This window comes from Camelus ferus, chromosome 4, assembly GCF_009834535.1.
Source record: "Camelus ferus isolate YT-003-E chromosome 4, BCGSAC_Cfer_1.0, whole genome shotgun sequence".
Lineage (NCBI taxonomy): Eukaryota > Metazoa > Chordata > Mammalia > Artiodactyla > Camelidae > Camelus > Camelus ferus.
This window is the reverse complement of record NC_045699.1, coordinates 32,729,560-32,873,738: the sequence shown is the minus strand read 5'-3', so window position 1 is coordinate 32,873,738 and position 144,179 is coordinate 32,729,560. Positions and strand designations below refer to the sequence as shown.

Genomic DNA, 144,179 nt, shown 5'->3' with positions numbered 1-144,179 from the left:
GTAACCCATATTTCTAGCTTCATGGACTATAAAATTTCCAAACTTACAGCACGTGCCTGTCTCTTTCAGAACTGGCCTATTTCTCCCTCTTGTTTTTTTTGACTTCTTATTACACTTGATTTTTGTGTGTGTGGTAAAATATACATAGCATGAGTTTTGCCATTTTGACTATTTTTAAGAGTATGATTCCGTGGCATTAAGTACATTCATGATGTTGAAGAATCAACCCTGACATCCATTTCTAGAACTTTCATCACCCAAATCAGAAACTGTATCTAACCACTGAGCAAAAACTCCTCATTTCCTATTCCCCCTCGCCCCTGGTCACCTTAGTTCTACCTTCTGTCTCTCTGGATTTGCCTTTCTAGATATCTCACATAAGTGAAATAACCATGTAATGTTTGTCTTTTTGTGCCTGGTTCCTTTCACTTAACAGTGTCTCCGAGGTTCATCCACATTGTTGCGTGCGTCGGAAATTCATTCCTGTATAGGGCTGAGTAATAGTCCATTGTGTGTGTGTGTGACATTTTATGTATCCGTTTGTCTGTTGATGGACACTTGGGTTGTTATCTCACCTCATTTTCAGTGAAGGCGCTGAAGCTCTGAGTGGTCACCCCATTACTTGGGGAGAAGCCTGATCAGAGAGACCAGATCTCCTGCCTCCCAGGCCAAGACTGTTTATCACTACATCAGGCTTCTGAGCATGACACCTTTTTTACTTCACATTCTGCTGTGGTTTCAGATAGTGAAAAATGACAAACCCTCATATAGCACTTAACTATGTACCAGGCGCTGTTCTGAGTGCTTTCTGCATGCCAGCTCACTTCTCCTCATCATAGACCTACGAGGCAGATATACACTATTGCTGTCCCCTCTTTACGGATAAGGAAACAGGCATGGAGAGGTTAAGCAACTTGCCCAGTGTCACACAGCTATTAAGTGACAAAGCCAGGCCAGGGGCCCAGCTCCAGAGTCCCTGCACTCAATCACTCTACCACACCGCCCCTCTTGTGGAGAGAAAAGTATTCTTCACCAGAGCAACACATCCAAGTGGGAATATATTTCTAGTGTTAGCAATTTGATTTCAGAGAGGAAGTCAATCAAGATGCCCTTTATCTGAGGTTAACTCAGGAAGAGATTCTATCCCAAAGACTGCAGGTTGAGTTATACCTGCCTTTACACAAACGTCCATGGTCCCACACCGCATGGGTCTCATGGGACAGTCTCTTCCCCTGACTGGGATGATCTAGGACCTAAAGGGCAAATGAAAACCCTTCAGGTCCAGAATTGGTTCCCTAAGACTCAGAAGTCTGATTCTGGGAATGCCCGGGCTACTGAAAGTGCCGTTGGCTTTCTCTGTGCCTGAGTCACACGCCAGCCTCCCACAGCCTGTGGGGTCGGCCAGGAATCTGCAGACCCCAGCAGCGTCACAGAAGTGCCCAACAGCCCTGCCCCGGGTGTTGGCTAGGACGATGACTACTTCTAGAAAGAAAACCAAAGAAAATCCACAGCTACTTTCTGCAGGCTTCCTATGCTTGGAAAAGCAAGTGATGAAGAAATCACTCCCGTTCTGAGGAGGAGGGAAGCTGGAAGGAGTCCCACGGTCTCCAGTAAAACAAACACGGGTGCTTAATTTCCAGGCATTGCCGGGAAAATGTATTATTAGAAAGTCTGAGCCCCAAGGGACGCTGTGCCCTTGCAGTGTGGCTGTCTGAGTTCTCCAGGCTGTGGTCAGCCAGTTAAGTCTAAGGACTTCAGCTGATGGGTCACCAAGAACAGAACTTACTCACCTGCAACAGCACGTGGGGCTGTAGCTTTGGTAAGACTCCATCGAAGTGCCTTCCCAAGGCGACCGGTTGCTGGCTTCTGCCGTTTCCTTTGGGGAAGCAGCGGATTGCTAAAACAGCGAGAAAGGGCACCAATGCACTGCTATTTTATGTTGAGCTGTTTTGAAATTTTCCTCTTCAACTTTACTCACCCATCGGTATTAGCCAACTTCTCCTACCTCAGAAGCCTGTTTTCCACAGAAAACAGGGTGATACTAGTCAAGGAGGGGAAACTTTTTCCTGTCACAGACTGGAGACTACAGATCCAGAAGGAACGTTCTCTGGAGCTCAATAAAAGACCTTCCAACCCCGGCTCCGTAAGTAACTCCTGTGGCCACACCCTCCTCTTGCCCAGAAGTCTTCACAGATGGGCACCCCTGAGTTCTAATAAAGCCTGACACGCTGTCCAGAGCAAGGGCAAGAAAGAATCCATGGCAGTAGGAAACCAGCGAAACCTGCAGGCTGCAGCCCCCTGCCGGTGATGTGCAGACCCCCGGAGAGTCACACAAGCACCCACCACCCCTGACCTAGGTACAGCCAGGTCACATGACCCATTGCCTAGGAAGAGAGGAACTTCAAGAACAAAACCCACGGAGACTCCACGGCTGCTTTCTCCAAGCCTGTTATACTTGGAGCAGCAAGTGATGAGGAAACCACATGAGACCTCATGTGTGAAAGCACCTGTGAAGGTGCACGGTGCTCTAGAAGTGCTAGCTGTTTCGCTAAGGGTAAAGGAAGTTTTTCTGAGGCCAGGGGGTTTTTCATCATTCCAAGTTTCACTCCCTGAGCACACAGGCACTCACACAGAAACCGCATCTTCTGAGTTACCCCATGACCATGGACAGCAGCTGGGCCGGGGTAGACACCCACGTGCAGATCGGATTGTCTCCTGCAGCGCGGAACCCAAGCAGGCTGCCCTGACGGGGAAAAACAAGAAGGTTTTTTTCTGAGGACTCTGCAGCTTGTCTTTGCTGGGCGTGAGGAGGAAGGGGGTCCTCTCAGAATTAGGATCTGCTGTGGGGTAGCACCAGAGCTGCGTGCGCTCCGTGTTGCTCTCTTTGCAGGACTGACTGAGGCCATCACTCCTCCGGGCTGCCCTGTGGAATGTTCAGGTTCACTCCCCATGTATTTCTTGCTCTGTAGCAGCTCCCTCAGCTGTCCTCCCAACTGGTGCTTATCAGTTCCTCCCTGTGGGCCTGTTACGGAGCTAAGTCCTTCACATGCATCACCTCCTCAAATCCCACTAGCTAGGTGGTGGCCAAGCCCACCTGTTCCCACCTCCCTAACGGCTCTTGTGTCCCTCCCCTTCTCCCACCACTGTGCCTTCACCCAGGGCACCGCCACTCCTGGATTGCCGTGAGAGTGTCTGTGGTGGTCTCCCCACTGCCAGCCTTGCCCTCTTCAGTGTGGTCCTGTTCTCTGTTTAAAGCCACTCGATGGCTCCCTCACTTCCTCCTCGGTCTGGCTTGATGAAAGTTCCTCCATAATTTGGGTCCAGCCCCAATGCATTCCTCCCACACCCTCCAACTGAGCCAAACCAAACTGCCCCAAGGTCCCTACACGTCAGCCCTCATGCCACCCACTTGATTACTCATAACTTCTCCCCAGCGCGTTCAACAGAGCTGAGGTTCCTTGGGTTTTCTCGTTTCTGAACATTGAATGCTGATCTCTCTGCCAAGGAGATGTGTCTGCACGGTCTAGAGAAGCATGTCCCCAACAAGGGTTACAGCCGATGGCCTTGTCCACATCGGGACAATACGCTCCTAATGCAGCCATTCATCTGGTGGGGCTTAATCAGGGATTAAACACAGGTAGACACGGGCCTCCCTTACTGGTTCCAGTTACAGGGCAGGAAGGTATCTCACTGTCCCAGCCCCTCTTCCTTCCATTCTGTGGCTGACAACTTCGGTCTCTCTGTTGTCACTAGTCCGGAAGCTTGGCTCCTACTCTGCTGAGTGTTCCCTTTCACTAACGAAGCTTAAATGACCAGTAATGATGGGCCACAAAGGAGAACACTTCAGACATCACCGTGGTCTGAGTGGGAGATTCTCCATCTTTGAAAGCACGTCCTGTACTACTTTGGAAAAAGGCAAAAAAGTATTTCCTCACCTTGTAGGTTGCTGGACGTGCCATACTTCATATCAAGTGAGGTGATGGCCCAAAGAGGGCTCCCTGGACCAGCTAAGCTAGCTCTGGCTCTCACCTTACCTGTGCTCACTCCGTGGGCGGTATCAAGAGACGACCCTGTTTTTGCCTATGGTTGTAGGAACACAAGATTTTTGTCTTTTGATTTTTGTACTAACATCCTAAGATACTGTAAGACTAGAATAAAACATCATCAAAGTAAACTTCTTTCCTTTAAAATGAGATTATATACACTTCCTGTACCACAATTAGAAAGATGTTTATCCCGCCAATGAAAATAAGGAAAAGAGAATTCAAAGAGGTCTAGTTTCTTTCAAAAACCCAGGGGGAATTAAAATACCACTTAATAGTAAACTTTCGCAGTGTTTCATCTAAACTACAGTTTTTTTTTTAAGCAACTTTGAGTCTTGGCCTTCCAGTCTTGCAGGGTTGGCACATGTCTCTGCTTCCATTTTTTTTCTCTCCCCATTTGTTTTTTATTTTTCAATTCTCTATTTCCTGCAGTAAATTATGAAACTTTTAAAGTTTGAGTATATATTTAATTGTTGTACATGTTCCTTTCCTCGTATAAAAGAATTCAGGATTTATCATTGTACATATCCTTTCTTAATTTAAGAGAATGCAGGAAGCGAGAAGCAAGAAGGGTGCCCAGCCCAGGCAGGGGAGCTGGGTGTCCTGGGGCTCTCTGCCACCTAGTGTCTACACATGGGTACTGCACTGTCCTCAGTGTTGTCTGAGGAGGAAGGAGTCCTCCCTCCTTTCTTTCATAAGGCCACCGCCATCACCAAGCAGTCGTCCCCAGACCAGCCCTCATCCTTTGGGCTGGGGGAACACGTGCTCCCGTGCTCCAGGAGGAAAGTGCAGGCGCTCTGCCATCAGGCCGCACGTAGACTCCTGGGCTCCCCCTTTACGGCTGAGACAGGCAAGTTACTTCGCCTGTTTGAGCCATAATTTCTATATCTATAGAATGTAGGCGACCACGGACACCTGCCTCCTGACTTGTGGCCACTGAACTTCTAGTGAGCCAGATGGAGGTGATGCTGTAGAGACTGAATGAAAAATCGTAAAGTGCCAAAGTCATAGACCCATGAATACTTCCTGAACAAAAGAAGGAATGAGTAGACTAGCTGATGCAACAGACTCGGGAAGAAGCTTGAGCGAATCAGTCCAACTTCCTTCATCAATGCTAAGTCCTCTCCTCTGAGGAACCCAGTGAGATGAGGGATACGAGCGGTGGTCGCTATGGGAGAGGCTGACTCTCTGACAGTCGCTCTTGGAGTCCCACTTCCAAATGCCTAGAGACAAGGAACTGATGGGCTTCGCTGGGTTGGGGGCCTGCTGGTGGTCCCAGCAACTGGCCAGGAGTCTGCTATGTTAGTTAAGGGAGACCAAGAAGGGGTGGGTCCTTTGAGCTGAACACGAGAGCCTGAACCAAGTAGCAGTGGCAACAGGATATCAATGAGAAAAACCTATGTCTTCTGAGACCCAGAGTTAGGCCTTGTAAGTGAACCACTGGAAGGGTTAAGAAAACCCCATACAACCTCCAGAAAGTAGGTGGGTGTGGATTGATTGATCTCATTCATCTGCCTCTAAAGAGTCAACTGAAACAAGCATCAATTTTATTCCTACTTCATATATACAAAAACTGAAACCCAAGAAGTTTAGAGTTTTTGCTTGATGTTACAGAAACAATTTGGTCTAAGCCAGAACCCAAGTTCTGCACATTCTGGCTGAGGTTTTCTTCCACCTAGCATCAGAGCCCCAAGCAAAGGACAGGCTCCAGAGGAAGCTGTTGGTTTCTCTACGAAGGGCAACCCCCAGAAAGACTTGATGAGCTGGACAGGAGGCATCGTCCTCTAGATATGGCCCTCAGGAGGCAATGAGGATGTATCTCTACGCTCTTTAGTCCTTGATGACCCCTGACCTACTTGAGGTAAGGGTTCATGGGTCTTTTTATAGAAATATATATATTGGTCGTATTTTTCCTATTAGCTGTATTGAACACATTTCAACCTTAGGGAACAATTAGAACATCGCCTAAGTTAAGACTTTTTTTTTTAATTAATGGATTTTTATTTATTTATTTTTGTATATACTTTTTTTAATTGAAGTATAGTCAGTGTACAATGTTGTGTCAATTTCTGGTATACAGCATAATGCTTCAGTCATATAGGAACATACATATATTCATTTTCATATTCTTTTCACCATTAAGTTACTACAAGATACTGAATGTAGTTCCCTATGCTACACAGTATGAACTTATTGTTTATCTATTTTTAATATATTAGTTAGTAAATAGTAGTCTGCAAATCTCAAACTCCCAATTTACCCCTTCCCACTGTCTTCCCCTCCAGTAACCATAAGTTTGTTTTCTATGTCTATGAGTCTGTTTCTGTTTTGTAAATAAGTTCATTTGTCTCTTTTTTTTTTTTAGATTCCACATATGAGTGATATCATATGGCATTTTTCTTTCTCTTTCTGGTTTGCTTCACTTAGAATGACAATCTCCAGGTCCATCCATGTTGCTGCAAATGGCATTATTTTATTCTTTTTTATGGCTGAGTGGTATTCCATTGTATAAATACACCACATCTTCTTTATCCATTCATCTGTTGAAGGACATTTAGGTAGTTTCCATGTCTTGGCTGTTGTAAATAGTGCTAATATGAATATTGGGGTGCATGTATCTTTTTGAATTAAAGTTCCCTCTGGATATATGCCCAGGAGTGGGATTGCTGGATCATATGGTAAGTTTATTTTCAGTCTTTTGAGGAATCTCCATACTGTTTTCCATAACAGCTGCACCAAACTACGTTTCCACCAGCAGTGTAGGAGGGTTCCTTTTTCTCCACAGCCTCTCCAGCATTTATCGTTTGTGGACTTTTGAATGATGGCCATTCTGACTGGTGTGAGGTGATACCTCATTGTAGTTTTGATTTGCATTTCTCTGATAATTAACAATATTGAACATTTTTTCATGTGCCTATTGGCCATTTATATGTCTTCACTGGAGAAAATCTTTTCACAAAGAAATTAATGCCTTTTAGAGTCTATTAATCATCCTTTTCTCTTTTGTTTTTCAAAGTTTTAAAAATTCAATACAATATTTTTTAGGTAGTACATTTTTACAGAATCTCTGTGTGCACTGTAAATTGTGCAGAAAGCAAGCATGGCAGCAGACTCAGTGGCTGCCCTCATCATCTTGACTTCCTGATGCTCATACCTTTGTGACGTGCCTCCCCTTGTGTGTAAGTGGGGCCTGTGACCCATACAACTGGACAAAGGTGGTAGGATGTCACCTCGTGTGATCACGTTACATAAGATTGCAATGTCTGTCTTGCAGGGAGATTCACTTCCTTGTAGGCTTTGAGGAAGTAAGTGATCATGTTGGGAAGACCTACAGGGCAAGGAGCTGAGGGTGGCCTCTGGCTGACAGTCCCCAAGAAAGGGAGGCCCTCAGTCTGACAATCTATGAGAAACTGAATACTACCATGTGAGCAAGGAGGTGGTCCTTCCCGACTCCTTTCACAGTTGAGACCATAGCCCCAGTCATCATGTTGATCTCAGACTGCAGCAGACACAGCTAAGTGATGCCTGGACCCCTGGCATCGGTGAGATAATGAATGTGTGTTGTTGTAAGCCATGGAGTTTGTGGTGATATTGTTACATAGCAACAGATAACTAATACAGCTAGAAAATACAAATATGAAAAAAATTATATTCTCATTATCCAGAGATTACCATTGTTAACAGCTTTATGTGTATCCTCCTGGGTAAAATTAATACATTTTTATTGAAAAATCATAGTTAAATAGAACCAAATAAGTCAAAAAAGGAAAGTTCCTCACCTCCTTCTTTACCTTGTCTCCCTCCCGTTTCCTTGTTAATTTTGTGTGTTTCTCTCTCTCTTTATCTCGACCCCTCCCAACCCATGGAATTATACATTTGTATATAGTAAAACTGCACATACGTGTTATACATATATAGAATACACCTTGTAGAAGTATATTTTACTTATTTTTAAATAGCAATGCACATGCACGCTTTTAAAAAAGACTGGATTATTGTATGTTATTCTGTACCAGTTGCTCAAGTCAAAAAACTAGGACTCCCCTTTGTTTTTCTTTTTCCTTTACTCCCCACATCCAAGTCACCAGCAAATTCCATTGCCTCCTTCTCTGAATATAACCCATGTCTGCCTAATTACTTGCCACTGCCTCATCACTATTTCTGTAGGCCAAGCTACCATCTCCTCTGGCTCTTCTCTTGTCCTAAGTGGTCCCCTGCCATGGCCTTGTCCCCCACAGCCTCTCCACATCACAGCCACAGTGACTCGGTGAAAACCTGAGTCCGATCATGTCACTCCTCTGCTCAGAACACACCAATGGCCCCCATCCTACATGGAATACAAATTTCAGCCCTTCCCGCACCTTTACCCCTGCTGGATAACCTGTCAAAGAAGGACCAAAGTTCAGAATGAATGGTGAGTTTGGAGGATACAAAGGGGGAAAAAAGTGAAAATTTTATTTCGGATTTCAAAACAAATTTCGGACATGTCAAGCCCACTTTTTTCTAGTTCCTTGTACCCCAAATACCAGTACCTGCATCATGGCTGGGTTTGGGCAACATTTGAGATTCTTCATACAAGTAGATGCATTGCTGAAAGATCCCTCTTCAGTCGGAGTAGCTGAGTGCTCCTGCTTCGTCCACACAGGCCCTGATGTGTCATTACGACCACTGAGGATTTTTTTTAATCCCTTAAGAATAGTTTTTCAAGCCCACAAAGAATTTCTTTATCAGGAGATCTTTCCCACAGTGTGGACATTCCCACGTCTGAGGGTGGAATGTCCTTGGTAAGACTACAGGCAGGGTTGCCTGGCTTAGAACCCTTCCCTGGCATCCACAGCCTGGAACACGAAGTCCAGTCTCCTGGTCTTGCACACACAGCTGTCCACCGTCTGACCCCACCCTCCGCTCCAGCCTTATTCTCCTGTCCTGCCCATTCACCGCTCTGCTGCCCACTGTTCCCCCTCGGACCCTTTGCACATGTGGCCGGTCTCTCTCATTTTTGCATATCTAAATCCTACTTATTCCCCTCAAACCATTCACATATTAACCTAAATATTCACCAGTTTATCAACATCCAATCATGAGCCCCAATAATGGAGCATCTCCTGTGTCCCAGAGCATTTCCTCCTCCCTCTGTGATCACGTGGTCTTTATTTGAGTTATTCCTGCAACACACTTAACCTCTGTGGCTGTTAGCCACAATATTGTACCAATTGGATATGGTCCCAGAAATATTTTCCTTAATTAAGATCTTTACCTTAGGGAAAAAACCCATCCATTCCAGTACATGCCTCCACATTCAATGGGAGGCAGACTCTTCTCTGCCAGTGAGCAACTGAATTGTAAATGCTCTCAGCCAGGAGAGCTCGCTGCACGGGGGGGATGAACGTGCTTTGCAGTGTATGTTACTTACTCTGCTGACACCTCTCTTTATGCCAGTTACTTTGTGTTCCACCAGCTAGTTTGGGTCCACCTTGGCTGGGAAACAGTTTGCAAGCATAGCACTGGACCTGCCACAGAGAAAGAAAAAGAGAAGCTGAGGAAGAGGGTGTTCAAGTGCAAATTTGACAGTGACTCTGGGTAACTATAGTGGAATGGTTGAGAGAGCAGAGGAAAAAGATCAGCAGGCTGTTAGAGATTAGTGGAATGGCTTTGACATTGTTAGAACATCGTGAAGTTCACCGCAGCCCAGGAACACTCACCAACAACTAGAGGGACAGCAGGTGGCAACAGTCAGGACTGGAAGCTTATCTATTTTTGGTGGACAGAGCCCCACTTACGTGCATGGCCAAGTGCACCTCCTTAGGGATAAGGCTGTATGGACCACTTGTAGGCTGATTTAAATAGCACACCTTCACCCAGGAATACATCCTTCATGCAGAACAGTAGTGCATGTGTAATACTTCCATGTCTATTATTTTGTTTTATTTTCCTTTATCAAATTGTAAGTGTCTTAATATCTAAATGTGTTCTAGATGTACATACTGCTTTGAACATGGCAGTCATGGAGAAAGAGTTCTTTCAACAACTGAATTCTAGAATACCTAGACTGGGTACCTTGCTCTGGATACAGAAGGTGCTTGCAGACTAGTTTTCTTTAAACATTCTCTCTTACCCACCTAGAATAACTCCCATACTTTCTTATGTTATAGCTCTTGTCACGATATAGATAGATACACATATTCTTTCCTTGTCTGTCTTTTCCATTGGCCTGATAGGGCAGAGCTGTGTGTCAGTCAGGGTCTCAATAAGAAACAAGTGCCATATCCAAACTGGGAAACTCCAGAAAGAATTAATAAGGGACAATTTACCATGTTAAAGGCTGGGTATTGGGAAACACAGGGATGCTCTAGCACCCAGAGCTAGTAGAACCAGAAGGAGAGAGTCTTGTGTCAGGACCTCCTCCACTTGAGGGACATGGACAGCCTGAGACGGTCATGCAAACAGAGCAGGGGAATCAGTACTCCTACCTCACTCCCCTCCCATCCTCCAGTCTCTGCCAGGGCTCCCTGTTGGCTGAGCCACTGCCGGAAGGCAAGGAGCCCTTGGATGTGGTCCACAGACTCGCCCTTCGATGCAGAGATCTGGGTAGAGAGAGTGAAGAGTGGATCTGGCCGGGCAAATGGCAGATACCCAGACAGTGTGTGTCCTGTTTAATATTTATGTCCCTGAGGCCTAGAACAACCCTCATTTAAGATTTACATCCCTAGTGCCCAGGAAAATCCTTGATACTAGGGGGGAAATTGTAGTTATATTTCAACCATATTGTCAGGCACTAGAGATATAAACATAAATGTTAATAACCATTTGGCTGGAAGGAGAGCATGAAGGATAAATTAGAGAGGAAGAAAGCAAACTTCTGAGTCAGGCATGTCTGATTAAATGACGAGAACATGTTTTCAGGGCTTCAAACCTCTCTGGGGACTGGGTCAGCTGCCCCAAAGGTGAGGGTTAGTTTAGATAACTCAGGAAGACTATTTCACCCCCCTTTTTTAGAAGACAGCAGTACAAGTGCAGTTCATCTCCAACTACTGGTGGGTATCAAGGCAAACTGAGTTTTGCCGGGTCCTGTGCACGGAGCTAGTTAATAGCATCTGTCCAGGGTAGATGCAGTTACGCTATACAAGAACATAAACGTTCAGAGGCTTCTTCTGGGTGTCTACTCAAAAGAATTGAAAGCAGAGTCTCAGAGAGATGTTTGTATGCCCATGTCCACAGCAGCGTTACTCACAGTTACCAAAGGAAGGAAGCAACCTGAGTGTCCAGTGGGTAAATAAATAAACAAAATGTGGCATGTGGACACAATGGAGTATTATCCAGCTAGAAAAGTGAATAAAATCCTGCCACATGCTGTAACACTGGATGAATGTTGAGGATATTGTACTAAGTAAAATCAGCCAGGCTCAGAAAGACGAATTTTGTGGGATTCCACTTTTATGAGGTGCCTAGAGCAGTCAGATGTGTAGATGCATGAAGTTCAGTGGTGGTTGTCAGAGGCAGTGAGGAGCGGAGGTAGGGTGGGTTTTTTTAAAAATGTATATAGAGTTTCTGTTTTACAAGGTGAAAAGTTTTAGAGATTGGTTACACAGCCATGTGAATATATACTTATCACTACTGAATTGTACACTTAAAAATAGTTAAGATGGTAAATTTTATGTTATATATATTTTACCACAATTTAAAATTATTTCTTAATTAAAAAATGGCTTGAATTACAATGATTTCTTTCTCACTCCCACTACATTTTCATCAAGGGTTAGCTGGGGGCTCTCCTCCATGTTATTATTGTCCTTCCTCTGGACCCAGCTCATGGAGCAGCTGCTTTCTGGAATCCTGCTGGCTTCCTTGGCTAAGGAAAGAGACAAAGGGTGAGTCCTTCCTACCCAAACCTAATGAACTCAAGGTGCCCAGAGTTTCGTGAGGTCAGAGACGTGGGGGCAAGAAAGCCAAGAACTAATGCAAATCAAGAAGTATGTCTAGAAAAAAAAACATGGGAAAGGCTACTGGCACGAGAAGCTGAGTAGACTCAGGGAAGAAGCTGACCATGGTTTTTAAAGAACCACTAGCCTGGCCTAAAAATGCCTGAGACTTCTTGAGATTTTAAATGATCCTTGGCTTCCTCAGCCACCTTTGGGCAGCCAGCAGGCTGAGAACGCTGTTCATCCCCATGGAGTCCTTTACTAATGTCCTATTCGGATAACACTAGGGAGAGTGATGAGCCAAGGGCCATGGAGAACAGACACAGGGACTCCCCCAGGGAGCTCAGTCAGGGCCCATTCAAGAAGCATCCCCTCCCTGCAGGAGTGGAGGGGTGGAGGCCTCTCGGAGTGTCTGTTTCAGAGTTGCTGTGGACCAGGGACGGCTGTGTGTCTTCCAGTTCCCTCTTTCCCAATAGGAGTGTTTAGCCACTGCGTGTTGGGGAGGAGGGCACAAATATCTCGTCTTCCCTCTGGTGCGCTGGGTTCTAGATCAAGAGGAGCCATGCTCCAGCTCGACGAGACTGTACCACGTTCATTAAAGTAGGAACCGTCCTGAGATCATGAACACTGAGCTTGACACTGAACCTGGATGGGACTTCCGGGCTCTAAGGGGAATTGAGAGAGGAATGAGTGTATTTTGTAAACCGAACACGGGGCCCCCAGATGGGTGCACTGTCATAGTCTTTAGTGATGTTCACCAAGTGTTCCGCACTCTCTTACTCTGGGTACCCAGTAAGCTGGCGCCTCCTGTGCCCCTGGTGGTCAGGGAGAGACTGAGAGACTTGTTCAGTTCTTTACCTCTTGTGCTCATTGGCACACGTCTGTACCAAGAAAGTGGTCTGTGGGCCAGCATTTTAGAAACTACAAATATAATTTTCAATTAAATGCTCAAAAAAAAAAAAGAAGAAGAGGTAAACAGAAAGAGATTATTGATGTAATAAAGGCCTGGAGCAGACAGGACAGGATATTAAGAGAACAGGGGACAGATCTGGCACCAGACTGAAGGGTGGCCACTTTGCCTCCATGGTTGGTGACAGCCTGAAGGCTGGTGGACCGAGATGCTTTGGCTCATTCACCTGCTCAGATTTGCTGTGTCCAGCCCATCACTGACTCTCCAGCAACTCGTGTGGCGGTTACAGAGCAATCACAGCAGCAGTTAAGTGTGTTCCTTGGCATGACTTTAAGGCTAAGACTTTGTATTTTCCATAACACGCGTTTGATGCCACTAACTCGCTAACTCCAATCCAGCAAGGAATCCCAGACCTGGCAGCCTTCCCTGGAGGAAAAGTTCCATTAGAAAAAATCCCCTGGCCAGCATTGCGAGCTAATAGATTATGTTGATCCAGCCTGTGACAAAAGCAGGTCATAGGAATTCATCATGTTAAAGCCACTTTAGTGGGGTGTGGAACGTGGGAGGAAGAGAGGGTATTATGATACCTTAAGACACTGGCGAAAGTGCCACACTCACCAAGGATCCCGGAGGAACTAGGCAAGGTACACGCATCAGTGCGCCACCCCCTTGACCCAGAAAGGCGACAGCGCTCTCTTCAAGGCCACTCTGACTCCTCCCTTGGGCGAGCGCCCTGTTTCTACCATGGACTTCGAAGAGAAAAGGTCTTTGTAATCAGAAAGCCAGAGACCTTAACAGAGTCCAGGAGGAGGCAGCAGGGCTTCTGGATAGGCGCACGACCTCCTTCCCAGTAAAACGTATCAGCCCAGACCGAGGTAAGCTTGATTCTTGAAAAACAAGAGGTGCTTGGCTTTTCGTCCCTGAGTTTCTCCAATCACACTGTCGAGTCTGTCTCCTTCTCCACCTCTGGACTGCTCTGTACTTGCAACACCTGCGTCTCATTTGGCCACTCCAGCGTACTTTCAGAAGCAGATCTTATTCCAAATGTGACGTCACTGCTGAGCAGTACTCAGCAGCTATGTGGCAGCAAATCTGTGAGTTCACAGACACCACTAGGTGCTAGAGGCCACCCAGGCTGCTGTGGGAGAGGCTCCCGGGTGCATGCATATACCCTGCAGGCCAGGCACAGGGCTAAAGTGGGATGGCGGATGCGGCTGGTCCCTCGGGGCCCCACGGGGCGGGGGGTGCTTGCTTTTCACTGGGTTTCTGCTGATGAGTACTTTGTGCGGTGGAGGAGCCTCACTGCACGCTGCTCCTCTGACACCTGTGAGTCACAGGAAAAGCAGCTGCTGGTGCTGCCACGGCTGCTGGTAGAATTTTCTGAGTCCAAGTGTGGTTGATGCATTTTCTGTTGTCCTTAAGCTGCTCTCATGCCCAGTAACCTGATAAGGTATCAGCTACAGACAATTTTTCAAACCTCTGAAGTCTTGTTCCCCTTATCTCATTTATGCAAAAATTTCCAGCGAAGCAGGAGGATTTCGCTGAAGGCAGGGAATAAGGCCCTCCCAGTATGGTGTGGTCTCCACAGAGTCACTTTATTAGTTTGCAAGGGCTGACTTAACAAGTGACCACTAACTGGGTGGCTTAAAACAACAAAAATTTATTCTCTCACTGTTCTGGAGGTTGGAAGTCCAAAATCAAGCTGTTAATGGGGTCACGCTCTCTCTGAAGGCTCCAGGGGAGGATACTTCCCTGTCTCTCCTGCGTCTGGTGGTGGCCAGCAGTCCCTGGTATTCCTGGGCTTGTAGACACTTTACTCCAGCCTTCGCCTCTGTTTTCACATGGCTACCTTCCCTCTGTCTGTGTCAGCACAAGGTATTCTCTGTGTGCCTGTGTCCACCTTTCCCTCTTCTTATAAGGACACCAGTCATTGGATTAGGGCCCACCCTAAGCTGGTATGGCCTCACTGTAAGTTAATTAATTACATCCAAGAAGACCCTATTTCCAAATAAGATCACATTCTAAGGTTCTGGGTGAATGTGAATTTGAGGGGCCTTCTAGTCAACCCAGGACAGGCATGGAAGTCTTTCTGTCTGGGTGTTGGGGGCATGTCCCAGAGTGGCTGGTTAATTCCCTTTCTCGAGCGTACCTTTGCCTTAGCTTCTGGTCTGCAACTCGGTAGCAATAATAGTTGGGCTCCTACCCTGGGCTCGGCCTTATATACCCCACATGCAGTAGCTCAGTGACATTGCTGCAAAAATCCCACAAGGCTGCACTCTCATCATCCTCACTTGAAAAAGGAGGACACTGAAGGAGCTGAGAAGTTAGCGGATCCCCACAGATGCGCCAGACCACCTCTGCCCCTGCTCTCAGGGGTAGAACAGATGTGTCAGAGCATCTTGGTTTTGTCTATTTATTTTGCTTTTTGTATTTCTAGGAAATGTAAAACTACGATACATGGAGAAATATTATATCAATGTCCATATTTTTTAAACAATAAAAATATTTGAAAAGTGAATTAACCAGGATAATTCAAACAACCATCTAGCAATGAGAAAACAAAAGCCCACCTATGAAATACAGTACAGTTCTCTTCAAATTGGTCATACACAGTTAATTTAAACCAAGTCCCAGGGCTAGATACCGTAGGGCTATGAGCTGGGTTATTTTTCCCATAGTGATGGGCACCACATCGAGAAGGCAGCAGACGGACCTTGATTGTGAGAGCAGCCCGTCTCCACGTCCAGGAGCATCCTGGAGGAACCAGCCACGCTGCTGGCCCAAATGACATCCTCTCTGAGCATCAGAGATGTCTCTTCCATGGGGTGCCTCCCTGCCAGCTGTGCCTGGTGGGTGTGCTTGGGCTATCCCTGTAGAGCCTAAACATCTAGGCACCGGAGGCACCGCATCCCCAGCAAGACCTCTCCCGCTGCAGGGTGAGCCACAGCTCCCCACCGCGCTCTAGTGACATCAGCACTGCGGCCGGGGGGCCTCTCTGGCCCCTTAGTCATTCATTCCACAATATTTATTGAAGGTACTGGGTAAGGGAGGCATGGAGATGCCGTGGTGACAAGATAGAGAAGTCACTCTCCTCTTGGAGCTTGTGTTCCAGGGGGAGACAGGCATTAAACAAATAAACGAGCTCATTCCAGAGAGTGAAAAGTACTGAGAAGACAGTGAGGGAGGGTGATGAAGTGGGCAGTGACTGCTGGGTGAGCATCAGGAGTTTGGGGCACTCAAGGAGGGCCTCGTTAAGGAGGTGGTGTTTGAACTGAGAGCTGAATCAGGGGAGGGTAAGCCTTTGTCTGGCTGAAGCAGGCTGAAGAACCATGAAGCTGAATTCATCCATCCTCCAGGCTGGCCTAAACCCTGTGGTCTGGCAGGGCCCACCAAGAAAACGAACTTCTGCCCTTGGTGCTCAGTGCCCTGATATACCTTACAGTCAGCACTGATGTAGCAGTGTCTTTAATAGCACAGGTGGGAAGTAAATGTAAAGATTTATTTACAAAGATCTTGCTCTGATTGTAAACAAATGTGTGCAAAGAGTTGGACATAATATTGTTAACTATTTAGTATTGGGAGACAGTGCACTCCATCAAGGCAATGGAGTCGTTCCCTTTAGGAACAACTTCCACTTCAATTTACAATTAAATAATGGGAGCTAGGAAGGAAATTATTTTCTTTAAACCAAAGGTCACATCTGTCATTCTTCTGTAAGTTACAGTGAGCCCAGATGATACCTGAGTTAAGTATAGTTTTTCTGAACCTGGGAAAAGTCTGGGTTCTAGGCAGTGGCTGGGGTGGGGTTCCCAGAGCTGGGATTCCAGTGGGGTGTTGTCTGTCCCATGTCAGGGTGGGACTGAGTGATCAGCCTCATCAGCTTTCATTTTCTGCCCCCTGTGCTGTAAAAGGCTGGCCAGTGTGCAGAGTCACTGGGCATTGATAAGGGGTCATCGGGCTGATGGGAGATACAAAGGTTGGCTCTCCCAGCATCTACTCCGATCACCTCCAGCTTACTCTTGTGCTTTATATAGCCTGGAAAGCTAAATTACACTCTTGGTGTCCTTTTCAGCTGGGGTGCTAGAATGTCATGTGGTCCTGGCTTCTGCCTGGAGGACCACTTATAGGAGTCCCTGAGTTGTAAGTGAGCAATGTGAGGCAGCAGCCGTGTGCAAGGGGATGAGAGCTTCCAGCAAACACGCTGGTAGATGCATCTGGTCCTTCTGGGGCCACTGCGGCAGTTTCAGGCACCCAGTCCCTAATTTCACAGGTGCCCAAGAAGGGGAAGCAGCAGCCATGGTGCTTTCCGTTAGAACCACGCTAAGCCAGTGGTTTTCAAACTTCCCTGTACATCACAGTCACCTGGAAAATTTGTTAAAATACAGATCACTGGGCCTCATCCCTGGAGTTTCTTCAGTGGGTCCTGCAGGGGAGGTCTGAGAATTTGCATTTCTACCAGAGGCCCAGGTGATGTTGATGCTACTACTGGTCTGGAAACCACTCTTTCAAGGTCTGATTCCTCATTTCTCGTGGCTGCAGTATCTATGGCTGCACTGGTCCTATATGTATAACTTCCAACCCTGCGTGGCCTTCCTGGAGATTCTGTGAATCAGTTAATACCCTTTGGTAATTCCCTTTCTACTAATCTAGTTTGAGTGGGCTCTGTTGTCTGCAGCTAAGAACACTGATCCACGTAAGTTCTTACCTACCAATGCTCTAAACATTCTCATCATTCTCTACCAGTCCTCCCTTCTCCATGTCAATTCTCTATCCCTGACTCATAAAAATCACATGACTCCTGCTGACACAAACCTGTCCTACCAGATGTTCTTCTGTTTCACAGTCATATCTCAGTAACTCCCCCTTGTCCTACAGTGTTCCCCATCTCCCACCTTCTCCGAAAATAATCAGACCAGGAATGTTCCCTGAAGAACGGGGTTAGGGTCTATTGCCTCAAAGGCAAAAATGTCTTGAATTTAGCACTGAAGTAGCCCCAGAGAAGAAAAAGTAATATTATAAAAACAATAAGTCTTTTTATCTGCCAGACGGAGGAAAAAAGCCGGATGCCAGATGTCTGCTTCATACTCAAGTTTTTAAAATATTTGATCCTCTTTGTTTTGGTAAAGTATCTTAATGTGAAATTTAAAATAAAAACAGCCTACATGAGCCCTCTTTGATGGGTATGAGAGTGGATAAGATTGATAAAATGGCATCTTGCTAGACATGTCTATTTAAAAATTGGTTAAAAGATATTATTTACCCAATGAACCATAAGAGCTCAGGGGAAAAAAAAAAAAACCAAACACAATAACAGTCCCTCAGGTAAATGCCCCTTCAGACAGATTTTTAAATGTGTATCATTTATTTGATAAAGCATAGCAGCCTATCCAGAGAGGAGTTATGGTCTGCTGCATAAATAGGCATTTGGACAGCTTTAAAAATGCATAGTCTTTACACCCAAATGCCGAGTAAAAATCCCAAAGGAAAGTGGTTATTATGAACAAAGAGCAACCACTTTTCAAAACCAAGAGGTGATCCAGCCAAATGGTATATTTTAAACTTTCTTCTCTAAATGCTACATAAATATATACTTATTTACTTAAATGAACACTAGTCACAGAATTCTGGGCCTGGATAGAGAGACTTCCCAGTAAGAGTGAACGGATCCTCCCTGAGCTTGGGCTGGCTCAGTGTTCTCACCTTGCCTGCTCACCAGAATCACCCAGGAGCCTGTCCAGACCCCATCCTAGACAAACCTGGACAAAGTGTTCTAAACGCCCCCCCAAGTGATTCTGATGGGCAGTCAGGGATGAGAACTGGGATAAAGAATCTGAAGCCCAGAGAGGCAAATTGACTTGCCCAGGATCACACAGTAAGCCTGGTGGAGAACCCATGTGTCTGGATCCTAGGTTTCACTCTTATTACTATTCCAAATTTTTTCTCCTTTTCTTTCAAAGTTGCATTTTTAATTTACTTTTAATATGATTTCATGCTTTCATTACATCTACTTTTAAAATATATCAATAATATGCAGTGGTTATACAATTACATTAGCAGACATTTAGAAAACACAAGGGAAAACACATTTCTATTCCCGAAATACCAGTTCAATTAGTTCTTTTGTACTAAATCTACTAGATTCCTTTAGATCCTCTTTTCTTCTCTATATTTTCCCTATTTGTAAATATGAGCTTGTATATTTTAAAATTTTATATTCCAAGTAATCTACTATAAAGTCTGTTGGCTTTATGTTAATTTTAAAAGTAATAGATGTTCACTGAAAATTTTAAAGACTATAAACATGCAAAGGATACAAAATGGAAGGTCCTAAACTCTCCCCATCCTGGTTTCTAGAGAGAATCTTTTTTTCTGTCTATGCATGTTCTGAAATGGAATTTTACGATGGGTGCAGTCCTGCAATTTGGTTTTGTTTTCTTTTCTTTTTTAACTTAACAGAATGCTTCGGGCATTTTTCCACTTCAGTACATACCGATCAATCTCCATATCCATTGAATGGATATTCCATAATTCAGTTAACCAGTCTCCTACTGAAACATTTAAAAGCCTTCTCTGTCAAAAACAAATACACAAACAAACAACCACCCAAATGAATGTCTGGGCCTCCGAGCCAGGCTGCCCTTCCAGGGGCACCTCCCGATGCCAGCGTCCCAGTGCATACTCTGTTCTTGAAGATAGAGCGCTGGGGAGGAATCCTGTCATTGACTCCCTGACTCGGGGTGAAAGAGGCAACCCACAAGGAGTGACACTGATAATTCACCCCCTATCCAAGGCAACTCAGGAACAGGGAGGCCAGGCCCAGGATGCGCCTCATCTCAGTGTGCTTTCAGAAATCCTCAGAGCTGCTGTCACGCAAAGACTTCAGGTCTCCTGAGCTGAACCTCTTTCTCAGGTCCCTCTCCTGCTGGCAGCTCAGGGACGGGAGGCAAACATAAATAGAGCCGCAGCTACAGCAACACAGGTGTTCTGAGTTTTGTTTCTAAACCTCAAGGAAGGAAAGGAAATAGAAATTTGTTGCCCAGAGTTATTTTTACAGAAAGCAATTCAGCAAAGTTTCAAAAGCCTTAAAAAGTCTCTTGAAACTTTGACCCAGAGATTCTACTTAGCAACCTAGCCTAAGAAAACCATCAGATTTGTACAGAAATATTAAGCTCCCAGGCCCTGAAGGCAAAGCACCAGGGTTTGGATCCTGGATGTATTCTTCACTATCTCTCGGTGCCTGTTCTGTCATCTGTAGCATACAAGTAATATGCTCGGTGGGGTCTCGTGTAGAAGACATGAATTAACCAGCATAAGCATTTAGAAAAAGACCTAGAAAGCTTTGTAAACGTTGGCTATTGTCATTTGTAACAGCAAAGATTGATGGGGAACTGGTTAAATACATAAGGGAATATTATGTGGCCATGAAAAGCCACCATAGGAAGATGCACACAGCATAATGTTAATTGAGAAAGACTGAATAAAGAACAACTTTATATAAAGTATGATATCAATTACATAAAATTGCAGCAAAAGATTTGATATGTCAGGACTATAAGATTATGAGCATTTTTATATTTTCACATTAATGACTTTTGATCAGGAATAGGTTTTTTTTTTTTTAATAAAAAGCATCTTAGGGTATATATATATATATATTTTTTTTTTCAAACCATACTAATCAAATCAGAGGACTCATGGTTGTCTGCTCTCCGAGTCTCTGCAGTGTGTGTGGCCCTTCCCCCACTGCTGCCCTCAGTCTTCTCACTCGCCTCCCCTATCCCTTACATGGCTTTCTCTCAAGACAGAATTCTATGAATTTATTCAGGCTCATTCTAAAAGACTGTTAGTGCTGAAAGTGTTATGCTTCCCATGTGAACACATGTTTTACCAGGGAACAAAGATAAGGAATGACATCCCTAACAGTGGAATTTTAGGCAACAGCAAGACAATGAAGGAAGCTATTGAATAAGCAGGAAGGAAAATGGTTTCCTGATGCCTCTGGAGTCAAATCCTGTTGATTCATGAGGCTGCCTCAGCTCAAAACCACAGATAGTTCAAAGTGGAACATCCTTATCTCCTGAGAGGCACAGACCTGGATCAAATGAGCAGAAATGGATAAACCAAATTGGAGGCAGTGTAGGAGAGGGCTGTAGAAAGGGCTAATTCACCCAGGGGAGAGTTTTTACTATTCTAAATACAGTACAGGCCTTTAATGAGCCTTTAAGGTGTCAAGAGGGAGTCCCAGGGGATTGTGCCAACTCCTCAGTAATGACATGAAAAACACCAGTGACCTCCAAGAACTAGACATGCCTGACTGTTTGCCCATCACAGGTAGAAGGAAGGAAAAATGAATGCCCTTCCCAAGTTCAGAGGGCGCTGTGCTGGGAAAAAGAAATGATTAGAATTTACATTGTCTGAGCCCAGGTTTGTAACAAAGAAATTGCTTCATAATTTAAAAATTATTCATTCCCGCCTATGCTGTGGCCTCATCCCAGGAAGTAGCAAGTCAACTGTATCCAATGAGGGATTAAAGATAATAAATAAAAGGGTAGCAATTAATTGTGCATCCTGATTTAAGAGGCTGGGCTGCCTGGGTCATGCCTGAGTGGCTTATCAAATTTAGCTCTATTATGACTGTCTTGTATTTCAATTGATGTTTGTGCTCACATTTGAAGGCACTTGTACCAGGAGGCTTTTCAGATATAAAAGAATTTAAATGTATAGATTGTTATAGGATTCTATCATTCTTACAGCATGAGGCAAAAGTGTTGAAAATGGCAGTTTAATGAGTCATGCAAAGCGGCTCGGTATTCAGAGTCACTGATTCAATTATTTTTCCCCCTCCAAAGGCCATTCGAGGCAGAGTAATATAGTTGTTTTCTAAATGCCATGGTTCTGACTTGCCTTTTTGTAATTCTTGGTAATTTCCTTGCTTTTAGAAAAGCAAAGGCATTCCAGGGGCCAAAACCTGAGGCAGTCTGATAACCAGAATCATGTTCAGAGCCAAACAAGGAAAAAAAAAAAAAAAAAAAACCCAAGGTGAGGAAATGGGCAGGGGGACTTCAGATACAGTGCTCACGGTGAAACCACTCTTCCTGAACTATTGCCAGGGCAGAATGTGGAGGTGGGTGCAGGAAAGTGTCCTTGCTGAAATGCAAGAAAAAGTCCGTCTTTTACGGCCACATCTGCGTCCTTGGCCAGAGGCCTCTGAAGGTGCCCTCGACAGCCCCAACAGGCAATGGCTTCCCTGCTTGAATGGCAAATCTAATTTTAACAGTGCTCTAATTCTTTCATTTGCTGCCCTCTGTGTTTTCATTTCCAGGCCGTAATTTTACCTGCCAACTCAGGTAAATAGTCTTTAACAGGACAAAGGCTTTGAAAGGTTATACTGTACTGGATTTTGCGCTGAGACTGTACTTTCATGTCGAGTCCTCAGAAGAGCGGTTTTGTCATAGAAGGCAAGCACCAGGCTCCCCCAAGGGTCACCTCCTTGTCACGCTGTTGGGAAGGGAAGAGTGGTTAGGTCTGCTCCTCTAAGCCGTGCTTTCCTCTGTCCACACGTGAGTGGACCTGAGGGAGATGAATGTCCTCTTTGCTGTCCACGTCTCGTCTCCCTCTGTAATGTCACTGCACACAGATATGCGGGGACAGGCTGGGGACCACGAAAGGAAATAAGAGAGGAGGATTTAAAATTGAACAGAAATAGGACTTTTCTCATAATACAAAGGAATAGCCCTCATGAAAGAAAAAGAACAGAATTCAAAATATTATCATGCACTGTACTGCACAGAAGTCAAACAGAACATGAAAAACCTATCAAAATACAAAGAATCAGCTGGGATGCTGAAATTCAGTCCCTCACTTCTCTTCACAGCATTATATGAGGCAGAATGGTTTGTCCACAACCCATCACAGTTGGGTCAGGCCAGACCATCTGAGGTCTCCAGAAACCCCAGAGGCTTCAATAACTGGATTTTAGGAAACCTTTGTAATTTGTTGTTTGGCAACTTGTAGCACTCGGGTCCATAGCCACAAATTGGTCTCACATTGATATTACATATTTGTGGGCTTAATAAGGGTTCTTATACATTTTCCAAAGGTACAGTTACATGATTTTTAGACTCCCTAACCCATTAGATAACCAGCAAGCATGGATATTTGTATTCATTTCCTGGGCTACATACAAACTACACAAACTGGATGGCTTAACAACAGAAATATATTGTCTCACGGTTCTGGAGGCTGGAAGTCCAAGACCAAGAGAGGACACACAGAGGCCAGCTTGGTTCCTTCTGAGGGCTGTGAGGGAAGGGTATGTCCCATGCCTCTCATTTACCTTCTGGTGGTTTTCTGACCGTCTTTGCTGTTCCTTGGCTTATAGAAGCATTATCTGATCTCTGCCTTCATCTTCATACAGCGTTCTCCCTGTGTGCATATCTGTATCCAAATTTCCCCTTTTGATAATGACACCAGTCATTGGATTTAGGGGCCCACCCTACTCCAGTGTGACCTCATCTTAACTAATTACACCTGCAATGATCCCACTTAGAAGTACTGGGGGTTAGGATTCTTAAGGGACACAATTCAACTCATAACAGATATCTTTGCTTCATTTGGGGGAAGAGTGGTTGAGTAGTTCATTGAAATCTGCCATTATGAACCTGGCCTTTGTTCAACACAAAGCTGATTTATAAGTAATGAAAAATATTGTTGGATTTGTTTAAAAAAAAAAAAACCCTCTAAATACTAACTAGCTGAGTGACCCTGGGTGAGTCCTTTAATCTCTTTGGATTCTGCTTCCTTATCTATAAAAATGAGGAGTTTGGGATAAGCTCTAAAGTCTTTTCAGTATTAGAAATCCAAGCCCAAAGAGCAAAGGGGAGAATTTATAATTTATATTACCAATAAAATGCAAAATATAGTTTTACAGTGGGCTTATGATCAGATAATAAAGGCATATCCAAAAAATTTAGAAAGTTGCTATGCAGCTGCTAAGACAAGCAGACCTGCTTCTGCAGATGTGTGTGCACACAACTGTTCAGCGAGTGACCCTAAGTATGCAAAGAATTCTGCCCCCACCCCGTGATGGACACGCTTGCTCCCCTGGGCCCTTTGGCATAGCTACCATGTCAACTAAGCAGCCCCGGGGTGACCATGGTCAAGAATAACAACTAAATCAAGGCTGATAATAAATGCACAGGTCACTTCTGAGGATGGAGGCCGGCTCTCTCTCAGGGTACAGATACTTAGATGATTGTTAAAAATCGTGCTCTTCCTTACACATCACCAAGTAAGCTCTCCGATAAAGTTGTCTTCTAGAACAGTTATGGTGAGAGGACCATGAAAATAGCAGCATCTGGAGCAGCATTATTTTTAATCATCTAACAGAACGCGAGCAGACCAGGAAACCACTTTTTTACCCTTTCCTTCTGCTTCTAAGCAAAGCACTGCTAGATTTCCTTGGCTTCCAATGCTGAGTACAGATCAAAGCAAACTAGCTTCAGAATGTTATTCTTCCCGCTTCTGTGACAATAGTGTTCTCCATCTTAGCCTTTTTTGAATAAACATAATCGAGGAGAAGTTGAAAAATCAGTTGAATGTCTTGCTTTGCTCCCTTATCACTAATCTTAGTCTTAAAGTGACAAAATTGTCCAAATTTTCTTCTCCTTTACTTCATTGAAATGGAAACATACTGTCCGCAAATGAACTTCCTTAAGAGATGCAGGAAAGTCTTCCTCAACTAGTTTCGAATCAATAACAATTAGAACCAACAACAACCAAGTACTTTGTTTAAAAGCAGATAATTTTGCTTTAAGTACATATTGCCACCTGGGTATATTTGTTTAGAGAATATGCTTCTCCTAGGAAAAATAGTTAAACAAATTATTAAAGATCTCCTGGGTGGAATTTTATGTATTGATTTAAAATTATGGTTTTGAAGTCTATATGATGACATGAGCAAAAGTATATTAACGTCACAGAGAAAAATCAGAATGACCAATGTGTTCTTACAAACATATACACAGTAATTAACAGAATGAAGTCCCATGCTCGTGCCCAGGTCTGCATGATCTGGCCCCTGGCCTGGCTCTCTGACCATACCTCCTCTTTCTCTCCTGGTCCTATAGCCACCCAACCCCTCTTTTGGTTCCTCACACACCCAATTTGTTTGTACCACAGGGCCTTTGCACATGTTATTCCTGCCTGGAATGCTCCTTTCTGTCTCTTCACATGGTAGCTCCTTCCTGGCAATTCAGGTCATGGCTCAACATCACCTTCTTGTGAGGCTTTCCCTGAGCACCTGATCTAGTGACAAGACCTCATGTCTTCTTATCATCTTGTTTGATTTTTTTCTATAGTGCAGGTGACAGGCTGAAGTTATCCTTCTTTCACTTATTCATTAATTATTTTTCTTGTTTACTCTATGATATCAGGAGCTTTGCTTGCTGTTTACTGTTAGATTCCCAAGATCCCAGAATACTAGTTGGTCAGGTAATATTTGTTCTATGAATGAATGAAAGTATGCATAAGAAAAGGAAGGCAATATATCAAACTGCCAGCTTTCAAAATATGTACTGGGGTTAAGGGTGACTTTTTTTTTTTACTTCTTTTCTACATTTGTAATGATTTCTATAATATTATTCCATTTTATAATTTAAAAAAAAGAAAAGTTATTTACCTTCCAAAAAGCCCATATGACCATGAAAAGAACAGTCCTATTGTATACTCCAAACTATGAAAAATTCATAATTTAGTAAACAAACTCCATAGATCCCCAAGAAAGTAAGAACACTTACATCTGCTTTTGGAAACTTTAGATCTAACTCACAGAGAAACTGATCACATTAATTCATTCAAGAGCATTCTATTTCTTATCTTTTGTCTGGAAAACGGTATAATGAAAATTGGGTTTAGAAGGTTCACCTCAACATAAATCAACCTTTCTGTTATACTATGGGCTCATACTTACATTCAGATTACTGGAAAGTGCTTATTACACCAATTTTAAGTAGCTTGCCTTGATTTAAAAAAAAAAAAGAAGAAGAACCTAACCTCATTAAATAAATGTCATTTGAAACTTCTAAGCACTGCACTGGTGAAATGGGCAGCATATATCTGGTAAAATGGATGGTAGGGGCACATGGGAATGTCTAGAAACCATAAATTTTGACCAGAAAATTGGGGGAGAGAAGGGGTAAGAAAAAAACAATTCCGTACGTCTTCTGATAAGGCATTTTCTGGTTCTGCAGTTAAATAAGGCAGGGTCGGAGTGGGGAGCAGTGAAAGGAAAGAAAAAAATTCCCCAGATCTCAAAGACAGTGACAAATGGAGGTTCTTCCAAATGAATGGCCTGTTCATGCCACCTGCTGGATTCTAGTTGCACTGCTTAGTTATTTCAGGGCTGGTTGCTTCTTGTCCTCTGAGCAGCTACAAATCCTCTAATCTTCCTAATTCCCAACTGGACTTCCTTCCTTCTTTAAAGATCTGAGACTGTCTACTGACATTCACTGGACTTGAATTCTGGCTCTATTCATAAAAAGGACCTTCTGAAAATCAACTCTTCTACAAGGATTTGCCCCAGGCTCCTCCCCTGCAAAGCCCTGGTGTAGAGTTAGCTGGCTCAGCTGGCCTTGTGTTGTGAGTGTGTGGTCCTTGGGGGCACACTGCTTCCTCCCACCTGGAGTGAGAGAAGCATGGTGCTAATGGAGGCAGAGTTTGTTCAATGCGGTACTCATTTAATCCTCATGACAACCCTGTGAGTAGATAATATTAACCCTACTTCATAGATGAGGAAACTGAGGCACAGAGAGGTTAAGTGACTTGTCCAAGGCCACCAGCGGAGGAAGTGGCAGGCAATCAGCTCCATGTCCTGTGCCCATCTTTGCTATTCTGTCAGCCACTCTGTGGACACTGAGGTGTCTTGTTTGCTTCATTTGTGGAACTGGCCGTATGTTGACCTGTCACAGAGGGCCACTTGCTGGGGTAAGCCCCCCCTCTAGGCCCCATCCTCTCTTCCTCACTCTGCTCTGTGCCTGGGACTCTGGCCTCTGTGGACTTTCCTCTGTATCTTCAGAGATGGCACTGCCCCAGAGCAGCTTTCCCTAAGCACCCTACACAAAATGCCACTGCTCCATTTTCTAGATTCATACCCTCTTTTCGTCTTCTTCATAATACGTCTTCCTGAAATTATCTCACGTACATAGCTTTCATCTGTCTCCTGTTGGCCTTCTCAGTTGAATATACCTCCTCCATCACCTGCCTCCAATTTGGGTGTGTGTCAGTGGGAGGCCCTCGTACAACCTGGAAGGGCAGGAGAAGGGCAAGGAACATTTCTTTCCTTGGTTTTCTCCCTGTTGGGTGGCAGAGGCTGATTTGGGGTCCTCCAAAGGTGCAGCAAGACTCTTGGGTGCCCAGGACCATTCCTTCCTTTGCCCCTTCAAGCCAAGGTGGTAATGGCTTCCTGCTGATGCCAGCCCTGGGGCACTACACCACCCGTATTGGCTTCTCTTAACCCTCCTTACACACCAGTAAACTGTCCTTTATTCATTTCTCCTCCATTCCCCACCTGAGGGTGCCATCCACCTCCTGTCGGTACCCTGACTAATTCTGCCTGCAAACACCTCCTTCACCCTCTGAAGTTCTTCTCACCCGCTGAATCCACCATTCAGTCTTGTGAGTTAAGGGTTTATGTTTCCAAGTATCCTTGTTGACAGGCAAATGCTAGGAATCCCAAACCATTAACAACTCTATCAGATTGCTTGCCAGCCCTGACCCAGGGCAAATAAGTTTTGCTGTGAGGAACAGGAACCAGGGAGTTGGGAAGAGGAGGGGAAGAGAAGGGGAAAGGGAGATGGCACGGCCCCAAGGACAAGCTCGGCCCAGGTCCTAAGGACAACTTCAGAAAAGGCTCTCTGCTGGGGTGGTTACAGCCAGGCAGGGAGGAAACAAAAATGGGTGGGAGTCACAGCTCTGCTACTTAAGTTGGGAGCACTTAACTGCTCAAAGACTTTATTTTATTTCAATTGAAGTAGAGTCAGTTTACAATGTTGTGTCAATTTCTGGTATACAGCATAATGTTTCAGTCATACATGTACATACATATATTCATTTTCATATTCTTTTTCATTATAGTTTACTACAAGATACTGAATATAGTTCCCTATGCTATGTAGAAGAAACTTGTTGTTTATCTATTTTATGTATAGTAGTTAGTATCTGCAAATCTCAAACTCCCAATTCATTCCTTCTCACCCCCTTTCAGCCTGGTAACCATAAGTTTATTTTCTATGTTTGTGAGTCTGTTTCTGTTTTGTAAATAAATTCATTTGTGTCTTACCATATGATCCAGCAATCCCACTCCTGGGCATATACCAGAGGGAACACTAATCCGAAAATATATATGCTCCGCAATGTTCATAGCAGCACTATATACAATATCCAAGACATGGAAACAACCTAAATGTCCATCACAGACAACTGCATAAAGAAGTTGTGGTATATTTATACTATGGAATACTACTCAGCCATAAAAAAGAATAAAATAATGCCATTTGCAGCAACATGGGTGGACCTGGAGATCATCATTCTAAGTGAAGTAAGTCAGAAAAAGAAAGACAAATATCATATTATATCACTCATATGTGGAATCTGAAAAAAAAGACACAAACTTATTTACAAAACAGGAATAGACTCGCAGACTCTTAATTTAGAAAAGATGACTAATAGTACCTGCTTCATAAAGTTGTCATGAGATTAGATAAATAATGCAAAGAAAACACTGCAGCATCAGCCAAGTGTTCCATGAACATTAGCAGTTATGGACTCCATTATGGAAGCATTTGGTGTTCCCAGGGGTTTGCGAGGCTTGGCTGAAGTCATTTACTGAGTGATCAGTGAGCTGTGGGAGGTCCACTGAGGGAGGGTGAGTGCCGTCTGGAAAGCAGAGAGCTCTGAAGTCAGGAAGTCCTGGATTCAAATCTTGATCCTGTCAATTCATAGTTACTTGACCTTGGGCAAGTTTTACTCAAACTTTTTGTGTCTCAGTTTCCTCATCCACTGAAAGGGAGGTGACTATACCCACCTCATAGCATTACTATGTGGGTTAAATGATAGCAGAATGACTATCACATAAGAGATACTCAATTTTACTTTCTTCCTTTTAAACCAAGATGATTTGAGGGATATAATTATAGATATCACCGAGAGAGGGAGAGAGGGAGAAGTAGATTTATTTTAAGGACGTGGCTAATGCAGCTGTGTGAGTTGGTGAGTGAGATCTGCAGGGCCGCCCAGCAGGCTGGGCACTTGCTTTCACAGAATTTCCACATTACAGCCTTTAGGCTGCCTTCCTCCTTAGAGAAACCTGTGTTTGCTCTGACAGCCCTCAACTGACTGGATGAGACCCCACCTACATTAAGGAGAGTATTAACCACATCCATAAAATACTTGCACAGCAACATCTAGACTAGTGTTTGATCGAACAACTGGGCACCATAACCTAGCTAAGTTGATATACAAAATTAACCAGCATAATGCTCATTTGAGTTCAGTTTAGTTTAAGACTTTAAAGACCACAGGCTAACATATCTCTGTGATTTGTGTGCAGTGTGTGCATTTTCTTTGCTTCTCCTTTAGGTCATGAATTCTCAACAGAAGGAGAGGAGAAAACTGCTTCTTGGGGGACAAAAAAAATCCTAGATATTGCAATAGTCTGTGGCCCTCTAAAGTCAAACCCTAGCTGACAAAATCTTATTCCTTAGAATTTAACTTCTTTCACTAGGAAGACATTAAATTATGTATGATCTATTTCATATTATAGAATTTAAATTAATTTCAGCTTCATTAATTGGTTTAAATATATTACATTAAAACATTTTCCTTAGGAGTTGATAATGAACAAAAAAAGGTGAACACTGCTATAGGCCCTCCTGCAGAACATATTTTAACATCTCCAGCAAGGGAAGGGAAGGCACAACAACAGGGTTTTTCCCCGCTGTGCCATCTTTAATTTATGAGTGATGAGAGGGTTTTGTGTTCTTTGATTTAGCCAATCTTTAAAAAAAATGTGGCCATTAAGTTGTAGTAACTCAATATTAGAAGTAATTTCCATAGCGATTTGTCCAGCTGTCAGTAGCTGGGGCACTAATGCTGCATTTACTCAGTGTCTGACAGCAGACCCTGCAGCCTCCACAGCGGGGCCGTAGCTCCTGCCGCCCAGACGAACCTTATTACAGGCCTGACGAAGCAAGTTATATGTGTGACGATGACTTGCAGTTAAATCTACAGCCAGGACCTCTTCCTCCCGAGCCTCTGTCCTGTTCAAAACACCATTTATTTCGAGAAACCGCTAGTTATTTCTGTTGAGCGTCAAATGAGCTGCCAGGTTGCTGCATGAAATAAAACCGCTTGTTTCTGGGGAACTTTCAAAGTTTTCTTTAAGCGTGAGCTACTTAAACAACCAGAGCACAGCCTCCAGCTCTATCCCTCTTTAACGTGCGTGATCTGGGCAGGTAACTTGACAATTCAGAGCCTTGATTCCATCTCTTTTTTTTTCTTTGTAACATATATATAATTGACATATAACAGGTGTATAACATCATGATTTGATATTTCTATATATTGCAAAATGATCACTGAAATAATTCTAGTTAGCATCCATCACCACACATAGTTACAAAATTTTTGTGATGAAAACTTTTAAGATCTAGTCTCTTAGCAACTTTCAAATATACAATACAGTATTATTAGCTATAGTTCCCCATGCTGTACATTGCATTCCCATGACTTATGTATCTTATAGCTGGTAGTTTGTACTTTCTAACCCCCTTTCCCTGTGTTGTCTACCTGCCACGCTCTGCCTCTGGCATCCAGGAGCTTGGGTTTTTGTTTGTTTCCTTGGTTGGTTAGTTTGGGATTTTTGTTCTTGTTGTTATTTAGATTCCACATATAAGTGAAATCATATGGTATCTATTGTTCTCTGGCTGATGTATTTCACTTAGCATAATGTCCTCAAGGTCCACCCATATTGTGGCAAATGGCAAGGTTTCCTTCTTTTAATGGCCAAATAATATTCCACTGACTGTATATTCCATGTTTTCTTTACCCATATATCCCTCGATGGGCACTTAGGTTGCTTCCAGGGTTCCTTCATCTTAAAAGTGGGAATAATGGTGCCAGCCTGCCCCACTCCAGGAAACAATTAGTAAACCACAAAGTGCTACCAAATGTCTGGTCTGATGATGATGAAGCAAAAGCTCCAGGATTTTCTGTACATAGGTTTATTGCTAAAGAGAAACTGCACACGCTGTTCCCTCCAGCTGTCTGTCTGTCTGCACACTCTTAGCCTGACCATGGGGAGGGGGGGCACATCCTCCAGATCTCTGCAGAGAGTGAGTGACCTCCTCAGAGAACTCCTCCTTGATGCCCCAGCCCAGTCAGCCCCTGATTATTATCTGTCACAGTGCCCTTCAGTGGCCTTCCATTTATAACACTCCTCGCCATCCATACATACACGTTTCTTTCTGTGATTATGCGTAAAATGTCTGGCTCTGCTCCTGGAACAGAAGCTCTGTTCATTGGCTGTGTTCACAGCTGTCGCCCTAGTGTCCTGCACAGGGCCCAGCACTTAGTAGACACTCAGCAAATATTTATTAAAAGTGAATAAACCTGGCTGCCCCTTCTAAGATTCTCTTTCCTAACATTTGAAGGGAAAAACTGGGGCTTATTTTCTCTTCCTAACTTGCCCCCAAAGAACCCCTTTTTCTTAAAACAAAAATAGAGGAAAGAGAGCTTAACTTCTGTTCAGACATTGTAAAATCTTCTTATCAAACCTTAGAGACTTCATCAGTGGAAAAGTAATATTCAGGAATCTGCCCTCCATATAATAATTTGCAAAAGTTGGGACAGGCTTGACAGAAGTCCCTCTCTTGGACTACAGTGACCTTGAACTATGGTGACCCGTCTCCGGATAACCCCATCCCTTACCATGGGCCCACTAAGGAACCTGGCCCGGGGGAGTGGTTGTCCTGAGCATCTCCTCTTGTTCTTAAGTCTTGCTGCTTCTCCTTTTCTTCCCTATTCCCAATTACAACTCCTCCATCACAAGTCCCCCATCAGGCATCAATCCCTTAGGAGAATGATTTTGGCATCAGTTCAAAATTAAAATATGACACACGAATCCATCTTCATATAATGATATGTTTTCCCTTGGGAACAGCATGGCCATCCGTACCACCATTATCCATGAGTAAGCATCCAGCCTCTGTTCAGTACTGTGTTGGCTACTGAGAAAAAAGCAGAGGCTGATAAAAACATGGTTCCTGGCTGACTTCCATTTCCCAGAAAAATGGCAAGGTAGGTACTTCGAAAACTTCCCACAACAAAAGACCTACCGATTCTGGATAAAATAATAAAAGTATCTTATAAATTAATAGCTGACAAGAAAATAAGGGAAATCCCCAAAGGCTAGAAAGACGAAGCTAAAGAACTGAGGGGAAGAGAACAGACTGTGGGTGCCCCGGTGTGGGCTGCACCCATTTGAGTGATGGAGGGGCCTGACTTTTAAGACCCTCACAGGGCCAGGAGGCAAGGCCTGTAGCTCCCTTTAAAAACTGAGTTGGAATTGATGCCCCAGCCCAAAGTTGGGGCTTTCAAAGGGAGACAGCCTGAATAAAAGAGTAGACTAGAAAATCACACCCCTTGGCTAAGATGACAAGGAAGCTTCTCTGTCTGGCCCTTTTGGGTACAGGGGTAGCATGTGGGGAAGTTATGTTTCATGAGAATTTGTAACCACAAACCTGTCCTCACAATTTTAGAGTCAGAATTTATGCTACCTGTGAGGTCTGGGAACCCCTCTGCAGAGTTAATTAATATCAACAAGTGGCCCTGGGCTGTTAACACTCTTGGGGGTGTCTGACAGAAGCAAAGGCAAATACTTCTGGAAAAATATACTCTCAACCCAGTTTGCCTTTCCCACAGAGAGAGGCCCACAAACCTTGAGCCCAGAAGCCCAAATTTCAAAACGTATGCAAAAACAGAACAAGATTTCCGCCATCTTGGAGTTTACAATCATTTAGGAAGACAAGGCACCCAGTCAACGAAACGCTATGCTGAGATCAGTCTCACTAAGGACTTTGCAGAGCTGTTGCTTCAACCCAGAATTTCTCAAAGGCAAAAACCTCAGGTGCCATCGAGAGCTAGAGAAGAAAACTTTTGTACTGGCAACACTTTTTGTATGCCCCTAAAAATCACTTAAGACATGTAGATCCGACAGCTAACTCCCAGAAAATACCTGAGAACCAGGAGGCTTGTGCTTGTGCGATCATAAGGCTCACTGGGATTCTGGAATCAGAAGTGTAAGTATTGCCCACTATGGGGTGACTGAGAATGGGCTCTCCATCCAGACTACTGGAGTTACAACCCCTACCTTGCCACTTCATTTATCCTCTCAGTGCCTCAGTTTCCCCATTTTTAAAACAATGAGAGTAACAGGGCTGACTTTACAGAGGTGATGTGAGGACTAGGTGAGATTCACTCATTTAAAGAATTCAGCCATGTGCCTGGCACTGAGTGTTCAATTAACGTTAGCTTATTATAAACTGATTACCAGGGGGAGGGTATAGCTCAGTGGTAGAGTGGATGCTTAGCATGCAAGAGGTCCTGGGTTCGATTTTCAGTACTTCCATTAAAAATAATAATAATGAATGAATAAATAAATAAACCTAATTGCCTCCTTCCCCCTAAAAAAAAAGAAATCCAAATAAAATAAAATAAACTGATTACCAAGTCTAGGTGATTTCTCATCAGATATGCACTCAAATACTTACTTCCAAAAGCATTCAGAAAGTCAGTCCTAAAAATCACATCAATTCATAGAGATGTTGCCTCCTATAGGAGCAACTTATCTTCCCCTCTCCGATGAAATGAATTAGGTTTTCCTTGGACTAGGCAGAGTTCTTAGCTGTAACACCCAAAATCACAATCCGTAATGGAAGAAAATTAAGAAATTGTACTTGATCAAAATTCAAAACTTTTACATTTCCAAAGACACCATTAAGAAACTTAAAAAACAAGTCACAGCCTGTGAGAAAATATTTGCATATCATGTGTTTGATAAAGGACTTGTATCCACAGATAAGAACTCTAAAAACTCGAGAAGACAAACAACTCCATTAAAAAACCACCTCATTAAAAAAATGAGCCAATTATTTGAATAGATGTTTCACCAAAGATGGTGTAGCCATAATTAATAAGCACATAAAAAGATGCCCAATGTCATTTTTCATTAGGGAAATGGAAATGAAATTCACAATATGATATACTTCACACTCACTAGTGTTGATTTTTAAAAGAAAGGCTTTTCCTCATATTCCTTGGGCAATTCTGCCCCGTTCCTTCTAGGTGTTTATTCCTTGCTTTTTTTTTAAAAAAGGACATATAATTGACATACAACATTAGTTTCAGGTATCCATCACCACACATAGTTATACGTGTGTGTGTGTGTGTGTGTTTTCTTGCCTATTAAAATTAAAAAATTCCCCTCAGGATTATTTCCTTCTTTTCCCACATACTTCCACTCGGAAGCACCAGCACGTGTACGTGTCACTCTGAGTAGGTGATCATTTCCCTTGTGACCTTCCTCCTTGTCTCCTACCCTCCCTGCCTGGACCATGTCCTCCAGTGAGAAAGGGGCCTTTCTAACTGGTTCTCCTGGCCTTTGCCTCCTGGTTCTTGACTGTTTACCACATGCCATGCACTTGTGTTGAGCTTTGGAGAGACAGCGGTGAGTGAAACACACGGACTTTCACGAGGCTTTGGTTAGGGTAAAAATTGCACAGAGCCAAATCTGCAGATAAAAATGTTGGAGTTGGAGGTCAGCAGGGGTTTTGGTTTGTTTTTGCCTTCTTCCGGATTTCCTGAATAGAAATACGAAATCTCTTTCTCTCTCTGGGATTGATGTGATCCTTCTCCACTTCTTCCTTCTTCCAGTTTCCTTCAATATCTACTTTCCTTAGTTTCTTACTGGCTTCTTTCTTCATTCTTAGTCTGATGGATTATACTCTCATTCCCTCCTTCTTACTTCACCCACAACCAGCCCAGATTTAAATACTGAAAAAAAAAATGGGTGAAAGTGGTCAAAAGGTACAAACTTCCAGTTATAAAATAAATAAGTCCTGGGTATGTAATCAGGATGGTGACTGTAGTTAACAATACTGTATTGTATATTTGAAAGTTGCCAAGAGAGTAGATCTTAAAAGTTCTCATCAGAAGAAAAAAAATACAATTACGTGTGGAGATGGATATTAACTAAACTTGTGGTGGTGATCATTTTGCAATATATACATATAACGAATCATTATGTTGTGCACCTGAAACTAATATAATGTTCTATGTCACTGATATCTAAAAAAATTAAAATTAAAATTTTAAATCTGAACAAAAAAATCATAGGCTAATCTACAGAATGATAAAATGGACTAGGCTATGTCATTTTTCAGTCCAGCTACAGAACCAGTAGACATTTGAAGTCATTGATGAGACATAGGTTTGGTTGCCTTAACCAACAAATTACCCAGCAGCAATTAGAAAATGTCTCTGAATTCTGGTTAGCAGAAAGGTTGTCACCTTTGTCCCATCTGCAGTGAGAATTTAGATCATGTTCCAATGAGAAGTGTTCAATCCATGAACTGGCCCTGGGCTGGGCGACAAGGGGATTCTGACTACTGGAGGAGAGGGGACCTTCTGTGGAGCAATGTGTGCTGTCCTAGCACAGTGCCTTTCTGCTCAAGTACACTGGGACTTGAACCTCTAGGAATGAAACATTGACATACTGATTATGCAATTTGCAAACCATCTAAGTTGTGTGCAAAAGAATTTTTTTCTTTTCCAAGCAAAGAGCTAAATTTATCAAAAACAAACAAAATATAATTGATTGGAGAGGGCAAGAGGGAGCCTTCTGGAGTGCAATAAATGGTCTGGGTCTTGATCTAGATGGCAGTTACAGGGTCTACACAAATGTAAAACTGCATGGAGGGGGACAAGAGGGTAACCTCCTACACTGTTCCTCCTACACTGGAATGTAATCTGGTGCAGCCATTATGGAAAACAGTATGGAGGTTCCTAAAAACTAGAGTTAGCATATGATCCAGCAATTTCACTTCTGGGCATACATCCTAAGGGAACTCTAATTAGAGAAGATACACACACCCCAAGTGTTCACAGCAGCACTATTTACAATAGCCAAGACATGGAAACTGCCTAAATGTCCATCAGCAGATGACTGCATAAAGAAGTTCTGGTATATTTATACAATGGAATACTACTCAGCCATAAAAAAGAATAAAATAATAACATTTGCAGCAACATGGATGGACCTGGAGATTCTCATTCTAAGTGAAGTAAGCCAGAAAGAGAAAGAAAAACACCATATGGTATCACTTATATGTAGAATCTAAAAAATGACACCAAAATGAACTTATTTACAAAACAGAAACAGACTCACAAACATAGAAAACAAACTTATGGTTACCAGGGGGAAAAAGGGGTGGGAAAGGATAAATTGGGAGTTTGAGATTTGCAAATATTAACTACTAAATATAAAATAGATAAACTAGTTTCTACTGTATAGCACAGGGAACTATATTCACTATCTTGTAGTAACCTGTAATGAAAAAGAATATGAAAAGGAATATATATATGTGTATGTATGACTGAAACATGCTGTACACCAGAAACTGACACAACATTGTAAACTGACTATACTTCAATTAAAAAAAAAAGAAAAAAATTCATGAAGGGGAACACTTAGGATTCTTGCACTTTTTAAAATATTTCAATATAAAAATTTTAAAATAGAGATGAGTGCTGGTGATGGTTAAACAACATGGAAATGTACTTAATGCCACTGAACTGTACACTTAATAATGGTTAAAACGGTAGATTTTATGTGTATTTTACTGAAATTAAAATGTGCATATTTAATTTAGTACAGCTCACTATCATATATTAAAGGATGCTAATTAACCTCCATGATGGCAACTTTATCCTTGTAAGTTGCTGGAAAACCACCTCTCTGCTCGGAGAATTTGCCTTGGCTCTATGTTCATTTTCCCAAATTGCTTCCTTCTGGAGGACTATAATCTCTACTAGAAAATGGAGTAATATCTGCAAGTGTGGCTTCTGTCCGGGCCTTCTCTTGACCCTGACCCGACCCCACCCTCACACCCTCCCCTGCATGCATGAACTTCCAGGGTGGGGAAATCTGAACAAAGGCCTAGGGTTCAAGGGGAGGGCAGGGTGCAGAGCAGGGCGGAGAGAGGAGGGAGAGGCCCGGCAGTATCTCTGCTCTCTGCCTGTCTCTGGCTTCCCCTCACCTCTCCTCCCCCGGCGCGAGGCAGGAGGCCAATTGTAGACTTTTAGATGCGTAAGAGACCCAAGTTCCCCCTCCTACGTTTATTCATTTTATTTTATTTCTTAATGAGACACAGCACAGAGAGGTGAAGGGGCTTTTCCAAGGTCACACAGCCAGTTAGAGGCTGAGCCAAGAGTAAAATTTGGTGTCCATTGCTGTAGTAGATCTACACCTGGAATGCAGCCCTTTAGCTCTGCTGCTCCTGAGTCCCTCTATCCCTTCTTCCTCCTCTACCTCGCCTTCCTGCCTGGGCATTTTTAAATAACAACTTTATTGAGGCATAATTCACATATTTGCCCCTTTAAAGTCTACAATTCAAGGTTTTTTTGGTATGTGGAGAGTTGTGCACCCACATCAGTTTCAAACCGCTTTCATCACCCCAAAAAGAAACCCTGTACCCATTAGCAGTTGCTCCCCATTCCACCCACCCCACCCCTGGTCCCCCAGCCCTAGGAAACCATTAATCTCTAGATCTGCTGCCTTTTCTGCACATTTCATATAAACGGAATCATACAACATGCAGCCCTTTGTGACTAGCTTCTTCCACTTAGATTGTCTTCCAGGTTCATCTATGTTGTAGCCCTCCAGATCAGAGCGTCGTTCTGGTCCCAGTAGGCAGAATAAAGAGGCAGAAGGAAGAATGAGAAAGAGAATCCTGAGGGTCCGAGCACAGCGGCACAATGAAATGAAGGTGAGAGTCCTTTCTATGTACAACACACCCAGGCAGGCTGTATCTATTCCTCACCTCCTTTCGTTTAACCTCCATAGTCTCGGAGCATCGCTAACCCCAATTCAGACGTGAAAACCGAAGAGAATTTCAGTAGCTCTTCCAAGGGAAGGCAAGTCATTAGGAGCAGCCTAATGTCGTTCGCTCAACCAGGTCACATCCAGAGCTGTCAGATTCTGAGGGTGTGGATTTCACTACCGTGATGGTGGGTGACTTCTGGCCAGTCTTTAAAAAGTGGTGGTCACTATTTTAAAGTCAAAAAATTGTTCTAAAGTCATTTCATTTCCCAGCCCAGAGTTTCCTCATTCTAAACTCATATTCCTCATTGCAGTGCTACCTCTAATAGCAAAGGAAGAAAAAGACCTACATGTCCAGGGGAGGGGGCTGGATAAAGTGTGACATAGCGATGCGGTGGCTGCAGCTGTAAAACAGCCTGTCGGGAAATCAGGTGCATCCAGTGAAGAAAAGCCATGTGCAGGTTGGTGTGTATACTTATCATTTGTATAAGAAGTATGTGTGTGGGGAGGAAGTGGAGAACCAACACACACACACACACACACACACACACACACACACACACACACACACGTATTTGCCAGGAATCTCAAAAAACTTAAAACCTTGTTGCCTATGTGGAGTGGAACTGCGTGATGGGGGCCCATGGTACTTTTAACTTTTGACCCATGTGACCATATTACCTATTCAAACATACATATATATTTTAAAATCCATTTAAGCATTCAACAAATATTAATGAGCCACCAGATGCTGGAAATACAGCTGTGAACACGATCAAACAAACAAACAAAAAAATGGAAAAGAATCCCGTAGATTCATGCCCCCTTGTTTCTAAGTGTCCAAAGGACCAGTGCAAAGGCCAGCTCTTCTGACACCAGTATAACTTCCCTCCTCTCTTCTCTGATTGTCTTCACCATTTATTATCTCCATCACACTTACTGAATTACCTGCCCCTTGGTTTTGTTTCCTGTTGCTCAGTGTCGATCACCCTAATGAAGTTGCTATCACCATTCACACAGTCGTCCCAGATAGTCCTGGGACCCGAGAAATAGCCCACCTCTCCATTCCCATCACCTGACTCGTTCCAGCTGCCACTATCTGGGGAACAACAGAAGAGCAACCTGATCTTTGTTAATCTGATTAAGAAGGTGAGCCTGGGTCTACCTCCTGCTGCTCTCAATCTCTCTCTCTCTCTTTTATTTTTGAGATTGGGCAAGTCACTTGACCTCTGTGTGTACCTCAGATTCCTCATTTATAAAGTGGGGATAATGACAGGACTATGTCAAGGGCTGTTGTGATAATTAAATGAATTAATATGAAAAGCAATTATAACAGTATTAGGCACATAGAAAGCTCCACCTTGTTAACTGTTGCTTTTATCTTTAGTCATTCCTTCCCCACCTGCCATCCTCTGCCCCTCAGGTTCAGTCAAGCTTAACTCCTTCATTTCTGGAATATATTATACACTTGCAAGCATCTGAGCCTTTATCCTCCTGCTGATCTGAAATAGATGCTCTTGCTTTTCCTGCCTGCCTGATAAGCCTGGGTTGTGCACATAACTCTCCTCTCCTCCCCAGGCTTAATACGCTTCCAGCAGAACACTTTATTTACATGGCTGTCTCCCCTGATAGTCATGAGCTCTGTCAAGAGAGGGCCTATGTTGTATCCATCCTTTAAACAGGGGCCCAAGGGGTAGAGTGGGATGGGGGAATTGGGGGGTCTGAGGGGCAAAGGCAGGACCACCATTTTAGACCAAGCCTGACATTCACAAACGAAATGAGTTACCCCATTTTGACATATCTTCATTTAAAAAAAAAAGGCACTGGAGGCCTCAGAAAACCAAAGTCTACAGCAGGGATCCACATTCTTTTTTAAAATTGAAGTCTAGTTGATTTACAGATATACAGTAAAGTGTTTCAGATATACAGTAAAGTGACTCAGTTATACACACATACATTTTTTCAGATTCTTTTCCATTATAGGTTATTATAAGATATTGAATATAGCTCCCTGTGCTATATAGTAGGTCCTTGTTGTTTTATATATAGTAGTGTGTATCTGTTAATCCCATACTCCTAAATTATCCCTGCATCTTCTGTTTCCCCTTTGGTGACCATAAGTCTGTTTTCTACATACTTTTTTAGGTAAAGGACCATATAGTAACTTTCAGTCTTTGTGGGCCATATGGCCTCTGTTGCAACTCCTAAACTCTGCTCTTTTATCTCCAAAGCTGCTATAAATAGTATATAACGGACTGGCGTCTGGAGCCCAAGTGGGAGACCAGGTAAGAATCACAAGACTGAGAAGGTGCAAAACTTTATTTATGGATACCAAAATTTTCATTACACATAAATTTCATGTGTCACAAAAATTCTCCTTTTGACTTTTGATTTACTTTCAACCATTAAAAACATAAAACCCATTTTTAGCTCACAGGCCATACAAAAACAGATGGGCAGCTGAATTTGGCCTACAGGTCTGTAGCTGTAGGACCCCTGGTGCAATGGGTGTTTTTCTTACTTCAGAAAGGACTTGGGGAAACGATGTTTCGCAGGGCCCATAAAACTTGGGTCACACTTTCAGTGAGTAAAAACACAAAACACCCAGTTAAATTTGAATTTCAGAAACAAGGAATAATCTTTTTTAGTGTAAGTATGTTCTATGTGTATTTTATCTGGCATCCCTACTTCAAAGAGTGTAGTACAGTCCTGTCCCAGTATCCGTGGGGGTACTGGTTCCAGGAGCCCCTGCAGATACCAAAATCAGAGGATGTTCAAGTCCCTTATATAAAATGGTTCAGTACAGTGAATACAGGAGGCCCTTCTTATCCCCAGATGCGGAACTCCTGGATACAGAGAGCCGACTATACTTTTTCGGTGTAAGAATACCAATCCCACCATTTATCCCCACCCCCCACCCACCACCCCCACCCCCACCCCCACCGCCACCATCCGCATTCCACCATCTGTGCATACCGGCTGGAAGAGCACGCCTATTTCCACGAGGCGGCGATCTTTTGAGCTCACGATGTTGGAGGAAGAGCAGACACTATCTGTCAATCACTGTGGAAGGGGGTGGGTTTTCTGGACAGGAAATGGGGCCTGATGGGGGAGAGAAGACTCCTTGCCCCGCCTAGGACCATCCCAGTGCATAAGTGCAGGATGGCACCAGTCACGTGGGGCGAGCCTACTGACTTGTGGCGGGGGTGGGGGCGGGGGATGCTGGGTAAAGATGTTTGGTGTCTGCTGCCTTCGGGCAAGCCTGTCTGTGGGATGAGAGAGTCCCAACCAAGAACCCTTTCTCGTGGGATCCCAGGAAGAGGAACCGGAGATTACACTTTATAAGCGTGTCGATTCTTGGCACTCTGATTATTTCCTCGTTGTTCTCCCCAGCTTTTATTCGTGTGTGTAAATAATAATAAAATACACCATCTTTGTCTCAGTAAGGTTCTTGGAAGCAAAGAAAGACTTCCTATTCCTCCTGAGCCCATTAAAGCAGGAGAAATGCTTCCACTAAGGACAGTGTAGGGCAGCAAGAAATGAGGGAGATGGAAGAAATGGGCACCCCAGGGACATTTAAAGAGAGTCAAGGTTGCATGAATGTCCCCATCAGGAGACAGCCCCCGTAACCCCCTGGAAGATTTAATTCTAGTTTGTATCAGTTTATCACCCCTTCATGATTTGGTTCATTAATCCAAATACTGCTCTCCTGAAAGCCTGCTTCTTCCAGGAAGCCTCCCTCCCCACTGCAGTCCTCAGTGCTTTTCTCTTCATGTCACTCTTAATGTCACCTTTCAATTGACAATGAATCCTGCACTAACTGGAGACATCTCTTAAACTGGACTGTTACTGATGTTTTCTGTGGTGAAATATTTCACTCCTTTGTCTTGTTTTCCTTGAGCACCAGGAACATTTGCTTTATAGTGTTCCTTAAGTCATGTTTGGCTAAGGACGTTTTGGCCCTTCAAGTCACAGCAGTCAACTCTAGCAAAAACCATTTTATCAACTTGAAGCAATATATAAATGAATGTAATTGTTTTGTCATTTTATAGTTGTGGGTGGTATTTAAATAATTTGTGTCAATAATTTCTGTGATTGTAGTTAGTCTAATCCTTGGCATCCATTACCACAGTCATCCTCACTGTTTGGCCTGGGCTCATCATTCTGTCTTCTGGAATTAGATGCATTTTTGGTCTTATAATATGTCTCTAAAACTCAGTATAGTTTTCTTCCCTACCTTGTAGAAACCTGACAAGGCCTTCTTTAAAAAAAAAAAAAAAGTAAAGAAAGAAAAAGAAAGCTTGATAAAATACATAATAGCTGGTATATATGTGTCTACTAAAAGTTTCAATTTTTAAACTTTGAATCAGCCACAAAATGTTCATTTTACTATTCCCACCTCTCTACCTCATGTTAATGGCCTATGGTGAAATTTCAGGCCTACTTACATTGTTATTTATCCTAGGAGTATTAGCACTGCTAATCTGTTTGTCTTGTCTTTGTTTTGTTAGCAAACTGAGAAATCAGCAAGATAGTGGCTATTGAACCCAATGGGAGAAGTATCTGAGCTCCTTTGTTGATATACATTTTAACTTCCAATTCATTTGAAACTCTTAAGTGAAATTTTATTTCAGGATTTGTTTTCGCTGTTGCCTCTGTTCTTTTTAATCTATTACAGCAGAAGACACAAGAAAACTCTTTCAAGAGCCTCAATTTACAAGATCATCAGTTGTATAAGAAAGTACTTAGGTAGATGGTAAATTGAGTGAATTATTAAATTGAAAAATTAATCATCTTTGCTTTTAAATGGCCAGTTAAAAGAAGGCATTTATAAATTATAATCTGAAAGAGCATGCTAACGTTTATTGGCTCTTCACAAACATCAAATAGTTAATGTATGTTGTTACTTTTTCCCCATGAAATTCAACTTTGTAAAATGCATATTTTTCAACCAGATATCTTCTTGAAATTTTAAGCAATTGAGCCTACAAGAAAAAAACTCATGATAGTAAGCCATTTCTTTTTCTTAAACGGAAAAGGGTCACTATGCTGCAGATAGTTCCAAAATAGCAGTTAATACTGAAAAGTCATCTACAATTATCTTCAAAATACATTTTTAAATTTGTCTGGATTATAAGTACATTTTCTCTAGATCACTTCATTTAACTTATATCATGTTCAGTGATTTTCCTAAATAACTTAAGCTTTCCTCTTTAAATGTCAAAACTTACATTATAACAATTTTTATTGGGAAAAATTCTAGAGTATTTCTACTCTTCTTCAACAGAAAGGAACTTAACATGATTTAATCTTTTGTTGGTAACTCACAGGGCATGACTTGTGAAAATCAGTCATTGTGTGGTCATGAAGCAGTGATGCTCCTGGGGTCTCCTTAGGCAGAAGGCCTCTGCGCTGAATAACACAGAGCAGCCTTCCCTGCCTGTGGCTGTGCCGTCTCCTATCCTCCCGTCAGCTCTAACCTTTGCTGAAGTGCTGCTTGTGATGTGCGCCCTTACTGTATGTTTTCATCTTCCTGAGAGCCTGAGACTGGCTCCAGATGCTCAGGCAGTGCGAGGATGATGCACTTTGTGATGGATGTTTGCTGCTCAGATGTTCTGTCGCTTATTTCCAGGTTCCAGGCTAGGCTCCTAAGAACTGACCTTGTTGGGGACAGTTTGCTTGAGAGGAGCTAGCAAACTGCCCAGATCCAAAAACCTGCCTCCTTGTTCCTGTCATCTCTCTGTGCTTCAAAATTCCTCCCATAGAATTCCAAAACAACAACAGTTCACACTTCAATGGTGCTTCTTCTCTCACAGGCACTCATTTCAGCCCTTTACATACGTCAGTCATAGCATCTTTACGACACTTCTCAGGTTACTTACAACTTCCAGATGAAGAAAGGGTGGCACAAAGAGGGTAAGTGACTTGCCCATGGGCTCATGGCTGGTAAATGGCCAAGCTGGGACTCTACCCAGGCAGCCTGACTGCCAGGCCTGCAGTCCTATCTACCACACTTTCCAGGATCTGACTCTCCATCTCTGTGGTTATTGGTGGGAAGTGGGGTGCAGAGAGGGAGGTGGCTGGTAATGAGATTTCACAGCTGCACCCTCGGGTAGAGCCATCTTCCTGAACAACTAGGGCCCTGCCAGCATTATCTGCTTTCAGATTGCTCCTGCTCCACCAATCCAATCTGCAGTTAGCGTCAGCTGCCAACAGTGATCGAGTGTTTTCTGTGTGGCAGGCTTGGTTCTAGGCATCTGACAGATATCTCTGACCCCTGTGCTACTGTCTTCTCCTCATAAAGAGGGAAGGTTCAAGTGGCTTATTCAGATCACAATGATTGGCAGGCCCACCACTTTCATTCTTCAGACACCTCAAGGACAAAGCCTCCATCCTTCTCCATTTGCCTATAGGATAGAAGCCAAATTCCTCACTGGCAGGCAAGGTGCCATGCTATCTTTCCAACTTTATCTCCTGCTGGGCTCCAGCTTGACTCCTCTGTTCCAGACTGGCATGTCTGTGCCCGCTCCCCCAACCCACAGGCTCACTCCCAGTGCCCCACCATTCATCTGTTGTTCCCACGACCTAAAATGTCTTGTTTTCTCCTTTGTGCCTACTCAAGTCCTGTGTGACTACCAGGTGCTGTTCAGTCTTCCGTCTCACACAGGGTCCTCCCACACGAAATGCTTCAGGTCCTAGGAGTCTCACTTCCCCCTTGATTCTTCCCGCTCATACCAGCCCCTAGGGCACCGAGCACATGAAGTTGTACACCTAATCGTTAGGTCCAGCCAGCTCCACACTTGACACTTGAGCTGAATATTTTGACTCATATAGTATCTTGCTTCATATATATAGTTAGAAGCACCACAGGGAATTTTCCCTATGACCTGTTGCACCAAGAACTGGAGCAAAAACTGCTTTGCCTGGACAAAATGCAAAATAGATTAAATTTATCATTAGTCTTTTCTAATATAGCTTCCCCCTCCCATAAGTTATGCCAGTACATGGAAGGTTATATATATATGTACCTTACTCACTACTCTTCTCTTCTTTAAAATATGTAAATAACAACAATAACAACATTAACAACAGCATACATATTATTGTGTGCTAGATACTTTTCTAAGCACATTATGAGGATTAACTAATTTAGTCTTCCTAATAATCCTCTGAGGTAGATGTTACCTTCCTTTTATAGCTGAGCTGACTGAGTCACAGAGAGGTTAAGAAACTTGCCCAAGGTCACACAGCTGGCATTCAGTTAAGCTCAGCACTTAATTATGATGCTGTATTCCTCACCAAGAAAATAATGTTTGTTTCTAATAGTGAAAGTAATGCCTGCTAGGTGAATTTTTTTAAATCAAATAATAAATAAAATATATGCACCACAGAGCTGTAGTAACTGGAAAGCAAAACACATAATAATTTATTGTGAAACAAGATTGGGTTCTAAATTCTAATGCTAAGAATGCTGGGGAGCTGGGGTTGACCACAGGGCTGACATTGAGCCCGCAAGGCCCAAACTCAGATGTCAGTGCTTACCACCCAGCTGCAGGGAAGAGACAGAAGGGAAGGTGCCAGAAACAAAGAAGCAAACTCCCAAAGTATAAGAATATCACCCATAATTCTATAACCCATGGAGAATTAAATAACCTACTTAAGCAGATATTAATATACATTAGCTCCTATTTCAGAAATGGAACCCCACTGTATATCACAGTTTTTTTTTTCTTTTAGTTCAAAAATTTAAAGAGTTTCATTGAGGTATAATATGTCAACTATAAAATTCTGTTTTAATCATACATATAATTTTAGTAAATTTATGGAGTTTTTCAACCATTATCATGATCCAATTTTAGACCACTGTATCACCCCCAAAAGATCCCTTATACCGAATTGTACTCACTCTCCATTCGAAAACCCAGCCCCAGCAGCTACTGATCTGTTTTCTCTTTATATTGATTTGCCTATTCTGAACATTTCATATAAATGGGAACATATAATACGTGGTATTTTGAATCTGGCTTCTTTTACTTAGCATACTGTTTTCAAGGTTCATTCTTGCTGTAGTATGTGTCAGGATTTCCTACTTTTTGATGGCTGGATAATATTCCATTGTATGGATATACCACATTTGTTTATTAATCCAGCCATTAGGGGACATTTGGATTGTTTCAAATGAATAATGCTGCTGTGATACTCATGTACAATCTTTGTGTGGACATAATATTTTCATTTCTCTGTAGTAGACATCTAGGAATGAAATTGCTGGGTCATATGGTAAAGGTTTCCAAAATGGCTGTGCCAGTTTACATTCCTACCAGCATTATGAGTTTCTCCACATCCTAGCCAATACTTGCTACTGTCTGTGTTTTTGAGAATAGCCATCCTAGTGGGTGTGAAGTGGTATCTCATTGTAGTTTTGATTTGCACTTCCCTAGTGACTAGTGATATTAAGCTTCTTTCCATGTCCTTATTGGCCATTTGAGTATTTTCTTTGGTGAAATGTTCACTCAAAATATTGCCCATTTTTCAACTGAGCTATTTGTCTTTTCATTATAGCATCACAGAGTTCTTTATGTATTCTAGATCCAAGTCCTTTATCCAATATATATTTTGTATTTTCACTTTCTTGATGGTGTCTTTAGAAGCACAAAGGTTTTGAATTTTGATGAAGTCAATTTTTTTTCATTCATCGCTTGTGCTTTTGATGTCATATCTAAGAAGTCTTTGCCTAACCCTGCCAAGTTCCAGAACTGACCTCCGTTTTTCTCCCTCACTTATCTCTATGCCCTGGACATCTTTCTACTTCAGTACATATAGATCTGCATCTTCATCCTTCATAGTTTTGGTTTCTAGAAAGAAGGAAGGGAAAACAGGGCCAAACTTCTCAAAATATCCAGGGCCACTCTGTTCATCTTTGAGGTCTTCCCACTTTCCTTTTATATTGTCTTGTGTCTGGTACCTCCTCTGTGGTTTGTGAAGGAAAACTTTATTAGGCTATTAACTTCATCACGACATTGTATGTTTTAATACCTTGGCCACACAGATTCCCAGCCCCAATTTTTCCGTAGACTTAAATCCATCCCTCACAGATTCTAGTGAGGGGATGCTCATAAGAAACATGTGTGCCCTGTAATTTGGGATTTGACAGCCACTGCTTCTGGCATTCGACTTTGTTCTTTGAAACTGGACTTGGCCTTGGGAATGATGCAGCTCTAGTTAATGTATTAAAACATAAATATGGAAAAGAAAGAAAGGTAGTGGATAACAGCAATTAGTATGTGTGTTTTAATGAAAGTCTTAATGGCTATTCCTGAACAAAATAGTGGTTATCATTTACCAGATTCCAGAATGAGATGAATGGTTGCTTCCTGGCCTCTGTCATAAGTAAAGCTTCCTTGGCTTAATGGATAGAATATGAGGTAGTGTGTAAAGCTAGAAGCTTCTTTAGGAAATACTTTTCAGATAAAGAACACTAATGGAGAAAATCCAGGTTGAGGAAAAGAGCCTGTGACAGGGGCCTCAAAATAAGAGTGGGAAAGGCAGGTTAGCAGATTTCAGAGCTCAGGGCTGAAAATGCTAATCTGCCAAAAGAGAGGGTCGATGGACAACCATTCTGATGAGAAGTCAATGGTGTGGCTACGATCCTCTGGAGACCTAACCCTCAAGAGCTGAGACCAAGAATTTGGAACCTGAGTACTAACACTGGGAAAAGGAGAATTGGGGAGAGATGTAAGGGCAGCCTCCTGGCTGGACAACAGCCACTGCAAGGTTAGGGACCTGGTACTGATCAAAGAGGTAGGAAAAGGGCCAACGAAGAGCTCCTCCAAGCTGATAGGTAACTATATGAGGCTGAGAAATGTATTTGAAGTCCTTAAAGATGCAGTCTTAGGTCTTTAACTTTTGTTTTTCACAAGGAAAGCAATACCAAGCTGCTGCAGAGGCCAGCTGCTGTGTGCCTGGAATACAGAATACACTGTAAGACTAAGGAATAGCGAGACCAGCAGAAAGCTACTGCAGAGATTCAGACAGAAGGGCTGGCCTTGGAGGAACACTTGGGTATGTAGGAAGAAATGGGCAGCAGGCCATCAGGGTGGATATGCTATGCAAGGGCAGAGAAAGAAGACAAATGTGTTTGGGGTAAGGGTGAGGATAGAAGCATCCCCTCACTAGAACTTATGATAGAGGGCTTTAAACCTACAGAAAATTTGGGACTGGAAATCTGTGTGGAAAAAGAAGGCTGTAAGATTTGGGTTTTTTGGAGGTATAATTATGTACAGTAAAATGCACAAATCATATATGCGGAATGAATTTTGATAAATGTCTACAGTGGTTTAACCACTCCCCTAATAGAGGTTTTTTTTTGGGAGGGGGAGGGGGAGATCATTAGGTTTATTTATATATTTGTTTAATGGAGGTACTGGGGATTGAGCCCAGGGCCTCCTGCATGCTAAGCATGCACTCTACCACTGAGTTATACCCTCCCACCCCCAACAGTAGAGCTTTTTGAAGAATAAATTTCCAGTGCCTGCAGATTTTAAGTGAAGTTGCCTCAAAGTCAAGAAGCTATATGCCCCTGAAATGAGAAGCAACAAGGACTGAACTCTAGCCTGGAAAGTTATCTGGAGCCAGCAGGTAGAGATCTTGTGCGCAAAGGAACACAGGTGCAGGAAGGGGTGACCAGAGAACAGAAAGGCCCAACTTGGGGTGCGCTTGAGCCGAACACTAGGGTCTTATTTGCTGATATAAGCGTAGAGACTTCTCGTTTTTTCAGGCCTTCAATCTCATACTTAACTTTCTTAAATGAGATAGAAACCACTTTCTGAGTTGGCTTCTGCCGAATTTGGAGAATAGCGTCAGGTGGGGGAAGGGAGCTGGAGGCTCCCACAGGGTGGTCTGCACCTCCTCCAAGCACCCTGCAAGATGATGCACAGCTTTGTTCTCGACCTGCGGAGCCCAGCTCCCTCTGTGCAGCTTGCTCGAGCTGCCCAGCCTTGGCACCTCGAAGAGTACAAGGACCACACTATTCTCGAGCTCCTCTGCTCTGCTCAGGTGCGTGAGCTTGCACCTGCCCTGCAGCAACTCCCAGGGTGTTTGCAGCTGGTGCAAGCTTGCACGCGGCGGGAGCAGTGTGGCTAGATTTGGGGGGCGTGGGGCGTGGCCGCGCTCTTTCGCGCCCTCTCCCGCCCAGGCAATCCCGGGAACGTTCTGAAAAGTATCCAAAAGTTCTAAGCAGTGCGCGCGCAGAAAGAAAAAAAAAGGGCCCACCCCCCACCCCTCTGGGCGGTCCGAGTCCCGACCTCGCTACTCTGGCTGCACCTCCGGCTGGAAGGCACACGTCTCCTAAGCCTTTTCCTCCAGAGCGTCGCGGTCGGCTGGGTGCTCCCCTTGCAGCCACCGGAGAGTCCTTACGCTTCAGCTTGGGGCACCATGCCCAACGACGACGCATACAGCAAGCCCTCGGCACCGTCCGAGGCCCCGCACGCCCCGCAGGGCAAGGCCGGGGGCTTTGGCAAAGCGGCGGGGCCGCTGCTCGGGACCGCGGGTGGCGCGGGCGCCGGGGGTAGCGGCGGCTCCGGCTCGGGGGCGTCGGGCATGGGCGCCGCCGCGAGCAAGAAGTCCCCGCGGCTGCCCAAGTGCGCGCGGTGCAGGAACCACGGCTACGCGTCGCCGCTCAAGGGCCACAAGCGCTTCTGCATGTGGCGGGACTGCCAGTGCAAGAAGTGCAACCTGATCGCAGAGAGACAGCGCGTGATGGCCGCGCAGGTGAGTGCGGGCGTCCCGGAACCGGGTTTCACCCGCGAACTTTTTGGATAAAGCCCCTCGGGCCAGGCGGGCGCCCCGCGGGACCTGGGTTCGGGAGGGAGGCGGTGCTGGCCGATGGCCGCTGTGCGCTCGGGGCCCGGGCTCCCAGCCACGCGCCAACGCCGCGCTCAGAGGGCCGGGACTCGTCTCCGATGCCGCGGGCGGAGCTGGGCGTGCTGGGGTTTACTCTGCTCCCGGGGCTCCGGATCCTTGATCCGTCCCTCTAGAAGGAGTTGTGGGGTTTGCCCCTTGGGGGGTCCCCAGGATGTCTGATCTCTCAGAGCTGAGAGTTGCAGGGCTCGCACTGCTGGGGAAGGTTCCCCGGGATCTCCGACGCCGCCTCCAGCAGAGAGTTGCGGAGTTTGCCTCTTCGGGGCCTCCGGCATCCCTGACCTCGCTCTTAGAGTTTGGGGGTTTGCCTCCTCAAGGTGCCGTAGGATCCTTGACTCCGCCCCCGATCAGAGAGGTGCGCTTGAATTAGGGAGGGTGCTGGAGGGTGCTGGCGCGGACTACTCGTTAGGGCTAAGCGGAGAGCCGGCCGGCTGCTGCTTAGCTGGATAGCGTGTCGGGAGGCTTTGTTTTTCTGGAAAAGTCGCTGTAACGGACGCGAGCGTGGCGTGGTCCTCGTTGTGCTCTTGGCGCACTTTTCGTATTCGCCCTCGTGGATCCAGGCTAAGCGTCTCAGCCATTTTGTGTCCTACGGAAATTTCATTAGCTTTTTAAAATTTGCTGTCTCGACCCAAGTTACTCCAGTACAAATTACTCTGAGTATATATTAAAACGCACTTACGAGGTTAAAAAATAAGCGAATGGGAGAAAATGCAAGAGTTTGAGGTATTGTCTGTCGTTCATGGTGTTAGTTTTTTAAAGCGTCCTAAGCTGGGCAGTGATTTAGCATCTTACCGGAAATAAAGTCGTCGGTATCCTAAAAGGATTTTTAGAAGAGAATAATATACATTCTTTCCAGCTAAATGTTGTTTCATCCTTTAAAAACAGGTTATTTAAAATAAAAGATGCCAAAGAAATATTTACTAACGATGTGCTTTCGGTTAGGAATGGATAAATATTCTCCATTGAAAATGATTTAGATAAGCGCGATAAACAGGACTGCACAAATGATTAGAGATTATACTTTTTATGTACCTCCAGTTTTTAAAATGTGTTTTAAACTAGATGTATCTTGGCTTCACAGATTGTGAGTGCAGTCGTGGAAATAGAGGTTGCTTTACTCAGTTTCTTTATAGATTTTTAGCTTAATCTCTAGTGGATGAAAAGAAAACACTTAGTGTAGCATTAAAATGCATCACAGTGAGCTGACTCAAACTTAGGGACATTTGAATTGTATTTGTAGATAGAAAATTTTTCTGAACATTTAGCTGTTGGCTCTGATATTTAGTGTGGAGAATATGCTTGGGAGGGGAATGTTCCTCAAAATGTAATAAAAATATTTATCCAAGTAGGGCCATTAATTTTGAATAAGCTATGTAAATAGGGGTACTAACTTGGGAAAAGGCTGTTTGCTATGTTAAAAACAAAGGCAACTCAGGATTACTTTTATAATATGAAACTTACGTATTTTTCACATCAGAAGGCTTGTGCTGTGCTGAATGAAATCCTTTAACATCCATGAGACAGGCATTTTTAGTCATTCTAAAATAGTTTGAAATTGATCTTAGGTGTGACTTTAAAATAATTGCTTATTAAATCAATTGCCCCATCTTCCCCATTTAAGTAACATTTCCTCAGAACCCTTGAAAGATCTTTGTAAAAGTGCTTTTATTTTTTGCACTATATGATACCCTGTACATTTTGTGCATGCATAGAATTTGTGTAAGTCAGGGTAGAAGTTTGCACTGACATACTTCACAAGTTTGTGGGTATTTAAAACAAATTATGGGCAAATCCTTAATCTGTTTCTCAACTTCTGGGTTAGTAGACAATTCAAGATTTAAGCTTAATTATTTAATTTGATTATTCAAGGATAGATTTTGTAAGTTGAAAACTCCTCTTGTTATGAGTAAAATTACTTCCAAATTAATCAGCCTTCGGAATTTGGACTACAGATTCCTAAGACAATACATAAATTGTAGTTGTGTTTCTGGTTTACTATTTTGATTTCAGCTTTTGGCTTGTATGTGGCTTGTATTTGTACTTCTCTTTCTCATTTCATTATTCCTAGTGGTCAGTTTCAACAGAAAGTCTCCTTTTTGTTACATGTAGTAAGCAAAAATACAAGTTATTTTCTTGACACCTCTTTTTTCAACCTTTAACAATGTTATTTAAAAAGATAAATTAAAGAGGAACTGTGAGGAGTGTCTTAGGTGTGCTGGGTCCTTTCCAGCCCCCACTAGCAGTGCCTCCCCTCCTGCCTGAAACATCACACCTGTCCTCTCCTTTTCTCTCCTCTCCAGCCTCTCTCTCTCAACAGCATATTCCAGCCCCCTTTCCCCCCATTGTTTCTGTACATGGTCCCTCCACCCCAGAGGACAGGGGTCTGCGGGATTTCCTCAGCAGCCCCTGCCTTTCCTGCCCACCCTGCTCCCTTGTTCTGGAGTATTCTGCCCCTTCGTCCTTGTCTGTCCAAGCCCCATGCATCCTATCCTTCAAGGCCCTTTTCCAGTGTCACCTCCAGCTCTTTCTGTCTGAATTCCTTCTGGAGGATGAGTGTATGCCTGTCCTACGGTGTTTGCCACGTTGAGTGGCAGCCGCATGTTTGCCTGCCTCCTGTTTCTCCCTTTAAACAGTGGGTACCTTGGAATCTAATCTAATCTCACTGTGTCTGACTGGTCACTGTTCCCAGGACACATGCGTGGAAGGCAGGAGTGAGCGGTCCCCCTCTCCTTCCTTCCTAATCTATCGGTGCTGACTTCTAGTCTTTACATGGAATTCCTCTGCTGAATCCTGTTTTTCCTCATCCAACCTAACCAACTTTATTTCCTGCTCCGCTGCATTCATCTGTTCAATCAACCTATTTCGAGCACCTGCTGTGCGCCAGCGACCTTGGCTCTAAACCCTGTCTCCGCTTTGGCTGCTTATCGGTTACCTCTGGGGAGCTTTAAAAAGAAAGGAGGGAATCTCAGGCCTCACCCCTGGCGCTGATGAATCGTGATGTCTGGGTTGGGCGGGGCTTCAGTGGTTTTGGCAAAGCAGCCCGGTGATTATGTGGTGCTGGAGGATAACCCACTCACTGCTCGGTGCTTCCAGGTGGCCCTGAGAAGGCAGCAGGCCCAGGAGGAGGAACTGGGGATCAGCCACCCCATCCCGCTGCCCAGCGCTGCCGAGCTGCTCGTCAAGAGGGAGACCAATGGCAGCAACCCCTGCCTGATGACCGAGAGCGGCAGCGGCGCCTCGCAGCCCCCGCCGGCCAGCACCCCCACCACCGCAGCTTCAGGTACGCAGAGACGGGTGGGCTGGGCTCGGCTGCGGCGCGGTGGGAGGGACCGACGGCCTGGAGGCTGGATCTGGGCAGACTCAGAATCACAGACTGCCCATGCCAAGGGGGTCCAGACTGCATGTCAGTCAACCCCTTCCGTTTTGGGGTCCTCTTGGTGGGAGCTAAAGATCCTTGTTTCCTAGCACCGAAAGCTCATTTCTCTGGAAAAGACTGAACTAATTTAGGGAAGGCGTCTGAAAAAGCCAAATCCTAGGTGTTGGGTTTCAGTGGACATTGGGGAGTGGGGCAAGGCTTGTCCCATTGCCTTACGTTCTCTCCCCTGTGCTAAGATTATAACAGGGGCTTTATGCCTGCTACTTCATTTCATTTCATTCTTAGAATTAGGAAGTAGTAACCCTATTTTATACCATTTGAAAACTGAGGTAAAAAAAGTTGAAGTCACTAGCTACGTCTGCAGAACTAGAAAGTATCTGAGTTGGTCCATCTGCCTCCAAAGCTATGTGCTTACTGCACTGGGTCTCCAAATGACCTCAGGAATCTTGGTAGTCTGAAGCTGCACTGGCCAATACAGAAGCCCCTAACCACATTTGGTTATTTAAATTTAAATTAACTACAACGAAATAAAATTAAAACATTCTTCCAGAGAAGATATGCAAATGGTCAAAAGCTCATGGAAGGATGCCTGCTATCATTCATTAGTCACTGGGGAAATGCAAGTGAAAACTACAGTGAGACACTACTTCACACCAGTTAGGATGGCTACTACCAAATGAGGATGTGGAAAACTGGAACTTTTGTGCACAGTTGGTGGGAATGTAAAATGGTACAGCTGCTATGGAAAACATTACGGTAGTTTCTCAAAAATTAAAAATAGAATTACCACATGATCCAGTAATTCCACTTCTGAGTATATACCCGAAAGAATTGAAGGCAGGGTCTTAAAGAGATATTTTTACATCTGTGCTTATAGCAGCATTATTCATAATAGCTAAAATATGGAAGCAACTCAAGTGTCCATTGACAGATGAATGGATAAGCAAAATATGGTAAAAAAATTATTTAGTCTTAAAAAGGAAGGAAATTTTGAACATGCTACTATGTAAATGAACCTGGAGGATATAATGCCAAGTAAAATAAACCAGTCACAAAAGGACAAATACTGTATGACTCCACTTACATACTTAGAGTAGTCAGAATCCTAGGGACAGAAGGTAGAATGGTGTTTGTCAGGGGCTGCAGGGAAAGTTATTGTTTAAGGGGTACAGGGTTTCAGTTCTACAAGATGAGAAGAGCTGTGGAGATGGATGGTGGTGATAGTCGCACAGCATTATGAATGTAGTGAATACCACTGAACTGTGCAATTAAAAAATGGTTCAGATGGTAAATTTTATGTTCCGTGTATTTTACCACAATAAAAAAATAAAATAAAAAAATTTAAACATGTAATTCCTCAGTTGCACTAGCCATATTTCAGATGCTCTAAGGCCTGCCGTATCGACATTTCCATTTCTCACTAAGTTCCATTTAATGGCACCGGTCTAGGATGGAGGGGCTCTAGGAAATCATCTCCGACATCCTGTTGGCAAATAAAGACATATATTACATATTAAACACATATGTTGAGATTTACAGAATCTTTTGAGCTTCTGAGGCGATGGGGAATGTAGCCTTGCACTGTGGTTCCTCTTAACAAAGCTTTTCATGAGTTAACTCAGTTTGCTGCACTTAACCACTGGGCTAAAGTCAGCTGCGTGGCATTAACTAGCTGTGCACCTTTGGACAGTTTGCTTAAGCTCTCTGATCCTTTTGTTTCCTCTTCTTAAAAAGGAGGGATGAGGTCTTTGAGGCTTTTGAAGATTCTAGGAGCCTTGACCATTATAAGGAAGGAGGAGGTTAAAGGGCACCAAAGAAAGCAGGTGAGAGATAGAGTTGTAATCTCTGCTGCAGGAGGGCATGTCTGGGTATCTGTCACTGTGTGTGTTATTGGGGCTGCAGATTCTGTATTTAACAAAGGGAATAGTGTTTTCTTTTTTTAACTTGATTGCCTTTAATATATATTCACAGCTGTTTTAAAACTTCACTTTTCATAGGAAGGAAGGAGTACTTCTGTCAGAAAGATAATTCTTGCATTTTGGGATTTTAAGCTGTGTCTAAGGTTAATTACCAAATAATATGAGGTCAGGGCTGATCAGGTGGATTCAGCTGGAGGGCTGTTACAGGAACAGGGGGTGTGCCAGAGGGGTAAAGAGGGGAGTAACTCATTTGATGTTCACAAGCATCTTATGAAGTAGGAATTATTATTCCTGTTTACAGATAAGGAAACCAGTGGTAAGGAGACTGCCCCAGAATACAGCTGAGTTGAGCTGGGATTCAGTCCAAGTCTGTCTGGTTGCAAGCCCATGGATTTTTCATCTGTCTGTGAAGAGTGGCTGTGGGACTAGTAGCCATGTCTCCTTAGAAAATGGACAGTTATGATTAGAAGTTGTGATTTAATGCTCAGAAGGGAGTTAGGGCTAACAGGCAACTAGGAACACTGTAAGGACCAGTGCCATCCTCAGCTGGGATAGAAGGCTGTAGCCCCTGGTCTACATGGGGAGAAACACAGGGACAGGCGGTGATGGTTAAATGTTAATGCTGGGCACTTTGTAGGGAAGCACAGGTGGACGTGGTCTAGCCTGCTGCCTGCATTCCACCACGGTGGGAGAGGTGTCAGCGTTTGACTGCACACCCCAAGACAGCAGAGCCCTGGAGAAGGATTTCAGGCTAGGTGGAGTTCAGAAAGATACAGAAGTCCTCGCAGGGTATTTCAGAGTGGTGATAGGGAAAGTTACAAATAGAAGCTGCAGAGGAGCATGACAGAAGGGTCAGGGTCAAGGAGGATGTGACCAGTTTCCCTTCTTTGCTGATAGACCACAGAGCCATTTCAGGGTCTTGAACCAACACTCAAAGGGAAGGGAGTGCAGAAGCCAGCAGTTAAGTTGTGCTCCTGTGCTCCGATATGGGTGGGAGGCTTTACCTGCCATGGGAAGGTGGGCCCTCCCTGAGCCAGCTCATCTCCATGGGGCAGGAGCCTCATCCATCATCGTCTCTCACAGGACGTCCACTAAGGCTCTTGAGTCAGGACCGATGACTTCTGGCCTGGGCTGGGACATGAGCAAGGGGCAAACAAAAGCCAGTAGAATTAAACTACCTAAATATACAGAGGGAGAAAGGAGGAGGGAGGGGGAGAGAGTGAGGTAGAGAAACAGAAAACCAGGCACAAGATAGATGGACCAAAGAGTGTTCTTCAAGTTTTATGCAGCACATGGGGCCCAACTTCCTACATAGTGTGCTGCTAACAAATACATAGCTTATATTAAATTTCCAGAGGTTAGAGTTTCTTTAAAATAACATTTAACTTTCTGTCGGTAAATGATAAACATTTATAGACTACAAAAACAGAGTCAATGAAAGATAATTGTTCTTCTGATGCCAACCTGCAGGTCTGTATGTCATCCCAGGATTACTGGCTGCGTGTGCACACTTAGGTGTCTGTTTTTATATACGTATGTGTGTGTGTGTGTGTGTGTGTGTGTGTGTGTATTTTATGTATTTAGTTAATGGGAGGTGTATTGTTCCCACTTGTGTGTAGTTTTTTTTTTTTTTTTTAAATCTGTGAATTTCTTAATGGCCTAGTGTCCCATTACATAGACGTGGAAGGCTGGGGGTTGCAGTTATTTCGTGAGAGGTGAGGTTGTAGGAGCTGTCACAGGTGAGTAGGGCCTACCAGCCTGGCTCCCACGGGGGCAAGTTCTCACCCCTTTCTAGTACCTGGTGTTCAGTGTCTGCAAGGCGGTAGCTTAGTGACATCCAGGAGACGTTTATGTCCTTGAGAGTTCTTAGTTATCTCCTTTTGGCTCCTGAAAGTGCCAAAAATGAGAGTGAGAAATGCCTGAGAACTGTTGCTGAGATTATTGGCTGAATTCTGAGGCCGCGGTGAAGGAAGTTGGATTCACCAGTCTGTTATTTCGTCCGTCGGAGGACTGATCCCTCTGACTAGGTAACAGGCCTTAGGGGAAAGTCTCTGTGGTCCTTCGCCAAAGATTGGTTCAGATCAACCAAAACATTGAGTGAAAATTCCTCCAGCAATGGATATAAAAGGTGTTTGTTGTTATTTTCATCTGTGACTGTGGGTGTTACTGTGAGGAGACAGCCTTTTGAAGAAGTGCCCTGTTCATTGCTGTCCCTTAGACGAGCAGAATCAGATACGCCAACAGATACATGACTGATTAGCAAACACTGTCTTCCCAGCCATTTTGGAGGCCCCCAGAAATGAAAGGAGAGCATTTTTGGTTATAAGCGACAATGAATTAATAGCAACTTCAGCATTATTTCTGTGGTTTCATTTCACTTTTAAAGTTTTATTCTCAAATATGTATTCTTTTTAATTTCAAAAGTTATCAACTGACTTGAAAAAAAATCTCCTAGGCATTCTTCATCTCTGAAATTTGGGCTCCCCTCATTTTATTTTATATTCTGCTTTTTCTTCAACCTCCGGTGCAGCCAGTAGAATGCCGTTTCAGCCAGTGCCCCTAAGGGCTGCCTGGTTCTTTGCCTCTCCTTTTCTGTACAGAGCGGTCAGATGAAGGGCTGCATTGTAGAGAATTGGTTCTGCATGTGTGTCCTTTGTAAGTCAGGACCTGAATGTTATCTCCCTTGGGGCCCTCCCTTCGGGCGCACCCTGGGCTTCCACACACACTCACGTCCACACTCCCCCACACCCAACTACCTTCGGCCCTCAGGCCTTCCCCCTGTCTCCCAGCTGCCTGTGGGCTGCGTTCACACACCTTTCCCCTGTGCAAGGGTCAGCCAGGCCTGCCTCGGACGCTGTCTGGACCCTCTCCTTCACCCCTTTCTTAAACAGTCCACGGAGAGAGCGCGTGCCGGCAGGGAACACATGCTGTCCTGGTTGTCTGCCTTCCGAGTGCTTAAATGCTTTACAGACATGCAGTGTGGGGGGTTGAAAATGGAATGATGTCCCCATGCAGTTTTTACCAGTAAAAAATGTGGCTGATGAACTGTCAATGGGAGGTGTTGAGTTAAGTTTCTTTAAATATAAACTTTATTCATTAGAGCAATTATGGGTCTACAGCGAAATTTAGAGAAACATACAGAGATTTTCCATACCTCCCCTGCCCCCTGCACCTGGCTTCTTCCCCCAGTATTAACATCCCCCACCAAAAGTACATGTGTTACGATTGATGACCTACCTTGACATACCATGATCACCTGAAGTCCATAGTTTGCATTAGGGTCCACTCTTGGTGTTGTACCCTCTATGGGTTTTGCATAAATTACCAGTGACGTGTATTTATCACTGTGGTATCACACAGAGTAGTTTTGCTCCCCTAAAAGTGGAGTGATTTAAATTTAAAATTTCATTTCAGTTTCTGTCTTAGCAGTATTCCATATTGTACAGAAAGAAGTACTTCATTCAAATGGAAAACCAAAATATTTTATCCAGATTAGTTTGAAAGTTGATATTTGGAGGGTTCTGCCCACTTACAGGAGATGAGCTCCATTTGATTTTAGACAGAGCTCTCAATTTCGAGTAAAATGAAAGATGTGGAGATTGGGTTTAAAAAAGCCTTCAGATAAAAGCATTCCCCAATTTTGCTTTCAGAGTCAAAGAAATTTCCAGGATGTTTGACAAAAATCTCCTTAAAGTGAAGCAAGAGTGGAGGCTTGAATGAAAGAAAACACTTAAGATTAATGGTTCTGATCATTTTGATAGTCTAGTGTTTTATTTTTTTATTTTTAAATTTTATTTTATTGAGTTATACTCAGTTTATAATGTGTCAATTTCCAGTGTAGAGCACAATTTTTCAGTCATACATGAACATATACATATTCTTTGTCACATTCTTTTTCATCATGAGCTACCACCGATCTTGTATATATTTTCCTGTGCTATACAGTATAATCTTGTTTATCTATTCTATATACACCTGTCAGTATCTACAGACTTCGAACTCCCAGTCTGTCCCTTCCCACCCCCTTCCCCCCTGGCAACCACAAGTTTGTATTCTATGTCTATGAGTCTGTTTCTGTTCTGTATTTAAGTTCATTGGTCGTCATCATCTTCTCCTCCTCCCCCTCCCCCTCCCCCCCCCTCCCCCTTTAGATTCCTCATATGAGTGATCTCATATGTTATTTTTCTTTCTCTTTCTGGCTTACTTCACTTAGAATGACATTCTCCAGGGACATCCATGTTGCAGCAAATGGCATTATGTTGTTATTTTTATGGCTGAATAGTATTCCATTATATAAGTATACCACAACTTCTACATCCAGTCATCTGTCAAAGGACATTTGGCTGTTTCCATGTCTTGGATATTGTAAATAGTGCTGCTATGAACATTGGGGTGCAGGTATCTTTTTGAAGTAGAGTTCCTTCTGGATATATGCCCAGGAGAGGGATTCCTGGGTTGTATGTTAAGTCTATTCCTAGTCTTTTGAGAAATCTCCCTACTGTTTTCCACAATGGATAGCCTAATGTTTTAAATAGTGTCTCAATAAATTTTGTTTATTACAAGGGCAGTTTCTGCTTACAGGTCAAATATAGGAATTCGCTGGCTTGATAGAAATTCTCCACAGACAGGATTTCTGTAAAGTAGTTAAAACAATGATGTAAGTAGGAAGTAGCCTGATGATCAACCTTTAGCTAGAAAGGAAATTTGAAAAAGATATAGAGAGACCAAAAAAGTAAATATGGGGTTTAAAGTCAACGAATCAGGTTTTTTTGAATTGAAGTATAGTTGACTTACAGTATTAATTAGTTTCAGGTGTACAGCATAGTGATTCAGTATAGATTATACTCCATTTAAAGTTATTCCAAAATAAGGGCTGTATTTGCCTGTGCTGTACAATAACAAATTAGTTTTGTACCAGCATAGGTAAAAGATATAAAAATATTTGATTGGTTTCCACCTCTGTCTCCTTTGTGAAAGTGAAATCATAAGGCAGGGGTGCATTTTATTTATCGTGTCACTCATGTGCATAGTACAGTGCCTGGCTTTGTAGTATGTGGTCAGTAAACCTTTGCTGAATATGTGAATAATGAAGGCTAAATTTGAAGTTTTGTTCTAAAACACTGTGGTAGTGGTCATGAGCCCACCTGCAGAGATCAGAGAGTAAAATCACTGACGTTCAGTCTGCATTTTTGTTCCGTGATATTTTTAAAATGTATCTGAATTTTTTTAAATAGCTAAAAATTCAAATGTAGTTTAACAGCCTAAGGTGTAACTTATATGCTGTACACAGTTCATCTATTTAAAGTGTACAATTCATTGTGTTTTTAGTAAACTCACAGAGTTGTGCAGCTGTCCCTGGCATCTAATTGTAGAACTTTTTTTTTCCTTCTTAAAAGAAACCCTGTACCTGTGAATAGCCATTCCCCATGTAATTCCATACCAGTTATAGGCAACCTCCACTTAATCTGATGTTTGCAAGGTTTATCCATGTTGTAGCATGTATTTATTACTCCTTTTTTTTAAATGGTGCTTTAAAAAATATATTTATTTATTTATGTTAATTAATTAATTTATTTTTAATGGAGGTACTGGGGATTGAACCCAGGACCTCGTACATGCTAAGCACGCATTCTGCCACTGAGTCAGACCCACCCCTCTCCATTATTCCTTTTTTTAAAACTGAATAATATTCTATAATATGGGTGTGTCATATTTTTTTTTTCTTCATCAGATGATGGACTATGGGGTTGCTTACTCTTTTCGGTTGTTATGATTGATGCGTCCATAACATTTTTGTGCCAGTGTTTGTATGAATAAATGTTTCATTCTCTTGGGTATGTACCAAAGAGTAGAATTGCCGAGTCATATGGTAATGCTGGGCTTAACCCTTTGAGGAACTGTCAGAATGTTTAAGAGGCTGCACTGTTTTACTACATTCCCGTCGCTGTGTGAGGGTTTCAGAATATTCATACTGAAGTTTTTTTAAATTAAAAGATGAGATTCCTTTATTCTGGTAAACACTAAAAACATAAAACCCAGTCAGTGTCTCTGCTGACCAGAAGTTTAGACCATGGAGTATTCTCTAAGTTTGTAATTTATTGTCACTAGAAGTATGTTAATATTCAGTCTTTAAAACATTTCCTCTTTTGCCTCATTATCACAGATACTCTGTAGTGAAAGGAATACTGTTTGTGGGATTAAACCGCAGAGGGACTGGTGACGGGTTTTTTTTTTGTTGTTGTTGTATTATTGGCTGATTGTTTCTGAAGGGCTTAAGCAGCTTTTTAGACCTTGGGTAACAAGCATTTCCTCAGAACAAGGGAGAGGGAATTCTCTTGCCCTAGAAACTTGGCAAGAATCATTTTTATCTTTGGATTTCTAAAAATGCCATCACTGCTGTGGAGAGCAAAAGAGGAAACCTGAGAGTTGGTGAGGATGGACAGCAGTTCCTCACTTACCAGCGGGAAGAGGTAGTTTACAGATGGCCTTCGAATTGACTGCCGTGGCCGGTCATGGCGCTGGAGCGCTCTGACAGGTGCCGACTCCGGGTGCTCTCACGGTGCTGTCACGGTGCGGTACAGGCCTTGCGCTGGCCGCCTTACGAAACCTGGGAGTGTCGGAAAGCTCGCCTGTGTCATCAGTGTCTCCTGCCTGCTCCACAGTGTCCTCCTGGTTATCTGCTGGCTCCAGGAGCCTGTCCCTTGACCACCCCCTCAGCCACTTACTACTCTGGGTCTTGTGGATGCCTTTCTAGTGCCATCTGTTGTTTTATTAACTTAAACAAAATTTTAATCGTGGCAAAATATACATAACATAAAACTGACTATTTTAACCATTTTGAAGCATACAGTTTAGTGGCATTAAGTACATTCACATTGTTATGCAACCATCACCACCATCCATCTCCAGGACTTGGTTCATCTTCCCCAATTGAAACTCTACCCGCTGCGTGGTAACCCCCCATCCTCTTGTGAACTTGGCTCGGGACAGCCTCTTTTGCTAGCCCAGCTTCCTTGGCCTTTGGAATCACCTGCAGACTCACATGAGATGATTCCTTCTGTCTCATCAATCCTTTCTTTCCTCTCCTTCTCCCAGGCCCAAGATACTTGCTTTATTGCAGACTTCTCTTTTAGTTTTATATGCTTGTCTAATCTGTGCCTCTGGGGTCATGAGGGCTGAAGTTTCTCAAAGGACTGAGGGTAGGGGGCCCAGGGGAACGTCACCTTATGCCAGATACTGTGAATTCTGTTCCTCTGCCAGATGATCTGGACTCTGGGCCTACGAGTGTGCCATGCTGTGCCGTAAGGCCAAGGAGGCGGGGCGGGGGTGCCTGTGCGGCCCCCGGGGCTTGGCTGCGGTCTCACTGATTCTGGACTTGCCCAGGTTCCCTTTGCCATGGTCCCAGGCCAGTCTGTAAGTGCAGATCTGAATTTCTGTCTCAGCCTCAAGGTGTCTTACTTTTCAGCTTATACAAAAATTCAGTGTAACAAGCTTTTTGACTCCCCTAAGAAAAGCCACATAAATACTGATCCCTGTTGCTGATCCCAATTTCATTTCAAATGCAGTTTCCTCTGGTCTCTTACGTCTGCTGGTGGACTTCACAGTCACTAATCTGGTCTCACTGTACAAAACCGCTGGATGTGCTTTTCAGGAAAAGTGCACAAGAAACTCTTAAAGTCGACTATAAATGGCTGATTTGTTGTCCAAAGAAAATATCGATTCAGTCTTCTAGTAATAGCAGATTGTCTGATGTTTAATGGCAGTAAGAGCTCTCAGATACTGCTTCACCATCCAGTGTCACTTCAGTCTGATGTGTGCTCACAGACGACTCTTAGAATTGACCCCAGCACTTATAAAACTACTGCGTTTTTGCACCACCCTTTCACTCTGGTCCTGAGGTTTGGGAGTTTATCTAAAATAGAATGTATGTTAATTCAGGGAAGCAGGTTGGATTCATAAAACACTAGTAAATGTTCGCTGAACTGAGTTGAATTCATCTTTGCTGGTAGTCAGATTCGCTCCCTCCAGTCTTCCCCTTCTTCCTTCTGTTTTCGATCTTATTTTTCATTTACTCAGCACGTATTCATTGTGTGACTGCCTTGGGCCAGACCCTTTTCCAGATGTGGGTATACTGCAGTGCAGAGAACGTCCGTCTCTGGTGGAGCTCACACATCCAGCAGGGGAGATGGTGGATAAACAAGCACACCAGTCAGTGAGCGAGACATTTGCAGAAAGTGGTGATGTGGAGAAAGACTGAGGGATAGGACGCTTGTGTCTGCAGGGACAGGGCTGTTGATGGGGTGGTTAGGGAGAGGGGGCCTCTCTAGGGAGATTAATTCAGAGTTAGTCCGGAGTGAAAATAAGCCGTCGCGGTCAAGGTCCGGGGGAAGAGCCCTCCAGGCAAAAGGCCCAGCAAGGTGAGACGGCGCCCTGACAGCAGGACCGGGGCTAGTGTGCTGGCGTGCTGAGAGCACGGGGTGACGTCCCTGGGGGCTGCGACTCCAGGCCCTTGTAGGCCAGGGAAAGAGTTGGGATTTTATTATGCGTGCGATGGGAAGTCACCGGATGTTGAAGCAGTGAATGCTGTGATCTGATTTACTTCTTAAGAGATCTCTGCTGCTGTGTGGAGTGGAGTTTGAAGGGAGACTGGGGAGCAGAGATCAAAGTGGAGGCTGCAGTTGCCCCGGCAACGAGAAGCCACTTGCCCTGGGCAGGGTGGTGATAGCAGAGATGGAAAGACATGGCAGGACAGGAGGTCTATTTTGGAGGCGAACTGACATGGGATGTTGGTAGATGTTTTCAATGGCACTCCCTCCAGAGAGCAGCTGCCACAGCAGTGCCAGTGCTGGGTGGTCCCTGGGGCTTTTCCAGCCTGAAAGGTGAAGAGCTGTACATGGGTGTGGTCAGCCCCCCAGAGAGGTCCACACCCCGGTCCCTGGGCCTGTGAAGAAGTTACCATGGCAAAGGGACTTTGCAGATGTGATGAAGTCAAGGATCTGGAGATGGGGAAGTGATCCCAGATTCCAGATGGGCCCATTCTAATGGTAGGAATCCTGGGAAGTGGAGAGCCTTTCCAGGCTGCCCCAGAGATGCTACAACAGAAGATGCAGGAGAGTTTCAAGTCCGGAAAGAGACTTGACCACTGTTGCTGGCTCTGAAGATGGAAGAGAGGGGCACCAAGCTAAAGAATTCAGTTCTCTAGAAGCTTGGACCAGGCCTCTGCTGACAACCAGCAAGGCAGTAGGACCTCAGTCCTACAACTGCAAGGAACTGAGTTCTGCCAGTACCCAGTCTAAGTGAGGGAATGGATCCGTCCCAGGCCCTCCAGAAAGGAACGCAGCCCTGTTAACACCTTGATTTTTTTGCCTGGAGAGAGCTGGGCCAGACTACGGGCCCACAAAACTGTAAGATAATAAGTTCCAATTGTTTTAAGCCACCAGATTTGTGGCAGTTTGTCATAACAAATATAACTGATATAGTTTATAATCCCCTTTGCCTTTGTTAGTGAGGCTGAACATCTTCTCATATGTTAAAGGGCCATTTGATTTTTCTTCTGTGATCCATCTGTGTGTGTCCTTTGCCCATTTCTCTGTTGAAGCCCCTCCCCCATCTAGGAGTTCCTTATTTGTTATAGAGATTGGCGCTTTGTGACATGAGTTGCAGCGTCCCCCCACTATTTGGTGTTTCAGACTAAGACTAGATGAGACTGGGGACAGGCTGCAGAGGCAGAGGAGCCCGAGGGCCAGCCCGCTCGCTGCACCCCCCGCTGGCCCCCGTCAGCGGAGCACAGCCAGGGGACAGGGAGCCTGCTGTTGCCCTTCACACTCCTCCAGCTTCTGTCTTCATCCAGTTTAACCACGGGCGGAGCTCGAGTTAAGCTCATGGCCCCAGTGAGTGAACCAGGTGGCAGTCATGTCTGGTGTTGTGGTCTAGAGGTTTCAGAATGACTGTGCATAATAAACCAGCATGGCCTCGGCAGAGGAATGGGATGTACTGTCTAGTCAGCTGTTCTGGTTACTAGAGACCGATTTTCTTACCAACGTTACAGGAAATTAGAATGCACATCACCCATCAACTATTTCAAAATAATTTTACTACTTCTTTGTTTGATGTTGAACGCATTCTGGGTTGTGTGTCCCCCAGGCTGAGGGTTAGTTGTTATGACTGTGTGGCAGTGCTGGGTTCCCCCCTCCCTGCACCCCAAGAGAAGGGTATAGCATCACAGAAGCTTGATCAAGGATCTGGAAGATTGAAGACACCTGGAAGCGGAGATTTGCTTTTGTCTGGGTGACTTTATTCTTGGGGAGGAAGCCCAGTGTCACTGAAAGGACATGAGGTCTAGAGTCCAAAGACCTGACCGTTACTATCACCTTTTCTGACTTTGAGCAGTTCACTTAATTTCTGTGTCTGTTTCCTCATTTGTGGAAAAGATAAAAATAGTAGTGCCTGCCCAGTTTACCTCGAAGAATTGTCATGGTGCTCAACAAAGATTTTAACGTAAATGTTCTTTGTAATCCATGACAAAGTCTAGAAACATGCCAGCAGACTCAAGTTTCAGACATTCAAATGCGGAACAGAGGAAGGAGCCCAGACATGATCCACCCTGTAGCCATAAATTAGTTTTTTGTTTTTGTTTGTTTGTTTCCCCAGAATCAAGCTACATGAACTGACATAAGAATTACGCCTCTGGGAAAGGATTGTCACAGGTCCCTCCACCCCAGCCCACACTCAGCGGCCTGGAGTGTCAGAGATACACCTTAATGCACACACATTAGACTATGAGTAACTCTCCCCTTCTTTTCTTGGCCTTACTTTTCTTGTTTTACTGATTTTACTGATACATGTCTTTGCCGTTAGCTGTCTCTTACCCTTTCTAAAGGGGGTAGGGCGTGTTCTATAACCACACGGTACCCGGGGCTGGAAATGAGGAAGTTACCGTCAGCAAAATAGATAAAGCACCGTCCGTATCCTACTGCCCCGCACAGTTTGGACAGAAGGCACACGATTCAGGAACCCTGGGCCTTGGCTGTGGATGAACAAGCAGGGACCGTCAGCACAGGCCTGCTGGGGGAGGGGAGAGGGGTTGCAAGGACACAGCTGATTCTCACACCTTCACACCAGTCATCGATTGCGGTGGACGGGGAAGGGGCTGACAGGTGCCAGCGCCCTGCAGTGCAGAGCTCTCCTCATTAGCAAGTTTGAGCGTATCTGACCCTGGCATCCGGGGAGCTGCTGCCTCTCAGAGCCCGGCATCATGGGCGAGGGCGGTGTTCACCCCACCGATCACTCTCTCCCACGTTTCTATCTGAGAGATGGAATTATGAATTACGAGGTGAAAGGAGACAGAAGCACATCAAAGAATTTTCTGGTGGCTTTTGAATAAGGGGCCTTCTTGGTTGAGGGTTGTTAGCTTTGAGGTGTGCTGTTTTCATCATGAAGCACCTGGGGTTTGCTTTTCTCTAAAAGATGTAGATAAACTAGAGAGAATCCAGGGGAAGGGCAACAAAAATGATGGATGGTTTGGAGAGCAGGAGAATAACCGTCTATAAATATTTGAAAGGTAATATAAAAGAGGGAGAGAGATTATTTACGGCAACGGAGAGGAGTTTGACAGGGAACAAAAGCTTGCCTCTCGGAGCAGGGGAAGATTGGGTAGAACTGAAGAAACAGGGCAGAGTCGGAGTGATTAAGCAGAGAAATGTAATCCTCACCTTCGTTTGGGTTGCCAGGAGCTAGCGTGGCAGGAATAAGGGGTGTTTCTCAAACTGAGGCTCCACGCACGACTGTGAATAGCGTTTTCTAATCCCGTGTGTGAAGGGGACTGCGCACGGTGCTTCATCCTTCGCCTTCTGTGTGTGTGGTTTGTTTAACTCCCAACTCTTTGGCATTATGTTTTCAGAGGTGGTGGTAATGATTACGATACTGCTAGCTCTCATTTACGGGGTGTCTGCCTCATGCCAGGTATTGTCTTAGCTGCTTTGTTATTTACGTTCTCATTTACTCTCTACAGCAACTCTGTAAAATAGGAACTATTTTTTCCATTTATAAGGAAACAGGCTCAATACTGTGCCCAAGATCACACATATATTAAGTGGTGGGCTTGGGATCCAAGCCCCAGTCTGTGGCTCACAGCCTGGGCTCATGCCCTGTACTGGGCTCCGTTACTCTCTGGTCATGTTAGTAATTTGGGACCCACTAGGTAACCAGGTTACAAAGCCAGGTGAGCAGTTTGTATCCTTACAGGGGTGAGCAAAATAGTGATGTTCAGAGCTTCTTTCATTTTTCTTCCCTTGAGCTGTATTTTCACAGTGTCACTAAGGGCTGTGTTACTAATATGCTACATTTTCTCATTCTGTGTTTTCAGTTACACCACAGGTTTTTGTTTTGTTTTGTTTTGTTTTTAACATTTTTTATTGATTTATAATCATTTTACAATGTTGTGTCAAATTCCAGTGTAGAGCACAATTTTTCAGTTATACATGAACATACATATATTCATTGTCACATTTTTTTCTCTGTGAGCTACCATAGATCTTGTATATACTTCCCTGTGCTATACAGTATAGTCTTGTTTATCTATTCTACAATTTTGAAATCCCAATCTATCTCTTCCCACCCCCCCCCCCGCCCCCTTGGCAACCACAAGTTTGTATTCTATGTCTGTGGTCTATTTCTGTTTTGTATTTATGCTTTTTTTTTTTTTTTTTTTTTTAGATTCCACATATGAGCAATCTCATATGGTATTTTTCTTTCTCTTTCTGGCCTACTTCACTTAGAATGACATTCTCCAGGAGCATCCATGTTGCTGCAAATGGCGTTATGTTGTCAGTTTTTATGGCTGAGTAGTATTCCATTGTATAAATACACCACATCTTCTTTATCCAGTCATCTGTTGATGGACATTTAGGCTGTTTCCATGACTTGGCTATTGTAAATAATGCTGCTATGAACATTGGGGTGCAGGTGTCATTTGGAAGTAGGGTTCCTTCTGGATATATGCCCAGGAGCGGGATTCCTGGGTCATATGTACACCACAGGTTTTAAACAGCTTCCCAGTTACAGAGTGATCTGTACACATAAGAAAGAAAATTCGTGAAGTCAAGCATTACCCTGAATCTTAAACACTAGTTGTGATGGGGATCCCTTGGTGGTGTTCTGTACTTCCCTTGGCTTTCTGACTCTGTTTCATAATGTCCAGTGTATTGATGATTACTAAAAACAGAAACAAAACACACGGCCTTAACTACTCAAAATCAAGGCGAAGAGCTAGGTGTCTGGATTTTTCTTGTCATTGCAAAAAGACACCAGACCTGGACTCAGGAGACTCCAGCTTCTACTGTATTCCTCTGTGTGCAGGGCATCTTTCTAAGCCACAGCCAGTTCCTCTTTCTGGGTCTCAACCGCATAGCGTTATTGCTGGTAGCAACTGAAAATCTATGTAATTTGTAGATTATTCCATAGATGAAGGATGATATTACAGCTAAAAGTTAACATCATTTGCATTAGGAGCTCTCCTCTTAGCTCTACTCCTCTTGGTTAAAATCTAGGACAGTTAGTGATGGTTGACACTTGAGGAAGTTGACATTATGCAAAGGGGGCAGTGTCAGATTTTTACTGTGGGTGAAACAGAAAGTGTCAAGTGAGTTTCAGAGACCTTCTACTAATACCACGACTGTTGGCTCCCCCTTTGGCCCCGGTGCCACGGAATGGAGACCACGCTGAGTTTCCTGGCCAGAGATGGGTGGCCTGGGATCCGGAATGTGGCTCAAGGCCCTAGCACGTCTCCTTTGCGCTCTTCACCTCGCGGATCTTAGCCATTGTTCTGCATAGAAAGTACCTTCCCTCCAGAGTTGTGTGCTTTCTGAAAATAAAGAGCTGTTGGATTTCCGTCCCCGTGCTGTTCTCCCAGGGGCTGTCTCCAGTGATTTTCTCTCTAAAGGCGTCCCTAGATTACTTTCACTGTAACCTGTAATGGTTTTACCCTGGCCGTATTTCTCCCAAGGTCTCCTATCTCGGTTACTTGTAAGGCTACTCCTCCCCTCTCTTGTTCACTTTGATCTTTTATAATTGGCTTAAAACTCTCCATGTTTAATCTGCAGTGACTTTGTTTCTCCTCCCTAGTTTTACATTTCCAGTCCCTGAGAATTTAATAATCTATTGCCTATTATTTTCTCAGTTTTTCTCAAGATGTCATATTTCCAGTCGCACTCTTTGTCTCTTCCCCTTGTCTACCTGTTTGCTTTATTTTAGCTATTAATGCAAGTCTGCACTCAGCATTTCCACTTGCAATGAATACAGTCCTACCCATTCTGAGGAGTTGGTGGGCTTCCTGGTTTCAGACTCTGGTGCTCATGGTAATGTCACGATAAAATGACCCTTCCTACTTTGGAATTAAACAATGGAGTACCCAGTTGGTGTAGAATGAATGAATGGATGGATGGATGAATTTGTTGAGCTTTTGAGAGCTTCCCCTCACAAGTTGGCCAGAACAATGGCTGTGACTGCTCACCACGTATGAGGGAGCAGCTCTGTCACCTCCTCTGCAGTTGACTTTTGGGTGACTCCTTCCTGTGACAGCATCCGTAACTGTCTTTCCAGTGAGCTCAGCTGTTCGGCTCACGTCCTTCTAGTCACAGCACTGTCATCTCTTCCCAGAAGGCCTTTCAGCTGGTCTGGGTCTCGTCCAGGGATGGGAGAGAACCCCCGGTGAGTGCCCAGCTCTGCCTGTTTTGTTGTTTTCCTTCCTAGGGGGGAGGGGCCAGACAGCTTTATCTTAAAACTTGGATGTTAGTTGGAGCGTGTGCTTTTTTGTGGGTGGTGTTCAGGTAGTTCGTCTTGCTTCACCGTTGATGAAAAGAAAACCTGTTTTCTCCCACTTGTCAGCCCAGTACTGTTTCTGGGATGGAGTGAACCTTGAGAAGCAGGGCGGGGCCGCTGCTTGTCACAGCCACAGGTGATACCAGGCCGGCTCCCGTGCTGCGGAGAGGCTCCCCGGGTGCAGCCCTGCGTTTTAGAGTTGACATGCTCCTCCCCGTGCCACAGGCTGTCTCCTCGCAGAGATGGTCCTAGGTTCTGTGTTTACTTGGAGTGTTGCCAGACGGTTCTTGACACTGATGACCTTTCTTTGAAATGGAGTTTCTGAGAGCAAGTCAGATTTCCAGAGGTCCAGATGGACAAAATCTGCACACACAGGTCACTCGAGGAGGAAGAGAAAGGTGGACTTGATGCAGTGTGACTGTCGTTGTGAGAAGTTGGCCGGTGACATAGCTTCTGTCGCACTGTTTCTTAGTTGCCAGGATAACATTTTGGTTGCCAGGCCCACACTGGGTCTCTGTAATCATTTCTTTCAGTTAAGATCTGACTTTCTTTGCAGTTGGGCTGATGATTGACTTGTAGGTAGAGGTGTGTCTGCGTGTGTGTGTATATGTGCGTGTGGTGTGCACGTGTGTCTGCATATACACGTATGTGTCCCAAGTTGTCAGAGCCCTCAGGGCCTTGCCGCTGCTGCTTTGCTGTTATCAAAAGCCACAGGTTTCTGGCTCTAGCCCCCAAAAGAAAAGGGCATTGTCACAGATGAAGTCCCACTCTCGCTTTCTTCGTGCTCTGGGGCCTGGATTGCACAGAGGCTGAGTATTTGGGTTCTGGCTCCTGCATGGGGAGGCAGGAGTCGGCACAAGTGTGATATTTTTCACTGTGCCCCCTTGTCCCTGTCATTAGTGATATGTCTGGCTGAGCAGTTGATCTAGAAGAGAGAGCAGAGTTCAGAGGCCATCACCTCGCATGGTGTGTCGTGACTTGTGTACACGCTTTGAGAACCGCACCACACGGCTGACAGCGAGGCACAGCTGCAGAGCCAAACGAGGACCCAGGGTTGGAGCAAGCTGCTTCGGGGATGAGTCAGAAGGGCCACAAGTTAGGGCTGTTGGGCCAGTGGTACGCGCCCTTGGGCCAGATCACAACTCAGCCCCTGTCCTGCTGACATCTCCTAGCGGCAAGGATGAAGTCCTGACTGTGTCCCGGTCTCTGTCTTTGGAGTCTGAGAACTGTCTAGACCTCAGTGTTTGACCCACCTCCACGCCAGCCTGTGAATGGTCAGTCACTTACATTCCTCCCCAGGAAATTGTCGGGGTTGACTCCTTGTCAGTAGCAACAGATGTCTTCTGACTTAAGGTGTTCACGGACCGTATGTAAAGTGGCTTCCTTTCCCCTTAATGAAACGGCTTGGTGGCGAAGTGTGAGGTGTCAGACGGGAGCCTCAGCCTGCTCCTGCTGCCAGTTGTGAACACATCCGTAGATTCACCACTTGAACTTCTCCAGGTGTCGAAACAAGGGATGACATGACTTCCTCGGCCTTCCCAGTTGTCAGAATCGGTGAAAACTGTTAGGTTTAATTCTCTGTGGGTCACCCTACCTGGCTTTGGTAAAATTGATGGTTGAAGGAGTGGACAATTATTTATTTTTTAGAATCGACTTTTCATTTCAGAGAAGCTTTATTCAAAGGGAAGGAAAAATGGAAGGGAAATCAGGATGGCACACGTGGCAGGTGTTACCCGTGAAGGAGATGCTGTGGGCGGTCCCAGGTGCAGTGGGAGTTAGCGACCACACAGAAGCGGGGCAGTTTCATTCCCAACTTTGTGTGTGTGCATCTTACCATAGCGCAGAGTGCACATCCCCCACTCCCACCTGAGCGCAGCGGAAAAGACACAGATGCCAGAGCATGGCTAAGCATTTTGGTGCCCACGTGTCCAGCCAGCAATCCCCGTCCCCTCTCCTCTTTCCCTGCTAGTGTTGAAAAGTGAGGTAAATGTGACTTCAGGCTGTTTTACCAAATGTCACTTCTAGAATTAATATTTTATATGCACCTGGAGTCCCCAAATTTCATCTTAATCACTGACAGGAACATAGTTGCTCCTCCCACTCAAAAAAACACTAAATGTGGGAGCATATATATATTGAACTTTAAAATTGGAAGTTTCACCCTTTTTCTATTCCCTTCCGCATCTCCGCTTCCCCCGTAGTGGTCTTGAAGAAAAGTGATACACGTAAGCAGCCAGATCGAAGAAAAGGGAGTATGAAGGGGTCCAGGTAATTCCCAGCTTGGGTTATCTGCTTCCACATAATGGAGAGTTGATGGTGCTTTATTTTCTTGTCATTTGAGGGGGTGGGGAGCTCCACCGAGGTGGCAAAGGAACATCTGGAGGAGACCTGAAATATTCCCGACTTGGCATAAGTTTGCCTGTAAAAGGTTCTAATGTCGGCTTTGGAATAATATACCATTCAAAGCGGTAAAGGTCAGGAAAGCTTCCTTCACAAGTTTGCTAAGAGGGAGCAGTTAGCCGTGACGGCGTGCAACCCGGGAGGTCACAGACCAAGCTGGGAGCAATAATTATGCCTGGTAGTGGGTAATTACAGATAATGGCCTTCCGGGGGCGGCAGAAAGCGCACAGCCCCACGGTCCTGCCTGGAATGGACACTGAATAGCACATTAACTTTATAGCGAGCTAGAAGTTCAGCCCTGGAGCAGCAGCAGTCCCCCCAGGTACATAAAACCGTTGCCTGACTTAAGGCAGAGGCGCCGTGGTAGCCACACTTCTCAAAAGCAGAGTTGACCACACGAGGAGGTGGGGCAGGAGAGGCGGATTTGGGGAAGGGAAGCTGTCTGAGTAGAGACAGCTCCCTTCTCACGGCAGGTACACAAGTGAAGGGGTTGTTTGCTTCCCTGGAGCCAGGTTTTGTGTGATGTTCAAAACAGCCCTGTCATGATTGCCTCGTGGGAGAAACGGATTGTTCCCGCATTTCCTGATTATGACTCTGGGGAGTGATAGCACACCGACTGCGCTCAAGGCTACTGTCTGACCTCTGAGGAGGCCAGGAGCCGAGGGCTCTGCTCCTTTCCAAGTTCTGTTGCACTCGGGAAGCCCTGCCAGGTGCAGCTCAGCCCTCCTGTGGTCCCCCAACGATGAGCATTTGGAGCAGGGATTCCTTTTTCTGGTCAGAATTATTTGGTGGCAGAGAATGCTCTCACTGTGTTGTGATTGCGAGAATAGCACGAGCGAATGTTTACTGAGCACTTACCCTGTGGGCCTTTCTCCACCTGCCTGCCCTCTGTGATGTAGGTAGCAGTATTAACCCCACGTTATGTATAGACTCTGGGGCCCGGGAGACTTGAACTGATCCAAGGTCACGGGGCTGTAGATTCAAGATCTGACCCAGAGTTTGACCAGGAGCCCATGCTGTCAGAGAGCCCATGAGCTCTGCTGCCTGGATGCACTGGGTACTGGCTAATGTCTTGTTTCACCGAGAAAGAACCTTCCAGGCTTAGGGATAAGCTGGAGGTGCCCAGTTGGACCATTCTTGCTGACCGATAACTGAGCGGCACGGGGCGCCAGCCTCAGGATCAGACACTGACTCTGACTCCATTTGTTCTCAAATCAGTCCTCCTGGAACGAGAAAAGCCTGGGATACGGAGGTTCTCATACCTCTTATGCTCCTAAAAATTCTCAAGGACCTCAAAGAGCTTTGGTTCATGTGGATTATATCTCTCAATATTTATTGAATCAGAAACTAAAACTGAGAAGTTAAGGATATATTTGTTAATTAGTTTAAAATAATAAATCTTGTTGATGTAAGTAACGTATTTTAATGAATAAGAACTACATTTTCCTAAACAAGTTAGTGAGGAGGGTGGCGTTGTTCCACATTTTTACAGCTGTCTTGGGTGTCTGGCTTATTAATAGGACATAGCTGGGTTCCCATACCTACTTCATTCGATCTGGGGCTTTTTGATTGAAATACATGAAAAGAGTTCAGCTTCACATAGATAAAGAGTTGGAAAAGGGAGAGAAGTGTGTGACGAGCCTTTTGAGATCACTGTGACTCTCCTTTGATGCTAAACCAAAACTTGACAAGTGATCATTTCTTACAGATTAATTGCAGTGTGGATTGGAAGCCATGCTAGTGGGCTTTTTGTACTTGGTTAAATTAAAATCCATTGGTCCATCTTGCACTATAGACAGATCTGTCACCCATGCATTATTTTGTAATGTCATACATCAGTCATTTGGAAAATACTAGTTCGCTGAATTGTACGTATTTTCCAAATGTTGACATATTTCATTACAAAATATCAGAAAATCCCACTCATGAATGTCACTGCTGATTTTGTCAGAACAGTCTAGGTTTGGGAAGCTGTTAAGCACATGGTGGTGGACATGCTTTCCAAAATTCTGATTTATACCCTGAAGCCCACATTTTTGGTAATAACTACTTCAGTTGTTTTCCGTGAAGTGACAGGCTCACTTTGCTCATTTTCAAGAAAGTGTCTGCTGAATACCCAGGGCTCAGTAATTATCGTTTGTTATCAGTTATTCTTTCGAGGAAATGGCGTTCCATTTAAAAAAAAAAAAAAGGCAATGACTACAGCTCATAAACATTTGTACAAGTGCCTTTTCCAAGGAAACCATCCTCACCCTCCTGTGCGCAGCAAACATGCTTCATGACCCCTTCCCCCTCGGTCACACAATTAAGAATATGCACTCAAAGGTTGAGATTTAATCAAGTTTTTTTCTTTTCCCTGCTTCATCAAGGGTATCTTAAGCAAAATTTACATAAAATGTAAAAACTTACAAAAATATTTCACTTCCTAGCAGTGAAGAATACAGTGACTCTCAGTACAGTTTGATGGGATGGCTTTGATTCCTGCTAAGGCACCAGGGTTTTCCCACGAATGCTTCCACGTCATCAGCGCAAATGTCAACACAGCAAGGAAGGCCAATATCAGCTTTACGTTATTGTGGAAATACTTTTGACCTTGTGGGCCCTCGCACGGGAGGTGTGGACAGGGGGCCTCAGCTGCATTTTCGGAGCATTTATGGAGCTGCTGGGATGAGGTGTGAGGGCAGGACCTCTTGGCATTAAAATACTGACTCTGATGGCTTTAAGGCAGTTGTCAACCTGCTGGTGCCGGGGTCACCCTGGTGGCTGTGATGAGCTCTGAGGCCGGGGTCCCCAGCCAGAGGCTCTTATGTGCAGTGTCTGGGGTGTGGCTGGGTCCTGAGGAACTTTGCCCTCCACCCCAGCCCATGCAGCCAAAGGTGACAGCGGCTGGCTTAGAGGCAGATTCTATTCCTGGGGGGCCCAGTCCTTCTCAGCAGTTGGCGAAGTTACTGTTCTTGATGACATGAAACGTTTTACAAGACAAGTACGTGGAAACCAGGGCTGTTGAACTGAGCTGGATATAGCCTTGAGTTGAACGAAAGCCATGTGAAATGATGCTTGGTGTAATTTGGCTGTCTCCTCACAGTTACCTAAGGGTCCACTCCTTCACCTCAGATTGCCGGTGGTGACCTTCAGGAACAAACAAAGCCAAACATCGACAATCTTTTTTAAAAAGAAAGTTGAAAAAGCAGAATCTAAATCCCAAATTGAAATTAGGGGGCTGGCCTTGAGCAGACTTAAAAATGGATGTCCCTCTGTTGAGCACCATTCTTGCCAAGAAAAAGACCCCGATAAAGGAAACCCCTGCATTTTAAGTTGTTGGAATATGGTTCAGAGCAGACCTTTTCTGTGGAGACCTAAATATCTGGACATAGTCAAAAATGCTCCTAATTTAAAATTTACTCAGTGTAAGAAATATTTAAAAGGTTTGAAAAGGGATTCTCCCTGTAAGATGTCTTCTAATAGAGCCGGGGGTGGGGGGAGGTGCTGGGCCTGTCCCTGTGCTCCGGCTCCCCACTCCCAGCGCCGCCCCCTGCTGGCTTTGCTTGGTACTGCCGCGCCCTCCCCCCAACCCCGTGCCGACGGAGCCACACACTGTCTCTGCCATCTCGCCAATGACAGGAAGTTCTGAATTGGCCTGCAGAGAGGAACCTCTTCCCTGGCCGTTGAGATAGGCTTTCATGGCCATGAGACATTTTCTAGTGAAGTCAGAGACATGGCATTTTCTCCGTATCTGACTGCCCCATGGGGGCAGCTCCCCGTGCAGCTCCCTTTGGGTTCTCTCCTCCCCTGGTGTCGGGGACTCTGGGGCACACACAGAGGGCGGGGGCCAGGGACGGGAGAGCAGAAACCGTGACCAGGAAAACTGGCGGGTGCCCACGTGGATGGGGTGGGGCCTCCTCCAAGAGGCCAGCGGCTGCTCCTGGGGACCGCATGCTGAAGTGCCAGTCTTTCCAGGTCCAGGCAGGGTTTTCCCTGGGAGGAGAGCCTAAGCACCCTCGTTCTCATCCTGTTGGGACCTTGCATTCCGCCTGCTCTGCTCTGCGGGCTGTCGGACACCCGCAGAAACTTTTTTGGAGCCGTGTTTCCTTTCTTTGCTTCCTTCCTCTCGCCTTTGCTCTCCCATCTTTTTTTTTTTTTTTGAAGTGTCTTCCACTCTGAAAACCTCTGATCCCTTAAATTCTCCCGTGACTGCATCAGTACAAAGAAGCTCCTGCGGCCACAGATTAATTGGCCTTTGCTTATTCTGGGCATTCCCTGCCCGGCACTTTGGGAGCTGCTGCACACGATGGATATTCTTGGTACTCCCTGGGCTTTTCAGTGGCCCCAGGGCAGCCTGTTTCAAATCTTGGCAGCTCCCTTGGAAGGCCTGTATTTGCTTTTCCCCTCTTTACATTTTCTCCCTCGTCCCCCATGTCTCCGGCTTGATTTCTTTGATCTAGTCATGTTCAATAATCAGTATCTGTCTCTCCCCCGCCATCCCTTTGCAACCCACACTGATGTTTCACACACCCTTGAACCAAGCTTGCCCCTGGCTTTAAAGGCCAACTTCAGGTTCGTTGTGTAATGCAAAGCCTCCACTCTGTGAAGAAGAGTGACCTTGACAGATTGCTCCAGGACCAAATTACATTAAAAATTTTTTCTTCTTGGGAAACAGGAGAACCCGACTGTAACATGTTCCATGCCTTGTGGACGAGAGCGACGCTAGTGAGCCACCAGCAGCAGACCCTGTGCTTTGAAGGCTGGGCTTCATCTCGCCCTCCCGTCCACACAGTTTCGTGTTTTCCCGGAGCCCCGGTCAGCCTCTCCTTCTGTGTGTGTGTTTCAGGATCTCCCCTGACTGACGGCCCCTGCAGCATCCTGGACTATGTCCTTTGTCCCCCAAAGCTCCGGACAGGTGCCCTTGCACACAGTGGGTGCTCAGTAAGTGTATTGCTCTGAACGTGAGTAGTTTCTCCAGAAGCAGGGGAAGGTGACAGCTGTGGTGATGTCCCTCGTCCACCGTCACAGTCACCACCTAGTGGTGGGGACAGTAGGCACACCGCTGCCTCTGCCACAGCCTTCCCCACGCCAGCTCTGCGCTGCCTCAGGGGACCCACCGTTTTCTCAGTCGGGATGGTGAGCTCTCCTCTCGCAGTGGTAGGAGTGCTCAGAGGGCCCAGGCGTCAGAACGGCTTCTCTCCCCGTGTAGCTCCCTTTGGGCTTTCTCCCTTGTAGGGGAAGAGTCCTAAGGCCGAATTTCTCAGTTCTCCCTAAATCTAGGAAATGTCAGGAGCTGATTAGTCTGGATGTAGTGCTTCCCTGCAGAGAAGACCACTAAAAACATGGAGCTGAGGAAGCCTCCTTGTTCCATCCTGTTCCAGCGAGTAGCATCCGTTACCTCCTCTGGATTTCGTGACATGTCGTCAGACAATGTTATCTTTTCTCAAGATCTTAATTTTCCTTAAAAAAATGAGGAAAATGACTTGGACCTTTTCTGTACCTTCCTAGATCTCAGCACAACACGTTTAGTGGCTGGTGGGTAATTTTGAGATCTCAGACTTACTAGCAGTGAACAATTTTCCTGGTTGGTAATTCTTAAAGCTAGGAGATAAGTAGGGCAGGCAAGGGGTGGGGTTACAAAGAATAAAAACCTGGTATACTTAAATTTACCACTTACACGAGGTCGTTGTGAATCACAAATAGTCTTATCGTTTGTACCTTGTAAATATTGGTTTCGTGTGTGATGTTTCACGTAGAAAACGGTGGGGTTTGGCTTTGTCATTAAAAAAGGAGTGTGGCTCCGGCTTTGAACATAAAGGACTCAAAGTGCAACAACTCCAGGAATCTTGACACTAGACAAGGGCGGGAGAAAAAGCCTTCACATATCTTAAAATGAATTACTGGTTAACTACTATTAATATGCCGTGGGCCGGGAGACCAGCATATAACACTGCAGGATCAATAAGGGTGTTTATCATGTGTGGATATTGATCTCCCAGGAAGGAGTGAATCATATTTCACGCTGCATATGTTAGTGCAAAAAAAAAAAAAGTAGCAGAGGGATTGGGAAGCCTTATCAAAGAACTAGACGTGAGGACAGTGAACTTACTGAGCCACAGATCACAGCATCGCAGTAAGAAGACAGCGAGTCTGTGGGCCACGTCTCTGCAAATGTCTGTGTTAGACGGTGCCTGCTGCTCATTTTCCCGGATAAAATACCTCTCCAGGCCCTGCTTCCTCTCCTAGCTGTTGAATCCAGACCTGCTGATCTTTCTTCCTTACGTGGCAAATCGGGACCATCTCAGTGATAAGTAACAACACTAGAACGGCTGACTTCATGCCTCCATTTGCATCTTGGCAGAGGACCTAGGAGTTGATAATTACTCTGAGGGACCCCTGATTAAGAAAGCTGCCACATTTTCTTGGAACAATGCCACTGGGCTTTCTATTATTATTAATGTCCTTGCTAAGTCACTCTGGCCAGTTCTTATTCTGGAAAAGTAAAAAGTGAGATCCAGCTTAACAATTTTCGGCAAGCTCATTAAGATGTTTCCTTTTCAGTGTACCTCTCTGGTCTTCGGACTTAGTCACCCTGGCCTTGCAGCTTGGAGTCCCTGTCGCAGTGTGCGTGAGGCATGGGGACGGCCAGGAGGAAGTCACAGTCACAGTCAGGGGCCTGATACACACTGGTGCATTCAGCTCAGGTGTGTGGAGCCAGCTGTCAGTTTTTACTGCCTTTTTTCTTTCTTTCTGTGATTCAGAAAATGGTTAGGAGATGAGTTTGTATAAGGAAAACCACTCTTTGAATATATACACGTACTACTTGGCATTTTATGTGCTTAGTTTATGTATCTCGTGGCTTGTTAGTGGGACTCTTTAGGGTTTATCGTCGGGGTACAGTGACGCTGAGCCTGACCTGCCAGCTTTGACGACACCTCAGTGTTGAAGAGAACGTCTCCGGTTTCTCTTCCTGGAACTCCGCTGTAGCAGAGGTTGGAGAGGTGGGGTGTGCTGCCTGTGTTCTTACTCTGGGTGGGAGCTACACACTCCTTCTCAAGCTGGAGTGAGTGAAGCGTGATCACTCAGCAGTTGAGCATGGATCTGAAGGGGGAGCTGGGCAGGGTCCCAGGTCCCTGGATGGCAGGTATTAGCAGTGTAATGTGGTCGTTTGAAGGAAATTCCACAACACCAGACTGCCAGTGATTTTCATGCAGTTCCTTTTTTCCCGTTACTGCAGGCTCCCTGTACAAGCTTAGAGTTACCTCTTCTGGCCAGGAGTATTCAAGGAGCCTAGTCCATTCTAGTCTGCAGACCATGTTCACACACATACATAGAATGGACTGTTTTAGCCTAGTCTGTACTCCTGCATCCTTATTCTCCATCCGTCTTTTGTGCTTGGATCAGATTAATTTTCCTAAAACATCTTTACATTACTTCCTTGCTCTGAAAACTCATTGACTCCCTAGAGCTTAAGGGGAAACTGGAAGTCCTTGGCTGGTGTTCATACTCAAGACCTTCCACTATTTGTCCCAGGGTGACTTTCCATTCTCATCATCTATTGTCTCTCGATGTGAACTCTGTGCTCCAGTCAGGCTCATCTGGTCACTGTCCCTGGAACATGTCTTGTCCTTTTCTTTTTCCTCTTCTGAATGCCCCCTCGCCCCACCATCTCTGAACCACCTCCATCCTGGCTCACTTCTCTGCCGCCTTTGCGGATGGTGACACCTGCCTGTGCTCTCATTGTGGCCACTGGGTTATTGCTCTGTAGGATTCTCAGTCTATACCTAGTCTTCCCAAATAGCTGGCACATCTTTGAGAAGAAATGAGACATTCTGAATATTTCTTTGTGCCTTTTTACAACATCTAAAGCAAAGCTTTGGACATAGTTGTTATATGATAACTAATGAAATGAATCAAATGTAAGTACAAAAATAGAACTTGAGGTCAAAAATAATGACTTTTGCTTTACCTGCTCCTCTTGGTTGTCCAGAAACCTTATGAGGAATAGTACGGTTTGTCAAATGGAATGAGCTCTTGAGAGGGTGAGTTAAGCTTTTGTGCCTAGAATAAAGGAAGAAGGCCTGGGTTGGGCCATGAAAGTCAGAAAACCATCTGGCAGCAGTGGACACGCAGCACCTACGGCTTGTGATCTAAACTCCGCAGTGATTTCTCTAGAAGCCCAACTTCTTTATTCAGGGGAATTCACTTGTGTGCTCTTATTTGATAGCCAGTCAAGACTGTCAGAGTAATGCAGTGAGGAGTTGACGTATTTTTAGGGATAATTTATGGAGCAGTTGCTTTGAATCTTTAGATCAGTGGTTCTCGATCTTTTGAGTGTATCAGGACCTACCGAGGGCTTTGCTGAAACTCCGATTGCTGGACTGGCCCTTGGAGTTCGTGATTCAGTGGGTCTGGGGTGGGGTCCGAGGATGTCCATTTCTGCAAGTTCCCAGGTGGTGCTGCTGCTGCTGATTCAAGGACCACATGCTGAGAGCCGCTGCATTAGACACAGGTAGTTTGATGGATGTTTATTTCAGCCTGGGGAAATTTCCATGTACAGGTAACATGCACATAAAGCCTGGGAGGCATAAAGCTGTTTTTAACACTGACTAAGAGTTTTAATTTGGAACTTCTAAATGCAGTTGGGTGGTTTACAAAATACAGGATTTGGTAGTTCCCGTGTCCCTGGAACAGGTGACTTCTTGTAGTGCTTTTTAAAATGTCCCTTTTTAGGAGTGCTTAAAACATGTTAAGAGTCTAAAATGTTTTGTCATTGACTCTTACAAAGCTCAAATGACTTTTATTATTTAAATACTGGTATGAAATGAAACTTTTACGTGTATCTTAATTTATTCTTAAAGCACCATATAATTTGAAAGAGGAAATAAAATACAGGTAAATGGAAAAGTGATGGTATCTTAACTAATCACAGTCATCTGCAGCAAAACAAATCCTTGCTTTGACCTGATGTAGCATTTTATCTGAGGTTTACTGTAAAGTTTGTTGAAGCTGTTCTGTTGTTACCCTGAGAAGTAATACTGGCAACATTTTGTTGCTGGATAACATGGCCTGGTGAAGGGTCTTGCTGATGTTATGATGTAGAAATTCACAGACCTGTGTCTTAGAGTGCTGGTGTCTTTAGGTTTCTCTTTAATTCTTTACCTGCTGCTGTATTTTGTTTTCTTTATCAAGAAGCTTGCTTTTGAAGGTTAGGCCCTCGGGGTGGGTATCCAGTGTTTTTCAACTGAAGGGACAAGGATGAACATCTAATAAAATGCCTTCCTCGAGGCCTGTGAGATTGTATACAGATGCCCAACTAATAATGATGACTAGGTGGTAAGAATATGTCATTCGGTCCTTTTCTGATTTAAATATCTGTGTAACTTTTTTTTTTTTTTTGCTAAATTTGTATTGTTTTTGTAATCAGGTTAACAGTAAAGACATGACACTGAAAACAAAAGAATTAGATGCTGAAAACTGCCTATCTTGCCGCTAAATTGGTATTTAAAATAAGAGAAAGGACCCAGTGGGAGGCCTTAGGAGGGGAGAAGGACATGTGCTTTCTCCAGACTCGGGGAGAGTCATGGAATCAGAATTTCCCTTCTCATCAGTTGGGAAGAGGAGGAGAGAAGAAAGGAGAGAAACATAATAAGACAGTGGCCCTGACAGTGCATCTCCAGGAGCCTGAGGTGGATGGATTTGGTGTCCTTTTGGGGAGAAGAGGCTTCAGTGCTGACTTTAAAGTGAGGCTGTGAGAACATTTTGTTGTAGATCTGTCCCCAACCTCCCCCACATTCAGGCAGCGGACACTGAGCACCTGCTTCTCCCTGCCCACGTGTGCTCAACCCTTTTCTGTGGTTTAAAAACGAGGTAACAACATTCTGTTACTCCTTCGAACTTCTATTTTCCCCTCACGTTTATGTTGATGCCAGGCTACTTGAAAAAGAAAAAGAAAGTTATTCGTGGCTCCCTTCTGGAAATACTTAACCACCGTGTGTTGGGCAGTGCACTTGGCACAGGATGCTTGGTGAGCCAAGAGGAGGCGTCGTGCCTGCTCTGTGGAGCGTCCCTTCCGACCAGAGAAGGCTCTTTGCAGTGTCCACCGCTGTTTCTTCCTCGCTCACTTGCTCCTTTATCTCTCACCGGCGCCTGTGTGTCCTCCCACTGTGCTCAGCCACAGGGCCCTGGAGGCCTAGTCATCTGTCGGTCTTTTCCAGAACTAACTTTGCTGAATCTCTTAGCAGCATTTGACTGCGCAGCCTGCCCCTCCGCGATCCTGTCATCTTTGTCCTCTGTGACATTGCGTTCCCTCCTCCGTTCTCCAGGATGCTGGCCTTGGCACCCTTTTCTCCTTTCAGAACATACCCTTCCGTACCAACTCCCTTCTCCTCTCCCCAGATGGGCTTAGCATCTCCCAGAGGAGGTGACTCCTGCTGACCCCTGCGGCATCTCAGCTTCTCACCTCAGCCTCTCCCGTGTGAGTGCAAGTGTCAGGTTTCTCACCCTGACTCCTCCCTGGCTGCGTGGCCGGCGGCACCACCGTGATTAAGCAGAACTGACCCCCTCATCTCCTCCACCATTGTCACCCCAGGCTTCCTGCCCTTCCTCTTTGGCCTTTCCCGGATCTCAGATCAGACGCCCATCAATCCTGTGGTTCTGTGAGCTCGTCCCCCCGTGTCCCTGGCAGGTCCCTGCTGTCGTGTTTGCAGTCTTCTGGGTCTCTCCCAGCCTACTTCAGCGGCTCCCTGGTGGCTCTCCCTGCCTCTGGTCTCTCTTCCCTTCGCTATCTGATGAATTGCCCTCAGCTGAATCACCCCAAGGCACAACTCTGACCCTTTGTGCCCCTTGCTGGGAAATCCTCAGTGGTTCCCACCACCCTCTGAAGAGAGTTCAGAGAGCTGGGCTGAGGCTTTCCCTCCCCTCGCTCCCGCTTGCCTATCGGGCTGGACCTCTCTTGCCTTTTTCTGGTCCAACTCTTCAACTGGACGGCCCCATCCACCGCTCCCAAACTCCGCGCCCACCTTCCTGCTTCCATCCTTTGTTCTCAGTACTCTCTTTTTCTCATCTTTACCTACTCTCCTGCTCTTCTTTTAAAGTGCAGCTCAGGTGCAGTTTTTTTCTATGACAGTCCCTGTCGTTCCTTTCTAGGCTGCAAGTCATCTTTCCAGCTTTTGTGTTTCTGTAAAAGTTTATGGTATTCTTGTATGAGAGTCCTTGTATAATTCATAATTCCATCATTCATCCTAGGCTGGACCCTGTGAGTCGGTGCTGCCTGATACCTTGCAGCTCTTTCTGGTCCCTGGCCCACCTTAGAACATTGTTTAAAAAATGTCCATTGGAGGGACGAGTTAGGAGTCCATTCAATTATTTATTGAAATTAATGCAGTTTAATGTCTAGACCCCAGGCTGGCAGACTTCACCCTGTGGATCGCTCCGGCCCACTGCCTTGTTTGTGAATAAAGCTTTATTGCAACACGACCACACGGCAGCCAGTACGTCCTACAGCTGAATGCCGCTGAGCCCGCAGCGGTCACTAACTGACCTTTCACCGAGCTTTGTCCCCCCGGGGCTATACCACTGTCCAGACTTCTGAAGGACACAGTATCAGCTGTTGGAAGGAAGTGAAGGAAACAATGTTTGCTTAAACTCTTAGCCTCTTGCTTTGGCTTTCAGACGTATCTGTGTGGCTACCGCAGTTAGGGCACTGGGATTTTTTACTACTTTATTCAAAGTGAAGTTCAGTTAATTACGTTGGAAGAATGTTGCAGACAGCCAAGTTAACAAGATTTGGTCTCTAATTTCTTGACATTAAGACAGGAATCTCTGGGCAGAAGTTAGACCTGGCCAGGATTTATGTAATTAAAATGACCCCTATCAAAAATGTTTTTGGTATTCTCAGTAAAAATAATCATCAAGAATCGGTCAGCTGTGCGGCCAGAGTCATGCCAGCCTTAGAAACCCTCCTGTACTTCGGCTGCAGGATAAGCAGCACGCTCAGGTGCCTTGCTCTGCAGCCCTGTGGATCTGGAGGAGGAAGCCTGCGTGTTGCCAAGGTTTAGAGGTGAAGTCTTGTGGCCCCCACATTAACACCGTGCTGTTTTTTTCTTTTTCTTTTTTTTTTTCTTCCTTTCTAGAGGGACGTATGGTCATCCAGGACATTCCTGCTGTCACCAGCAGAGGGCACGTGGAGAACACACCTGACCTTGTGTCTGACTCCACCTACTACAGCAGCTTTTACCAGCCGTCGCTGTTCCCTTACTACAACAACTTGTACAACTACCCGCAGTACTCCATGGCCTTGGCTGCGGACTCCTCTCCCGGGGACGCGGGAAGCCCCCTCGGGGGGTCCCCCGTGAAGAACAGCCTTCGAAGCCTCCCAGCGCCTTATGTGCCTGGTCAGACAGGAAACCAATGGCAGGTAAGAGGTAACCCAGAGAGTGAACTGGACATGTGAAAGCCACACACACACATACGCTCAACTCAGCACACGTGTATACCATTATGCAAAAGGTACAAAAAGTTCTCTCTACCTATAACATCATTTACCCCCAGAGGTTGCCTGCAAGGAATTGGAAAGAATTGTGCATGTATTTGTTGGCATTTTCAAATTTTACTTTTCTCATTCTTCAGCGTCATTTTGCCCAAATACCCAGTTGGCCAGAGTCAGCGTCACCAGCGGCTTACAGTGTGAGGCTCCATCTCCTCCAGCCTTGCCTCCACTTTTTTGTGCAGCTTAGAAAATGTTGGGTGCAGCCTTCTGGATGGCAGTAATCCTAGTGATGCTTTTGCACCCTGGAAGGGAGGTGTGTTACGATCTGTGTGTTTGTGTGGAAGAAAAGTAAGAAAAGGAATTAGGTCACTATCGTGCTGGGCCAACTTGAGTGCATCTTTAGCTGGGAATGGAGGTCACTCATATGCTAAGTATGTGTTTTTAAAATAGTGTGCAATCAAGAGCTTTTAATATTTGGGGTAATACAAAGCATTTTGCATTATCAGGGAACATTTATTCAGCACTGTCTACTTCCTCAGTTTTCACCATTTCTATCATGCCAGTATATTAGCTGCAGAGTCAAGGCATGGAAAGCATTCACAGGCTGGATTAGCACGTTGGGGGACTGTGCACGCGTGAGCGCGCGGGCTCGGCACCTCCACGCCCGCTCCAGCTGTAAGATACGATTCTGCAAGAACTGCTCTCATCGTGGATGCGTTTTCCGTGCTCAGGCTTCCCAGTGGGGCTTTGATTCCAACACAATGCAATGTATGTATTTGGGAGTTTAGGCTACATCTTTGATCTTCTTATGCCCACTTTTAAAAAGATGTGAGTGGACGTTTTCCTCTGAGCAGTTCGATTCCGTTTTGCATTTTCAGATGTGGGGAAGCGGTTGATATTCACATCCGCCCATTTTTAGATTTTTGCACAAGCCTTAGGGAATCTGACTACCTCTGCATATTAATGTCAGCTTTAATCCCCTGGGCTACTCATTTTCATAACTTTTCCATAGACTTTATTTTTAGAATCATACTTTTTAAAAAGAGCTTAAAGCATATTGGTGTTAGAAGTGAGAGGTAATATGAATGTAAAGAAAGTGCGATGATTTATGGATCTTCAGGCTGAACCCCTGCAGGCCTTTCAAAGTGCCAGCTGGATTTCATGATTTTGCGTTAGGTTTTAGGTTGATTTCTGTTAGGGACTCTCCTCTGAGAAAGAAGAAAGAAGTACCTTATAGTTCATAAAAAACAGCTCATCCTGCAGGTTCCCAGGAGCCAGGGACTTCATGCTACTGGAGTGTCCTGGTTTTCTGGCTACTTTCAGGCTTTAAGGAGAAAATAGGGAAGGTCTGTGGACCTGCTGGCTTATAAGAAGAAGGATGAGAAGGGAAAGTCTTAAGCGTCTTCTGAAAGAAAGACAGCCATGATTGGCTTTACTATAGCAGCATCAGAAATCTCCTAAATTAATTAACCCTCCTTTGTCAGAATCTCTCAGACGGCATATGATGCCTGACACACAAATGCTTACTCACTCCACCTGGAAGACCTAGGGAGGACATGGCAGAGGTCGTGGATTTCCTTGGAGGTCTCTGGCCACGATCCACCCTCTAGGGGCCTGGAGACAGCCAGGAGGAGAGTCCTCGTGGGCAGCTGCATTGCCTGGTCTTGGAGGGCTGCCTCGCCTGCTGTGGGCAAGGAGAGATGCCCCTGGGGGTGAGGTCCAGCACCCCTGCTAGCAAAGTGGGAGGGAAGACTGTGCCCGAACGTTCTTGGCCGTGCGGGGGGGCCTGCAGCTTTGATGCTGCTCGTGCCCCCTCTAGAACCATCACTCAATTAGCCTGGAGAGCTGGGTCCCTGGTGAGAGGCCCAGCATCTCACCTGCCGAGGCATCAATTAACACTGGAGTTTGTTTTCAAGGAGGCCTGGGCTCAAGCCTTTCTATTTCCTAGCCAGTCACCACTGGCAATACATGCTCATCTAACTATTTTGCAGAAATAGAAATAGGTCCTTCGCTGCTACTGTGGTTGATGCCCGTTCCTCTTGGTAATAACACGGATTCTGATGGTTGTCATTTGTTGAGCAGTGAGTCCTCCCCACAGCCCTGGGAGGCAGGTGGAATTGTCCCTTTTTCATAGGTGAGGACATCGGGACTCAGAGGCCCGCACCACCACACAGCCACCAGACAGGGAGCTGGAGTTTGTATCTGTCTGGCTCCAAAGTGTGTTTCCCTGCTCGGTCTGGTTATCGCTGGATCTGCAACAGACTCGGGGCTGCAGAGACGGCTGTTAATTAAGTATGAATACGGAGACCCTCTTTAGCTCTCAGGGCTTGGAATTCCTACCTAAGTCCTTTGCTTTTCACTGGGGATCTTCTTGGACCCACCGCTCTTCTGATTTTCTGTCTTCATTTGTGGGGACTGGAAATAAGCAGAAACTTCCAGAACAGTGATGAGGTGGGGTACTTCAGGTGGCTGAACACAGAGCCCCAGACACTCCCCTGAAATACAGTCTTGGCCTTTGGTGTTTAAAATGTGCTGAATCCCTTGCAGTTTGGAAGTTGCTTTTGGAATCTGCATACATATTTTCTTTGAATGTGATTAATCCTAAGCACATCTGGGCCCAGCTGCAGTGGGTTTGTGACACGGAAGATGATCCTCACAGTGGAGATGAGAGGGTTTGACCATGTGGCCTCTCCATCCCTTCTAAGCCTGACGTTTTATGAGTCTGTGGATTAATCTTGTAAGCAAACATGAACACAAACTTGACTTACAGCCTTGTAGTCATGCCCACAGAAATCAGTTCTCTTGGAAATAAACTCTTATATTAAAAATACAAGAGCCAGCATCCACATAAGCCATCAGTTTGCAGAAGGATAGGTGAACGCCTGTCCAGTGCTGAGCAGAGCTGACGTGGGTCTCACATAGCTCCAGCGCAGCCCATCCTGCTGCAGGACGACTGAGAGCCGGAGCCGGAGGGGTTTGCTTGGCACCCACAGCTGGCTGGTGACAGAGCCTGGCCCAGAAACCAGGCCTATTTATTTGGGGAAAATAGTACGGTGTGCTTTGAGGAACATGGAGTCTGGTACTTGGAGATCTATATTTGGTCCTAATTTGTGATTTAACTGTTTGTGTCACCTTGAGCAAAGTACTTAACCCTTTGAATCTCAGTTGTTTTGTTTATAAAGTGGGCATAGTACCACACTCATAGAATCACTGCAGGGATACACAAGACGACAGTTTAATGACTGAAGTGAGATGATTACTGCATGAGGAAGTGTCTGTGTAGACCAAGAAGTGCTATGCTGACATGAACTTCAGTAAATTCATTTCATTAATCATTATTTTCTCTTGGCCCTGCTTTTATAAAAAAAATCTATTTAATTTTTTGTTGATGTGTGTTTTAGTTAGCTATGTCAGATCCCCTCTGGGATAAGATAGGGTATGCATAATGCACATTTTAGTTGTTACTGGAAGGTCGTGACATGTGAATATGGGCCAAGTATGAATGTACATGGAATCAGTTTTATCCGAGATGGGGAAGAATTCGATCCATTTAGGAAGTAGAAAACTGGAAGCATAGACAAGAATTATAATGGTGCAAAATGTGTTTATTAAGAGGTGTATAAGTAAATACTAACACCTACAGATAGTACTTAAAACCAGTGTTGAAGGGGTAGAAACTGGACAGCTCGTGTTGTCACTGGGCCGTTAGGGCAGAGGTGCAGGGGACCGCCATCTGGGGCAGGGCCTCCCCCGGCCTTGCTGATCTGGGAGGGCGCCCTGGCTCTGCTCTTTGGCCGGTGCCTTGCCCCTCCTGGTGGAAGCCTCCCGGGGAGGGCCGGGGAGGGGCTCCCTCTTGGTTGGAGCCACGCTTTCCTGTCTCCTTTGTGGAAAGTGGGCCACAGCTGCGCCTGGAGGGCACCGAGCTGGTCTCTCTGACTAGATCTTCCCCAGGTCTGACCCCGGCTCGACCTGAAGGGCCTGAATCTTAGCAGCATCTCCTCCATCTACTTTCTTGGCTCTGTTGCTAAGACCCGACTTCCCTCCTGACTCTTCACCAGAGTGAGAACTTTTATAAGTTATCCTCCTTCCTTTGCTGCTTTTGGGTATCAGTGTGTTTTGGGGGAACAGCGTGAAGTGTTTTCCAACAGAGAGCACCTTTCTGATTCCTAGAAAAAAATCGACACTAGTGGAGATCATCATACATTTTTTTTTAAAGCCAGACTTTTTTAGAGGTTAGTGGGCAGAGTATTGAATTATTTACAAAAGAAACTATTGACTTTTTGTTGTAGGGCGGAGACTTTCTGTAAGTCTCCCTATAAAGTCATGCAAGCCACAAGTAATTATTGAGCACCTACTAAGTGCAAAGCCTATTTTAAAAAAATAGCCGTCTACTGGGCCAGGATCCCAGAATCCCAAGGCGCTTTCGTGTCGATGCCCAGAACGCATGCCGAGAGCTGCTTTAATTGCTTTTGGTCTGTCTCCAGCCTCTGGAGATTTGTGGCCCAATCACAGATTCCTGTCCTGTTGTGAAACAGAAATAACATTTGTGACACTGGAACAAACTCACGATGAATGGCTGGTTCCACTGACCAGCAGCTCAATTTCACTTCTGCATTTAATTGCCTGCAAAAGCTGTTTATTGCCTGGTGCACTCCTCCACGGCAACATTACCTCTTAAATAAACATGTTGTACCAGGTTGACAAGGGAGAGGTGCATATCAAATGAGGAGAAATAAATATGGGAGGACTCCGAGCTGTACCGGGATCTCCATTTAGTCCCGGTGGCAGGTGCCCCCTTGATTAGCTTTTCAGAAGCTTGTGCCGCTGGAGGTGGAGACCCACGTGCCGGCCACAGCTAGGGTGTGGTCAGAAGGCAGCGTGGGTGATTTCCTTCCTCCTGGTGGTTCTTTTGGGCTCTGTCTGAAGGGTCTCAAGATACGGTTGCCCATTTATGATTATGCTCCTCACTGGAATGCATTCAGTTATTAAGTGAACAGGCATCGAGGTCCTACTGTGTGTTAGCGATCTACCACTGAGCCATACAGTCAAAAATATGAAGAGGAAGTCTTGGAGGAAGGCTGTTGTTATCATCTGGTAAATGAGAATGGAACTAGGGGATCATCCAAGTAGCGCTGGATTTGAAAGTGAGACACAGGTGGGAAAGAAATCAGATTCTGGCGTCTAGTCCTTGGAGCACAGAGAAAGGCGCCCCCGTGTGGACATTACTGGGATGGCCCTCCAGCACTTGCCTGCCAAAGGCCAGAGGGCCCAGCAGGGCTCCTGTAAAAGCCGCCCATTTGGATTGTGCGGCCTGCAGGCAGATGTTCTCCATCCTTTGCCGAGCAGCCAGACTAGGCCCTTGTTTACACATGGCCTCCTCTTTTTATTAGCATGGTTCAGTATCAGAACAACCCGTTAGCTGGAAGAATGCTGAGAAGTGGCTTCGGCAGCATGTGCCCCGGGGGTCCCACAGGAGGGTCCAGCGGCCAGGGTGCAGGATAGGCAGCCATGGCTTAAACCCGGCTCCCGTTCCCAGGGAGACAATGATAGTTAGCCATTCATTCATTAAGCCATTAATTTTTAATATTTCTAAGTGAAATAAAAAACAGGGACAAGGTAAAATACACAATCTCCTTCAATTTTTAAGGTGAAGTAGGAGACTTGAGATAAACGTTTGTGCTGGCCTCAGGTCAATGAGCTGCACCGTAGGGCCCCCAGGATAACGTGCATCTGGTCACTCAGACCCCTGAGTGATTCTGGCTGAGAGCGATGAAGTGTCTTGTCTGAGGAGCCTGGGCCTTCTTACTCTGGGTTAGGCGCCCTCTCCCAGGCACCGGTGATCCACTAGGCGGCCCCTCCAACCCCATCACCCACTTCCTCGGCTGCTTAAACTGGCCCCTGCTTCCGTTTTTAGAGCAAATTCGCAATTGGCCACTGTTCGTTGGTGGATAGACACTGACAGGCTTTTTCCTCTGGAAAGAAAAACTCACAAAGGTTTTAAGCACAAAGAAGAGGAATTCGTAAGACCATGTTCAAGTCAAGACATTTAAAGCAATTTCTTTCCTCAGGAAAAAAGAATTAAATTAGATATGGCCTTGGACTATTAGAGCTCACCACCCTGATTTGTTTTTTAAAGGGGAATTTCAGAGACGTGCATTCCTGTTGATGTTGCTGTGCTGAGGTGTACTTGCATTGTATCTGGCCACTTCCGTGAACTCTGTAATTCTGATAATTTTATAGTTGCTTATTTTGGGGTTTCTAGGTTAGACAGATATTTTATAGGAAAATACTGATGCTGACATCTTTCTTCCCCCTGAATACCTCCAGTTCTAACTTCTGTTCTCAATGCATTGTTCGGTTGAGGTATCAGAGGTGGACGCCGGTGTCATCTTGTTCCTTACTTCACTGGGAATGTGTCTTGAAGTTCACTGTCCTGAGTGCAGGATGTTACCTGTGCTGGTTTACAGAGAAATGGGGAAAATAAGGGCAAGGGGGTTTTCTTACAGCCAAAGTATTCAATTCAAAGAATGTTTTTTATTGAGAGTGTACCCTTCCAACATTTTTTTAATGAAATGAGGATTTTTTTTTTTTTTTTTTTTTGGTAAATGCCCTTACTCAGCAATATAAAAAGTTGGCAACTCTATCCCTGTCTCCCTCGCCCCCTTTTAGAAAAGTTGTACTAACCTGAAGTCCAGAGGGAGCCTGGAATCCACGGCCCCGGCACCGGGTCTCTGTGACAACAGTGCAGCTTTCGTGGTCCTCACAGTGCTGCTTTTAGCAGTTGTTTCTCCCTGCCTCTTTGCAGGCAGAGTGCTTCGGTCTTTTCCTGTCTTTTGATCTCAGCCCTGTGAACGTCCCTGTGCTGGGCCAGCATTCTGTGGGACTCCTCACATGCATCCCACGTCGGTCCTGCCTTCTGGTACAGTGAGGACACAGGGGTTGGGCTTCCCTGCTCAGGGACCCAGTCTTGAAGAGTCTTCTGTTTTAACATTAAAGTCATCACAGACCACCAGAAGTCTAAAGCCCGTGAAGTGAAGGTGCCAGGCCTCCCTGGGTTTGGGTCACGTTGCCTCTACTCTGAACTTTCCTTTAAATGACCTGTCAAGTCTCAGCCATGTCTGCGATTTTCTCTTCTGAAACGTAATTCCTTGTTAGCTTCTTCTCGTTTACGGAGAAATAATAAACCCAGTTCTCTTGGGCCTTCCCATCGTACTCCTTTTCCTGCAGGAGAAAAGCTCTGTGGGCCGGGGTACCGGAGGGGCGGCAGCAAGCCCGGGCTTCCTGGGAGCTTGGCAGCCCGTGAATGCAGTCCTGGCTTTCTATTTCTAAGCGACCTCCTCGTGGACATGGACTTTCCCAGCGGAATTGCTATTTTGTCTCGTTCTAGATGAACACAAGCCATGATCAGAAAGCTATCGTCTGTTATTTATTATGCTTTTCCTAGAAGGAATGGTTGTTTTCTTGGAGGGATTACCAAAGTTTAATGATTTGTGAGCTTTTGGTCCCACAAGAGGACCATTGTTGGCGAGAATTGGTGCCCGTGATGACGATATTCCTGGTGTCTCTTGGTCTGGAACCAGAGCTGAGGGAGGTGGTGGGTATTGTAGGAGCTGAACTCGGGTGGTGAGAGGTAGGGCTGAGGACTGTTCCTTCACTACAGCAATGCACAGGAGAGTTGCTTTGGCTGAGTATTTTGGTTAAAAACCTGTGGATTACAGGAGAAAGTGGAGCTGGCCTCTGGAAACCGGGGCACGGGGGAAGGCAGCTGGGTCTGAGAGAAGATTTTGGGGGAGGGCTGGGCCCTGGCCCTCCCAAGGGACTGTTTCTAAGTCTGGCTGATACAGTCCAGTAGCAGCCCAGGAAATCCAGAGGGAGGGTAGCCTTGGATTCTTAGGAGGAACCTTTGAGGGACTCCAGTAAATCCAGGGCCGCCCTGCAGGGTCACTTCCAATCTTCCATGAGTTCAGTTTAATCTGGACTGAGTTGGGAAATCCTGGAAAGGGCTGGTCCACTCCAGGGACGACTCCACAATTCAATTGCAGGCAAAAAGAAAGACACCATCAGTCTGTTGCGAGATTGTTACACAACATGATCTCTGACACGGTAGCATCGGGTTAGTAAATAATACAGTCATTTGGGGAGTCTGTAATCTACTTGAAAATTAGATAATTAGATCACAGTTTTTGAAAGCTTTCAGACTTGATTTGGTTGGGCTGGTGGCCAAAATCTTACCTATTTGTGTTTGCCTTTTTTAGGTTACCCTTATTCTTAAGTAGATGTAAATATGGTATACAATTAGTTGCTTTTCAGAATGTTTAAGTGTGTGGATGAGCGATGCTAAAATTTCTTGGGAGTCCATATTTCTGTGGCCTGTTAAGTGGCCCTCATTAGTTGAATAAAGACCGAAATCAAGGAAATGCTTAACAGAGGCAAATTTGCCCTCTTTTTGAGCTATGTTAGGAATATGGTAGTAGAAAAACAAAAAGAGTAGGGTTATGGGAAATCCCCGTATGAAACAGCATGCATAAGAAACTCCTCGGTGTGTTTATCATTCATTTGTTGAGCACCAGCTCCGACCTTGGCCCAGTGCTGGACTGTGCCCTCCGGCGCCAGCTCACAGTGGTTGGATGAGAGATCAGAGAATGACACGTATCATTCTCTGATGGCCACTGTGGTCAGAGTCTGGAGGTCTCCCCAGAGGGCTGTGGTGCCTCGTGGACAGGCGGGCCCTGTGCAGTGCTGGGCCCAGGGGTGGGGTGGGGCGAGGTGAAAATAACTATTTTACCACTACTGTCACTTAAAATTGCCCCTGCAGGGCGCTAATTAGAAGCAGATTGACTTTGTGTGTTTTATTATTTTTGAAAAGTGCTCTGGAGAGAGTGCATCCCCTTAGTGCAGCCAGGACAGGCTGCTTTCAGTGCCCTCTTCTTGGGAGACCCCTGACCCTGAGGGCATATCCTTGAGATGCATGAGTTTCTGAGGTGAGGGGCGGGGGGTTCATAAGAAGATTGAAGAACAGGGAAAAAGGAATTTTCTCCTCATTTTATTTTTCACACCTTTTTTTGTCACATTCTTTCTCACTAATACTGTTTTTGGCAATTCCTAGCCAGTACTAAGGGAAGGAAGGCAGACGGAATAATTTTATGTCTTGGGTCCTGGTATGAGACCAAATAATGTGAAGGAGCCTTTTCACTGTCTCTCTGTGTGTGTGTGTGATAGTGTCAATGTAGTTTCTTGAGTTGGTTTTTCAAGTTTTTAAATGTGAAAAGTAGAAACATTTTGGACAATGGATTTTTCTTTCAAATATCAGACAAATATTTACAGACTTTAAATAATTTTTGAAGTATGTAATGGGCAGGTTTTCTCTGCCGCCCTCTCTGCCCCTGGATCCCTGACTCCTGTGAAAGGGCTCAGAGTCATATGGTAACTCTGAGGGGTCCGTGGGTGTGACCACTCCTCCACTGATGCCCCCACAGCGGGAGGCCAGAGAGGGGAGGGGACGGCGTGACAGGACAAGTTCTGAACAGCCTGGCGCCCCTCCTCCCTGCTGCTCCCCTCAGCCCTGGAACTCGGCCTGTCCTGGATTGACATCTCCTTTTGTGGGCGAGGAGGCTGAGGCTCAGGAGGTGGAGTAACTTGTCACATCACAGGTGGCAAATGGGGGCTCGTCCACACTCCCATCTCTGCCTTCCTCATGGTCAGCACATGTTTCTTCTTTTCCTGGTGTGAAGCCCTGAGAAGTGTCATAGTGTCTTCTTGCGTCTTATGATACAAGCTACTTTAAGAGGTAATTAATATTTGCAGACACTTAACGTGGGGAGAGTCCTAGTTCTGATCATAGTAACCAGACTTCAGTCACACATGCACACATACACAAACACTTCTGTGCACTTTAGGGGAACAGATTTTTGGTCATTCTTGGGTTGTTTCGGTTGCTGAGAGGTGGATTTTGGAGTGGGAAGCACCTTTCCAGGCTGCTGACCGCCTGTGAGGCGGGTGTGCCCATCGGCGGTCACCAGCCTGCGTTCCGAGTTTTCGTGCCGGTTCGGATCCAGCACATGCGCGTGTCCTGACACTTAGAAGGTGGCCCGAGACAGTCTCACCGTGCCCTGCAAGCAGTCTGTCATGTTCAGGACTCATAAGATACCCTTCACACTGCTGATTTATGCTGAAAGTATCCTCATGTTTCTGACAGCTCATGTGTGACGTGAATATAATCCATATTTCTTAGAGCAGCTAATCCAAGTGGCTTATTTCCCGATACTGCTGATGGAGCTATATCTCTTGGTGTTGCCGCCGTTGAGATTCTGATGGTAACATATTGTTTGTGGGTCACTAGTTTTGTCTAAAACAGTAGGTTGGAACAGAGTAGCAGAGGTTAATTAACTTTGTCCATCAAGATGGGAGCAGAAATGGTTGCCTCTGATACGTCTGGTCCTAAAATCAGCGTTCCTGAATGTGTGGTTACAGGCATCTTTTCTTCTCATTTTCAGACTGACAACCCTCAAAAAAGTTTCTTACTTAATCTCAGAGTAATGAAAATGTAGAGTTGTTAAAATTCAAAGGCAATGAGTAGGTCCTTATAATAAGCAAATGTCTTACTTTAAGATGGGAAAGGTGGCTTGGTTTAGCAGAGAGAGACTTTTGAGGCCAACTCACCTTCTCTGCTTAATCCCTTTGTGAGCAGAACCAAGTTTTCTGATGTCTCTGTGCAGTTTCTGCCTGTGTTCATGCTGATTGCATTGTGGAGGACTCAAGTCTCTATAGTTCCCATTCCAACCCAGCCCCATCCCCCACTTACCTGCCATGAGATTTGGCAAGGTACATTTTCTCGGGAAACTTACATGAAGAATGTCACCATGCCAGAGCCCCCCGCCACCTCTTCAGAGATGTGACGTAATGCTCTCAGAGACTTGCATGTTAGGGAGAGTGCAGTACTTTGACTTGACAGTTATTAACCCAATTTAAAGTTCAAACCAGCTCTTTTACTGAAGCTGTTTCCTCCTGGCTTTTATGTAATTGATGCATATTTTCTGCCTGGCTCTGTGTGACTTCAGCTGGGAAGTCAGGGTTTGTGTTTTAGATTTGTGAATCACAAATAGAAGTTTCTGACCCAGGAGCTTGAAAATCCCTCTAAGGTTAGTGGTTTGGGAAAAAGAGAAGGGCCCTGGGCTAGTCCCAGAGGCTGTTTCCAGGTGGCCCTGCCCCTTTCTTTTGTGACCCCCCAAAATGCATCAAAACCCTCCCAGGCTCCAGGAAAGGGAGCCATTTTCATAGTTTGGCTTTTTCTCACTCTGTGCCACTGTTTAAATGTCAGAGTTTGCAGTTAGGAATATTATCCTCCACAGTCCCTCTTCTTAGGATGACCATTCCCTTTCTTCGCTGACTCTCAATTCTGTGCAGCTGAGCCAAGCTTAATCAAAACTAGAGGACAGCTTGGTCCTCAGGAATCTTCCAGCCATTTCCTGGATGGATTGTTGGGTTCTAGGTAAGACCAGACCCTCTTCCTATCTGAAGCATTAATAGACCACCACTGAGTAGTATTTAGGATTTTTTTTTAAAGGAAGTGAGGCCTAACACTTTTACATGTTGGAACTTTATTGTTACAATAAAGAAGGGTGTCTGCGGTGTATAAGAAGGAAACCTGTGGTTCAGGTTTACTGTGCTGTATGTTCTCAACAGTTTAATAAAATAAAACCCGAAGCTCTGAGGTTGTCGTCCGGGGTTAATACTACCAGCACGCACGTTCCCTGCCAGCCCAGCTCCCATCGCAGGTCACACATACTCAGACTTGGGGTGGGTAATGAGATTATAAAACATGCCTCTTGCTTGCCAGCTACCACATGCTAATAATAATAGTACCCATAATTCACTGGAATCCTGGGCTTTTATGTTTTACTTGGTTTGTTTGTTTAATTTAAAGGAATAAAAAATAAAATCTTGAATGAAAAATAAATCTCTTTTTAGCAGAACTGCGCAGTTTCTTTCCTTTGTGAGCACCTTCTGTCCCTCAGTAGAACTTTGCTGTTTCAGCTGGAGGTGAAGGGCGAGCACAAGGGGGTGGCATTAGGTTAGTTTAAAGCAAGTTTTCTCCCGCGTGGCACTATCAGAATGGTGAATCGGTCGCGTCTGCGTTACGAGGACTGCGCTGGAGGATGGTTAGCGGCATCCTGGTCTCTGCTCCCAGGTGCCAGTAGCACCGCCCCCACCTAGTTGTGACAATTGAAAGTGTCTCCAGACTTTGCCAGTTGTCCCCTGGGGGACAAACTGCCCTCAGTTGAGTATTGCTGGTTTAAAGTAAAACAGCACGTTTCAAGGTTTTCCTTATTTATTCCATTTTTGTCTAAGCCTTAAGTAGCATACTGTGATTTGTTGGTTTGTTTGTTTTACTTAGAAGGGAGCAAGAAGCGATCTAGAGTTATAAGTCTCATTTTTCCATGCCATTTTCTATACTTTCTGGGTGAATCACAATTCACTTTTTAACTCCATGTCTCAGAGGTTTACACATGCACTTAGAAATGCTTCTAGCTGGCTTTCTTACATCTGAATTGTCACATGGTGGTTATTTGTAGATTAATCTTCCATTTAGGAGCAGGTGAAGGCCTCAGTAAGTTCACATTTTGATCACCTCAGGTGGAGTCTGACCCTTTGTATCTTTTTCTTCTTTTGCTGGAGGTCTTTTATAGCTCAGTCTTCAGGATTCATGGGAGAAATTGAAAAATCTAAGTTCAGTTAACTCAATACCTATTTCTAAATAATCCTTGTTATCTGATGCTTTCTGAAAACATAGAAAAGGAATTAAGGGGAGAAATAAATATGAACATGGGTTTGAAATTGCGTCTATTTTCCAGTAAGCTTGAGCTGAAAGGAAAAAAGAACCCAACAGTTTATCTGAATCTCTTTTCAAATATTATACATATTGGGATTGGCAGCAGTTGACCAGTCTGTGAGACTTAACCTTTTGCCTTTTTTAGTTAATACTGGGGATGTTGTGATTTTGTGCTTCTCCGGGTATGGGAAATACGTAGGTAATTCTAGAATACTAGTTCTTAATCTGGGTGTCAGATTAGAATTATCTGCGGAGATTTGAAAAAATCCAGTGCCCCAGCAGCATCCCAGACCAGTGAAATCTGATGCTCTGGGTGGAGCCCAGGCATCGGTGCTGGTCCCCCTCCTTCCCCAGTATTGCACTGGGAGTGAAGGTTGAGAAACAGGTGCATTTTTATAAATAAAGCTTTATTGGAACAGAGCCACTCTCATTCATTTACTGATTGTCTAGAGACCCTGTGGCTCGCAAAGCCTGAGATAGTTACTCTTTGGCCATTTACCAAAGAAGTTAGCTGACCCCTTATCTAGACTCTCAGTGAACATTTTTCAAATATTTTGAAAAGAGGCTTTATACAAAATTCACAGTAAAAGGGAAAAAAAATCCAGCATTTTGCAGAGCCTGCAGGCTCTCATCCTCTCAGTTTTCTTGTACGTGGAGAAAACTGAAAAGCATTTTCCCTGAAGAACTGATTGGAAGGTATTGTCAGAGCAGAAGAAGTAACCAGCTCACCACCACCTCAGAGCTGGGAAGCTCCATGAGTTACATTAGGGCACTTCATACTTAAAAGTTGGCACTTGGCTTCCAGCTCAGTGTTCGTTACTCAGCCTGTGTCTGTGTAGTAGACCCGAGGGAAGCCTGCAGAAGCAGAAATGGCTCTTGAATGCAAAGCATGTTTGAGTTCATTATTATGGCTGCAGGAGTTCTGGATGGTGGCAGACCCCTGAAAGAAGTTCTTTAGCTCTGGGGAATCTTAGATATAAAAAGAAAAATAATGAAAAAATTTGAAATGCCTTTTACATCATTTCCTCCTCCCCTCAGTTCAGGTGGAAAGTTGATGCTTGTAAATAGCTGGTCAAAAAAATGTTTTAGAAGGTCCTCCTTTGGTCACAGCCCCTAAAGGCCCCAAGAATGGGAGAAAGGATCATTTATTCTAGTCCCTTGAGCAGAAAATCAGCATCCCCTGATTGAGATGCTGATTGAGAGCGCGTCACACTGTGAGGCCTCCACCCTGGACTTACTGAATCAGAATGTGCTTTTTAACAGGATCCCCAGGCTATCTGAATACCCATGAAGAGAGCCCTGGGAAGCCCTGGTCTAATTGATAACAGGGTCTGTGCAGTAAACTGACCATTGATTCTTACTTTAAGTGATTTCACAGCTCCTTAATGGCTTCTGACTTGGGCTCACTCATTAAAGGCAGACAGTTTTTCCCCTTTGGCTATTTCCAAGTACAGCTTGTCCTGCCCTCTTATTTAGTAAAGATTTATAGAATGGTGGAAAATGATTGTGTGTGTGATTGAGCTAGAAGAGACACTGTTTTATATGCATCAAAAAAAAAAAAAAAAACCAAAGTAGGAAGGATAAAGGGAACTTGCCAGATAAACTTCACTTGTAAGGACATAATCGAGTGGAATAGAGTTTTTTTTTTTTTTTTGCTTCTGCAAAAAGTAATCCACCCATTAGAGCGGACATCTGGGCTGAGGAGCAGTTGGGAGGGTCAAAAATGAATCCCTTGAGCTTCTCCGATTAGCATAGAGAGATCAGAGAGTTAGGCGGGTTTCATTTCCTCCAAGCAAAGCCGTAATTCCTAGGCCTGTATCACTTGGGAAATTGTCCAAAATTTAAAAGCTCATAGAAAATCTTGAAGCCCAGTATCTACTTTTATCCTGCCAGGCTCTGTCAAGTTAATACTACTTACTTTTATCAAGTAGCATTCTAAAGATTTGATTGAAAAACATGATTTTGAAATTATTTCTTAATTCTTAAACAGAATTGGTTTATCCTTGAACGTTCTCTTATGTTGACTTTTTAAATAAAGTTAATACCATCTAAATTTAGTCTTTTAAAGGCAGTATAAATAATTGCAGTCTAGCTGTTAGTCTAGCTTTCTTGCGTGAAAATCTGATTATGCCTTCAATGCTCACTGTCTAGTCCGTGTAGGATTCAGAACTTTTCTGGGTGTTTGTGGAAGTGGCCAGGAAGAGCCAGAAAAGCAGAAGTGTGGACTGGGACCCCTTTTAAGCCTGGAGGTTTCAACTCCTTAGCCTGAACGAGAGGTCAAGGAGCTGTGGGGGACTCCTTACGTAAAAGCTGCCCGATGTTCCCAAATGCAGGGTCTGACAGTCAAGGATCAGCTGCCACTGACCCTTCTGTCTTCCAAATCTCATTTCATGTCCTATGAGCAGAATCCAAATCATCTCCAGAACTCTGGTGACAAGAGAGTCCAGGAGACAGATCCCAGACTTCGCTCCCTGCTACAGGGAAAAGCACAGGAGTGGGTGGGAATGGACTCTGAGTAACAGTATTCAGCGCAGCATCATGCTGATGACAACAGCTGACCCTCACACGGGGTTGCATGTTGTTTTTAAAAAACATTCTCTTGATGTGAAGACTGAGGTAACCAAAGTAAGATGCCAATTTTACACATGACGAAACACATGAGGAAGTTAAATAACTTGCTCCTGGTCAAACGCACTGGTCAGTGTCACAGGGATTGGGTTGGATTCTGTTGGCGCCTCAGCGCCATCTTTTCCGCCCTATTCTCTCTTATGCTTACTAATCAAGCATCATATGAGCAGTTGGAATTAGAGGGGTACTTTTAGAGGGGACCCCAAGAGGGAAAACGCCCCTTGGCCTGCTCAGTTCTAGTATTTCTAGAGTCTGTGCACTAGTATTTCTAGAGCTCATTCATGGGCGAGGATGCTTCCAACTTTAATAGGCTATTCCCTTAATTTAAAGAAGTAGTTAATTCTTGTAATGATTGTAAAATGCAACTGTGGTCTCAGTATATTCCTTCTTTTTTCTTAAGCAGATGAAAAACTCGGAGAACCGCCACGCAGTGAGTTCCCAGTACAGGATGCATTCTTACTACCCGCCTCCTTCCTACCTGGGCCAGAGCATGTCCCAGATCTTCACTTTTGAGGATGGCCCCTCCTACTCGGAAGCCAAAGCGAGCGGTAGGTTTCTGTTACTAAGTCTGGATTTGAGGTGGAGAGGAGACGAAGGCCGGCTCTGGGTCTCCGGTCTCCTCTGTCAGCCTCCCGGGTAGCAGCTGGTGGAGAGGTTATGTAAGTATCTCTTAACGTGTTTAGTTATGGAATGATTTTGCTTTGCTAGGTTCTTAATAATCATGTTTCTCTCTTTTCTGGATGCTTGGAATGACAAGAATAAGACGGAGGCTCCCGTCAGAAGCTAAAAATATATTTTCTAGAGGATCACTAACATCAGGGACACTTGAAATGTGGTTCAAGTCCTGGTATTTTTGGTGAAACGAATTTCTGTATATTGAAAACTCAATTTCCAAAACTTCTTCGTTTTAAAGCTGAAGGTGTTTTCATCTTTTGGGGAGGAAAATAAAATAACATAATAAAACATTTTTTAATACAGTAGATCTCAGAGTTGTTGCAGTAGCAACATGCTCTGATATGATGGCTTTAAAATAAAAAACGACTGCTTGATGAACCAGAGCACTCTGAAAGACGCAGTTCCTCAACTTCAATTTTAACTTTCTCCCCAGTGTTTACCCTGTGAGGATGACAGGCAGGTCTTTTATGGCTGCTGTGTTTCCAGGCCCTGTTTTTAAGTTCTTTACATTTAAGCACCGTCTTTTGATCTAGGAAAGTGAGACATGTGCACAGCTGAGGCAGTACGTGGAAGTCAGGGCAATAGTGAGGGACTTGGTAGAGAAAACGGCAGCTAGAGCTTGCTCCGTACGGGACCAGAGAAGCTGGTTTTCTGAAGAACTTGACTCCGCGGAGATCTGGCTTCTTTGTAAAGCAAGTGTTTTTAGAGAATGAGAATCAGAACCATGCTTTGATTTCCAAATTGAGAACAATGAAATCTAAAACAGCTGGGAAAGTTATGCTTTCTTTCCCATACTAAAATAAAAGATTTCGTTAACATGAAGTCTGTTGGTCGAGGGAACCGACCAGTTTGAACTGTGGAGAGAGAGGAAAGCACGCATTGTTGATTGCACTTTTTAACTTTTATTAATGATCACTTTTTGTCGGGAGTGGGCAAGCACAGCTCTGTTTTATAGGAACTCACGCCGTGTACTGTATGTCCACCTGGCCCTTGTCCACACTGCCTTTGATTCTATGTATGTATGTGAATTAGCAGCTCCTTAAGGACAGAGGACACATCTTCTGGACTTTTCTAGTTGCTATGATGCCTTTTGTTATTCACCGGTTGAGTGAATGAATGAAGGGAGGAAGGAATGAACAAATGAATACTTGAGTCAGATACGATTTTTAAGTAACCTTGCTCTGTAAGAAAAAGCACAATCCTGAAAGATCAGAATCCCAACTCGTTGTGTGACTGATGGAGCCGGGGCACAATTTAGGGATAAAGCAGTTAAAAGATATGTTGGTTCGTACAGAAAATTAGGACTGAAACCTACTTTCAGGAAGAAATGGCCTGAGCTCCTTGCTCTCGGAATAATAGAATATTTCTAGAAGCACCGGCACTCTTGAGACAAAGGTGTAAATTCAGAGCGAGGCAGAAAGACAAAAAGATAAGAGGAAATTTATTAGAGCAGAGAGGAAGGAATTTGGAGAGGAGCAATAGGCATTTGAATTTATGGCAGGAAAGGAAGAGACTCTCTCAGAAGGAGGGAGGTTACAGTCCAGGAAGGGAAAGAGCAGCTGTACCGGTGTTCCTGGGGAGAGCCTGGGAGGGGCACCTAGAACGTCCCACAGCTTCTCTGGCGATGTGTGTATTTGAAAGTGTGGTGTGAGGAGACCTCAGGCTTGACCTTCTGGTCCCCCTCTCACTCACTGGTAATTAATCCACGAGGGCCAAGCTTCAGACATGAGGGAGTTGGCTCTGAACAAGTGCAATGAAATCTCAGGGATATCTGTATTGGAATTGCCATGGAGAAGGAGAATGGGAATTAATAGAAAATAAAATCTCAGCCTATGTTTTACAGAAACATGGCTCTATGGCTTCCAAGTAATGGTATCTTGGGCTTCCACATTGCATGGCATTTTTACAAAGCAGGTTGGAAGGGAGGGGAAAGGGGAAGTTGGGGATCAACAGGAGCACCCCAGGTTCACCTCCTGGGGCCTTAGGTCCTCGTTTTACCATTAGCATCGACGCAGGTGGGGGCAGGTTAGGCCCTCTGCTAAGTGGCTGCGGCTGCTGGCAGGATGTGGGGATGGGGGTGGAGCATGAGCATGTTCATTTGTGAGGAGGTGGCAAAGGCTGGCTGATAACCAGTTACGTTGATCACTTCTATCAAGTTTGAGCTGAGGTCCTTTGGTTGGTTGCATTAACAAACAAATTATGATTTGTAAATAGTATGTAAATTATTCTGAGTGCGGACTTATAAGTTATTTGAAAAATGTTTTCTGTAGGTTTCATGTCTTCTTTAAAGTCTTTTTTAACTATAAATATGTCCAGTAAATACATTTTTCTTCAGTTTCTTAAAAGATAAGTTTAAACCTCTCTATACCATCTAAAGAAATGAGTCCAAGTTCAAGGTTTTCCTCTGGTTTTGCTGAAGATGGCGTCATGCAGATAGAATGGAGGGGAAAAGAATTACACGGAAAGTTTTCCTTTCGCTGTGTTGCTACTGCTTTATGTTTTTCTCTGTAAAGAGGCTAAGAGCCATTCTCTCTCCTTTTTATGTCCTGGAAAGTGTTAGGAGGTAGATGAGAGATGGCGGGGCCTGGCCATGTAGGACTTTGTGAGCCATTGCCAGCTCTTTGGCTCTTATCTCAAGGAGATGGGAAGCCACTGGAGGATTTCCAGCAAAGGGGTGACATGTTGGCTTTCTGGTTTTAAAGGTCATCCTGGCTCCTGTTTAAGAATGGACTGCAAGGGTGCGAGGTGGAAGCGGGGAGGCTGGTTAGAAGGCTACTGCAGGAATTCTTGCAAAGGATGACAGTGGCTTAGTCAGGGTGCGAGTGTGGGAGTGATGGCAAGTGGTTGAATTCTAGGTACATTTTGAAGATAGAACCAATAAGATTTGGTGATGGATTTGGGATGTGACAGAAAGGAAGGAGTGAAGGGTGACAACCTAATTTTTGACCTAATCAAGTAGAAACTGGGCATTTCTATTTTTTCAGGTAAAGAAGACCATGAGAGAAACAGGTTTGCAGGAATTAGGAGTTTAATTTTGCACACGTTGTGAGATGTGTATGAGTCATCCAAGTGGATCATCAGGTAGGAACTGGATGTATGAGATCTGAAGTTGAGGGGAGATATCCCTGCTGGAAATAAGAACTTAGTGTAGATGGAGAAGAATAAAGGGCCAAGGACTGAGCTCTGGAGCCTTCCAGTGTTTGGAGGACCCGCAAGGGAGAGAGTAATAAGGAGCACCCATGAGGTGGGAGGAAAACAAAGGTGAATGGTATATGGGAGGCAAGTAAAGAAAGCATGTCAATGAACAGAGCCCAGTGATGCTAATAATGCTGGCAGGGCGAATGGGATGAGGTCTGGAATTGACCACTGGCTATGGCAAGGGGAAATGATCGGTGGCTGGATGAGTGGCTGGTATGGTGGGGAGATGGGCAGCACAGCTGGATGTGCATTCAGGGGAGACACATTGGGCAGTGAGTGTAGACAGTTCTTCAAGGAGTTTTGCTGTAAGAGGAGTAGTGAGATGGGGCAGGTAACTGGAGTGCAGAGGTGAGTTCAAGGAAGCTCCTTCCCTTTTTTTTAAAGGAGGAGGATATTATAATAGGTTTGTGTGCTGTGGAGGGATCCAGAAGACAAGCTGATGCGAGGTGTGTGGGGGGCACGATTGTCAGGGACAATAGCAGTGCCTCTGAGTTGAGGGAGACAGGGTGGGACCCCCTCGGGCGCTCCCTCCTGGGGCAGTGGTCCCCCGGGGTGGGCGCCATGCACACTTTGTCACCTGTCTAAGAGGATGTAAGTAAAGGAATTAAGAGTACATAGAAACTTCATAGCAACTTGACAGAGCAGTTTTATGCCTGTTGAACCAATAAAAAATTGGATCTTATCTTCTGTCTTTTACTTTTCTAGTGATTCATTTTTTTCACTGAAGTAAAATCCACCTAACATAAAATTAACCATTTAACCATTTTAAAGCATTCAGTTCAGTGGCATTTAGTAGGTCACAATGTGGGCAGCTGTCACTTCCATCAAGTTCTGAGTCATTTGCACAAGGAGCCCCTACCTGTTAAGCAGCCACCCCCATTCTCCCTTCCACCAGCCCAGGGGAACCTCTTACTGCCTTGTTGTTTGGATGAATTTGTCTCTTCTAGATGTTTAATTTAATGTAAGTGGAATCATATAATCATATACTATGTGGCCTTTTGGACTGTCTTCTGTCACTTAGCATAATATTTTCAAGGTTCATATAAGTTGTGATGTGTATCAGTACTTCCTCATTACAGCCTAACAGAACTGGATATACCAAGGTTTGTTTACCTGTTCATCAGTTGATGGACATTTGGGTTGTTTCCACCCTTTTTTGGCTACTGTTAATAAGTATTGCTGTGACTATTCATGAACAAGTCTTTGTTTGAATGCCTGTTTTTAGTTCCTCTGGGTACACAGCTAGGTGTGGACTTGCTGGATCATACGGGAATTCTGTGAGGAGCCACCGCACCATCATCCACAGCCGCTGTACCTTTCTACATTCCCACCATAGTGGACGAGGGTTCCAATTTCTCTAGCCAGCACTTGTTCTTTTCCATTTTTGGATTATCATTCTGGTGATTCATTTTTATTATATTTTATAAAAGCCTCAGACTGTGGTGGATTGGAAACTAAAAAAAAAAAAAAAAGAACAAAACGGGTCCGTCCTTGCAGAGAGTTTGAGAAACGCTGACCTAGACCTAGTGCCCGAGTGGAGGGCTGGCTTATGTGTGAGTGGCCAGCTCCTAGTAACAGGTGCAGGTTGTTCAGGAAGTAGTGACAGGAGCATCCGGGAAATGCTGCTGCCTCAGCTCGGGACAAGGAGGCAGACTGCGCAGGAGTACCTCTGTGTGGACAGATGCACACGTGCCTGCAGGTAGGTGGCATTCCACAGCTGTAAACAGGCATCTTTCTCTACATGTTCAATTCCTGAGTTCTTGGAGTATAAGTAGCTGGCCAGCACTTGCAAAGAGATTTAGATTTAAAATGGTAAAGATGAACACGCTTAGATCTTTTTGCCTATTTATATCGTGATCTCAGTTTGAAAGTTAGAAATGGTGCCTCCTGTTTCTTCTGAATCTTTGGCTCAGGTACAGTAGTAGCAGGCACCCGTGCAAACCCACCCTTCCTTTACATGCAAACTCTGCTCCTTCTGGGAGACAGAAACACACATTTGAGGTGCTTATTTTCTGTCCCGAGCCATTTGGGTGTTTGTCATCTAAGCACACAGGACGTCAGCAGCTCTTTGGGGCCAGGTGCACAGCATTTACATTTTACCCAAAGGTCAGACGGCCAAGGTCAGCAGAGGGGCCCCTCTGAGTTGAAGGCCTCCTGTTCCTCCTGTGATGTCTGGGCAGCTTGCTAAGGCCTATGTATTTTCAAGTGTGCTCATTTGAATTCATTCAGCATTGGCAGGTTCATAGGCCAGTGAATCTAGAAGTGTCTGATCTTACTGATAGCACAGGCTACCTTCCCCAGTTGGCATGACTGAATGTGAAACGGAGTGGACTTGCTTAATGCTGCTCATTCAAGGCAGCCAGTTGGAAGCACCCTCAGAGCTCCTGGCTCACAACCCAGGATGCCAGAGCTGCCTTTGATGTAAGGGCAGGGCGGTGGAAACATTATGTGCTCAGCCTCTGAATGGATCCGTGCTGCGACCAGCTGTAGCCTGGGGAGGATCAGACTCTTCCTCACTTGGTAAAGGAGGGGGAAGGGAGAGCCCTGTCAGACCCTCACAGGTGTTGTGAGGATGAGACCTACGGTGTGTGTAAACAAGTTCTGTAAATCACAAATGCAACAAGAGGGGCGGGACACTCTTCTTACTTTCACATTCCTTTCTACAAGGGTCGAGTTGATGTTTCAGACAGTTCTTGTCCAGGAGAAAGCTTTCCTGGAAATGCTTTAGTCTTGCTCAGACAGGAGACAGAGCAGTCCAGGGAGTCTGAGGGCTGCTCTGTTGTGTGTGTTCTGCTCTGAGTTGTAGGACAGGTCCACAGGAGGGAAGAACGTTGACCCTTTTCTTTCCCTGCTTTTTAAAGAAGGCTGAATGTGTTTTGTGCAACATTTAGAAAATACTGAGTTGAAGCTTTGGCACTTTAGGAATGACTTACCATTTGCTAAATTTCAAAGAAAAGAGCACTTGGCTGGTAAACCTATTTTTCTCCTCTGACTTTTTGATTCTCAGTTTTAGCTTTGGCTAGAGAGGTAAGTGGGGTGTTCAGTGGCAGTGACCGTGCAGGCTGGTGCGTGCAAGGGCATGGATGTCCCCCTGCCGGGAGGGGAGATCTGACTCAGATCCCCAGCTCTGGGCTGGATTGTAAGATGCTTGGTTAATATCTTAGAGCTTCAGACCCCTCATCTGGAACGTTGAAAAAGATAATAGCAACTTCATCTGTGTTTACATATGGATCACATAAGTTGAATAAAAGCATGGCAGGAGCTATCAACTCCCTTAATCGCACGTGAAGACCCACCATCATGTCTTACAAATCTTTCGCTTTCAGCGAGTGCCCAGCACTGGGCTGGTCAAATGAAAGTGATCACAGTTGTGAGGAGGGCTTGTTTTTAGCCCTATAGGGACCCTGCTTAACTTAACCCCGTGTGTATTGTGGTTCTCAAAACTGGCTAGACATCGTGGTCTGCTGAGTGAGGAAAATGAAGCACAGTAACTTTAAGCATATAATAAACATTTAGAAATGGCAGCTTTGAAGACTTGTTTTTAATATGTCACATACATGATGTGTTTCAAAAGAAGCAGTCAGGGAAGAGGAATATATAAGGACACCAGCAGGTCTCTATCTGTAAAGAATGATATAGAAGGCAAGCTGAAACTCTGCTGGATGAGCGCACACAGGTTTCTGTCTTTTCTTCAAACTTCCTTTTCTCCCTCCATGAGAAGAGAGGGAGCTGATGGGTCTCTACCACGTCCTCTTTGTAGAAAGCTGCCTTTTGACAAGGCCACCACCAGTTTAGAAATCGCAGGCACTTCCCAGGGCCCTCCCTGAGGGAAGTCAGACTCATTCGTGGAAGGGAGAAATTCACCCACTGCTGCACCTTAGCAAGAATTAGCAGGGTGTTTTCCACACACAGAGGGCAGCCATCTCATTCGCTCGTCTTTGTCTTCCTTCAGGTGCCCAGCATGGCCCTGGGCTCTCAGAGGACTCCTGGGATGGTTCACAGTTTCTTGTATGAATAAGAAACTGACCTCTGGATTCTTTCTGCTGGTACTTCCTTGGCCCAGAGTTAGGCATTCTGATGAAGCACTTGGTGAAATAAATCAGACGTGGGAAAACAAGGGGTGCAGCCCCCCCCAAGCTGCACCATATCCTGGATTTGTATCAGGTAGAATCTTTCCTTTGGAAAACTTGAATTTTAAAGACTTAAATCTTTACGGATGACTTTTCTGATTAATAACACAGCCCTGCAAGAAGGTCAAGAGGTGCTGGGTGGAGTTGCAGGCAGGGTGCCCTGGTATCTCTGAGCCTGTTCCTAGTGTTGAAGGAGACGAGCCAGCAGACGAGCTCAAGTCTCCGAATCTTCCCTGGTGTGCTTTCTGCTCCTAAACTCTGTGCTTTCTTCTTCCCTCCCTTTCCTTTTCTCACCAACACTTACGTAGCTCTCACACTGTCTGCAAGACAGAGCCCTGTGTGTTGTGGCGATAGCTCATTTTATTCTCATGATAGCAATGTTATCCCCATTTTGCAGATGAGAGCACTGAGGCATAGAGCCAGTGCTTGTGAGATTGGGATGAGAAGGGGGTCCTCATTTCCACGTGGCAGGTGGAGAAACACAGTGATGCCTTAGCTGGTCAAAAAACCCCATAAGCAGCCTTAAAAAAATCCACAGGGTGTCACAGATAGTTTTTACATTATTATTCCCAAAGCCAAATGTAAACTTCAGAACACCTTTTTATGACTTGATTAACATGGTAAAGTCACTTTAGTTTTTTGGTGATATTTGAATTTTCTTTTTATTTGACAGGAGAGAGTGAAATGCTAATGTACTATTTTTAAAAAGCAGACATTAAATAGCTAGTTATTAGCGTTGAAATTATAAGTACAAATAGAAACAAAACTACTTTTTAAAATAGTTTTTTCTCCTCTCTGTGGACATAAGTTATTTTAAAATCAGTATGAATAAGAGGCCTATTGATTTTCCCCAGGTAATTTTTGTGAAAGGCAGTAATGTTACATTCTACCTAGTCTGTCAGTGGCTTTTACTCTTTAACTTCTTCTTTAAAAACAAGGCACCTTTGCTGGGGTTTTCCTCTGGGCTAAAGATGACAGGCGGGAGCTGGGCAGAGAGAGCAGGGCTCTGGAAAGTGCACTTTGAGGAACTCTCATGTGGCCTGACGGGACCAGGTTGAACATAATGACTGGAATCTGCTGGCCCACGTTCTCAGGGCTCATTTTATCATGACGGGATTTAGGCTGCTCCCTGCCCACTCAGTGCGGGGAGCCCACCTGTTGTGGGCCCGTCACACGTCGTCAGGTTTGCCGATTCTGTTACTCATTCAGCGACCACCCGTCCTTAAGAGTCCTGGAGAGACAGTGCTCCCGCGGGCCGTAACGCAGGGGGACAGTAGCCGCCGAGGGCCTAGCGTCCAGCATCCTCACCCGCGAGATTTCCTCGCCTGAATCTGACTCACATCCCTCCGGCCTCAGCGCTTTTTCTTGGGCACAGGGTGGAGTAACTATGGAGTTTATGTTCCCTCCTCGGCTCTTCAGAGGCCCAGCCCAGGCCAAGTACAACTTGAATAACCTTCAGGAGAGCTGTGCTGTCCTTCTGTCGGCCGCTGTCTTTGAAAATTGCCTGCAGAGTTAGTGAGCAGGAACAGTTAAGATTTACAAACAACGATGAAGCTTGTCATGCGTCTTTCACATCCATCATCTAGGTGCCGTGCCTGGGCGGCGAAGTGTTCTTCATAAAAACCAGCTCGGTGTGAAATACACCTCACGCAGTGTTTACTGCTCTGAAGCTCGTCAGCGGCCCTTTATAGTAAATCCAGATTGCGGTGTGACATTACAGTATATCATTGCCCGGCGCGGCGGGGTTTACACTGCGAATGAGTGCAGTGCGCACCAGATGAGGTGTCCAGATTGAGTTATGTCAGAATTTGGCTGTTATATGGGGATAGCTTTTGTTTGCGGAACACTGAAAGTTAGCTTTATATGTATTTATATTTATATATGGGCATATACTTCCCATCTTGCACGTATACGTGGGTATACAATATATGCTGAGGTCAGGTTCCAACTGGGCTTCTGCTGTAAAGAATGGGGACCAGCTTTTATGTCCCTTCCAACGTTTGTTCATTGAAATTGGCATAAACGGTATCTTTAGGGGGAACTAGGTGGTTATTTCATCACGGAAGTGGGTTTGATTTTGCTGTTTGTAAAGTGCTCATATTTACCATTCCTTCTTACAAAACAAAAAGGGCCCCTCCCTCTCTCCTGAGCTGATTGTGATACGCTGGAATGATCCCTTGGAGGGAGGGCAGAGAGGAGAAACCCCTAGAACTGCCCCCACCTGCTCTCGAGCACCTGGCCCGTCGTGCTGAGCACATGCATTTGGGGAGGGCTCTGAAGTCAGTTGCTTATTTATTATCTTTTTAGTGGGTATCAAAATCCTAGTGCTGCCTCTGTTATCTTGAAAGATGCTGCTTCCAAAAGAAGATTTATGGTGTTTTAGCTTAAATCTGCAAAATAAAAGAGCACACTGAATTTATTGCATGATCAGCTTTATTTACATTCACCCTAAAAGCGCCGATATTAAAAATGAGCTCCATAAAAAAATAATATTCAGAGATAACGGCCGGCCCAGCGGTTCCATGACCATCTTCTTAACACACATATTTTAGAATTCTCTTTTCAGTGTAGCAGGGTTGTCAGGAGAACCATTTTGCGGGCTTCACACATCTGGCACTGCACTGAATCCAGGGTCTCTCCCCGACTTACACCATGTCTAGGGAGGAGTCCCCCCACTTTAAATGCAGGGGTAAACATAGCCCTCTCGGCATTGCCCTTTGTTCTTTTTCCCCTCTGTTTCCTCTTAGTTGCAATGTCTTCTTACTGAAGATTGGTTAATGGTGCCACGTCTGAGCTTCCGATGCTGCACAGGACAAGGACGCCGGTGCAGGTGTGCAGTGCTGGCCTCTAGGGGTGGGACAGGGGCCAGATGCCTTCCATTGGCTGCAGCCCCGGGAGGCAGAGAGCAGCCACAAGTCAGCCCAGTGTGATCACTTTATCAGTGTTGTGAGATCAGACACGGGATGGCCAGTTACAGTGAAATGTCAGATAAACCACAAACATTATTTTAATGCTTAATAAGCATTTGTATGCTTACTGTGTAAAAATTATTTATTGTTTCTGTATTTGAAGTTAGTTCGGCATCTTGTATTTTTATTTGCTCAATCAGGCCACCTTGGGCTTCAGTCAGGTCCTCTGAACCACAGGTCTCGGACACCGGGGTAGAAGGCAGAGATGAACAGTGGGCGGAGGAGAACAGTGCTTTCTCTAGACATATTCAGCAGTGCTAAGAGTTGTTTCATTTATATTTCTGCAGGAGTAGTACAAGGGGCGGTGCTGGTCGTGCTCAGACTAGTTTCCAGTTTTGGTTGAAGCTATTGATGGGTTTCTTGGTGAAAAATTTCTGGATCACAATTTGTCCTTGCACATGTGAACTGTATTGTTTCTTCCTCTATTTAGGTAATTTGTAGGTCCAGACGTTTCTTTTTTCATTTTTTTCATAGGTTAGCTCCATTAATATAACAGCAAATGAAAATTAATGCACTGCTACTCAGAATCAAAATGGAAATGTATAGTTTTTGTGCATTTGGTTCAGTTGTCCCGTTGTAGCTTAACCAGGCATTACAGACACTCTTGAAGCTCTTGGTTCCTCTGTGTCTTTCCTGAAGTCTCCCCACGCCCCTCACCAGGATATGAACTGATGGCTCAGTCAATAAACAAGTAGTAAATTCATTGAGTGCCAATTATGTGTCTGTGGCCCTAGCATTATGCCCAGGAGATGAACCGTGGCAGAGAACAGGCTGCCGTGATCCCTTAATGTCAGCAGATCTTAAGGGACACTGGCCCTCCCCTTCCTGTCCACAGAAGGGCCGTGCCTCAAAACCTCTGCAGGGTGTGCAAGGGAGTAGCCACCTGCCCCGCTGTCTGGCTCTTACTCAAGACTTGGTTGAGGTCTTTGCCACAAACCTAAGGGAGAATTTCCTTCTCCGGTTAGAGAAGCCATTGTCACAACCAAACACTGTGGATAGACGTTCCCAACACGCGGCCCTTTCCAGGCGTGCCTCCCGTGTTCCTGTTAGGGCTGTGGAGGTGGGATGGGCTTGACTCACTTGTTTGTTTATAACAGCTTTATTGATACATAAGTCACAGATCATCAAATTCACCACTTTAAAGTATGCAGTTCAGTGGTCTTCAGTACGTTGGCAAAGTTGTGTAACCACCATTACTATCTAATTCCAGAATATTTCCATCATCCCCGAAGTCTCCATATGCAGTCAGTCATTTCCACTTCCCTCCTAGTGCCTGGAAACTACTCTTCTACTTTTTGTCTCTGTGGATCTGCCTATTCTGGACATTCTGTGTGAATGGAGTCATGTAGCTTGTGGTCTTTTGCGTCTGGCTTCCTTCACTTAGCATAATGTTTTCAAGGCTCATTCAAATGGAGGCAGGTAGCAGTGCTTCATTCTTTTTTATGTCAATAATATTCCATTATATAAAAGGGCTAGGTTTATTTTGAGTTCAAAAACTATTGCAGGACCCAGCACAACTATTAAACCCTAAGGTTCTCAAGATGAAATATGTGTTTTCTCTTATTTTAGTAAGTCTCCACCTGTTTCAACTCAACACATGAATGTTTATAATGAGTAAGACCTATGATATGAAATGAAGTGACCCCACAAATGGGGGGCCCAGGCTCCCCACATTCAGCAAGCCCAGTTGTGTGACTTTCCTGTTTCATGTAAATGCTATTTATATTAGTCTGATAGGGCGGCCGTAACAAAACAGCACAGGTGGAGTGGCTTAAAAACCAGAAATGCAAAGTTCTGGAGTTTAGAAGTCTGAGATCAGTGTGTAATCAGGGTTGGTTTCTGGGGAGACCTCTCTTCTCTGACCTTCTCTGGTGTATGCGGAGAGGGAAAGAGGGAGCGAGCTCTGATTTTTCTTCCTCTTCTTGTAAGACCACCGGTCCTATCAGGCCAGGGCCCCTACCCTTAAGACCTCATTTAAGTTCATTTACTCCATAAAGGCGCTCTCTCTAAATACAGTCACGGTGGAGGCTAGGGCTTCAGCTTATGAATTTGAGGGTGGAGGGTGGGGCACAACACAGTTCAGTCCATAACACTGCTGAAGGATTAACCATCTCTAAAGATCTTTCCATGGTGAGGTCCTTGAGAGGTGGAGAGGTGCTGAGGCTGGGTGCACCAGTGTGTACACCTTGCCTAGTCCCACTGCCCAAAGTCTGGCATTGGCTGCGCATTCAGTCACCTCCTAAGCTCTCCGATGTGCTGAGCCCAGCCCATGGCAGGCCCTCATCTGCAGGTCAGAGTCCCCAAAGCATGGAGGTTTTTAGAGAGAAAACTCCATGGTCAGGTGTGCCCCACTCACCGAGAGCACTTCTTGTCCAGATTGTTGCTTTTCTTTTTCTCATCCCCCACCTCCTCCTAGAACTTGGTTTCTCTTTTTGTTTCTCTTTCTCTGAATTTGGAGGAAGAATTTCCGATTCCTCACCATCTTTGCCCTTGAAGTGCTCTATGTAACCTTAAGCAGTTAAACCCTGATGTAGTGCTACAAATTAGAATCTTTGCCAGTTTTCCTAGCAAATATGGCAGGGAAGAATTAGGGCCTTCCGCCAGAGGGAAATGAATGAGAAAGCTATGTATTGTTTCCAGATGTTACTATGAACTGATGCAGAGACCACTTCATGGTAAACTTACGATTAGCATCCGTAAACTAGCTAATGTCTGTTACGGATCAGCCAAATAGGAGAGCTAATCTCTTACTCTCTGAAGCACTTCGACCTACATCATCTTGTTTAATTGCAACAACAGTCTTACTAGGTAATAAGAGGTTTTTTCCTCCTGACACCAACCAATTCTGACAGCACCTGGGTGCCCTGTGATTCAGTTCAAGTCTAATGCTGACTATCTGAATTTAGCCCAGACCCCGTGGGTTAAGGGCTCAGTCTCACAATACCACACCTACCTCAGTCACTAGCCACAAATGGGGTGCTCAGGCTACCCTCGTTTCTGCCTGGCCCATTACAAATTTGGGGGTTCCTACAACCTCTCCTCAGGTTTGATAATACACTAGAATGAGTCACAGAACTCAGGAAATCATTTTCCTTACTTTACTATTGCGGGTTTACTGTAAAGGATATGACTCAGGAATAGCTAAATGGAAGGGATGTGTAAGGCAAGGTAAGGTGCGGGGAGAGGATGGAGGGCTTTCGCGCCCTCTTCGGCGGCACTGCCCTCCCATCACCCGATGTGTTCACCAGCCCGGAAGCTCTGAGAACCCCAGTCGTGATGGAGGCTTCATTACTAGGTATGATTGATTAAATCACTGGCCATTGGTGATTGGCTGCATCTCCAGCCCCTTTTCCCTCCCTGGAGGTTGAGGGGTGGGGGTGGAAGTTCAAAGCTTCTAATCAGGGCTGGGTCTTTCTGGCGATCAGCCCTACCCTGCATCTGTGACCAGCCCCCATCCCAAAATCATCCAGCTAACCCGGAGTCACCTCATTAGAACAGAGAGGCTCCCATCAGCCTTCTCACTCAGGAATTCCAAGGATTTTAGGAGCTCTGTGCTGGGAACTGAGACAGAGTCCAAATACCTTTCTGTGACACCATGGGTAGGTAGAGCAGAAATCCCGGACCCTACTTTAGAGAAGAGAGAATGGCTGAGTAGAGACAACAGGAGCAGCTGAGGGTGGAACGGGACTAGAAGCCCTCCGTTCTCCGAACTCCGTGTCTCTCCAGGACGCTCTCCAGCCTGGCTGTCACTCCGGTATTGACACCCTTGTCTTCAGGCTGCTGTCTTAGACCTGCGCCATCTAGGACAGGAGCTACTGGGCACGGACGACTACTTAAATTTAGATTTAAATTAATTAAAATGAAAACCCTAGTTTCTCTTGTCACACTAGCCCCGTTTCAAGTGCTCAGGAGGTAGCTATGGGTAGATAGAGCAGAGAACGTTTCCATCCTAGGACAATTCTGGGGGACAGCGCCACCTCGGACAGTTAGGGGAAGGCTATTTCGTTAGGGAATTTCAGAGTGACAGGATGGGGCAGCAGTGTTTAAACCTGAGACAAAGGGGTGACATAGGTATCGCAGCCTCAGCCGACACCACTTTAAAGTCTTGTGGGAACATCAGCCCGTATTCAGATCGCTGTCAGGTCGACGAGGACTGACTGAAGGTAAACTAATTGAACACTGATAAACGTTAGTTGATCTTTGGGCCTAACAGTGGTGCATACTTCTTTCTGTAATAGCAGGTGAGAGGGAGTAAGCTAGAACCTCGTTGATCTCCATCCAAGAATGATAGTACTTGCCTGGGGTAGAAAACCTGTCTCGTGGCCATGGGCAGCGTGTGAGTCTTGGGCACTTGCCAGCGATTGCTGACATTAGAACCAAGAGGGTAAAGCGGCATTGATTCCCTGATCTGATACAGGGTTTGTGAATACTTTTTCCTATTCCACAGGTGGCCTTTCCACTCTGTGCATTGTGTGCTTTGATGCACAAACGTTTTTAATAGTGATGAAGTCAGATTTGTCTATTTTTTCTTCTGTTTCCAGTGTTTTTGGTATCATAGCCAAGAAGTCATTGCCTAATCCGATGTCATGAAGGTTTTCCCCTATATTTTTTTCTAAGAGTTTTATAGTTTTAGCTCTAACATTTAGGGCTTTGATCCACTTTGAGTTAATTTTTATATGTGGGGTAAGGTAAGGGTCCAACTTTATTCTTTTGCATATGGATATCCAGTTTTTCCAACACCATTTATTGAAAAGGCTTTCCTTTCCTCATTGAATGGTCTTGGCACCGTTGGCACCAACGTGGAACATGGCAGGAGAGTCAAAATTTGACCATTGCCTGTGGCTTTTTCCTGTGATCACCAGAGAACATTAGACACTGCATACTGAATCTGTAGCACAAACCTAAAGTAGGCAGTTGGTGATCCACTTGGATCTCTGTGGTGAATAGGTTTTCTAGAGTTATTTTTTTTCTTTTGTTTACTTGTCTCTTCCTTCTGATTCATCTGTATCTTTTAGCCATTCCTGACAGTTCTTAAATAGAGGAGAACAGGATAACAAGGGAAGGGAAGCCTTCCACAATCAGGATTGTAGTACATAGCGCTATGAGAGTAGTTGCGAGAAGAAGAGACTGTGGCTGATTTTCCATTGTTCTTTTTTTTTGAGGAGGGAGGTAATTGGGTTTATTTATTTATCTTTAGAGGAGGCACTGGGGATTGAACCCCAGACCTCATGCCTGCTAAGCACACACTCTGACACTTGAGCTATACCCTCCCCCACAACATTGTTCTGATTGGAAGTGACTTAGAATTTTTCTAATAGAAAGAGACAAATGTTAATTTTTTAAATACTCAGTTTTTAAGGGTCTTCTAAAGCTGCTTATCCGTGAGAGATGGCAGAACCTTCTTGGGTGAGCCCCAGTGGCAAAGCCATGAAGCCTTTCCTTCCTGTAAGAATATTCCTGAGGCAACACTAGCAGAGCTGCGAGCAGATAAGCAAAGACTCTGAGAATGCCTGGCTGGCCGGCTGCAGCCCAGAGTTGTCAATCACCCCTTAATGTTTACAGAAGCGAAAAGTCAATGTGTAGTTGTTTTAATTTGACACACTCTTGGGTTGAGAGAGTACAATCGCTGGAGGGGACAGTTAAGTGGCTGTGCTCCTTGTCAGCTCATCTGACTCACACACTGAGCACTTTTCTGATGAGCAATGGATTGAGTTAAATACCTGCGTAATTGCCCGCTTCCGCATACCGCTCTAGCGCGCCCACACCGTCTACTACATTTCTATCAGCACTTGCCTGAGGCTGTTGGGGTTTATGCTGCAAAGAGAATCCGTATGCTCATTTTCATGAATCAGTGTCGGTTTTTGAAAAGCAGTTGTTACAGCGCTAAGTGGGCTGTAATAAATTACACCCTCTCTAGACCTATTAGAGTAAATCAGAACTGCTTATATCCGTCCAAGTGGTCTTTTAAGTATAAACGACTTTTTGTTTACTTATCAAACCAAACTTTTGTCTCCAGGAAATGGAGGCAAATAATTTGCTCATTTTTAAAAATGCTGTGAATTGCACTTTGCTGCTGTTAAACCAGAGAGGAAATTCTGTGTGTAGTTAGGTGGGGAAGTCTCCCCACACAGTAAGAGATACTACCCCGAAGTCATTTTCAAGGCTAGAGACACTTGACTGTAGTAATTAGACCAACTCTGCACATCAGCTTTGTCTCCCGCCACTACTTAAAATGTGCTGGTGGTGCACTGGGTCTGAAGGGAGCGTGGTTTCTCGCCCAAGAAGTTTCTAAGTGAGAACTTCATTTTGGAATGTGCGTTTCTCTCTTTGGATTGCTGGGCTCTGCTTCTTTGTGAAGGAGGTGTGCTCCCTGATACTTACACACTTTGGCTGTGAGAGGAACACTGTGGACACGGCTCTGTTCATCGCTTTTGCAAGCTGAAGTGGCCGGAGGTCTGACCGTTCATGGTTGGGACACAGATGTTTGTTAGAGTTTGATCGTGGTGGCTCTGTTATTATGGAATCTCTGTTTCACATTTAGTATAGTTGGAAGAACTATCTCGTGATTTTCTTTTCTTTGTTTTTTTTTGGGGGGTGCTGGGCCGTTGTCTTCTTCCACTTAGACCTTGTCTGTGGGGCTTGCTGGGACAGATTAATACTGTCTCTCTCAGTGAAGCACTGTGAATCTTTTATTTTTATTATACTTTTTCTTTCATGCTAGACATATATAACATAAAATTTGCCATTTTAACCATTTTAAAGTGTAGGGTTCAGTGCCACCAGCTAAAGTTAGTCACTGACCAGTGAGATGCGGGGGTGGCTTCTAACCCTCACTCCTCTTCACTGGTTGAGTCGCCTCACCCCACAGCCTGCTAGGGGTACCTCCAGGGTACCAGGGACACCCCCTTCATCCCTTAGGCATCTTTCCCCCAAGGGTCCTCTTTGTTTACACCACGGCTGGATCCTGATCTCGCCCCTGCTCGTCTTCTGTGTGACCTGAGTAGTTCAGTGTCTTCTTCTTCAAGGTGATCCTGGTGCCCACCCTCTGCTCCAGGGACCACTCAGGTCCCCCTTTAACTGTATGCCCTTTCCTACTGAACTTACTCCCAAGTGGAGCCATATTCCAGAAATAATCTAAACTCCCTACGAGGTCCCCACAACGCCCCTCATTCGCCAAGTCCTCTTCAGTCAGCCAACTCTAGAACTCCTCTATCCTGATGCATTCCAAGAGCAGGGTGATTTTCCCTGGTCCTGCTGTTTGGAAATATGAAACTTCTCCACATACTGAGAATAGTTATTCCTATTTTCTGTTGCATATTCTTTCTCCTCATTTGTCCTTCAACCGTTAACGTTTCTTTGTTGGCACTGGCGTAGGACCTCAATGCCTGAAGGGGGCTTCGCATTGTTCTCTGTGAAACTCCTAGTTCAATGCTTCATGCAAGGTTATTGTTATTATTTTTGTAAAAACCAATACAAACTCATTGGGAAAAAATCAAATAATACAGAAATATAGTAAAACCAGAAGTTTCGTAGTAAATTTTTGTAATTTATTTTGTGTAGATATACATTTTAGGAAGGTTCCTTCCCTCCCTAAGGTATATTATGGAAATATACACTAATGCCCATAAGAATGGTCGTCATATTTATGTCAAATGCCTTTTTGGCATCCATCAAAATAACCTGTGATGTTCCTCTCCTTAATGTAGTAAGTCACATTAATGGATTTCCTAATATGGAGCCACCCTTGTATTCCTGGAATAAATCTTACCTGGTCATGAGGCATTATCTTTTTAATACATTACTGGATTCAATTTACCTGTATTTATTTAGAACATTTATATTTATACCTATAAGCGAGCTTGGCTGTTTTTCCTATTGTGTGGTATCCTTATCATGTTTTTGTCTCATGGTTATAAACTTACAGGATGAAACAGAAATTGTTCATGATTCTTCATTCTCTGGAGAAGTCCAAATGACATGGAATAATCATGCCTTTGTGTTTGAATGAAATACTCATAAAACCATCAAGGTCTGGGACCTTTGGGAAATGGGGAATGTCTTGATTAACCTTTCTGTGTATTTTATGGTAATCTATTGAATGAACTCTCTTTCTCAGTTAATTTTGACAGTTTTTCTTTCTTTGAAGAGAACTATACATTTCACTGTTATTTTCAAACAATAATATAAAATTGCAATCATCTCTTAAATTTTTGAAAACACTACATCTGTGGCTATATCCACCTTCTCACATTTAATGCTTTTCTCTTTATATGCTTATTTTCTTGTGTTCATGGTTAGATTTTCCAAAGGTTGGTTTGTTTTATTGGTCATTTTATAGCACCATCATATGAGTTTAATTTACTAGTTCAGTGTAGATTTTGGTTGACATAAAATGTTCTTTTTCTTTTTTCTTTTTCTTTTTTCTCTTTTTTTAAGATGTTTTTTTAATTGAACTACAGTCAATTACAATGTGTCATTTTCAAGTGTACAGCACAATGTCCCAGTCATGCATATACATACATAGTTTGTTTCCATCAAAGGTTATTATAAAATATTGAACATAGATCTCTGTGCTACACAGAAAAAACTTTTAAAAATCTATTTTTATATATAGTGGCTAACATTTGTAAATCTCAAACTCCCAAATTTATCCCTTCCCACCCCGTTTCCCTGGTAACCACAAGATTGTCTACTGTGACATAACATGTTCTTAAAGAGATTTTTGAGATTCTTTATTTCTACATTTCTTTCATTACCCACCCCAAAAGTAGATATTTGTGGTAAGAAAGCCAGCTGGCTTAAAGAAGTTACTCCCCTAAAAAATGTAGTAAATAAATGGCAGAACTGGGGTCAAACTCAAGATCTGTCACTTCCTCCCACCCCCCTGTATTATGCTGCTTGGTGAGGTATGAAAGAGGTCTGTGTCTTAGCTTGGGTTCTACTTAAAAGCAGAACTCAAGACAGCAAGGGCTGTGTGCCATAGTGTATGGGATGGTAACTCCAAAGACGAAGAGTGAGGGCAGGAGGAAAAGCCAACATAAAGTTGTGTCATGGGAGTCATGGCGGATAGCAGCAGGTGTTAGATCTGGAAGCTTCTAAGAAGCCCCTAGAGAACTGTTCAAGATTGTCCACCTGAAGATAAAGCAGGAGAAGCATTTTATCCACGGGCTCCCACCACCACTGGCTGAGGTGTTAAGCCCCCTCGCTTCTGATTTGCACTGTGTGCTTGAAGAAGGATAGTGTTTGTGGCATCAGAGAAGCCCTGGGACAGGAAGAGTGGCCCACGGTCCATTCGATGCAAGATGCTATCACAGGGAGGAGAGGTGAAGCTTACTTACACAGAGGATGCCGACGGGACGTGCTGGGCACCAGAGGCGTCTGTTACAGTCTGCCTATAGGAATATCATTTGAAGTCACACATGACAGTGCATGTACCCAGCTCTTTTCCATGACCATAACTCACATAGCCTCCTAACACTTATATCGTGGTTTTGGAGTACTGTGAGTTGTTTTTATTTCCTTAAAGCCTGAAAGTCATTGGGAGGGTGGGACACATGGTCCATTGCCAAATGGACTTCCTTTTCACCTGGGAACATCTGCCAGGGGAAAGGGGGCGCCAGGAGGATTGGTTGAAAATAATGTGTTGAAGATTTGCCAGCAGATTCTAATTTACTGATGAAGAACCTCATTCTCAGGAAGATTAATTCTGGTTAAGAAAGGCAGAAAAAGCACTGCGGGAAAGAAGCTATTTTTACCTTTCTTAACCAAGATATATCTACTTAAAGAAAAGAATGCAAAGGTGTGAGAGATTGTGGTTGGCTTTGGGGCTTACACCCTGATTTGTGTTCAGATGACTTCATTTTCCTTCGTGTATTTGCATAATGGCACAGAGCATTGAGTTTGGAGTCTCCTAGACCTGATTTGTCACTTTGTAGCACATGACCTGGAACAAGGGTCTTCCTCTCTCTGAACCTTAGTTGTAAGTTGGAGGTGATAGTATGCATCTTGTTAAGGTTGTTTTTTGTTTTGGGGGGGTTTTTTTCAGTGTGAATTAAGGGAAGTCATGTATGTAGAGGGCTTATTAACACCGTATACAGCACATGGTTAGGGTTTAGTAAGTTGTAGTTACTTTTATTGATTTTTTTAGGAATTCATGATCTTCTTAAGTGAGTATTTCTGGTTGAGTTTGAACCTGCCAAAATTCTTAGAGAGGTTACAGTTGAAAGTGCTCCAGCCAGGACCAATTTCAGGAGAGAAACAGAGTGATTAGTAGTTGTGGACTTTTGTCACGTCTCCCCTCGTCCTCACGGTACGAGCACACTGAGGACCTTCTCTTACTTTTGGCAGCCTGCTCCCCTCTTGCCCACCCCTCTTTTGAGAAAACTGTTTGATAAATAACATGGTAAAATAATACTGATTTTATGTCTTAGTCCTCCTGAGTATTTGAATTTTAAAAGGATGTTGGTGTTTATTCTGAAGAAATGGATCTTTAATGGTGGAATTTCAGGTATTTTGGTCTTTGGGTAGCAGGCATATATTAAGGACAGACCTGCTTGTCCCCTGATTCTCAAATCACTCTTTTATAAGTAACTACCTCTTTTCTGTACATGGAGCCAAGCCCGATCCAAGCATCTTGGTTACTGAAGTGTTTTAAATTTGGCTTTATTCCAAATGCTATATTTGTGCTCCTAGTATAATATCACACACTTATAATAACAGACTGTGTGTCATAAAATATCACTGTGTTGTAATGTTTCAATATAGACATTATAGTATATTTTTATCTAGTTGTCAATTGTTTGCTTTGGAAGGTGCACGACTACTTATTAACAAGATAATTGCCTAAAGTACACACTCAAAAATGGCTAACTTAACCTAAGGAGCTCTCCAGACCTCTGATAGATTAAAGACCTGTATTACAAGAAATTGGGAATAATAATGACCTCCCCTACACATATTATCAGAGAGTTAGATCATTTGCAAAGTTGCATTTTCAAAAATCATAGTTTAAAGTGGTTTATGTGAGCAGTGAAACTACAGTTAAATTTTTTGCTTTCATACTGGTTTGCAAGCAGCTACTTCATACCTCCACCAAGATGAAACTTGCTATACTTGTTTTATCTTTTGTACTTTATTCATCTAAAAAGTACTCTTCCAGTCAGAAGTTTCAAAGAGAGCAGTCAAAAATAACTTAGGAAAACTGGTTTTTCAGAACATGTTTCTGAACATACAGTTAAAATAACTTTTTTCTTAAATGAATGGAGTGAATTACCGCTTTTATTTTCTCTGTAATTCCTGACAAGGTTTGTTGGTTTCTTTTTTAATCCATACGCATGTTTTCTTACCAGTTGTAATCTTGGTATGTGAATTGTGTTGTGGCCTACTTTTCCCTTATTTGACGTGTTTTAAATTGCCTCAAGAGCTAGACTCTCAGTGTATGTCATTTCAGACGCTGTGCAGTGCGGACAAGTGTTTCTGTAGAAATACATAGTTTGCTTGGCTTTTTAACGTAAGGAGTCATCATAGTGAGCAGATTGTTGTTCGCATCTTTTTCAGTCAATAGCTGGTCTTAGTTAGAAACCTTTCATGTTGGTGCAGGTAGATCTACTTTATTCTATTTAACTGGCACACACTATTCCAGAGTTCGGGTGGATCATAGTTTGTTGGTTAATTTCCTTCTTTATTGACAATCATGTTATTTTAAACAAATGCTGTGGTCTCCTTGTACACGTGTGCTGGTGCTTTCCTGGGGAGATGCTAAGGAGGGACATTTCAAAGAAAGCCTGCCTTATAGATTGTATTAAATACTGACAAATTACCCCCAAGACGAGCGGCACCAGTTTACATTCCCAGCAGCAGTGCGTGAAAGTACCACTTTCTCGCCAGCCTTTGCTAGTGGTGGTGGCGAATGTCTACATTGTCGTCTAGCCGGTGAGTGGAAAATGGAGTCTCGTGGTGGGTTTCGTTTTCATCAGAGTCAGAGTAGCCCTGGAGCGGCCTGGCAATAAAGAAGGTCCCCTCAGCGGCATCTGGACAGGGCCTGAGACGCCGGTGGCAGGACTGTTTGGTCCACCACTGCCCCCTCCTCTCCCTGCGCCAGGGCACAAGAGCAGGTCACACAAGACGAGCCCCTCCAGCAGAGCGTGTCTCTCCCTAACAGCCAGCTTGCTCTGAGTCCCAGTCCATCTCCATGTAAAACACCAGCCCTTATTTGTCCAAGCGGAGGTGCTTGTAAAGACTAGCCATTTCCATCTCTTGTAGCTGCTTTCTCATTACTAGAGGGTCTAGTCTGGGAGAAAATAGACCGAAAAACAGAAAGGAGAAGGTGGTTCCACCTGCTTTCTCATTGATACAGCATGAGGGACAAGTATATTTCCTCTGGGACTAAAAATGTGCTGTCTCCCTTGTAGGAAGAGTTGAAAATGTGTCCTCCTGGTGCCAGTGGGTGTGTGTCCTGGTCTGCGAGGTCACACTGGGCAGTAGTTGAGATCCATGCAAAAGAACAGTGACTGACACTCTTCCAAGGCCTGGATTCATAGACTGAGCCATCAAGATACCAAAGAACCCGTAGGTTTAGGAAATTCATTGTGAGAAGTTTTAGCTCATGATCTGATTTCCACCAAGTCTCCTGACGTGATTAGGGATTGATTATGGGGCAGAGGCTGTCACATGTCACCTGAAGCTCCTCTTCTACACAGAGATGGAGGATTTGAACCTCCCATTTAGTGGCCAAATCCCAGTGATTGGAAAGAGCTTAGTGCGTTGTTGACAGAAAATGTTCACGCCCCTAACTAGGGAAGAGAAGGTCTTCCTATCTTGTTTCAGAAGTGATCACTTGATGCTGAATTACTCAGTTCTGTTTTATATTAGATCAGTTGTGACTTTGAGTAGGCACTTAAACCTTTGAGCTTGAAAGAAATGGAGATTTCAGAAGTCATACACAAAGAATCTTCATTCCGAGAAAGAAGTTAGAGGTCATTGACCTCAGCCCCCCACTTTATAGATGTGGAAACCGAGGCCCCAAACATGATTTGCCCAAGGGACAGTATAGTCTTAAAGACAAATTCTGTAGAATCCAAGAGTTGATTACTGTACTGAGAACCATTCCCCAATGCTCTGGCTTTAGATCTGAGCATGAACTGGACTGTGTTAGCTTCACTGATGGATAGGTTTTCCCGCTGGTGGCCCCGGGCAGGCACGGTGGCATTTCTGTTAGATGTATCAGGAGCCCTTGATACTGCTGACCGTGAGGTGCTGGGGCTTGCTGGGGTGAAGTCATTCATTTTTTACCATCTCCATCCTGACTTCATGGAAGGTCACATGAGGTGGAATTGGGTAATTACTTACCTACTCTGAAAACTCACCTGTATGGATTGGCCCGACTTCGGCCCTCTTGTGCCTCTTTGTGCTTGGGGAGCTTGACGGTGAACGTGAGGCCTGTGAGACGCGTCCCGCCTTGGTGCCACCCAACCCCAGCTCTTTCCTTTGTCAGATGTGCGCCTTGCTGAACAGCATACGTCTTCATAATCTTAAGTCGGATGAAGGGAAAAGCATCCTTTTACACGAGGAAGGGTCTTTTGTGCCCCTTTGTTCTTTTCTCCCCCGGACCCTGTAACTTGGGGAAAATAACACCCCTTGAACACTCTTTTTTGACATTTTGTTGTCTAGTTGCTTGCAGATTCCTGGATCCTATGGTTCCGTTTCCGACTCTCCTACCGGGTGCTTGGGAGTCTTGGTGTAAATCAGCATCCTCTCCATGGCCGCTGCCAGCTTCTTCGCTGGTCCGGGAGAGACCATCCCCTCTCTGTGCTCTGCTGCTTAGGGCTCAGAAGGTCTGCAACAAGGGATTGCTTTGACGGAAATGTAGGGTTCAGCCAAGTGACTCATAGTTTCCGAAACACTTGGAGTCTGACTGACATGCAGCGAACAGTTGCCTTTCCCCCACCCTTCACTCCACTGAATCACATGACAGCTCCCTAAAGTCTCTTCTGCTTGGAAAGTAGATTAAAAGATGTGGGAGTTGGGGTCCCTTGGGAGCGGCTTTCCTGGATTCATTTTCAAAAGGCAAACCTGCAACTCAGGTGACACTTGGGCTTCCCAGCTGTCTTTTTCAGCAAAATCATGACTTTTTGGAGGGGAGCTCAGGCAGCAGCTTTGAGAATGTGAAGAGGAAGGCTTGTGGCAGAGGACTTCCTGAGTCGTGCCGGCAGAGTGGGCTGTGTGAGAAACCAAGCCAGCAGACCCATCGTGATGAACTGGGGTGGACAGTCAGTCCCAGGTTTGAGTCCTGAGCACAGGTTCTGGCTCTGACTCTCGACACTTGTGTGACCTTGGATGTTAATCACTCTCTCTGAGCCTCAATTATTTAAATCTGTCAAATGAGGATATTAATACCCACCTCCCCGAAGGGTTTTTGTGAAGATGATAAGTAAAGTACAATGTCTGGAACATGATCGGGGCTCCGTGAATGATAGCGATGATTATTAATAATTATGCTAATAAATAATGTGGGCTGAACCTCATTTCACAGGCCTGCTTACCTAAGTCAGCACTCGGCGGCTCCTGCCTGGGGCTGGCAGTCCAGCCTTCCTGAGGCTTCCTGTTTCATCGCCGGGCACCTGCCAGCCTGCTCTCCTTAAAGAACGCAGTTCACTCCTACAGGGCGCGAGCAGAGAGCGGTGCGCCCAGAAGTGGCCTCTGTGTTCTTTGATTTCCTTTTATCCTTGATTCTGTCTTTTTATATCACTTTTTATTACTCTGAAAACAATACATGTTTACGAGAGCAAATTAAATCTGATGTTATTTGATTGTTTGGTTTTTTTCACAGAAGGTTCTAAGTACTTTTTAAATAAATGAATGACCTTAGTTTTGCACTGTAAAAAATTTCCCCCTTAACTACCAAGCACGTTCAGTATTTGTGTCTTTTCCTTTTCTCTCAGTTTTGTCTGGTATGGTGTTACAAGTAGCAGTATTTCCTAACGAAAATAATTGAAAGTTCATTTTATTCTCTGCTCTGACACATACAATTCAGGAACCTCTCTGAAGCGCTAGAAAACAGGAGACTTACTGTTAGCGGAAAATAATTGTCTTGTAACCTCGGTTCTTTAAATGCCAGTCGTTTTCTGGTTAGCCACAGGACAACATTCTAATTAAGCGCTTGCAAAGCAAGTGAAAGGAAAGCTGATTATCAGTGTGAGAGTCTCTTAGCGGTAGATGCTTTGAGAGGCTGTGCACTCCATCCTAGGGTGGGGACGCAGACCAGGCTGGGCCCAGAACCTCACTTAGCAAGAGTGTGTCTTTGTGGAAACCTGACATAGTAAAGGTGAAATGCTAGGATTCACCCACTTCATGGCAGTACCTTCTGTATACTGAGTGGTTTCGACAACACTTGAGAAACTTGTCCTGCCCCCAAACATGACATTTGTGCAATGTCTAGAAGCTACCTCTGAAATGAAAATGCCATTAGGAGGGTCAGAGCATGAAGCCCATGTTTATCTCTTAGTAAGAGCTTAGTTTAACTGGATTTTTTTTTTTTTATCAAGAACCCCAGGCAGTATCCTGAGAGGATAGAACTGTGTCTGGAGCGGGAGAGGGGGTGTTGTAAGGTGTAATTTGGCAGAGGGGGGCCTAGGGGAGAGGATCAGGGAGCACCGGATACCTAAGAACAGAAAAGTAGTGCACGGAGGTGAAGGAGGGACAAAGGATCAGGCAAAGATATGACTGAGAAAAAAACTCACCTTCCATCTCACTTTGCTTCAGGTGGCCCCTGGTGTACATTTGAAGCAGTTACTGGTTATCTGCTCCCTTATTACGGAAAGCGCACAAGCAGAGGAAGGAACAGTGTCGATTGAACATAATTTTTAAAAATTACAACAGCTTTTAACATTATTGTCCTAGTAATGAATGTCCGGGATTGAGATTCAGAGTGTTAAACTGTTGTCTGCAGTCACATCCCAGAACGTGACCCAGCTAGGCTCTGGTCCCAGGTGTCTCTGACTGCAGGTGTCCTTGGCGTTTTCCTTACGTGGACAGAGTGCTTTATCCTTTCATCTACAATAGTGCTGGGCCCAGAACAGACCCTTAGTAAATACTCAGTGAATTAAGTTAGCACCACACTGTCTTCTTTAATGCTTCTGAAGAGTGTTCGCTAGTTCTGGAGCTGGATGAGGAAATAAAGAGGACCAGCAGTAACCACCGTGCTCCTGAGTACTCGGCTCCCTAAGGTCTCTTCCAACGCCTTGGATGTGAAATAAAGCATGTTCTGAAATTTATGCTTTAAAAATTATGGTGTAATCAAAAGGCCTAGCAGCACATAAACTTGACAGTTCACGTAATTTAAATAACGTTTCTGATTCCCAGGAAGCTTGCAGATAACTGTGGAAAGCCGAAAGCCTTCCACATGTAAACTGGTCACTTTTGAGATGAGCTGGTACCTTCTGAAATTAGCAGGTTACTTAAGCTTGAAGGAGCTGAGGTCACCGTTTGTTATTTGATTGCTCTTTGCTCTAAGCTTCGAGAGCAGCCAATAATGCAGTGAGAGCTGGACTTTCACTCTTGTTTTCAAATTAAAGATTTAATTACAGTCTTCACTGAAGATGAACCAAGTGTGAAAAGACCTGATCTGCTTGAAATGCGGGACCGAGGAGGAGTGTGTGGGTTGGAGCCAGTGCTCTGGCACTTAAATACTTTCAACAGTAGCATTGAGGGCGAAATCAATTATCTTGTGACCAAATACTGGCCTGTTGGGTAGTCAGAGTCAGTGAAATTTATATTCTTCTTGTTTGTCATTTTTTAAAGTTGAGAGTTTTATTCCTTAGTTGTTCTTCTGATAGACTACAGGCTTAAATCTCCCAAGACTTCAAAGGTTTGAAAGATACACATCTGTGAAATTTGTGGAGAGTTGCTTTGTAGATTGGTACATGGTCATTCTGTGCTAATGTTTCAGGGGTGCTTGGGGAGGGGGGTAGATTTGCTTGTGGTTGGGGCCAGAGTTCTATGTACATCTGTTGAATCAAGCTTTGTGTTGTCACATCTTCAGTCAGTCAGTCATCAGTCAGTCAATAATAATGAAAGCAGTCTATTCAAAATCTATCTGACGGCACCATATTACCTAGTTTTTAAGGTGGTAGTTTTTATAAGATTCTTTTGCTTTGGAGAAAAAAAAAGTCTATATACCTTTCAGTCTTCCAGCTTCCGTCCTGATATTTCTCTGGGTGTCCAGAGGGATGTTATGTTCATCCAAGGACTGGGTTTAAGAATAGGTTCATAAAGTCACACTAATTCACCATCATTGAGAAATGATCTGCTCTGATTAAATGAGTTTTCCAAATAACTGATAATTTCTCCAGCAATTGCCAAAGTTCTCTGCCTCCCCACCTTTACAAAATGGATTCTTTTCTTTCTCACCTCAGGATGTTGAACCTTCCTTGAGGGTTCGGGTTCATTGCCACAGACATCTGTTTTTGTGCTCCCAGCTCACCTGGTTCCCCACCCGCTTTTTAGGTTTCCTTGCCCCTTCCGTGACGTGGGCTGGCGGCTGTCACTTCTCTCCTGCCATTAGCGCTGCCCCCCACCCCCGTTCCTTCTGTGCTCACTTGTTTAGTACTCTGGCTGTGTTGGTTGGGGTCTGGGAAACAGATTGGCCGGCTCTGACCGGTGAGACTGACCGTTCATTCGTTCCTCACCACCACTTGCGGAGCGCCGGCCAGGGGTGAGGCCTTCAGCTGGCGGCTCCCAGAGGGCCTCCACCGAAGTCTGAAGTGGACCGTGGCCTGTTGCTGGGGGGCAGTTGTTAGGTCAGTGATGGAAGACGGTGGGAGGGTGAGAGTGCCACAGGAAGGTTTAGGGAAGCTAGCTCTGGAGCCGGGCTGACCTGTGGAGACTGGGGAGGCAGTGGGACCAGCGTGAGCTGGGTGTCAGAGGCAGGGAACCCAGGTCAGTGCGGGGATCGAGAGCAGGAGCGAGTCTGGAACATGGCTTCCCTGCAGGGAGACGTGGGGAATCAGGTTGCCCCTCAGACACCAGGCCAGTGAGATGGGACTTCTTCAGAAGCCTCCAAAGGTGTTTGTTTAGGGAAAACATCTTGTTAGACACATGCTTCTGGAAGAATAACTAAGTGGCCATCCTGGGGGAATTAGAGTGAAGTAAAGACTGGACAGGGTGATCAGATGGCTGGCGGATGAGGGCCGTGGAAAGGGGATGTGTGGGAGCTTCTGTGCAGTTCAGGAGAGCAGGACTCAGCAGCAGCTTAGATGTGGGGGGTAGAAAGGGGTCTGAGAGAGACCCTGAGCTGCAGGGGAAGTGGGCGTGCTCAGGACCCAAGGGAGAGGGGGTGGCAGGTTCATCGTAGGAGGAGATGATGGTTTCAGTTCTAAACATGTGCATGTGTGTGTGTGTGTGTGTGTGTGTGTGTGTGTGTGTGTGTGTGTGTGTAAGCTCATCCAGGTGGAGATGTTCAGCCGATATTTCAAATACATAAGTAGTTCTCACTGAGAAACCAGGGCAGGAGATAGTTGTGAAGTCATTTGCAAGGAGGTGATATTTAAAGCTTGTGTGACCTAAGGGTACCAGCTGGAGTAGTTAGGAGAGTCTGTGCCCAGGGTTTGGGCAGGAGAAGTGATAGTCGGGGGAGAAAGCCTGGAGGGCAACTGAGGGAGGTGAGGGGAGGGGGCATGTCAGGTGTCAGAGCTCCAGGGCAAAGAGGAAAAGACCACAACAGGCTGTGGGCTTTGGGGACCAGCAGGTCATGAGTGACCTCAAGGAAGCTTTTCTAGGAATGAAACAGCCAGCAGCTTGCCAGGCATAACCCAGTGAGTGATGGGCAGTGGGCCGGCTCTTCAGTTAAGTTTGGTGGTAATCAGAGACAGGGTGGCGGGTCAGGGTTGGGGAATAGTAGGAAGAAATGGAGGAAAGGATTACTAGAAAAGAGTCAGAAAACAAAATCCCACAAATCACACCATTAGGATAGTTATCATTTAAACCACAACAGCAGCAGCAGCAGAATAAGAAGGGTGGCTGAAGATGTGGAGAATTGGAGCCCTGGTGCGTTGCTGGTGCGAATGTGAAATGGTGCCCCTACTGGGGAGAACTGTGTGGTGGCTCCTCAGAAGCTTCAAAATAGAAGTAACACATGATCCAGCCACTCTACTTCTGGGAGCATACACAAAAGAATGGAAAAGAGGGACCTGAACAAATATTTGAACACCAGTTTTCATAGCAGCACTATTCACAATAGCCAGAAGGCGGATACAACCCCTGTGTCCACTGATGAATGACTGGGTAGACAGAATGTGATGGTACACACAGTAGGCGATTATTCAGCCCCCAAAAAGGGAAGAAATTCTGCCACATGCTACACCATAGGTGAACCTTAAAGACATTATGCTAAGTGTAGTAAACCAGCCACAAAAACAACCACTGTGTGATGCCACTTACATAAGGTGGCTGGAGTAGTTATATTTAGAAAGTAGAAGGGTGGTTACCAGGGGCTGCGCAGACAGAACACAGACTTATTGTTAACAGGTACAGGGTTTCAGTTTGGGAAGATGAAAAAGTCCTGGAGATGGCGGGCTGGTGAAGTTTGCACAACACTGGGAGATACTTAATACCACTGAACCGTTACACTTAAAAGTGGTTAAAGGGATAACTTTTTTGTTATCTGTATTTTACCACAATAGAAAAATTTTCCTAAACAGAAAACTAAATCCTGAAAGAAGACCAATTTTTGGACTAGTGGGAGGAAGACTTAAATAAAAATTGTCTTACGCTTTGGTCAATACCTGCCAGCATGGGTTTCCTTCATTTGGTTGAGGCTGAGCCTGGCTGACCAGCACCAGCAGGCCCTGCCCAGAAGCTCCTCACCCAAGAGACCAGGCGTTATTCTGAGAAGCCCCTAAAAAAAGACTACGGTTAAGTTTGGCTTCAGACAGGATGCGGCTGGGGGAAAAAAGAAAATCTTTTCTTGAAAGCAAACTAAAATACTTGTCAAAACACGATGTCTTCTCTCCTGAAGCAATTAAAAAATATCGTGAACCCCTGGAGAGGGGAGGGCGCAGTCACATTTCCTGAATGCCTTATATCACCGCAGCTTTTTAAAGGCTCAAGTCTTTTCTTGGGGTCTGACTGAACAGGTGGCATTTTAAACAAACAAAAAAATGTTTTAAGAAATACATATATGAAAATATTAAGTATGGGTGTCTTATGCAAAGTGTGCAAATACTCTTCAGGAAAGACAGTTTGTGCTGTTTTTTTTCTCTTTACCCTTAACGTGAATTGTTCCAAAAGAGTGTATTCTTGAGCCTGTAATCTGAACTACCTTATCCATCCATGATGGCTGTGTTGAATTTAGGAGGTAGAATAACCTGTGTGACTGAATAGGCATGTATTCTCCTGCCTGGAAATGCCTGGAATTTTCTATCCTGGTTGATTTCATCTGATACATGTTGTATTTAAGTGTGTCTTGGTGTTTGCTTACTTCTTCTGTGCCAGATAAAAATATTAATAATTACTCATCTTAAATTTCCTGTGATGCTAGTTAGAAAGAAAGAGAAGAAATTGGCATAGCATAAGCAGCTGATACTGGTGAAGTTTTGCATTGCCTTTTGAAGAAGGCAGACTCTCCTAATAGAAAAGATAAAATAATTTACCAGACACAATCTTCTACCCTGCTACTAGCATAGCACTTGAGGCGTGGTATTTATTTTCAAATTATAAGCTGTGAGTTTTACTCACATTCTACTTGAGAAATGGGTCATGAACTTCCTGTATATTCATTTAGTTGCAAAGAATCAGAATATTTTTAAATGAAAGAGTACCCTAAAACCCATACAGCTAAAGCTGCACATATTACATACATACTTTGTTAAATATGTTTTATCGGAGATGATCTAATTCCAAAGTGAAAGGTTGACCCCAGGCTGGTGGATTAGCTGGAAACTGAGCTCATTTGGGGCCCCAGTCAGAAGGCAGCTGTGTTCATTCTCTTCATGACCGGCTCTCCTGGCAGTGGTGTGGTCTCCAACACTTTAATCCTTTTTCTTTGTCTTAACAAGACATCTGTGAAGGTTGAGATTTCCATCATATATTATCCTTTAAGGCTGAAGCATCTGCGGTTCGTTCTTTTCAGTGTGAAGAAAACTCTCAGCAAGGCTACTTTAAAAAATTTCTCTTGTTGCAAAACAGCTGGACAGAGGCACCCTAGTTTCTGGGATGGCAAATGCCACAGCTTTCCCTGAATCAAATGGAAAATCTGTTCCAGAGGTGACTTGTAGAGCCTCTTGTTTGCCTGGTCTGCCTCAGCTCTTGAGATGATCACACATTTAAACTCTGTTTCCAGATGCAGTTGCACGTGTGACCACACTGTCCTGGCACCATGCAGGCACTTGGCCTGCCTTGCATTGCCGAGTCCCCAAGGAACGTGGTCCTGCGGGCCGGAAGCCAGACTCCTGGGCCTCAGCCCCAGCTGAGATCACATTCTAGGGTGTATTTGTGGCTTTTCTTTTTGCCTTGATGCCCAGAGTCTTTGGAGTAAACACAGATGGAATGAGATATAAACCTGGCACTTTAAAATCCTCAAAGCTGGTTTGAGACTCGCACTGCCTTTGCCAGTGCGCGGGTTAGCCCTGCCGCGTGGGGGCAGCGTGTCTAGTGAAGATGCATTTGCACGGTCTCGGTCTCTCCCCCTGGCGCAGTCGTTACTCAGCACTCGCTGGCTGCGCCGCACCTTGCCGGACCAGATTGTGTGCCGTAGATGTTCTCAGCTGGGTTTCAGTTTAGCAGGTGTCAGTGTTCCACCTGGCAGACTTCCTGTTTCTGCCGGGAGGTGGTTGTCTGGCTCCCGGCCCCGGCCCGGCTCAGCCAAGTCCCTTCCCGTTGGCCCAACCGCAGGAAATGTCATGTGCACCTGAAGTCCCGGGAAAAGCACAAAATAACAGGCTTGGGTTTCAGTGTGGAATTCATCTTAGCTTTCAGCCCTCTGGTGTGTAAAGAGGGACGAATAAAGTAAAAGTTACCTTTCCCTGAACATCGAAATTGAAACTGGCCACTAATTCTTTTTTTTTTTTTTTCTTTCCTTTCTCAACCAGTGCTTAATAAAAATTCTGCTAATTTCTTGGTCCTGTCTTAGGCAATGTAGTCTGGAGACTAAGTCACGCTTTTCCCCTGAAGAAGCACACACTCTCAGGCCAGGGGAGATGTCTTCACCTCTACAGATGATTTTGTCATATACCATCTCTGCCATCCTCAAAGCAGCTTTGTGAAATACATCATTATCCTCCTTTTTACAGTGAAAGAAATTGAGGCTCAAAGGTGTTATTGAGGTGCCAGTGTCTGATGGCAGAGTTCATGGTCTTTCCACAGATTCTCAGGTGGCTGCTGTTGGGAGGTGGGCTCAATCCAGCCTAACAGACCCTCTGAAATGAGCAGAGCTGGGCAGGGCAGGACCCCTCAGCCCTCTTGCCCTTATCTGTGCACGTATGTGGTGGGAAAATGGTCTGCCTCCCTAGAGATGAGAAGCTGGACCAGAGATGACAAGCACTGAAGAAAGACTAAGCAGGGCAGCGGGAGCATGGAAGAGGGCAGCAGAGGGGAGGATGAAGGTGGGGAAGTGATGCTAGGAGTCGGGCTCGGTTCAGATGGCATCTAGTGCTCAGGTGCTGCAGGCCACACATGTGGGTGACTAAGTGGTAAAGCTGTGTACAGTTGTCATGTGGGCTTTTCAGATGCATCAGGCTTAACGGGGCCCCAGCACTTTATATAGAACCATCCGAAGTGCTCTATCCTGTGCCCATTTTACAGATGAGGAAACAGGCACGGAGAAGGTAGGGCACTTGTCTAAGGTCTTAGGTTAATAGGAGAAGGTCCTCCTCCAAAGTCCACACACCTCACCCCAGTCCTTTGTTGCCTTCTGACTGAGGGTCAGCTTCTGGTAGCCCAGGGCTCCAGGTACTTAATAATTGTAGATTAAGAACCATGAGACCCCTACTTCTTTCGGGACATTAAAGCCTGTGCCCAGGACTTCCCAGAGTTTTCAACTTTATTTTTGAGGACAAACTTAAGCTCAAAAAAAAAGAGATCTTCCTGCTTTCAGATACTGCTGTCTGAAGGAAGGGCTTGCTTGACCATTGGATAATAACATTATTTTTTGTATGGTTTATAAAGCATGTCGAGAGGCATTCTGCTCCTTGATTTTCATTTGACACCAGCCATCTTCTCACCCTCCTCTCAAAAAAATGAAAAAGGCAGAGCTTATGTAAGGAGGGACCTGTTGTCCAGAGAAAGATTATGTTGTTCCCCAAATGAAGTAAATGTGTATTCCTGGTTCCTAGCTCTCTCAAGGCCCATGGATGTGTGGCCCAGAGGGAACAGACCTTGTGCTAAATCCTGATTGGATTCTGGCACCTTCAAAAGCAAGAATCTTCTGACTTTAAAGTACTGACTCTGCAGACAAAGGAAGTAAGAAAACTAAATATGTACTCAGTAATTATCACAATGGCCTGCGGTTGGCCTCATTTTACAGATGGGGGTCTGATGCTAATCCCATCACCAGGTAGCATAGGGGATTTCTTCAGAGTCCACTTTGTGCTTATTTCACTGATGGGGAAAACGGAGCAGAGTTAGTCAGTCTGAGGACTTACCGTCAGAATGTTGTCACCAAAGAGAAGAAAGAGCCACACTTTTTAGGTTTTGAGATGGAGTATATTTTGGGTAAAGCACAGTGGATTAGAGCACCTTTGAGTGTTTGGAGTGTGTTTCACTCAGTGCTGCCTCCCTGGATGAGACCAGCCAGCTGCGCCAGGCACAGTGAGTTAACCCCTTGCGCGCACACTTGCCCACTTCAGGAGGGGTGCGGGAAGAAATGAGTTCATGGAAGAAGAGTCTGCACAACTCGGGCCACACTGAGGGTGAGAGAGAGGCCACGGGGCATCCCCGCTGCTGGTGGGCAAGAGGTGTCTTGGGAGGTGTGGATGACGAGGTACTTTGAGGGTGTGAGTGCCTGCCAGGGTCAGGCGGCTGTCACAGACACATTGCTTGTTCACAGGCTTGCTTTGAGACTTGAGCTGGTTTTGGTGACCTCCCCTTCTATGAAATAAACAGGGAGTGGGGGGTGCAGAAGGGTCTGTGGCGGAGGGTGGGAGTCGGGGCCGAGAAGGAATGTCTGGACCTGAGATGATACTGCCTGGGTCCCAGGCGAGGTGGGAAGCTGAACAGTTTCTTCTCTTTTCCCTTTTTGTGCACTCACCACTTTATAGACAAAAGAGCGTCTTTCCCTTCGTGTCTCAGTTGAACTCTGAGATTCTCGCCAGAGCCCTCAGCACCGGGCTAGTGGGTCTGCAGCGACAGCAGGGCCAGCCCGTGAGCCCAGGTCCTCATGCTCCCAGGCCAGCACGCTCTCCCATGCGCCGCTTAAGGATGCTCGAAAGACTTCAGTTTATTTTGAGAATTAAAAAGTTAGAGTATTATCTTGTGAATTGTGTATCCATGTTGTACATGAACTTTAGAGGGAGAGAGGCAGTGCCGCGGGTGGAAAACTATGTGCTTTCTGTTATCCGTCCCCCTCGTTTGTGAAGATGGCTTTGCCCAGGGGTTGCACAGGGTGTTGTAGTTGTAGCCAGGAGGGAGCACCAGGCATGTGCCTCCTTCCACAGACAGGAGCTCTCCTGTGTGACAGCTTGGCCACTTCTCTCCACAACACAGAGTGCAGAGCCGGCGCCTCTCAAAACTGGTGTTAGATTTTAGAGCTGACAATTAAGATAATGTTTTCAGGGAAAGCATAATCCCCAACAGCCCCTCTCTCTTGTCACTGCTCTTTAATTACACATAGGTGGAAAAAAGCACGCTTAATTGTTTCAAAGATTATTATTTTTTTAGTAAATGTATAGTAAATGGGGGAGATTAATAAAGGGCTATTCTCTTCTCAGCTTGTGGTTTCTAATTACATCAGTTACAGCTTAGCCTTCCTCTTCACTAGAGTGCAGGCATGAACTGGAAAAGAATGAGCTAATCCATAATAGATCAGGTGGAATAAAGATCTCCATTCATATCTTTACCTTTTATCCCTTGCTCTGAGTGCCAAGAATTAATGCTGTTTGAAAGTACAAACTGAACCTGCCAAGCCTCGGATAGCTGAGATAATCCTAATTATTTTCAATGTTAGTGAGAAGGGCAGAGTTCCACTCTGGAAAAGAGTTCTATTGTGAAACATTAAATATCTGCTAAGTGGTATTGATTGGGCATGATTTTATTTCCAAACACTATGGTTATCACTAAGCGGAAGAATTCCTTGTTTGAGACATTTTCATCAGCTTTTCATCAGACTCCTGGGCCTGCAAACTCTAGGAAGCTAAAGAGGCCAGCACTTTTGTTTTTTTTTCCTGTCAGCATCTAGGTGAAGAGTTGCTAACAGTTGAAGAGTGCCACTTGCATTTTGATTTTTAAAATGGTTTCTTAGTGGGAGTTTAATAGTACTTAACAGATAGTAAAAGAAAAATTTTTTTTTCTCCAGCATGAATATCCTGTTTTCTCACATCGCTGGAAGAGAATTATTCCTTCCGGTCCATTGACTTCCAACAGATCATTCAAGTTAAAAGTCAGGGGTCTTTGCAATGTCAAAAGATTTAGCAGTTAGATTGGTTTTTGTTTTGCTTTGTTTTTAGAGAGGTGGGTTTTAGGGGAAGTCTCTAAGGCTTTCCAAAAAGAATATTGGTAGTTAGATGGCATCACTGACTTCATCCTTTCCCCCTACATTGGTAAGAGTGATTATGTGTAAGGTTTTTTTGTTCGTTTTAAAATATAATAAAAGAAAGACCATTTAGCTCCTGTAGACAAATAGGCTGCTTGAGAGAAAACAGATACTGGGCTTGCTGGTTCAAACAAGGGTCAGCCTCAGGGTTTAGTCTCCTTTCATTGTAACACGAAAACAGATCAGATGGGCACGTCCTCCCTTTTTGTCCTTTTCTTACTTTTCAGTCTCTAGTCTCTTCTCTCCAGAAGTCATTTCTTCCCTGTCTATAAATGCTGGGAGCCTATGGATGATTACAGGGTAGCATAATCCTGAATTGTTTATTGCCTGTGAGAGCTTCCTGCCCCCCAGGCCCAACACAGCTGCCCCCATCCCTGCCCCACCCCCGGCACCAGAGCAAAGCGCTCAGTCTTCACTCATGCAAATAGTAGTGTGTTGAGCATCTCCCGGCCAATTATTCTTTCTTTCTTTGGGTTTATTCCCCAGAGTGGAATTACCAGGTCAAGGGGTATGAACAGTTTTACGGTTCTTATTCTATGTCACTAGATTGCTGTCCAGAAAGATTGAACCAATTTCCAGTGCGACTAACAGCGTATCTTTCCCCACAGTCCCATGGACACTAGGCATTAGTATTTTTACAAAATAATGAAGGGGAAACTTTTGAGTTGAAATTAGCCTTCTGCAGGGCTCATTAGAATCAACAAGCAAAAAGAATTTTGGCTTTTTAAAAATTGGTATAAAATGATTTTAAATGACCAATTATTACTCTTTCCCCCCAATAAAGTTTAATGAAGCTGCATTTAAAGGAAGAGGGTACCCGAGGGACTAGATTTAAGGATGATAGTAAAATAAATTTTGGACATTAGTCACTAAGATAAACACTTACTAGATCTTTCATGCACTTGGAACTACTTTTACAAGGTGCTACACAGAATGAGTTAAACAGACAGATACTATCTCTAACTTCAACAGCCTATTATTCAAAGACAATGCTAAGCCTCGAACAAATGAAAGTAAAATGAACTAGATTTAAATTTTGAATGGAGAAAAGCTTTTAAAAATACAGGTATTTTCCCAAACAGGTTGAGTTCCTTTATTTGCATCTCCTCTGGAGTGCAGTCATGCGTTGAGTATGCTCAGAGCCTCCCTTAGTCTGTGCAGGTGACCCACTGTGTGTGTTTTTGTAGCCCCAGGTCACAGGAACACTTTTAAAGAAAATATCTACAAGGAAAGTGAGAGCAAAAAGGGCTATCCCAAAATTCCTTTCTTTTGCAGAATTCCTGTCCCTCCCTTTTTCAGTCCCAAGTGGGCTGAATGAGGAGTGGAGGGGTACCCCTAGGTCAGCTGTTAACTCTAAGCAGAAGGCAAACTCAGGGCTCAGAACATGTCTGGGGGACGCTTACCTGTTACCCTTTATAGCCTCTGCAGTAAACTGACAAGGGTCAGTTATATTTTGCTTCCTTAAACGCACACAGAAGTTGGGAAGGTTCCGTGGCCAGTGACTAAATGTGGCACCCAAGGGTGGGATGGTGCAGGGGTGAGAACAGGCCAGAAGGTGGGGCTGACCAGTGCTGCTCTGCCCTTGGCAGCTTCCACAGGGTCCCCTTTGTAAAGTAGGGAGAATAATTCTCAGCGATGGTTTGAGGGTTAAATGTAAACACTCATTATTAAAGTAAGTGGCATACAAGAAGCAGTCAGTAAAAGTGCCCTCCTTTCCCCATCTCTTCTATTCAGAGGACCTTCTATCACTGGTTTGAGGTGTGGGAATGAGGGTGGGCAGATTAACTCACAGATTCTGGTTGGCTCTTGGTGCTTCAGATCTGTGTGTAGAAACAAGATGTCTGAGCAAAGTCTGCTGTCCCCTGTGTATACAACATCCCTGAGCATGTAACACAATTCATAAATTATCTTGGATTTGTGGGGAAATTAACATCCATGTAACAATTCAAATTTAGTGAGCAACCTTTATGAACTGCAGTAAAATGAAGGTTTCATGTTTCATAAGTTCCCAGTTTAAGGGAGTTGCTATTATATATTTATACACACATGCACATGCTTTTTGGGGTATCTATAAAGTACTATTTAACTGCTTTTTCCTTTTTTTTTTAAAGCTTACAAACTAGTACCCTGCTTGCTTTTTATTTATGTTACTAAAAACTGAACAAATAATATCAATATCAAAAGTAAATTGCTTATCAGGAAACTACCTAGATTGTTTTTCAAAAATTTTAACTTACTCAGTTTTCAGATCACTCCTTTCCTTTTTGGATATTGAGGTAACTATCCAAAACTCTCCATCTGTCTGTCTCTATGTACGTCATGTTAGAAGAAAGGGGCTTTCTGGAATAATTTGGTCCAGTAGAGTGGTTAAAGATCAGCTGCTTAAATCCCAGCTCTGTTCTTTTATTTCTGTGTCGTTCCACCAGCTGCAGCAAACCTTTTCCAAACCCATAACAAGCGTAAATAGTGTTCTCTTGTAAAAAGGTCTCTTTTCAGCATGGTAATATACCTTATTAAATTCCAAACATAATAAGTATTGATGGCAAACACATCAGGACCCAGTACAGCTTCTACTATGATTTAGTTCTCTACAAATGACTTCAGCACTCAGCTCCCAGTGCATTTTGCTAATTACATCATAGATTTCCCTATTGATGAACACAAGCTGAATTAACACAGGAGCACTAATGTACCCTTTCACCATTATTGTTGTACAAGAAGCCGTGGCAGATGCTGGCAGTTAGTTACACAAACATTAGTATTAACGATTGGCCATTTGGAATTGGTGACAAACTACTGCCCGGCAAAATCCTGAGGCTGAAACCAATCAGGAAGTTAATGAGGAGAGAAATTACCACTGCAGCTTCCCCTTAATTACATTCACACTAGGCAGGAAGGGAGTTCTGGGGATGGATCTAAACTCGGCTAAGGTTAAGAAGGTCAGAGACCCTTTTGCTTAAATTTTGTATCTACTGTGGCTTGTAAGGTTGCAAAAATTGTCCAACATATTATTACTTTTGGATTCTTCATATTTAATGTTGGTTTCCCAGTGACGTTTTATGTTTATGAGTTTGCTGTTAAAACCTTTACCTGACTTACCTGACTTCTGTTTCAGTGTTACATAATTTAATTTCTTTTACTTTTTGTGTTTTTAAAAAGGTTTCCTTCCCATTTACTGCTTTTTACCTTTTACAAGTTATGTATGCTAACCACCCCCTCCAAGTGCTAGTTTCCCTCTCTCCAAGGAAATAACAGGGACGTTGATAAGCTCTCACCTTCACTTGCTATATACTGAGAAACTAGGGTTACCTGTCAAACGGTGGAAATGACTTGGTTTGATCTTGCTTGGGGTAATTTGTCAGATGGATCGTTTGACAAGGCTCCTTCTGTTAGCATCCTTTATATAAAGGGGAGGGGCTCAGTTAAGGGTGGAAATAGTTTCCCCAAAGAGGGGGGAGCAGACTGTTTTTAATGAACATAAAATTGAAACACTGCTACCTAACTAACCTCTTAAGTTAAATAGATAATGCTGTGGTTTTTTTTTTATTCTGAAGAAGCTCTGGGGATTTTAATTGGTGTCTATAAAAACGCTTTCAACATAGAAATTGCGGAGTACCTTTTTCTTTGTTGGAACCTAACTGAACACCGAATACAGAAATACTAGCCACTTGTAACTCACCCTTCTCCCTCTGTCTCCACTTCCCAGTATTCTCGCCACCTAGCAGCCAAGATTCGGGCTTGGTTTCCCTCTCCAGCAGCTCTCCTATCAGCAACGAGAGCACAAAGGGAGTGCTCGAGTGCGAGCCCGCCTCGGAGCCCAGCAGCTTCGCGGTCACTCCCGTCATCGAGGACGACGAGTAAGCGTTTGGCGTTCATTTGGAGCCGCAGGCTTGTTCCATTCATACACAGGGTTTGTTGTTAACATTTTGCTTTTTGACTTACGTTGCCAACTTAACTGTTGAGGATGCATTTGGTTTTTACTCCGTAGAGCTTAGCCCAGAGGCTAGAACACATTTGGAATAGTTTAGGATCTGTGACTGCTATCTGCAACAATTAAGTGCTTTGCTCACGGAGTTCAATCTCAGATAGTTGTTGTGCCCCTCATTTTTTATGACACTAGTTTACATGTAGTTTTAAAGAAGTACAATAATTCACTCAAGCAGAGCAGTACACTTGAATCTAAATGTGTCATAATTAGATATTTTAGTTTTAAAATGAAATCCTAGGTGCCTTAGGTTTTTTGAAATTTAGTATTTTAATACAACTGCAAAAATATAAATTTAGCCAAAATACCTGACTGGTGAGAAGAGCAGACAGTTAGTGATTATTTTTGAAATCTGCAGAAGGTTAGAGGAAATAGAAATACTGTATGTTTGTGTTGCTGTTGGAAAAGCCAAGCCCCATCCCATCTCCTCAAATCCAAAACATGACTGAAATATAGTCAGAAGGAAAAATTAATGCCTTTGAGAATTGCTGCCTTTTCTGTAAAGGGTAATTTGAAAGCAGTACAATTTAAAGTAACCCTAGTAATGCAGAAATTTCCTGTATGTTTCTTCAGAATAAGAGTTTACGATACATATTCTACTACAAGAAAAAAATGGATGCAATCTAGATTATTTTGTAACGTTAGGTTGTAAGCTGATTTGAAAATAAGTACATCTTTAAAAGTTACTACAGATTTCTGAGTTCATTATTTTGTTAAAAATTGCTTGTGAAGTACTTCCTTATGTAACAGAAGCCATCCTGAAATGAAACTAGTCTAAAAAAAAATTCATTGTTCTGTGTAGTTGCAGCTGTACCTGAAATAAAAATGTTATTGATGACTGAATTTTCTTGTGTGTATATTTGGTGAGAGGTATTAAACAGGAAAAAAGAAATTACTTGTATTTTCTTCGCTCTGTGCTTTGAAAACATCTATTTGATTTCACCCCCATCTGTTGTAATCAATAACCTGACCATCTTGTTTTTTATTAAATGCACTTACTCTTAATTTCATCCACCAGTGGTTTTAGAGAGAATAATGTGGAGTTACCTATATAGGTTTGACATTATAAATCACTTCTTGGGGCTGAATCGTATAGCGGTATCGATTGATCCTGATATATCACAGAAATTTACTGTCACTTCTGTTTTCAATTAAAGATACAATCAGTCAGATAATGACTTAATTGGATTTTACAGAAGATTGAGTTTTATTGCCCAGTGCTTTACGAGTTTAGTTAAGGAAGATCATTTTATCACACTTGTCAGGCTGCTGCTACTGCAGCCGAGTGCCCTTCGGGGCGGCTGTAGCTATTGTGACGGTGACGCTGGGCGGCTGCAGGGCGCGCAGGGAAGGTCTGGGCAGTCGAGTCACCACCTCCAAAGCGTTAATGGTGGCTTCTTACAGATGAAGATCCCTTGCTCACCTGCGCACTCGCTGTCCACTGCCCAGACTCCTCTCCATTTCTTTGAATAATCCTGGCTTCTGCGGATCCAGGAGTCTTCCAGTTCTTACCATTCCATAAACGACCCCAACACACTAATTTTGCCCGGTGTTTTTGATGGAGAAACTCGGCATGCCCCAAATGGGGGGGTGGGGGTGGGTGCGCGCGCGCGCGCGCCCTCTCCCAGCACAGCCCCCTTCAGTGCCCCTACATTTCTGGAAAGCCATGACGGAGGCCGGATAAGCGTGCCAGCGCGCTCTCAGACTCGACTGAGCACCCTCCGGGCCCCTGGTGCCCCCAGGGCACCAGGTTCTGGTTTCCAAGGCTGTGCGCAAACTGCCGCCCGGAGCTCGACTCCTGCCGCTTGAGCTTTGGGAACCACACTTATCGCGTGGGCAGCGCCAGCCCTTCGGAGAGACCCCTCTGGTCTACGCCCCGAGGGTCCACCTGCTTCTATCGCTGAGTCGGGTTCTCAATCCAGGCAGCCGCCGCGTGGGAGCGCCTATCAACGATCCAGCCCCAGAAAGGCCACTCCCAGCGCAAGGGCCAGGCCCTAAGACCGCGACGAGTCCAAGTGGAGTCTTGGGAAGGTTCTTCTCCACCGAATAGCCCCGTAAAATAGGGACCTGGGGCCTTCCTCCTGCGCCTGGTGGGGTGGAGCGGCCCTGCGAGGCTCAGGTTTCCTTCACAGGGGCTTACTGATCGTTAGGGAGGAGGGCGCCAGGCAAGCCCAGGGCCTGGCCCAGGCAGACTGCGTAAGGAACTTACCACATTCTGAACACAAGGTAGAGCGCACACAGCAAGTTTTGGCTACTGGATTTTAACCGTATTTTAATGCCCACATTTGAGGGGCGATCAGTTTCTCTGAGCTCTGCTCCCTTGAACGGAAACCTGTAACAGCGAGGCCGCGTGCTCTGGGGTGGCAGCGGCGCAGTGCGCAGTGTGTGAGTGCGCACTGCTGTGGGCGTGTCGGGTGTCACTGCTCCTGCGCGGGGAAACCAAGGCAGGCGCGCGGGGCCTTCCTCTCCCGGGTTCTGGGCAAGCTGCCGCCAGACGATTTGAGGCTGTGGAGACAAGAAGCTCATGCCTCTCTCCAGGGCTGTCTGCGGCTCCCCGCAGGGGCTGGGAGTGAGGGCGACCCTTACCCAATTCCAGTTGACGCGGCCCCCAGGCCCGCGCCCACCCTGGTGCCCCTGCCTCTCACCCCATTAGTGTACAGCGGACGCCCCTCTGAGGAACTAGGGCCTCGGAAAAGGCCGTCTGCGGGGCCCAGGGCGCGCTTGAAGACACTCGTCTCCCGGCTGCCACAATCCCTGATACATCTGCAGCGAAGACTCCCCAAAGCCCACGCACGAGACCGCAATTCCGGTCAAGGGCAGGAGCCGGCACCACCGCCTCCCTCCCACGTCATGGGAACTAGACTCCTGCCACGCTTAGAAATCGAGACCCTCCCCGCTTCACGGGAACGGCAGTGCTGAACCGGCTTCACAGGCACACGTGGATTGCATTGCACCTGACGCTCGGCACCAAGTGGTATTAAAAGCGTTTTACAGAACGCGCTTCGCGTCGCAAAGAAACCCAGGGGGCAGCCTGTCGAGGGAAGGGGATCTTTCCTTGGCTCCCAGGCTTGGTCCTGCCCGCCCCATCGGGTTGGGGTT

General features: G+C 44.8%; 1 protein-coding gene and 2 long non-coding RNA genes across 4 annotated transcripts in view; 2 read left to right on the top strand and 1 right to left on the bottom strand.

Moving 5' to 3' along the window:
- Positions 1–1,969, bottom strand: part of LOC116663140 — a 5,502-nt gene extending 3,533 nt beyond the window's left edge. The window contains exon 1 of the long non-coding RNA XR_004319236.1: positions 1,791–1,969. This is a non-coding gene — a long non-coding RNA (uncharacterized LOC116663140). The remainder of the gene's footprint in view (positions 1–1,790) is intronic.
- A 35,867-nt stretch (positions 1,970–37,836) lies between these two features.
- LOC116663139 lies at positions 37,837–39,179 on the top strand. The gene is made up of 3 exons (XR_004319235.1): positions 37,837–37,972; positions 38,340–38,486; positions 39,005–39,179. It is a non-coding gene; the product is annotated as an uncharacterized LOC116663139 (long non-coding RNA).
- Positions 39,180–49,311: 10,132 nt separating this feature from the next.
- DMRT1 (doublesex and mab-3 related transcription factor 1) lies at positions 49,312–141,975 on the top strand. 2 transcript variants are annotated; one of them, XM_032477773.1, is made up of 5 exons: positions 49,312–49,794; positions 53,038–53,224; positions 84,573–84,856; positions 100,786–100,933; positions 140,802–141,975. In XM_032477773.1, exons 1-5 carry the CDS (start codon positions 49,459–49,461, stop codon positions 140,954–140,956), a joined length of 1,110 nt encoding a protein of 369 aa, XP_032333664.1. In that variant the 5' UTR covers positions 49,312–49,458; the 3' UTR covers positions 140,957–141,975. The 2 variants fall into 2 exon arrangements, with proteins under 2 accessions (XP_032333664.1, XP_032333665.1); XM_032477774.1 differs by having other exon boundaries at positions 49,313–49,794; positions 100,789–100,933.
- The last annotated feature ends 2,204 nt before the right edge of the window (positions 141,976–144,179 follow it).

Excerpts from the sequence above, each read along its gene's own strand:
- DMRT1 (XM_032477773.1), top strand. The coding sequence starts at position 49,459 with ATGCCCAACGACGACGCATACAGCAAGCCCTCGGCACCGTCCGAGGCC. Across the intron at positions 49,795-53,037 it reads AGCGCGTGATGGCCGCGCAG|GTGGCCCTGAGAAGGCAGCA; the intron begins GTGAGTGCGGGC and ends CGGTGCTTCCAG. Across the intron at positions 100,934-140,801 it reads CTCGGAAGCCAAAGCGAGCG|TATTCTCGCCACCTAGCAGC; the intron begins GTAGGTTTCTGT and ends TCCACTTCCCAG.